Below are 143,151 nucleotides of genomic sequence, written 5' to 3'. Positions count from 1 at the left end.
TCAGGGAGAAGAGTGGTGTGGGAGGCCATTGCCACCCCTGGTCCTGAAGGAGCAACAGAAAAAGCTGCAGCTGTGGGAGAGACTGTAAAACAGGAATTTGGGTGGAGGAACCAGCCACTGCCTCCCAGCAGCCTGGTAGGGAGGGAGCCAGAGGAATAATTACTGTGACCTCTCTCTCCACCTGCCCTCTGATCTCTTTCCAGTGCCTCCCACTAGCAGAACTGAAATGGAAGGCAGAGCAATAGATATTCTGTAGAGGTCAACCTCCCAGTACGCAGAGCAGGGTAGAAAATGATGGACAATAGATTGGAAGGGGCAAAGGGAGAATAACCAGCCCACATGATTTGTGATGAAGAAGGAAAAGATAAAAGAAACAGGCACATTTATCTTTTCAAAATATGGTAGCTTTCCCATTACATGTCTCTTATTAAACTTTTGTTTCTCATTTTTAAGTTTGTGAATAATGTTGTCTCAAAAGGTAACTTCCTCTCAACTTTTAAATGTTCTAATAATATTAATATATAGTAAGAGGAGGAGAATAGTCTCCAAGAGTCAAATTGTATTTTTTAGATTTATTTTTTTATTTATGAATATAAGAACTGGGGTGCAGGCCAGAGGTGCTGGAAAGTGGGAGGATTTACCAGCAACAGAGTGGGGAGCAGAACAGGCAGATCTACTGAAATATACTGCTGAGGGGAGCAGCTGGTGAGACAGGAGAGGTGTCATATGGGTTAGCTCCCTGGCTGGGGATCAAACTTGTGCTGCAGTGGCTGCAGATAGCTTCATAGTGCTGAGACTTAACCCCTTGCACCACCAGGGATTCTCAAGTCAAATTGTATTAGTTAAATGTCTTTCAGTTGTAAGTTACAGAAAAACACCAGACCTAACTTAAACTGAATAAAAATCAGGAGTGGGGAGGAATAATAATTATCAGGATTATTAGAATAATTAGGATAATTATTAATACAAGTCCCAGTGGACTTCAGATGTATAGGAATAGCAGGTTAAGGAACAGCTGTGCCCCTAGGGCTGTGAAAGAGCTTCCAAGGCAGAGTGTCCCGCCCTCATCCCCACTCCCATGACTTAGATCCAGACCTTGCCAAAAGGATGTGGTTGTGGTTCCATGGATGGTAGAGAAGTCACTGTGGTGCTGCACTGGCAGAACTTGCTGGAAATCCACTCTAGGGTGCTTGAGATGTGTTGACTGGAGTCACACCCCTACAAAACCACCTGTAGGGGGACTACTGTGGAAAGCTGTTGACCTTTGGGTAAGGCTGACCACCATGCAGTGTAGGAGCTAGCTGGTAAAGAAGCCTGTAGGAACCTGATGCCAAAGAAGTCACTAGCACTGAAGGAAGTACTGGATACCCAGGAGGTTGTCCAACCTCCTGAGTTGGACAAGCTGTAGGACCAAGCTGTAGGCCTGGGTCTGCTGGAGCCTGCTACATTACAGGGGTCTGCTGTGCAGATCACCCCAGAACCAGGAAGGACCATCCCTCCTATGACGTTTCTCCAGTGTCCTCTTCTGACAAAGCTTAACATCTGTCAGTTGGCAGGGAAACTATTTTAGATGGCCTACTACATTTTTCCAGAGCAAATAATGAAGGTTGCATTTGGAGATGAGAGGCAACCGATTGATGATAAATACAATCACAAATCTTTATGCTCAGAGATAGGAAGAAAAATAGCACAGCCATTGCCACCCCTGGATTGTTCAGTCACCTATGCTGAGAGTGGAACTACGTTAATAAAAAGTGAAGTAGGGCCTCCCCGGTGGTGCAGCGGTTGAAAGCTGGGTTGCGAAGCTGCCCGCAGCCTCTGCAGCGCCGGTTCAATCCCTGGCTGCTGAGCGAGGGTCCCACATGGCGCGCAGACCTCTCCTGCTGCCCGCTGCTCCCCTCAGCAGTGTACTTCATCAGTCTGCCTGTTCTGTTCTCTGCTCTGGCTCTGGTGAATTCTCTCACCCTCCTGCGCTTCTGACTGTACCCAGTGCATGTACAAATAAATAAATAAATCTTTTAAAAAATTAAATAAATAAAAAGTGAAGTAGTGAGCATGGAAAAGCAGGTGTGAGAGAGCAAACTGGTCATGAAGCAGAACCTACTCTTCAAGGAGGAGAAACACTAGTCAGGAGAAATAGCAACTAGAGAAATTGTCTCTTCTAGGGTCAGGGATTTCATCAAGCCTTACCATGGTTTGAAAATATCCTCTTTAAGACTACCTATTTCCTTTTACTCAACCAGGCAGCTCACTAAGCCACCTTTGTCTTTTCTTTCCATCTACCTCAGTACCAGCTGGGGGACAGATCTTGGGTGATGGATACACATATTCTGCCATTTGGGAGGGCATTGCCATGAACTAATAAATTGGCCTCTGATGACTCCATAAGCCTTGGTAGCATTAGAGACAGTAAATCTGTCACAAAGGTCTGTGCTGTATCTGGCGCACTAAGAAAAATAAGTTTCTGACCCTGAGATGCTGGGAAATAGCAAATCAGGATGCTCTTCTGAAGGACTGCACCCGAGACAACAATGCTGCTAGCACGATCCCTAAGGAAGAACCTTGCAGAACACATAATTGGGTAATGACAGTATTCTATAAATGTCCAGTTCACCACCATTCTCTAGCTGCTGGACTTTTGGCTGTTGCGGTCCTGCGCTATTATACATAACAAAGGGATAAAGATCTTTGTGATCAGTGTTCTTTTTGCTGTTGTTTGTTTGTTTGTTATATATATATATTTAGATTTATTTATGCATGCATGCAAGAGCTGGGGTACAGGCCAGAGGTGTGGGGGGTGAGAGGATTCACCAGAAACAGACTGGGGATCAGAACAGGCAGACTGACTGGAGTACACTGCTGAGGGGAGCAGCGGGCGAGTCAGAAGAGGTCTGCTGGGGCCATGTGGGTTGCTCCCTGGCCAACTAGAGGTTCAAACTCGTGCTGCAGAGGCTGCAGACAGCTTCAGGTTGTGTCTTAACCCCTTGCACCACCAGGAAGGCCCTGTTTTTTGCATTTCAAGAGATTCCTTTAGGATAGATGATCAGAAATGGGAATAAATCCATGTCTAGTAGTATCTGCTTCTCTTTCTGGGGGGAGGGAACGATAGTATGAACATTATCTAGACACTTGAGACCTACTGCCCAATAATTTCAGAAATGTTCTACCAATTACAGTTTCACTAGAAACCACTTCAGGAAATCCTCACATAGAGTATAAAATATTGTTTAAAATATATGTATGCATGGGCACACACATACATATGAATCTTGCTTTCTTTGTATTTCTTTAATTCGTATTGGGCTTAGATATTTATTTATCCCCACATTTGTTAATCTCTTACCCTCTTTAGAGAGTTGTCTATTCAAGTCCTTCACAATTGAGAATAATTTTATTTCAATCCTTGGGAAATTTCACATCCCTGATTCTTCATTCTACCTTCTTTTGGATTGGAGAGGGATTCTTCTCCCACCTCCAAATCCTTTGGAAATTCCCTTCTGAATTCAAGTTCCTTTGGCAGAGGAGAAATGGGCCTGGATGGCTATGAGCTTTGATGAGACTGTAACAAGGGTATGGGAGTCTGAAACAAGTCAGGTCAGGTGAGATTTCATCCCGGGTGGAGAGTCTTCAAAGGGAAGGAATTGGTCTTTACCAATTTTGCTTTCTATTTTTCTTTTCACCTTCTATTTTTAAATACCCGAGAGGGACTCTGGGAGATAGTTTTTCTTTTCTTTTTTAAATTTCACTTAAACTGAGTCTTTAAATAAACTACGCTGTAGGAGCCAAACACATATTTATAGGAATGTGTAATTTAAAATGTCTTTTTAAAGTCATGTCATGAATTATCAGAGCAAGAAGCTTCACCACCTTCTGAGCTCTGTGCCTTCTTTGTTTTTTTTTTTTAATTTTTTTTCAAAGACGTTATTTATTTATTTTTGCGTAGAAGAACTGGGGTGTAGGCCAGAGGTGTGTGTGGGTGGGGGAGGGGGCGGGTGAGAGGATTCACCAGAGACAGAGTGGGGAGCAGAGCAGGCAGATTTACTTAAATACACTGCTAATGGGAGCAGCAAGCAATACAGAAGAGACCCGCTGGGCCAACACAGTGATAGCAGCGCTGAGACTTAACCCTTCGGCCACCAAGGAGGCCCTCTATCCCTTCTTTAACTGGAGTAGGAGAAATAATTTCTGGTCTTCCTTCCTTTCTCCATCCTTTCCCCTGTCAAGACTGACATGGGGGACCTGGCTTTCCCTGAGAAACTTGAACGCAGGTAGCAAGCATAAGACAGTTGTGTCTGTCTGAGTAAGTGCGGGAGTGCAAGAGGTGACAGCAATTATATTTCATTCATGAATGACGTGGTACTTGGCAAAAGTAGTCAAGAGAGCTTTGGGGAGCAGCCACTGGAAGTCAGCAGAAATGATAGACAAGAGTTTGGAAATACAGTAAAGGAGTCAGCTAAGTTTCTATCAGTTTCTACCCCGGTTCTCAGTGTTCCTGTCAGACTGTTACCATCCACCATGTATGCATGTGTTCATCTGATATTGCATTCATTAATTTATTCATTTGTCCAATGAACCCTCCATCTTATACTCTCTATCAGGGCCCTACTCTGTGCAGTGTGCTGAAGGCGCAAATATTAATGAAACGAGATTCTACCTTTCAAGGAGTGCACAGCCTAGTGGTTAACTGGACAGCTTAAAAATTAGGTAACAAGACAGTACTATTGTGACAGGGTGGGTCCCAGGAAAGGGGGAAGTTCTGGGTTTCCTGATCCACCCAAGACATTGGAGCTGAGTAGGGAGAAGAAGAAGCTGGAGAAGGGACTGAGGAAGGAAGCAGGATGGAGAGCCAGGAGACCTGGAAGAGGCACATGGAACAAAGAGACATGTGAAGAAACTGCCACTGCCTTTTGGTCCTGAGCTGGTTGAAACAGATGTGGGTGAGAGACCGCTGGGGGGGATAACAATGGCAGCTTTTATCTTGATTTTGGTCCATGTCTGGCACATAGCAAGCACACAGTAGACATTCAGTGAATGTATTAGCAAAAAAGCATGATAAATAAGTGTTGATGAATAAGTGTGACTCTAACTAGAACTCGCAGCATCAATACCTGGGAACTTACTGGAAATGAAAATTGACCTGGGGCCTCCCTGGTGGCGCAGCAGTTGAGCGCTGGGTTGCGAAGCTGCCCGCAGCCTCTGTGGCGCCGGTTCAATCCCTGGCTGCTCCCCGGCCACCGGAGGAGGGTCCCACATGGCGCGCAGACCTCTCCTGCCGCCCGCTGCTCCCCTCAGCAGTGTACTTCGGTCCTTCTGCCTGCTCTGCTCCCCGCTCTGGCTCTGGTGAATTCTCTCACCCTCCCGCGCTTCTGACTGTACCCAGTGCTTGTATAAATAAATAAATCTTAAAAAAAAAAAAAAAAAAAAAAAAAAAAAAAAAAAAAGAAAATTGACCTGGCCCAAACCAGAATTAGAATCAGGAATTCTGGGGCTGGAGCTTAATAACCCACCTTTTAACAAGCCTTCTGGGTGCTTCTGATACACACTGCAGTTTGCTCACATGATACTAAATTGACAGTAGTCATTTCAGTCTACGTTGGGCACTTAAGATTTTAGCAAAGAGACCACAGCAATTATGTCTGAACTGGGAAATGCTTCTTGGAGATGGTGATATTTTCAAGGACTCCACCAGCTGGATGAGCCTGGAAAGGCAATTCAGGAAAAAAATGGTGTAACCAAGGACACAGAGCATGGGTTACCCCGTCCTTGGAAGGATCTATAAACAGTTCTGTGGGAGGGTCCCACGCCTGAAAGGGAACCGGCTGTGAGCCCTGAGGTTGAAGATGTTGGGCTGGGGCCCTGAATACCAAGTCCTCTACCCTACACGGTCCTGCTGTTAGGGGGAAAAGGATGTCCCAAAGCAAATTCCATATAGGCTTTGTGGACTCCACCCCCACCCCAGGTCAAAGCCAAAGACACTGGGAACTCCAAATCCCATCACCACCAAAGGGAAGGTGGCTGGGACCTGAGGGTGGGGTTAAGCAGCCAGGTGGATACAAAAGGCAGACACGTGGGCTTTGGGGGCTCTCCATTTTTGGGCTCTCAGCCAGCTCGCAGCGTCCGGCCAGCTCTGAGAGTGACTTTGGGTTTCCAGGTTGTCGGATCGGGTAGGACGCATTAAAGACTTTATTTCCCTATTTTCTCCCTGAGTTGTACATTTTCCTTATTTCTTTTTCTCTTGTAAATAAACCTTTTATTAACCCTTTTGCGTGTGTCTGTAGTAGAATATTCATAAGTCCCTTTAAAGCGCGCGGGTGAGGACCCACAGCCAGGAACCCGTTTAATATCGGGGTTGCTCTATAACACTGCCAGCCCTATTCGAACTCCTAAGGACTTGGTCCCTCCCACCCAGGCCTGCCTTTCTCTTGCTTCTTTCCCCTCACCCTCTTCTCTCTACTACTCCTCCCCCAACTGACCTGCTGAAGTCAACCCCTCCAGGCCACGCTTGCTCAGCCTGCTTGCTCAGCCTGCTAAGTCCAGCCAGACTGGGCCTCTAGGGCCCAACTGGTGGGAGGGTGCGGGGGAATGCACCTTGTGGGTGAGGGGTAAGGGGCAAAGTCCGGGTCATTGGTGATCACAGAAGGAATCCTGCCAGCAGCACCTAACAGGGCCTCAGAGGGGGCTTCTGGGACTCTAGAGATCGAATTTCTCTCTGGAGACTTGTTGCACCCAGGGAGGTGGCAGTGGTGTCAGGACCAGCGTTTCTTGAGACTCAGGCTTGCGTCACTCAGAGCCACCTCCCCCAAGGGAAGTGGCTCCTGGCTGCTGCCAGGTTCTCTACAGCGCACGCTGTGACTCATACCAGGTCTGGTCTCCAGGGTCCCCAAATCCTTTGTGGCTGGAGGTGAGGAAGGGTGACAACAGCTTTACTAACAATAGGTGTTATTTATTCAAAGTGCTTGTGCTCTGAGTCACCTACACTTTGCAGCAGGCCACGTTGCACAGCAAAGTGCCTTTTCTTCCCACAACCCTCAGTATTCATAGGTGTCACAGTCAACCAACAGCACAGTTACACATTAAGCCATAACATGGTGTAATTTTAAAGCAAAATAGAACTTTTTAGTAGAATACATGGCTCACTGGCCAGCACATCTACTAAAATTGAAATAATTCAGAGAAGACTAACATGGCCTCTGTGCAGGAGGACACAAGAATTCATGAGCCATTCCACATTTAAAGACACCCACACCCACACCCACCCACACACACACACACACACCCCCACACACAGACACACACATGTTTAACAGTGTGGAAGTGATGGCAGTTATTTGGACCAACCTCCACTAGAGGAGGTTGATTCCTGCTTCATTAGATTCCTGTGATGTGCAACAACTACAAATGCAGACACATACAGATATGTTACAGGATTGGCAATACTACCAGTGCTATTGCCACCCTATTAAGATTTTCCTGCAGTGGTAAACTTTCTTTTAAAAAAAAATATTTTAACAATTTATTTCATTTATTTATGGATATAAGAGCTGGGGTGTAGGCCAGAGATTGGGGGGTACATGAGAAGATTCCAGAGACAGAATGGGGAGCAGAACAGGCAGACTGATTGAAATACACTGCTGAGGGGAGCAGCAGGCAAGACAGAGGTCTGCTGTGCCATGTGGGTTAGCTACCTGGCCAGGGATTAAACTCTGCAGGCCCAAAACCTCTTTTCCAGAGATCAACTCCCTGCACCCAAAGCACAAGTTTGCAATGAGAGATGCCGTGTTTCAGCAACATGATTCCAGCTCCTGTGACCACTTGATTGGCCCAGGGAAGGGCAATAATTTTCTACTGGGAAATTTTGAAGAGATAGAGATGAGGAAGACAGAGCTATCTTCTCTCCAACTGATTGTTTTAATAAAATATTAACACTTTGGTGTTGTTTGTAGCCATTTCCTCACTGTGTAGAAGTAACAAGTAATGGAAGCTGACCTGATGAGAGAGAATGAAAGATGAGAAGATTCCTAGTGGCTTTTGAGTTTCTGGTTCTACTCCATTCCTGAGGTCAGGCTGTAACCTAGCTCTTGTTTCTGCAACATGTCCCTGTATTGTTATGATGAAACTCCCTTTCTTGCTTAAGTTAGGTTAGAGCTAAATAGCTAAATAGCATGAACTTCTTTGTCAGCTGTTTTTATTGGTTCAAGAAATAATTTTGGCGCCACTATTTTCCAGATATTTTGCAAGGTGCTAGAAATTCAGTGAATAGGATAGACAAAGTGTTTACCTTTAGGGACCTTATACTTGGAGGTGGGATAGAAGGCTAGGATAGATCTGGAACCAGGGCTATACAGGTCAAATCCAGATTTATGAAAATGTGTAACATATAACAAAGTTATAAGGACATACAGACTGAGCACTGATAAACTGAGCAAGAGTTGGGTGGGAGGTCGTAATCAGGATATAGACAAAGCCAGAGCATTCTAAGCAGAAAGAAGAGCAGGAGTGGGGCCTCCCTGGTGGTGCAAGGGGTTAAGCATCGCACTATGAAGCAATCCGCAGCCTCTGCACACAAGTTCGATTCCCGGCCAGCCAGGGAGCAGCCCACATGGCACAGCAGACCTCTCCTGACGCGCCCGCTGCTCCCCTCAGCAGTGTACTTCAATCTGTTATAGAGCAGCCCATCCTTTTTCCCCTAACAAATCTGCCTGTTCTGTTCCCCACTCTGTCTCTGGTGAATCCTCTCACCCCCCTGCATCTCTGGCCTGTGCCCCAACTCTTGTGTGCATAAATAAATAAATCTTTTTAAAAAAAGAATTAAAGTCATGTGCTAAGAATAGCAGAGCAGAAGTCAGAAGGATTCCAGTTTTTGAGAACTTGAGAGTCACCATACCAGCTTGGTCTGCCTGAAGATAGTTTATCAAGTGAAAGTGTTATAGGACAGGGAGAGGGGCAGCCCAAACCCCCGCAAACCTGCCTATTCTAAATGGGTTCTGCCATCCGCCGCATCAACACAAAACATAGGAGACTTTAATGGGAAGGAACTTTAATAAAACTAGGAAACAATACAGGTAAGGCAAAGAGTCTAGTTTCTAAATGAAGCATCCAGAGTTACCCGTCCCCTCGTGGGTAAAAGTCCATCCAAATGGGATTGGCCCAGAGCAAGGCCCCAAAGCCTGCCACAAGTCTAAAGCATCTTCCAGTGGGGACCCACAGCAAAGGGTCACAAACAACAGGACAAGCCCGGAAGGAAAAGAGCAAAATCAACATCAAGATAAAAGCTGCCATTGTCACCTCCCCACAGGTCTCACCCACATCTGTGTCACCCAGTCCACGACCAAAAGACAAGCGCAGTTTCTTCACGTGTCTCTAGGCTCCATGTGCCTTCTCCAGGTCTCCTGCCTCCATCCTGCTTCCTTCCTCCTTCTCTTCTGCAGCTTCTCCTCTTCCTGCTCAGCTCCACCCTCCCTTGGGTGGGGCAGGGAACCTCCCCCTTTCCTGGGACCACCCTGTTACAAAAGGAGTTATCATTCCCTGTCTTATTGAAGTCACTGTTGTTTTGGATCTCTATTACTAGCAATTGAACAAATTCTCATTAAGGCAAACTTAAAATCCCTCTCATAACTCAGTTTCTCTCCACCAAATATTCCCTAGGTCATGCATATCATCATTTTTTTGCTCACTTTCATATTTTTTTGCTCACTTAAACACTCTCTGATTGAAGACAATTATCCCAAACTCTAGAATCAGATGAGACTGTGTGGGTATTAAAGGATGTTGAAATACCAAAATGTATGAAACACATATTAGATTGTGTTATTGGTTTTATTATGATGATTTGTTGTTACTCAAGTGTCACATTTAGGGTGCTTTTGTAGTATGCAATTTGCTGGAGGGAAACTCCTATTAAGTGGCATGAATTATTGAAAGATAGTGCTATTTGATGTTATAAATAAAAGCAGTAAGGAATGATCTGTGCAAGTGCTACTCAAACTTTAATATGCACAGAAAAAAAACATGGGGATCTTATTAAATTGCAAATTCAGACTTAGAAGGACTGAAGTTGGGCCTGAGATATTGCATTTTTTTCTTTTTCTTAAAGATTTATTTATTTATTTATACAAGCACTGGGTACAGTCAGAAGCGCAGGAGGGTGAGAGAATTCACCAGAGCCAAGGTGGAGAGCAGAGCAGGGCAGAGCAGGCAGACTGACAAAGTACACTGCTGAGGGGAGCAGCGGGAGGCAGGAGAGGTCTGCTCGCCATGTGGGGCCCTCGCCTGGTGGCCAGGGATCGAATCGGCGTTGCAGAGGCTGCAGGCAGCTTTGCAACCCAGCGCTCAACCACTGCGCCGCCACCGGGGAGGCCTGTATTTTTTTTTCTTTTTTTTTTAAGATACATTTATTCAGGTCCTCCCTGGTGGCGCAGGAGTTAAAAACAGTGCTATCAGGCTGTCCTCAGCCACTGCAGCATGAGTTCAATCCAGGCCAGCCAGGGAGCTGGCCCACACAGTGCAATGGACCTTTCCTGTCTCACCTGCTGCTCCCCTCAGCAGCGTATTTCAGCAGATCTGCCTGTTCTGCTCCTCACTCTCTCCGATGAATACTCTCACTCTCCACACCTCTGGCTTACAGCCGGTTCTTGTATGCATAAATAAATAAATCTTGAAAAAAGATACAGTTATTCAGCATCATGATCAAGCTACTACACTTAGCACTCAAGAGCATAAGTGCAAAAAAAATCCGTTAAAATACTTTGTTGGAATGCTTTACACTTCCATAGAACAGAAACTAAAATAACCTGTTATACAATTAGTCACAAATAAAGTCCTTGAGTTTTTTGCCCATGCACATACATGAGTGTTGTCTAAAACATGTCTTCTTTGTTGTGCTAGGCCCTGCCACCACTGTGCTTGGCAGAGTTCACTAATCTTTTGTGACCTGCAGCTTGCCCCTCGCTTCTCTGGCTATCCTCTCATGTCAAGCTTTGTTTCCCCAAGTTACTTAAAACCTCCTGCCTGTGCCATAGGCACTGCGCTGCTAGAATTACATAACACCTTGGTTTTGTAGTTTGCAAGGTATTGGCCTTCACCACCACAGGGGCCAAAGTGTCTGCCTCCAAAGTTTCCTTCTTTCATGGGTCCAAAATTTGAAGATTGTTGTAATTGCCAAAATTATTATAGCTTTTATGACCTCCAAAGTTGCTTCCATTATTACCAAATCCATCACAGCCATCCCCACTGCCACCATGTCTGCCATCATCACGACCGCCTCCAAAGCCATCTCTACCACTAAAGTTTCCTCCACTACAGAGTTGTCATTCACACCAAAACCACCACCAAGATTTCCGGCACCACTTTGACTTCTCTGGATGGATGAGGCACTGGCCATCTCTTGCTTAGATAGCGCTTTCCTTACTTCACAGTTGTGGCCATTCACGGTGTGGTGTTTCTGAATGACAATCTTGTCTACAGAATCATGGTCATGAAAATTTACAAAAGCAGGGGCCTCCCTGGTGGTGCAAGGGGATGAGATGCAACCTATGAAACTCACCACAGCTACTACAACACAGGTTCGATCCCCGGCCAGGGAAGAGACCCACATGGCGCAGCAGACCTCTCCTGACACGCCTACTGCTCCCCTCAGCAGTGTATTTCAGTCGATCTGCCTGTTCTGTTCCCCACTCCGTCTCTGGTGAATCCTCTCACCCCCCAAAACTCTGGCCTGTACCCCAGTTCTTGTATGTATAAATAAATCTTTTTTAAAAAAAGAAAATTTACAAAAGCAGAGCCTCTCTACTTGCCACTGCTCAAAATAATCTCTTAGGTGATGTTTTTCAGTCTTCTTTAATGCCACCAACAAAACTCTTTTTTCACAGTTAAGTGGAATCAGACTCTTGAGAATCTGCTCTCGACACAGTCCTCTTTGGCTCCACAACACTTCCATCCACCTGATGTGGCCTTGCATTCATGGCTGCACCTGCCTCCTCCACCATGGAATATGTGAACAACCCAAAGCCTCTAGATCTCTTGGTGTTTGGGTCTCTGATTGCCACAAAATCAGTGAGTGTGCCTGTTGCCCAAAATAGCTTCTCAGACTCTCATCATTTGTTTCAAGGCTTAACCTCCAATGAAGAGCTTCCAAAGTGATTCTGGCTCCTTGGGAGACTCTTAGAGATGATGAAAGTGGAAGGGGAGATTTTTATTTTTTTTAGAGACTTATTTATTTATGCATACAAGAGCTGGGTGTGTGTAGGCCAGAGGTGGGGGGTGGGTGAAAGGATTCACCAGAGACAGAGTGGGGAGCAAAACAGGTGGATCTACTGAAATACACTGCTGAGGGGCGCAATGGGCAAGACAGGAGATGTCTGCTGAGCCATGTGGGTAACTCCCTGGCCTGGAATCGAACTCATGCTGTGGTGGCTACAGATAGCTTCATAGTGCTGAGACTTAACCCCTTGTGCCACCAGGGAGGCCCAAAGGGGAGGCTTTTATGATGCTTACTTACTGGTGTCCACAGACAGAAAGGAGATATTTTACATTTCTAACAAGCTCCTAAGCTCCAAGCTGCTTGCCTTGGACCTTTCAATATCAGGAACATGGAAGATCTTTCTGGTTCTGGGAAAAGATATGATGAAAGAGGAGAAAGGCAAACTGAAAGCAGAGAGGAGAGAATTTCTGAAAATCAGAAAGAAGTTATTTAGAGACTCCATCCCAAGCATGTTAGTAGTAATAAAAGCCAGGAAATATGCACTCATTATTTCATTTGATTCTTACAAGCTTATATAAGAGGAATTATAATCCTTATTTTTATAGTTGAGATGTACCTGAAGGAATATAGCAGGTCAGCGGCTGGGGTAGGATTGAGACCCAGGTTTTTCAGAGGTCAGCATCCATATTTCTTTCTGGGAAATTCTGGCTGAAACTTGTTCCTGCTGAATTCTTCCTTCTACCCCAAGAAATGCTGGTGGGGCAGGAGAACTGAAGCCAGCCCGGGGAGCCAGGCCCTGTTTGTATTTGAATATGTTTGGCTTAGTTCATACCATCCTAAGGGCTTTTTGTAGCTGCAAAGCTTTGTTTTGAAACACTGGGGCCCTGGGAGTGGGGAATGGGAGGGATACTGGAATATTTGTAACTTTTGTGGGACAATTTCCACTTGGTAAGCCCAGTCTCCTTTCTGAAGGCCAGTGTTTTCCAGAGCAGGATGTCATGTGGGAAATTGGGGGTCACAGAGGTGAGAGCACTCTGCTTTGGCTCCAGCTCTGACCTGGGCCCTCACTTTCCCACTGGATGCCTGAGGTCTTTGAGGGTCTACTGAAACCTAATGATTTGGTCAATTTGGTCCAGCAATGGCAAACTGCCAAGTGTCAGGCCCCAGTGAGAACCCTCGCTTCCTCCCAAGATAGGAGATAAATGGGCATCGTGTGTCCCCACAAAGAGTGGGCACTCTGGGAGGAGCCTCTGTCATGGGTGCCTTCTGTCAGTGTTGCTCTTGGGGCTCTGGCATAAATCTGAGTCATCTCCTTCCTCAGTTTCCCACATGTGACTAGCCTTTGTTCAAATCCACCACCGTGGGGAGCTGGATTCCCTGCACAATAAATCTTTGATTGGGAAGATGATTTTATCATACCATAGGATGATGTTAAGGAAAGAGTATTAAGTATAATTGACTAATGTGATCGGGGGTGAGGCAAAGGAAGGACTCAGGGTGACTTGAAAGGGATAAGCCTAGGATCGATTGCAGAACAAGGTTGTACTGGTGCAAGTGGAGAGAGTGAAAGAGCTTCCCTTTTAGAAGAGAAACCAGGACACATGATGTGGTTCCTGCTTGTCCCTAGGGAATGAGCTGTGGTCTGCTTTGACGTTAGCTCCACAGATGTGCTGAGGCTGTTACAAACATTGGTCTGAGGTCTGGGATCCAGCTGGAGCAGCAACATCAACCCTGGGCAGAGAGAGGGCTATGGGGGCAGTCTCCTTGTTGAAGGACACCCAGAGACACCTTAGTGTGGAGCATCTCAAGGGTGAGATAAAATCATCCTCCAGCTTTCATTTCTTCAGAGATGGTTCCCATTCCCAGGCTCCCACTCTTTCAATATTTCTGCAACAGCATCAGCATTTCCAGGGTAGAGAAAGCCAAAAAGCATGAGGTGGCTGTGACCCCGATGGTGTTGGATATCCCAGATCATCTTCACTCTGGTTAATCTGGTTCTAGGAACAGCAGAAAGCCAGGAAAACCTTCCCTAGAACTTACAAACTCTCTGTCTCCTACCACCACTATCTTTGGGGTCATGCTACTCCAAATGGTTGATTATACTTGTTGCCTCCACTTTCTTGATTCTGCCAGCACTGTGCAACCTAGCTCTGCCCCATCCCAATCCACTGACACTGCTCCTACCAGGGGCCAAATCCAGGGGCCAAATCTCTGTTCTTATTTTTTCTCCTGACCATTTACCTGTTGACTATAATCCTATCTTTCCAAATCTCAACCGTGGGAATTCTTAATCAAGAAGAAACAACATGTAGTCCCTGAAATTGTTACACAAAGTTTTGTACAAATATGCCTTTCCCCAGGGAGGATGGTCCAGGGTGTTCATAGAGTCTCAAAGGGATCAATGATTTGCCCAAATGTTGAGACATAGTGCTCTTGAAATCCGAATTGGCTAGGGTTAGGTTCTGCTGGGAGTGATCCATGATAACAATGGTTGATATCTCTCATGTATACAGAAGTCAGTTATCAGAGCAGGGATGGTGGCTCTATTCTGTGAAGACCTCAGGCACTCACACTCTTTCTAGTTCTGCTCTGTCAGCCACAGGATGTAGCCTTCAATCTCATGGTCCAAGATGGTGGCATTTCATGATCTAAGCAGCACGTTGGAGTCAGGGACAAAGAGAGTGTAAAAGACATGTTTCTACTGTCTCTCAGTTTCTTGGGAGCTGCTATGAGACTTTTCTACTTTTATATTATCTGCCCATACTTAGTCACATGGTCATATCTATCTGTAGAGAGGCTGGGAAATATTGTTTTTCCTCTGGGAAGTTATGTGCCTAGTTAGAAATTCTATTACCATGGATAAAGAGGAGAAAAGATTTGGGGGGCAACTACCAGCACCTGTCAGAGCTTTTATGACACCACCAATGGGGTAGGTTACTGTGAATTTGTTCATATGGCATCCTGTTCTAGCTCCTTTTAGTATAGGATATCTGGGAAGTGACACTTCTTCGACTCCCTTGCAACTGGCACACATATATGATTAGGAATTGCTAATTAAATGGCCTTGCATGAGACTTGAACTTAGAATTAGATTAAATGGGAAGAGGTAGCATCAACTTTGCTCGCGTGGATAGTGAGAGACTGTTTTCATAGTTGCTGGAACTTTCATAAGATTGGGCTTTTAAAAGCCTCTTGAGGCTAGGAAGCCATGCCAAGGGCTTGCCATTAGACATCATATGCAATACTTAGACAGTTGGGTGGATTCCTCTGTTCTGAAGATCCCCTAAATATCCCGAGGTCTTTCTTACCTACCTGGTAAGTCTGGAAAGCCTGAAAGCAAGGTGCGAAATGGTTTCTCAAAGGGGACTTAATGAGCAATGACTTCTTAAAGTTATCCTTACTTCCTTAATATTGTCTGATTGTATCTGATTCTAGGCACATCATTCTCCAATTATATTTTAATACAAACCTTGGTAATATAATCAGTGTTTCCAACTGTGTTATGTTATAAGGAGAACAGATTCTCCTTGTAACTAACATGCAAATAACTATATATATATACTGACATGAACATGAGGATACGTATTAAGAGTTTCTGAATTCTGCCAGAATCAGGGAGAAAATATAGATAATTCAATTCTATTTACAAGGTAAACTCTACCAAATTGCAACGAGTCATAAATAACTTTGGACAAAGTTTAAAAAAGGATATGGGGCCTCCCCAGTGGCGCAGTGGTTGAGCGCTGGGGTGAGAAACTGCCTGCAGCCTCTGCAGCGCCAGTTCGATCCCCGGCTGCTCCCGGGCCACCGGAGGAGGGTCTCACATGGCGCACAGACCTCTCCTGCCGCCCGCTGCTCCCCTCAGCAGTGGGCTTCGGTCCTTCTGCCTGCTCTGCTCCCCGCTCTGGCTCTGGTGAATTCTCTCACCCTCCCGCGCTTCTGACTGTACCTAGTGCTTGTATAAATAAATAAATAAATCTAAAAAATAAAAAAATAAAAAAAAATAAAAAAGGTTATGAACCCTTTCCATAAAGATGGAACTGAAAGTAAATAATAAAGCCCCTTCTTTTCCCAAAGTCAAAGCAAAACCAAAAGCATTGAAGGCTGAGAAAGCAGTGCTAAAAGATGGCCACAGCTACAAAAAATTAAGACAATAATAACCCCATATCACCCTTGGGGATCCTATGACACATCCTGGCAGCCCAAAACACTGTGGCTCTGAAGGCAACCCAGATCTCCTTGGAAGAGTGCTCCCAGGAGAAAGAAGCTTGACCACTGTGCCAGCATCAGATTCCTCCTGACCACCCAGTCAGCCATGACCAAGACAGAAGACAACACACAATTGTGTTCATGGTGGATGTCAAGGCCAAAAAGCACCAGATCAAACAGGCTGTGAGGAAGCGCTATGGCACTGACATGGCCAAGGTCAACACCCTGATCAGACCTGATGGAGAGAAGAAGGCATGTTATGCTGGCTCCTGATTATGATGCTTTGGATGTTGTACACAAAATTGAGATCCCCTAAACTAAGTTCACCTATATAATTCTAAATAGAATTTTTTTTCACCAGAAAAGAAATGATGGAAAAGTTTTCTCAAATCTGGAAAACAAAACATTAAAAAAAGTGATGTTTTCAACAAAGTCAAACAAATTATAATTATACTCAGCTGCATGTAATTAATTCTTGTTTTTCGTGATTTTGAGTTAGCAGTTTTATGAGTCATTCTATTTTTCTTTTTTTTTAGATTTACTTTATTTATTTATGCATACAAGAACTGGGGTCTAGAGGTGTGGGAGGTGGGGTGCATGTGTGAGAGAGGATTTACCAGAGACAGAGTCTGGAGTAGAACAGGCGGATCTACTGAGATATACTGCAGAGGGGAGCAGGAGAGGTCTGCTGCACCATGTGAGTTAGCTCCCTGGCCAGAGAGTGAACTCATGCTGCAGTGGCTGTCGATAGCTTGATAGTGCTGACTTTAACCCCTGTGCCACCAGAGAGACCCCCAAGTCTTTCTATTTTTCCATTAGAGTTCTGGAATTGATTACCCAGTTTTAAAAGTTACCAGAAATCTATATTTAGAATACATGTCAGTGTCCTTTCCATGAATCTTTCTGAAGATGAAGCATTCTTGACTGTAACTACTTGCCAAAGCTTTCAGAAAACATCAGCGTAAATTAATAATTGTGTGAATGAAAACAGACTTCTATTTTACTGTTATGCTTATCAAATCCTTTATGTTGAGGGCTGACTTTCAGTAGTTTTGCAGCAGTCTATTGAAAGCCTGACCCAGAAGCAGGTCATCTGTGAATGATGTAGCACCAGGTACCCCACGAACATGCTTTGTGTGATTCAGCCCTAGGAATGGCTCTCCATGCCTGATTCAGGTGCCAGCTAGCAGCAAGACACACCACCTGCAAGTGCCTGGGAAGTGGCCCACCAAGGGGAACAACAAAATATCAGTATTTATGTGGCCCTGGCTAAAGACCTAATGAGAGCTCATTCAAATACAGTTGACAAGAAAATTTGGTTACTTCTACTACATACAACATTTTGAAATGATAACTGGAGTTATGGCTGATAACATTATCAAGACATCTCAGATTCTAGGAATTTCATGTAATTTTGGAACACTTATTGTAGGGTAAGGTAAAATCTATCCGTCTTTTCTGCCCTCCTGCCATTAGGATAGATGCGGAACCCACGGTCCTGAATGCATGCCTGATGGTGGGCACCTGGAGTAGGGTGTGCGCCTAGGTAGATGGGATTCACCTGGGCTAAGACTGGGCTTTTAAGGGTGGCATCACAGGGACACCAGCAGAAGCAGAAGCAGAGAAGAAAAAGCAGAAGCAGAACCACGAGAGAAGCAGAGAGAATGTGAGAGAAGGCCGAAGAGCCCAGAAAGAGTGAAGACTTGCTGGGGGCTGGGAGGCTGGCAGGTCTGCCAGCTGTGTACCTGGTAATCCCAATAAAAGCTTGCAAAAGCCACTGTGGGCTCCAGGACTCACTCCTTTACCCCGACTACTTGGGTCATAAAGAGCCTGCTCCGTGCCCATCCTGCCCCCTACACTTACATAATAACATGTTCCTGCATAAGCACAATGTGAGAAGGTTAAGCATAACTTCCTATTTGACAATGCTTCCCATGTAGTCTAACATATAAAATAAGCCCATATAAAATGGGCTAACATATAAAATCTCTTTTTTATAAGGAGAGAAAACAAATCTTTTGAGATGTTTCAGGGACCCTCTGGAAAATCCCAAATTTAGTTCAAAGTTAAACAGACTTTAGAATTTCATTTTGGGGAAATTTATCAAAAATATCAAAATATTATAAAACATTGACAAAATGGTATCATAGGTCACCGTGAAATAATACTACTTAATCATTTCAGTAAAGTGACAAAAACTTGAAAGCCGAATACTGTGTCACATACTTGTAAAAAAATTTCTTTTAATAGAGAACACTCAGCTTTCTTAAGTAATCAAAGACCGGATGAGAACAACATGAAGCTTAGGAAATTACTTTGAAAAAACACATAGCTTTTGCTTTTTTGGTAGATTACTTAAAAGGTAAAGAAAAACTTCATAATCGAATATTAAGAGTAGACCAAAAACAACCAACCAACAAACAACGTTGTCCTTTTAACAAATGAAAGTTAAAAGGTAATTTGTAGTGTCTCACTATTGACGTAAAAAATTATTTTTAAAACTCTTTTACCCTGCCTTGCAGATGCTGCCAGCCAGACCTCCCGCTTAGCGCAGCCTTGGAGAACCCTACCAACCCCAGCGTTGACATCGCTGTCGACAGGGAGCCCTTACTCTGCATCTCCTTGTTGCTGTTGGAGACAAAGTTCCAGACAGAAACATTTCGTGCTCTGAGCACTGCGGAGAAAGGATTTCGTTATAAAGGTTCCTGCTTTCACAGAATTATTCCAGGATTTGTGTGCGCGGGTGGTGACTTCGCATGCCAGAGCAGGACCGGTGTCAAGTCCAATTATGGGGAGAAATTCGACAATGGGAGTTTCATCCTGAAGCATTCAGGTCCCAGTACCTCGGCAGCGGCCACTGCTGAGCCCAACACACACGTTTCTGTTTTTCATGCACTGCCTAGCCTGTGTGGTTGGATGGCGAGCATGGTGTCCTTGGCGAGGTGAAGGAGGGCGTGAATATTGTGCAAGCCCTGGAGCTTTGGGTCTAGGAATGGAAGAGCAGCAAGATCACCACTGCTGACTGTGGAAAATCTAATAAATTTGACTTGTGTTTGTGTTTTATCTTACCCACCAGACCATTCCTTCTGTAGCTCAGAAAAGCACCCTTTCACCCCCATCTGCTTGAAAATCCTGTAATCCTTTTTTTAAAAAGATTTATTTATTTATGCATACAAGAGCTGGGGTACAGGCCAGAGATGCAGGGGGTGAGAGGATTCACCAGAGACAGAGTGAGGAACAGAACAGGCAGACTGACTGAAATACACTGCTGAAGGGAGCAGCGGGTGAGACAGGAGAGGTCTGCCTCGCCATGTGGGTTTCTCCCTGACTGCCCGGGGATCAAACTTGTGCTGCAGAGGCTGCGGATTGCTTCACAGTGCGGTGCTTAACTCCGTGCACCACCAGGGAGGCCGAAATCCTGTAATCTTTTTGCTCCCTATAGTTCTTTGGGTTCCATGTTTTCCTTATTCCCTTCCAAGTCTAGCTGGATTGCAGAGTCAAGTTTCTGATTACAAAATAAACAATAAACAACAGCAACAAGAATAAATAAAAGCCTTCTTTACAAATTCACTTAATTGTGACCAGCTTGAATATATGAGGTAAAATTCCCTTCTCCCTCCAAATTTCTCTATCCATCTAGCTTTTGTTCTTTGTCTTACTCATTCTGGAACAACTAGTTATTTTATTTTACAACAACATTACTCCTTTCCCCATTAAAAAAAGTCTCAATACTTCATACTTTTTCTCTACCAATTTTAACGGTATATGTTAATTAAGATTCATAACTCTTAGAAACCTTAATTTCTAGTGAAAATTAAGAAGCAACTATGAACTGTCACACCAACATTTTGTAAATGGGAAATTTATGAATGAAACACTTCATAATTTCTAGTGTCATTCCTTATAGTACAATTTTTTAATGTAGCAGAAACATGTTTATTAATATTTAAGGCTGACAACTCTGATGACACACCTGCTATTTTACTAAACTAACAAAATTCTTGACCAACAAAGATTATCCAAATCACATGAACTTGAAAAGCATTTGGATTTGTTTCTTTATTTCTCTAAGAGAGTATTTAATTTATAAAAAATGTATTTTTACTTAAAGACAATTAAATAGAGTTCTTTTACAAATTATTTTGACAATACCATCCAAAGGTTAAAAATCTCTATATTTTCATAATATACATAGTCACACATAAACATACCGACAGATGTAAACAGAGATCTTACAGCTTTCATTTAAAAATTTTAGCCATATGCAGGCACCTTAGTACAAAGCTCACCAATTCATAAAATAACAGTTGGATCCAAATTGTTTCTGGCAGATGGGATAAGTTAAGGTTACCCACTTAGACAGCTAACACTTTTTATTAAGATTTGTGGAGAATACTTTTAGTATTTTTCATGTGTTCAGTTTCCCAAAGCTCCTTCTTCCTTTTCAGCCTCAGGTGATTGCTTTTGGGAGGATCTCCAAAAATAGCCTCTGCTGGAGGGCAGGAGGTTTAAATTTCCAGAGACCAGGGAGCTGGAGGTGAAGAAGGAAGGGAAGACAGAGGATGGAGGAGGTAAAAGTTTGAAGGGAAACATATCAAAGGATTGGAGGCAACTGAATGGAAGATTGACAGCCGCAACAGGAGGAAAGAGGAGCAGAAGCATTGGAAGGAGGAGCCTTAGAGGAGCTGGTTAGGGGAGGCCTTAAGTTTCCCAAAGAAGCCAATGAAATTGCAAATTATCTTCAGCAAAATCATGCCAACAAGTAGGTGATGGGCAGAGTTGGCAGAGCATGTAATCACCAGGGGTTTGAGAAGAGGGTTTTAGTCACTGAGCAGTTCCCATGGGAGGAAGAGAATCAAATAGAAAGAACAGAGAGGTCTTAAACAAAAAGCTCCTCTCCAACTCTGAATACCAGCTTTTAGTCAGGTCAGCTTCCAGAGAGCCCTTTAAAAAATTCCTTTTGAATATCTTTTTTTTTAAGATTTATTTATGCATACAAGAACTAGGGTACAGGACAGAGGTGTGAGGGGTGAGAGGATACACCAGAGACAGAGAGGGGAACAGAACAGGCAGATTGATTTAAATACCCTGCTGAGAGGAGCAGCAGGTGAGACAGGAGAGGTCTGCCACACCATGTGGGTATCTCCCTGGCCGGGGATCGAACTCGTGCTGCAATGGCTGTGGATAGCTTCATAGGTTGTGTCTCAGCCTCTTGAGCCACTAGGGAGGCCCTGAGTGTCTTATTATCAGGTGTTAGCTGGGACAAATAGTAAATATTCCTGGCAGTATTGAATTTCTTTATTATCATTCTTTTTCTTTTTTGATTGAGGGTTACCTCAATTGATTGGTGTATTTTTTCTTTTAAACCAAAGTTATGCCTATCAAGTCAAAGGCAGTCTGGTTTCAAGCTTGGTCAAACTTTTCTTCTCCAAATACACAAAAAAAGGAGTGGACAGCAGATGTGGGACAACATTTGGGGCGGGTCATGCTAGGGGTCGAGACACCTCCCACCAGACCTAGTGTTAGAAGAAGTTGCCTTCATAGAGAGCAGTGGTTCTTAGACTTTTTTAAAAAATTGCTCTTTGGAGAAAAGGGATGATTGTTTGGGATCCTCTTCTGGAAAAATGCACTTACAAAGGCAAAGGGATGGAACACATTTGCTTGGCATTTTCTTTATGCTTGGTCTTCTGAAATTTTATCCTAATTAGGCATAGATCTTTTTATTTTGGTGCCCAGTGGGCCATTTCAATGTGAAAGCTTATGTTTTTCTTCACCTCCAGGAAACAAGCCATTATTTGTTCCTGTATTCCCAGCCTCCTTTTCTTTTGTTCTATTATTCTGGAATTCCTGTTAAATGGGATGGTAGGCCTTCTGGATCCATCCTCCATAAGTTCTACCTTTTCTCTTCTACATCCCACCTTTAGTCCTGGTAACTGCATTTTGGAACACTATGTCAGCTTGATCTTTCAAGTCTACTATTCACTTTTTAGCCATGGTCTATTTTGTGAGTCAACCCACTGAATTCTTATCTGGAAAATAGCTTTTATACTTCCGAAAGCTCCAATTGTTTTTTTTTTTTTTTTTTCAAATGAGACTTATGGGGCAGTTTTATTTTTTTTTTAAAGATTTATTTATTTATACAAGCACTGGGTACAGTCAGAAGCGCGGGAGGGTGAGAGAATTCACCAGAGCCAGAGTGGGGAGCAGAGCAGGCAGAAGGACCGAAGGACACTGCTGAGGGGAGCAGCGGGTGGCAGGAGAGGTCTGCGCGCCATGCGGGACCCTCCTCCAGTGGCCGGGGAGCAGCCGGGGATCGAACCGGTGCTGCAGAGGCTGTGGGCTGCTTCACAACCCAGCGCTCAACCGCTGCGCCTCCAATTGTTTTTTTAATAGGGGAAATGTCTTTCCACACTTCTGGTAAAAATAGCAATTACCTTTAATCTGAAATCTTGTTCTTTAGCACTTACTAATTTTGTTTCTTGGATATTAGTTTTTCTGACGGGTTTTGAGGATGCTGTTTGATGATCCAAACATTCAAATATTTACTAATTCTAGACATTTGTACATCTTTTTACTTGTGTACTCTTGTTTTTGTCAGTTCTGTCATACTGAGCCTGCATGTCATAACTTTGAGGAAGGAGTGGAATGTGTTGCTTGGGTACAGATGTGGGGAGGGGTGTCAGGAAGAAGAGGACCTGTCTTATCATCCTGTTGTGCTTTAGTTGTCTGGCTCAAGGACCCATACTCGCTGGTTTGGTCTGAGGTAAATCTCTCTACAGCTGGCTGATTAGCACAAATTAGGAAAATGAGGGGGAGAACTATATCTACTCCAGCTGCAGTTTCCACCAAGGGATGGCCTAGGGCACTCTTTAAACTCTTTAAATCTGAAAATAGAGTTCTTTCTTACCATTTCTACTTTTGCACTAGACTTCTTGTGTATGATTTTTTTTTAAATGTTAATCTTTTCTTTATTATCTGCCTTGGATATTAAACTTAGAAAGGTCTTTTGTGCTCCTGACTTCTAAAATTATAAATATTCATCTATTTTCTTCTTTTACTATTTTTATGATTTCATGGTTTACATTCACATCATCCAACCATCTGGAATTTATTCTAATGTCAGCCAGGACTTGGAACTCTAGCTTAATTTTTTTCCTAGTGGTGAGCCAGTTGTACCCACCATGCTTTCCATGTGTGGGCTTTTAAAAGACAGCTCAGCTCCCACAGTTCCATAAAAACCTAGGAGTTAAGAATAGAAAGTAGATCCTAATCTCTGCTCCATTACCGCTCACTTTGGAACTCTGGCAGAGCTTAGTTTTCCTTAGGGAAAAAGCTCCTACCAATCATGTAAGGTTGGGAGGGCTGAGGCCATCTGAGTAGGATTTGCTGAAAACCCTCTAGAGGAGGTTAATAGTTGCTGTGTCCCGGCCACTGGGCATAGCCTCATGGGAAACAGTTGCTCAGTCTTGCAAGAAACTCCAGGGGCCCTACGTTCTATGTCTTAACTGTATTTTCTTTCTTTAACTCCCCTATCTATTCCCAGCCTATCACTCAAAGGCAGCTCATGCTGCTCCTCGGTAAAGTCTTCCCTGATATACCCAGGCTGATGTGTGTGCCTCTGGTCTTCACTGTCTAGTGTAATTTTTGGTAATTGTTTTCACGGCTGCCATGGATGAATAAATTAAAAATAAATTACTAAATTTATTTATTAAAATTTATTTTATTAACAATAATTAAGTTACTGGGCATGATGGATGTTGTCTTCCAGGCCCCAGGGAGAAAAGAATTACCAAAGATGCAGAGCTGCAGCCATCCCTGTGGACATGTTCATCTGAGATGTTTGTTGAGACCCTGGGTGTTCATGGCCCATGGGGTATACCATGTACAGTTGTCACTTTGATTAGGCTGCTTGAAACTCAAGGGTCTATTCTTTTGTTTGTTTGTTTGTTTGTGGGACCCTCGCCAGTGGTCGGGGATCGAACTGGCGCTGCAGAGGCTGCGGGCAGCCTCGCAACCCAGTGCTCAACCACTGTGCCACCAGGGGAGGCCCAAGGGTCTATTCTTTTTTACCAAGTGTTAGGTCCTAGAGATTCCAGGAAAAGTCAACTCTGTCTCCTTCTTCAGGGAGCTGATAACCTGGTGTGTAAGTGTGTAGACAGAATCTTGGAAGAAGTTTTAGGAAGGGAAGAATCAGGCACATCAAACCCTTCAAAGGACCTAGGGGTAGCCTAGGGGTTGGTGGCCTAGGGGTTAAGTCTCAGTGCTATCACTACTATGGCCTGAGTTCGATCCCCAGCCAGGAGCTAACCCTCATATGCTCCAGCAGACCTCTCCTGTCTTGCCTGCTGCTCCCCTCAGCAGTGTATTTCAGTGGATCTGCCTGTTCTGCTCCCCACTCTGTCTCTGGTGAATCCTCTCACCCCTGCCCCTCCCCCACATTCCAGTTCTTCTATGCAGAAACAAACAAAAAACAACAAATTGAGCAATCTTTAAAAAAAATTATATATATTAAAAAAAATCTTCAAAGAGAACAAGGAATGTAGCTGAGTTGGAGAATTCTTATTTGTCTATAAAATACATGCACATTTCCTGTATGCTGTGTGTGAAAGGCTCGAAACTCTTAACCCCTTTATCTCATAAAAATTAGGTGTTATTATCAGTTCCATTTTGTAGATGAGGAAACTGACTCCCAGAGAGGTAAAGTGATTTGCTTGTAATCACAATGAGGAAGCCACAAAGAGAAACCCAGGGAAGGAAGGGGTTAACTTAGGAGAGGAGAAAGACTTAATCCTTGGCTGTTCTCCCTTCCTCTCTTCTTACTTGGAAAGATTTTGTGGGCTGAACAGAATTTTTAGTTGTTCTCTGCAGCTTTCCTCTTTCAGCTTCCTGCACTGCCTTTTCAGGCCCTTCTCTGGTGAAACCTTACTTTTCCTTTAAAGGAAGGCCAGCTCCAATATCCTGTTCCTGGAAGGGCTTCTTCCTCTTCCTGCAACCGCTCTGTAGCCTTCAGTCTAGGCCTGGTTCCCACTCTGACATATGTTACCTCAAGGCCTGTTTTACCACCTGGCCCATGCTCCTGAAGAAGAGAGATGAACTCAATCCTTTCCAGTCTCTCCAGGGTCTAATACAGGGTCTAATACAGTAGACACACTAGGTTAAGTAAGTACAGGCGAAAAATCAACATTTTCAAGTTCAGTCAGAGTGTGTCGGTCTCGGAGCTTGAACTATTCAGCGGTTCTCCCTCTGGATCTTCACCTGAAGATTATGTGAGCCATCGCCAAGAACCATAAAAACACCCATTACTTTAGTTGGTCTTTTGCACTACTTGCTTGGGAATTATCATTTTTTTTTAAAAAGGTACTTTATACTTTTGAGAGCCGAGAATTCCTTAAAATACACATCACACAGATTTCATCATCTCAACCATATTCAAGTACACAGTTCAGTAGTGTTTAGTGTTTCCACACTGTCGTGCAGCACCAAGATGAATTTTTTCATTTTTTTCAAAGCTGAAACTCCATACCTATTAATCTACTCCACATACCTTACACCTCCCAGTCTCTGGAAACAATGATTCCACTTTATATCGCTATTGATTTTGACTACTCTAGATACTTCATATAAATGGGATCATCAAATGTGTCTTTTTTTTTTTTTTAAAGAGGCATGTTTTATTTATTTGTTTGTTTGTTTGTTTTTGTTTATACATGCACTGGGTACAGTCAGAAGCGAGGGAGGGTGAGAGAATTCACCAGAGCCAGAGCAGGGAGCAGAGCAGGCAGAAGGACCGAAGTACACTGCTGAGGAGAGCAGCGGGCGGCAGGAGAGGTCTGCACGCCATGTGGGACCCTCCTCCGGTGGCCTGGGAGCAGCCGGGGATCGAACCGGCGTCGCAGAGGCCGCGGGCAGCTTCGCAACCCAGTGCTCAACCGCTGTGCCACCGGGGAGGCCCTCAAATGTGTCTTTTGACTTGCTTATTTCACTTAGCATAAGCAAAATGTTTTCAAAGTTCATTCACTGGTAGCATGTGTCACAACTTCCTTTTTAAGGCTGGAGATATTCCTTCCAGGTAGTTTTTGTTATTGTTAAATTTTCACTGTTCTGTTGCTTTTTGATTTCTACATCTGCTATTACTTCTTCGTTCTAGTGCACTGTGATTAGAGAATGTTATCTGTACTCTTTCTGTTTTTTAAAATATATTTGAGTTTTTTGTGGTGTTATGTGTGGTAATTTGTTAAGAATCTGTGGATATTCATAAAGAGCGTATTTTAGGTTTTCAAGGTATTGAATTTGATATCTTTAATTCAGACTGTTACTAATTTAACAAGTCAATTTTTAAAAATATCCATACTTATTGTATGGTCTACTAATCAGCCATAGGCTAAGAGAAGTGAGTTAATATTTTCTATTCTTACTGTATTTCTGTCCATTTTCCCATGTATTTCCTATTTTTTCTTTCTAAATTCTGATACTATATTGTTTTGTGCATAAATATTTATGTATATCTTCATTGTGGCCCTCAGTCTTTATTATTATAACATTTTCTTTTGTGACTTGTTTTCTGGTTTTTTTTTGTGAGTTCAACCATATCTGATATTAATACTATGACCTTAATTTTCTTATTGCTTGTATTTGCATGTTTTTCTTTCTATTTTTACCTGTTCTTTTTAATTTCAATCTTTCTGAGGAGCACTATTTTTAGACATGTCCCTCATACATACACTAGTTGGGTTTTGTTTTGTGACTCCATGAAGTGCTTCTAAAAATGGTGAGATTACTAGGTCAAAGTTAAAGAAAAATTTTATGGCACTTGACCCTAATGGCCAAATAAATTGCTTTTCACAAGGTGGACTACTTTAGCCTCTCACCAGTCATTTAGAAACAGATCATCTCCCTACCATATCCAGAATGGTTATTAGAATGCTGTTAACACTTTTAATAAATAAAAATGGGGCCTTATTGTCCTGTCATTTGCTTTTTCCTGGTTTCATCAAATTTACTTCAAGTTAATAAAGACGTAGAAAGAAAAGGTCAAAATAAAACATTCCCTTTCAAATGACCTTCACTGAGATTAAAATGTGTGGTATTTCTTATTCCAGATTTCCTTGACATTGAATAAACTCTTCAACTCAGCCCTCAGATTCTCCCTTCTTCTGGGAGAAATTATCTAGATTCCTACCTCACAACCCTGTATCTTGCCTTCTTTCCTTTTCTTTCTTTCTTTTTTTTTAATAGAGGCATGTTTTATTTATTTATTTGTTTGTTTGTTTGTTTTGTTTATACATGCACTGGGTACAGTGAGAAGCGCGGGAGGGTGAGAGAATTCACCAGAGCCAGAGCGGGGAGCAGAGCAGGCAGAAGGACCGAAGTACACTGCTGAGGGGAGCAGCGGGCGGCAGGAGAGGTCTGCGCGCCATGTGGGACCCTCTTCCAGTGGCCGGGGAGCAGCCGGGGATCGAACCAGCACTGCAGAGGCTGCGGGCAGCTTTGCAACCCAGCACTCAACCGCTGCGCCACCGGGGAGGCCCCCTTTTCTTTTCTTTTTTTTTTTTTTTAAATTTTCTGCTGTCTATTGACTTTTTTTTTTTTAATTTTTTTTTTTTTAAAGATTTGTTTATTTATTTATTTATACAAGCACTGGGCACAGTCAGAAGCGCGGGAGGGTGAGAGAATTCACCAGAGCCAGAGCGGGGAGCAGAGCAGGCAGAAGGACTGAAGTACACTGCTGAGGGGAGCAGCGGGCGGCAGGAGAGGTCTGCGCGCCATGCGAGACCCTCCTCTGATGGCCGGGGAGCAGCCAGGGATCGAACCAGCACTGCAGAGGCCGCGGGCAGCTTCGCAACCCAGCGCTCAACCGCTGCGCCACCGGGGAGGCCCCCCTTTTCTTTTTTTTTAAAGATTTATTTTTATACAAGAGCTGGGGTACAGGCCAGAAGTGCAGGAGGGTGAGAGGATTCACCAGAGACAGAGCGGGGCACAGAACAGGCAGACTGATGAAATACACTGCTGAGGGGAGCAGTGGGCGAGACAGGAGAGGTCTGCTGCGCCATGTGGGTAGCTGCCTGGCTGCCAGGGATTGAACCCACACTGCAGAGGCTGCAGACAGCTTCCCAGCACTGGGCTCACCAGGGAGGCCACCGGGGAGGCCCTCCTTTCCTTTTCTGTAGTGAATGGGCAATATAACCTAATAAGAACATACAAGATCTGGAGCTAGATTAAATGGATTGAAATCCCAGCTCCATCTCTACAATTTACTGACTGAGTTATATATGGCAGTTACTTGCCCTCTCTGTGGCTTGGTTTCCTGAGGCAGTCATTCCCATGACTATAATAGTAGCAACTGTTGGGGTTGTTGTGTGGAACAGTTAACTATTCAAAGGATTCAGACAGGACTTATAATTGGCCTTGTCTCTGGTTATGGTGGAAGCTTTTTCCTTCTTATCTGACCCTATTTCCTTAACCACTGCTTTTAGTCTCAGGCCAAGCTCAGGCTTCTGGCACAAGCAGAGCCCAGCAGAGTCCTTGCCTGTGATCCCCGAAGTTGGGATGTGAGAAGGAAAACATTTAGTGCTGGCAAGGAAGCTCTCAAATGTGAGACCTGGCTATTGGCAGCCATGTTTTCAGCCTAGTGAAACAATGGGAAGCCATGCTTCGAGAATGAGGCTTCATTAGAGATGGGAAGAGTCTGGCATTGCTGGTATCGTTGGTTCTGGCTGTCTCCCAACACTTTTATGAGCCAGTAAATGTCCCAGTTTCCTTGAACTCCCTTGCATTGAGTTTCCGTCACTTGCAACCAAATTAGAGTTTTAATACACCTTCTAGGGCATCTTAGGACAATACAGATCATGAAGTCTCCTGTCTTTGCACATCTCTGAAAAGCCCCAAACTGATGCAAACCCCCCTAACACACACACACACACACACACAGTAGTCCCCAGCTTGTTGGAGTGGGCTGTGACTCCTTCCCTGTCTGTGCTGCCTGCACTTCTCCACACACTAAAAGACAGCTGCACCAATGCCCAGGGCTTAAACAGGATGTTATTCCGGAAATCTGTGCCCTTTTCTGTACGCCCTTTGTTTTTTTTTCACTGCCCTATTCAGTAACTTCACAAGTACACAATGAGCACCTGCCAAGACTGCTGTCAGGCCTGGGCCCCAGAGAGGCAGCAAACAGTTCCTGTGTCAAGGGACCTGCAGGCAAGAGGGGCCATCAGGCTGTCAGACAGTCAAAGAGAGACAGCGGGATGAGTGTTGAACAGATGTTTCTGCCAAGTGCCATTGGAGCTCAGGGGAGGTTTGTCACTAGTGGACTGGGACAGTTGTCTGCCTAGTCCACCTGCCTCCAGTTTCTTACCACCACCATGTGTTCTGGAACACAGTTCAGCTATGAGATTGTTTCTGCCTGCACTGAGCCACACTCCTTAGCCTGGCAAGATCCTCATCCAGATCGTACCTTAGCCTGCTTTCTCAGCCACATTGTCCACTGTCCCCTATTCACAAACCTCGCCCACAAGTCTAACCAGTCTCATTTTCATCATTTGACTATTCTCCCCACTGTGCCTCTCCTCACTTGGCTCCTCTGTCTCCCATCCCTGCAGGTGTCAAGTGTACATACCTCCCAAGGTGTGGGTTGGCAAATGCATTTCATTTCTCATGTGCCTTGTCTGATTGTCTGACTGTTGCTGTGTTGAGAAGGATTCTGTGGACATTCTGGTCTGCGTGGAGAGAGGTGGTAGGATGTACTGAGACTGACTTCATCTGTACAGGTCCTGGAATGGGGGGTGAGGGGACAGGACTTGCAAGGTGGCAATCAGGCAACCTAGTTATGAGTGTAAGAGTAATGGTGAGGAACAACCTGAGAGCAAGTGGGGACCTGGTGAAAGAGCAAAGGAAGCAGGCAGCAAAAGCTGCTGTGGACACCAAATTGGGAGAGTATTGGGATCCGGGCAATGGGGGAGGTGCAGGGACAGCATGCTTGGGATGGCCTTGCAGGCTTCTTTCCGTTCCAGTTGTAATGTGTTCCTCCCCCATTCCCATGAAGAGTCCCTTGTTCTACCAAGTGAAATTAATCTTTCTTTTCTAACATTTTAAAATCTCTCTATGTCTTTATTAGAACATAGACTGCTCCTCCCTTTTTATGGGTACATCTGTCTCTTTTTTAAAAGAAAGATTAATTTTTTTTACAAGAACAAGAACTGGGGTAAAGGCCAGAGGTGTGGTGGGTGAGAGGATTCACCAGAGACAGAGTGAGGAACAGAACAGACAGATTGACTGAAATGCACTGCCAAGGGGAGCAGCGGGCGAGACAGGAGAGGTCTGCTGCACCTTGTGGGTTGCTCCCTGGCTGGGGATCGAACTCATGCTGCAGTAGCTGTGGATAGCTTCATAGCACTGTGACTTAACACCTTGCGCCACCGGGGAGGTCCCCATCTGTCTCTTTTTAATTTGAGAGGATAAATGGTATTCTATGGAGAATGGTACAAGGTAGGGACTCAAAACTCCTTAACCTGATAGATGTAACCTTGTGAAAACACCACAGCTGGGCACCACTATTGAAGAGCCTCAGGGTACCCGTCCCCAACCAGCTGGCTTTCCCTACATGCCTCTGCCCAGCACAGACTGAGGATGTCGCTATTGTGGCCGTGTCCTCACTCCTGAACCAATTCCTGCCTTGTTGCTTCTGTCTGACCTGTTATTTGCTATCTTCTTGCCAGCCTGTAACCACCAACACCTGAGCTCCCATTTTCTCTCAGACATTTCTTTACTCACCCTCCTCTCTGGTCCTTTCCTCCCTTGCCATGAGGGGTAGAGGGATGAAGTCCTACCTTCAATCCAAGCACTGACTTGGGGAGAGTGGGGTAGAGGTGGAGGATTGTCTGAGGCCTAAATGATAGGCTACAAGGAGAAGTGATGTGTGTCCTGAAAGAAAAGCAGGAAATGTGCTGAAGACAGGTTTCTGGGGTGAGGGTGGGAGTGGAGGTTGTTGACACCCCCTATTTCCACCCAGTCACTTCCCCCTTCCTCTAATCTCCTCAGCAACTCACGCTATGGTGCAAAAGAAGGGACAAAGAGGATGACAGGGCCTGTGAGTCTTGCCCCCCACACATAAGGATCAGCAGATTTATTGGGCGGCATGTGGCAGGATGCAGTCTGTCCAGCAGAGTGACAGCTGAGCAGGGACCACCGTACAACTGGAAGCTAAAAATAAAAGAGTGATGTGCCACCATTTAGTCTCCTTAAGATCAACCTGCCCCCTCCATTGCACCTCTAGTTCCCAGCAGCCCATCTAGGGAGTCAGGGGGGTGCAGTCAGCACACTCCACCCTTGACCATGGAGTGGGCTATGAGTGCCATGCATTGGCTCAGAGGTTGGTCCTCACTGCTCCTCTTATACTCTCAGCTGGGCTTCCTGATTGCCCTGTTGCAAGCCCTGCCACCGGCATCCATCACTCCCTCAGTTCCCGGACCAGTATAGATGAAGTCAGGAAGCATTTAGTCAGTCTCAGTACATTTTATCTCTTTTCCCCACCCAGATCTCACCCCACCCAACAATACAATCGTCAAGAGCCCAGCACCATTTACTTCTCTGGACCTAGATCTGTAACAGGGGCCTGAAGCCAAAAACTGTTACAGGAGGCATCCCCTGAAGGGGGTTGCTAGTGAGGATTGATAGGCCCAGGTGAAATACAAAGTATCCGTGGGGTGGAGACTCTGATAAGAATTATAAGTGACTGCAGAAGCAGCCCCCTGGATTCAGCTTTCGGGATTTTAGCATTTTTGAATTGGCAGTGATTCTGGGTTCAGCGATTTCTGGCCCCACCATGCCAATCTTCCAGAAGGCTGTTGAGGGCCTCTGAAGGACATGGAGAAGGTTCCAGCAGCCAACCTCAGAGAAGAAAAGTTTGCAGGCTTTGTAGGTAGCCGCGTGACTGAAACTGCTCCCAGTTTTATTGCTGTAATAGCCTGGAAGGGAAGGTGAAGACCCAGAGGCAGGCACCTCACTGGGCTGCATGAGTGGGGTCATTTGTTTGGTGGTTTGACTGCTGCAGCTTCTGCTTTGAGTGTCGATTGTCTGGTGCCGTGCTGGCACATCTCGGCAGCTTTAGTGAGCATCTCCTGTTGTGTCTTCTGCTGTCTTTGTGAGTTGGATCCCAGCCTATTGTCTCGCTGCAACATGCTCTGTGTCCACAGTGGTGGGAAGATGCCATCTTGGGAGACTTTGTGTTTAGGACTTTAAAACACCGAACACTGCTTTGGGTGAGGCAAACAGCCATTGTGACCTCAGTAACTCTTTGTTCTCCCTGGTTTGTTAAATAAATTCCATTATTGTTCTCTGAACTTGAGTAGTCTAGCAATTGTGCACAGGTAAAGAACTCAGACAGTGACCAATAAACTATTTGGGCAGTGTCCTTGGTCAGCTGTAGTGCCCCTTGCTGCCATGTATCAGATCCTCAGGTTACCTTTGGTCTCCTTTGACTCTCCTTTAGTGCAGTTAACACCTGGGGCCTTGGGTCCAGCTTCCTGAGCTGCATGGCACCCTGGTTTTACTATCTCTAGAACTGGGTCACCATCATGGACATCTGTGACATCCCTAATAACGAGGGACTCCAGAACTGTTGGCAGCTTCACGAAGGCTGCCCAGCTTTCTGCCTCCCTGTCTAGCTTTCTGGTCCCACCTCAGGCTCCTCCCCCACTCGCATTACTCCCCCTTTCCTCACTCTGCAAACATGTTTAGGCTGCAAACCCAGCTGCAGAACTGTATAGCGCTGTTGGCAGGAGACCGGCTGGCTCCAGAGAGCTGGCTGGAGGGGAATGCAATGGATCACATTTCTTCAGCTCGTGCCAAATATTATTCAGACGTAGCTTTTCAGACAGACACAATTGCTCATCCAATAAACACAGAAGGGCTAATCCCAGGACATTTATCAGAGTGGGGAAAGATAAGACAAAGGACAGTCACAAAAGGCTTTTGGGATTTGGCCTGCTGAGGTTGGCCCAAGAGGAGGTGGTGAGACCTCCATGCACTCCTGGGGTTTTTTCCTTAAAGGGCTTGAAACCCAGCACCAGGGCTTTGGGAATTGCTTTCATTTGACATACAAAGCCTACATTGGTGCATACACTTTCCGTGGTGAACAGGGAGGAAGAAATCTACAAGGACCAGGCGCCTTTGTGGGCAGACAGGCCTCTCTCCACTTGTCAGTGGTCAGGTGGGATAGCTGCAAGGACTTCATGAGCTCCTTACACTGAACACACAGAAAATGTCCTCAGAGCATTCTGCATTTGTTGACAGAGTTCTCAAGAGACACCCCTTTGGGTCTGGAATCTTTCACTCTGCCAGGTGTGAGAGCATGGGTGCTGAGAAAGCAGCTCTAGGGACTAGGCTGACTACAATGCAGGGGAACAGAGTTATAGGGTCCTCTGTCCACCCCAGAGGGCTGGCTAAGCCACTAAAGTCCTCTGTCAGCCCTTTCTGCTTGGTGTCTCTGCCAGCAGGCCCTAGGAGCTTTCCCCTTCAGGGACTCAGCCCAGAAATGAAAGAAGTCAGGCTTTGCTCTGAGGCCCAAGGGGCCCCGGGAGAAGAGAACCAGGTGAAGACTCTGGAGGCAGTCTGGATCCTCCCACTGCCTTGTGACAGGGTGTGCACCTCGCCACCAAGATTCTGAGTCTGCCCAGAGGAGAGGCTTCCCTGTTGGTAGGAGGAATTGACTAGATTAGGGAAAGGGCATGAAAAGACCCCCTTCTGTTCTCACTACGACACAATGAGTGTACTATTACTGGCACCACTTTTCTGGCAAAGCATTGCCAGGTTAGTAACTCACCCAGGGTTAATTAGTGAACAGGAGGCTTCAGAATCTTCATTTGACCCTGCCACACAGCCTAGAGGCCTGTGGAGAGATGCGGTAGCTACAAAAATTGGTTTCAGAGATTCCAGTTGCGTGAGAATCCTTAGGAGGGTGGGGTTGGAAGGTCTGCAGCCCCAGATCTGGGATGATGCCTTCAAGGCACAATGCTAAAGCAGGTTTCCATTGCGGACCCAGGGCTCTATAATTAGTGTGACTAACCCTACCATTTCCCTTGGAATGGAGAGGGTTTCTGGGATTTGGAACTTTAAAACAGCAAGGTTCTGGCCAAACAAGGATAAGCTAATTTTCCTGTCTATAACAAAAGAACTGGGAGTGGATCATCTCCTTGGACTTCAGACTCACCTTTGGGTCAAGCTCCTCCTTACACCTGAGGGCTAGAGACTCACTGAGTGCTATGCTGATTAGGAAGATGGACAGAATAACAACCAGCTGGCAGCTCAGATGCTTGGGAGGGACAGACTACAACATCAGGTGGCAATAAATAAAGCAGGATGCTGAACTTAGTGGAAACAAGTTACCTTCTGGTGTGCGAGTCCTAACACAATCCAGAAGATGGAGCAAAACTCCCAGGTGAGGATTGTGGGCAGGCAGGCAGGATGAACTTGGTGGCCTGAACCTGGTGACCTCAGAGGAAGCCAGAGGCAGGGCCCAACCCACTTTGCCTACAGGAAGTTTCTTTTCTGTTTCTTGAAACTTCACTCCTGCCAGGAATGGCTTCTCCCCAACCCACAGGCCTGGAGGACTCACACTGACCTGCTTTCCTAGGCCAGCAACCCTTACCCTTAACTTCCTCCCTCTCTGACTGCCCCAACTTGGTGTGTGACCATGTCTATTTGCCAGTCTTTTTAATGATGAAGATCTGAAACTCACTGTGCAACACCTGGAAGGTTTCAATATAAGGAGATTGGGTTCTGAGCCAGAATCCACAGGCAGAAATGCTGTTAGGCCTCAGGAGGGATGCAAAGCGGGCTAGAAGCCTTAGGAGTGCAGGCAGTGTCCTCTCTTCATTTCTAGGTCCATGGTCTGTAGTCTGTTTCATTCTCTTAGCATTTTTTTTCTCTATGTATTGGCAGAACATGGAATATTTATATAATTTCAATTCCAGCCACACCCAGGAACTGACTGTCCTGTATCTCCAATCCAAATTCTCAGGAGAGACTATTTGATTGACTCAGCTTGGGTCAAATACTCACTGCTGGTCCAAACAGCTGTGGCTGGGGTGGGGTGGGCCAAGCAGTACAAAAGAGACTACAAAAGACCGTTCCAGGAGGGCCAAGTTTTCAGAAAACTTGGAGTCATTCTGAGCTGACTAGATACTCACTATCACACAGATTTCCTGGAAGTGACAGGTAACTGTGCCTTCTCTTCCCAGAGTTTATAACATTTGTTTGGTGGCTGCCTCCCTGTCTTTTTCTCTTTTGCATTGTGACCCACAGGCCAGTAGCCTTGATGTCACCAGAGAGCTCGTTAGAACTGCAGTCTCTGCCCCACCCTTAAATAGTCAAGCTTTACTTGCATTTTATTTGTTTTTTATTTTTTTAAAGATGTATTTATTTATGCATACAAGAATTGGGGCGTACAGCCACTGCAACATGAGTTCGATCCCTGGCCTGGGATGCTAACCCACATGGCACAGCAGACCTCTCCTGTCTCCACACTGCTCCCCTCAGCAGTATATTTCAGTGGATCTGCCTGTTCTGCTCCCCACTCTGTCTCTGGTGAATCCTTTCACACACACACCCCACCTCTGGCTTTAACACTTCTGCATTTTAACAGCTCCTCAGAGATTTATATGAAGATTTGGTAAGCACTGGAACACGTTCTTATCTCTCCCACAAGACTGATAATTCTGAAGGGAAGGGCTTTATTCAACAAATGTCAATTTTACACTTTCTATGTGTAAAGCATTTGCTTTGTCTTATGAGGGACAAAACACCTCAAATGCGCTAATGAGATTTAAAGCCCAGAATAGCAGTCGAAGAGGATAAACTAATTATATGATATCCGAGCTTTGTTTTTAAAATAAGCCTGCAGGAGGGCCTCCCCCGTGGCGCAGCGGTTGAGCGCTGGGTTGTGAAGCTGCCCGCAGCCTCTGCGGCACCGGTTCGATCCCCGGCTGCTCCCTGGTCACTGGAGGAGGGTCCCACATGGCGCGCAGACCTCTCCTGCTGCCCGCTGCTCCCCTCAGCAGTGTACTTCGGTCCTTCTGCCTGCTCTGCTCCTCGCTCTGGCTCTGGTGAATTCTCTCACTCTCCCGCGCTTCTGACTGTACCCAGTGCATGTATAAATAAAAAAAAAAAAAGCCTGCAGGAGGTGGGGGGATTTCAGAGGGAAAGATGAATCAGGGGCCACCCTAGCGGTGTAGTTGTTAAGTCACAGCATTACACTGTGGCCTGAGTTCTACCCCGGCTAGGGAGCTGACGCACATGGAGCAGCAGACCTCTCCTGCCTCCCCCGCTGCTCCCCTCAGCAAGGTATTTCAGTCAATCCCCCTGTTCTGCTCCCCACTCTGCCTCTGGTGAATCCCCTCACCCCCCCACATCTTTGGCCTACACCCCAGTTTTTCTACACAAAAATAAAAATTAGGGCCTCCCCTGGAGGCGCAGCAGTTGAGTGCTGGGCTGCGAAGCTGCCCACAGCCTCTGCAGCGCTGGTTTGATCCCCGGCCACAGGCGAGGGTCCCACATGGCGCAAACCTCTCCTGCTGCCCGCTGCTCCCCTCAGCAGTGTACTCCGGTCCTTCTGCCTATTGTGCTCCCCGCTCTGGCTCTGGTGAATTCTCTCACCCTCCCGTGCTTCTGACTGTCCCAATGCTTGTATAAACAACTAAATAAATCTTTTAAAAAAATAAAAATTAAATAAAACATTTTTAAAAGAAAGATGAATCAAATATTGGATGTGAAAAACTGGGGGTTCATTACACTATTCTCTCTACTTTTGTGTATCTTTGAAATTTTGCATAATAAAAATTAAAAGAAAGGAGTAACAGTAAAAAACATTATAAAGATCATCTAAATAGTCAAAATTGGCTTGCTTCCTGGCCAAATAAGTAAATCCAAGGCACCAAGAGGTCTCCCAAATGGAATTGCTCAATGCCTATCAGAGATGTTTGCAGGATGAGTGGATTAGGAAGAAGTTTGCAATCTTGGTCATGTGCAAATGATTTTCTAATTTTGCAAAAGGAGAGAGATACTTATTTTCTTTTTGTGACTTCCAACTGACTTAAGGGGAAAAAGGAGGAGAAATTTGCCAGCTCAAGAACTGATGAGACTAGGGGGAGTTGGAGATAGCCATACCAGGGCACACACCCCCTTGTCTTCTTTATTTTTTTTAAGATTTATTTTATTTATTTATGCATACAAGAACCTAGAAATGAAGAGAGGACACTACCTCTGTAGGCCAGAGGTGGGAGGGGGTGAGAGGATTCACCAGAGATAGAGTGGGGAACAGAACAGGCAAACTGACTGAAATACACTGCTGAGGGGAGCAGCAGGTGAGACAAGAGAGGTCTGCTGTGCCACCAGGAGTGGAACTCATGTCACAGTGACTTGCGGTAGCTTGATAGTGCTGAGACTTTAACCACGAGCCACCAGAAAGGCCCAACACTTGCCTCCTTTTGGCTTAGTTCTCAGTCAGGCTCTTTCCACATGATGGCTGTTAGGGGTTGAATAGTGTCCCCCCAAAATCCACGTCTACCCAAAACCTCAGAATAAACTTTATTTGGAAATAGGATTGTTGCATATATAATCAGTTAAGTCAAGATCAAGTCAAACTAAATTATGGTGGGCCCTAAATCCAGTCATTGATGTCCTTAACAGAAATAGGAGAGGACATGGCAACAGAAAAGAAACATGCAAGTGATAAGGTCATGTGAAGACAGAGGCAGGTTAGAGTGATACAGCTACAAGTTAAGGAATATCAAGGCTGCTGGGACTGCAGGAGCTGGAAGAGACAAGGACGTATTCTTCCCTGGAGCCTTCTGAAGGAACACGGTCCTGCTGATACCTTGATTTTATACTTCTGGCTTTTAGAACTGTGAGAGCTAAAAATTTCTGTTCTTTTAAGCCACCAAACCTATGACATTTTGTTGTAGGAGTCTTAGAAAACTAATATAACAACTCCAGGCTGGCAACCCCTGAGGAAATGTAGAGCCTTCTCCTCAACATTTACAGGAGTTCTGGAGGAAGAGGACACCTTCGTTTCTTTTCCCTTCAAACCATGTGTCCTGGATGTCAAGATGGTGGGAGGGAAACAGTGCTCTGACAGGCCAGATATGCATCCCCTGTCCATGGAGGAGCCTGTGGTGAGGTCAGCTCTCCCAACCACATAGGGGAGAGTGGGCATCTCTTACCAGCAGGAGTAATGAATACAGGGCAGGCAAAGGTAACATCTGTCCACCACAGGAAGAAAGAGTTAATTTTGCGAGCTACACTTTCATCCAAGAACAGAGTTGTTTTTTTTTTTTTTTTTTTTCTTTCCTTTTATAGAGGCATGCTTTATTTATTTGTTTGCTGGTTTGTTTGTTTGTTTGTTTTGTTTATACATGCACTGGGTACAGTCAGAAGCGCGGGAGGGTGAGAGAATTCACCAGAGCCAGAGCGGGGAGCAGAGCAGGCAGAAGGACCGAGGTACACTGCTGAGGGGAGCAGCGGGCGGCAGGAGAGGTCTGCGCGCCATGTGGGACCCTCCTCCGGTGGCCGGGGAGCAGCCGGGGATCGAACCGGCGCCGCAGAGGCCGCGGGCAGCTTCGCAACCCAGCGCTCAACCGCTGCGCCACCGGGGAGGCCCCCAAGAACAGAGTTTTAAAGATTCAAAGGAAGTGGAGATCTCTCAGAAGTCAGGGCAACCAAATTTCCTCCCCCACCTCAGCACAAAATCTATAGTATCCTCAAACAATAGGAGAATGGACAACCCCATCATGGTATAGCCATTCCATTTCAAATTTCCTTTTTACAGGTCCCTGAACTGAGAGATCACAGAGCTAGTGTGACCTCAGTAGTCTTTTGGCAACCTGGGTATTTAGCAACCCTTTAACAAACTCTGCCATGAAATTCTTGTGGCTAAAATGGAATATATGGGTTGGATGATATGAGTAGTAGGAAAAAAAGCTGCTAAATGACTAAAGTGAATCTTTCTTGTTATATTTGTTCACTCAGCATGTAACCCCTTATTTTTTTAAAGATTTATTTGTGCATATAAGAACTGGGGTGTAGGCCAGAGATGTGGGGGGTGAGAGGATTCACTAGAGACAGAGTGGGGAACAGAACAGGCAGATCGACTGAAATACACTGCTGAGGGGAGCAGTGGGAGAGACAAGAGAGGTCCGGTGTGCCATGTGGGTTAGCTCTCTGCCTGGGGATTGAACTCATGTTATAGTGGCTGGTGATGGCTTGAAAACGCTGTGTCCTTAACCCCTGTGCCACCAGGGAGGCCCTTAACCCCTTATTTTTAAGCATTTTCTAAAGTTTTGGGGGGCAGTGGTGCCTTGGTCCTTACCATGAAAGCAGAAAAGGAAGATTCTCCTTTTCACTTCTTGACAGCTAAGGCTCAAATCTTAGTGAATTAAGCTCATCCACTTACACCAAGGAGTGGGAGCGATGCTACGAGGCAGGGGGAGCATAGAAAGTCTTCATGGCAAGAAAAAAGAAAAATATCTGATGGTTTCACTTTTAGGAGAAATATAGGGGAACCAAATAAGGGATCAGGAAAAAAATTAATAATAAATAAACAAACAAAATTAACAGGCAACTAAAAAATCAGAGGCATTCTGCAGGGGAGGGGTAGGGAGAGGGATCAAAACAAGGGAGGGAGGAGCACAAGGGACTGTGGTGATGGTGAAAGGGTGAATTGCTGGTGGGAATTTTACAGGGACTACTCCTGAGAGGAGAAAGCATGCATTGTACAAATAGGAACAAGGATGTAAAAAAGAAAGGAAGGGAAGGAGGGAGGGATGGAGGAAGGGAAAATTCATGACAACAGTAGCAGTGCCTCAGAGGATCCTGGAGTGAGAGCCCTGAGGGTTCAGGGACAGAGTAATCAGCAGGTTGACTGTTTTGTTGACAAAAATCCTGATTGACTTAATGACTCACACAAAGGATTCAAGTCAACTTCTAGGGGTGTTTTTACTGTTTTGGGATTGTCATTAGCTCTTTTAGTTTAACATGAACATCAAAAAATGAATGTTGTGGATGGCGCTGGAAGGGATCATGCTCAGCGAAATAAGCCAAAAAGAAAAAGAAAAATACCGGATGGTCTCACTCATAGCAGGAATCTAGAAAACTTAAATAAGGGACCAGGAAAATGAATAACTATAAGAAAGTGAAAATCAAAATCAACAAAAAACTATGAACCAGAGACACTTTTAGGGGGCGGGGGTGGGAGGGGAGGGATTGGGGTCAGAATGGGGGGGCTGCAATTGTATGGGGAATATAACAATAAAATTTATTAAAAAAAAAAAAAAAATGAATGTTGTGTTAGCAGGCACTGAAGAAAGGATGATATTTGGAATTGTGGAGGTAAGGAATGGTCCTGCTCTCTTCCATTGCTCAGACCTCAGCTGAAATGCTGCATTCAGTCCTGGGCACCAATATATTTTGATGAAAATAGATAGACTAAAGCCTGGTCAAGGAAGAATGATCAAGGCAGGGAAGGAACTCAACCGTGAAGCATGAAGAATAGTAAAAACAACAGATATTAGTCAGCTGAGAAAGGAATTGTCTTCAGGTTGGGAGTCCACGTGTCTAATTTCTTCAAATAATGAAGAGATAATGAAACATAAAAAGATTTGGTTTATTTTCTGTGGCTCCAAGGAACTTAGCTGGCATCAGTGCCACTGGTTGGTTTCACTTTAATGTAAGAAGGGCTTAATTGTTAGCTTAGTGATATCCACACTGAAGTAGGCTGCTCACGTGTAGTGTGTTGTCTGTCACTAGGGGGGTACAACAAGCTGGATAAACTCTCAGAGTATAATTTGTGGGGGAATCCTTTATTGAACAAAGGTAGGGCTGGTGTCCTTCTACATTTCCACCCATCCTGAAATCTGACCATGTCCATAGGGCCGGTTGGAAAGAGCAGAAAACTGAAGGTGTAGAGACCAGAGAAATTACAAAATGTGAGCTGTTCTGGAGCACAAGTCCCAGCCACTGTTCGATATCCAGAAAAAAAAAAATACAGGATTACATTATTCTCAATTCTTTACCACTCCTTATAGCAATCCCTTTGTCATGTGACTTTGAAGTTCCTCTCTCTAGAGGCAGAATATATTTTCCTGCCCCACTGATACTTGGCCAAATGACTTGCTTTGGTTCACAAAAGGTGAGTAGAGGTGACCATTCCAAGCAAAGTCCCTGAAGGGCATTGGCTTTTTTTGTTCACTCATTTTTCTTCCTGTATGCCATTATTGTCTGAAAAAATGTGCTCTTGGTAGGTGTCACAGAGGAATAGAGACATGGAGTAGGCTCTTCTAGTCAACCTTCAGACTCACAGCCTTAAGCAGAGCTGCCTCAGCCAACACATGGACACATGAGAGAAAAAGAAATGTTTTCTTATTCCAGGGCACATAGACTTGGTAGTTCTTTGCCATGCAGCATTACTCTGGCAGTAACTCGCTAAGACAGATGGGACAATGCAACACTTTCAGATACAGGATTGAAGGCAGTTCTCAGGTTTCTGTTGACCTTTTTCTAGGGTCTGAGAAAGTAGCACTTGAGGCAAAGAACTCATCCCAAGAGATTATGGGCATATCCTGTCCTGTGTATAAATGTTGCTAAGAATGGATGGCCAAGGTCACTGGGTGGGGCGTAGACCCAGTGGTAGAGGCACTTTGTAGGGACTGAGGTAAAGAAGTGAAAGAGGAAGCTGATCTCACTTCAGGTCGTGGGAAGAAGTCCAGCAGGACACTCAGAAGAAAGAGAAAACAGGAGTAGCCTCCTGACAGGCAGTTTATATTGTAATGGATTGAAGAAGGTGACAGTTTCTTTATCTCTTATCAGTGGGTGAAGTCTACTTCCCCTCCTCTTGAATCGGTGCTGGCTCTGTGCGTTGTTCTGAGCAAGATAATGTAGCAGATGTGTCACTGTATAACGTCTAAGACTTAGCCTTAAGAGATCTTCCACTCCTTTCTATGCATTTGAAATACTCCTACTTAGAATCCAGCTAATGTGCTGTAAGAAACCCAACTAGCCATTTGGAGGAGAACGGAGATCTTCAGCTAACAGTTCCAGCTAAGCTTCCAGCCAGCAGCCCGCACTAACTTTCAGTCATGTGAGTGAAGCCCTTTGTACCTTCTAGATGTTGCATTACTCCAACAAATGTTATGTGAAGCAGAAAACCGCCTGGCTAATATGCATAATTTTAAGAAATAATAAGTTGTTTTAAGAAACCCATATTGGGGTAGTGTTTTTAAAAGCAGAGAGGTTGGCAAACCTTTTTTGTAGAAGAGCAGATAATAAATGTTTTAGTTTTTGGCAGGCAATAGGGTATTTGTTGCAATGCTCAGCTCTGCTATTGCAGCACAAAAGCAAACAGACAATAGGCAAACAGCAGGTGGCTAAGTATTTTTGGGATACATTTTTATTTATGAAGATAGGTGGTAGGCTGGAATCTGGTTTGTCAACCCCTGCAACAGATAATTGAAATAGAAATTGGCCCCTGGAAGTGGGGTGGTTTCATAGTGAAAACCTAAAATAGGGCCTCCCCGGTGGCACAGCGGTTGAGCGCTGGGTTGCGAGGCTGCCCGCAGCCTCCGCGGCGCCGGTTCGATCCCCGGCTGCTCCCCGGCCACCGGAGGAGGGTCCCACATGGCGCGCAGACCTCTCCTGCCGCCCGCTGCTCCCCTCAGCAGTGTACTTCGGTCCTTCTGCCTGCTCTGCTCCCCGCTCTGGCTCTGGTGAATTCTCTCACCCTCCAGCGCTTCTGACTGTACCCAGTGCTTGTATAAACAAAAACAAAACAAACAAATAAAATAAATAAATAAAACATGCCTCTAAAAAAAAAAAAAAAAAAAAAAGAAAACCTAAAATATATTGCATAGCTTTTGTAATCAGAAAACTTGAAGAGTCTTGACCAGTACTAAGGAGAATGCAAGAGAAGTAAGGAAATGGTTAATGGAAGTTACTGGGGACCTAAGTTACATACTGGCAATGTGTGGTAACATGGAGAAGAACAAATGTATCAAAGGAATTTGTGGTTTTGGGATGAAGATTTCTAGGCAAAATGTTCAAAGTTCCAAGGAACTTTTAGCTGCCTGTGTAAAAAGTACAGGAAGAAGAAACTCTTGTTTCAAGCAGAATTTAGAGAAACTGTAGAGGGCTCAGATAAAGATACTCAAAGTAAACTAAGATCTAGAGGGAAAGATTAATTTCAGGACATGCCCAGTAAAATATAGCCTAAGGGTGAAGGATGTGACTCTGTGACTTTAAAATCTCAGAAAGAGTGCCTCATAGATCACTCACCAAGACCAAAGTGCTTCCAAGAATCTTAAGGATTTGTCCTGTAACACCTTGACTCAAAATCTAAAGAAGGGAGGCGCTTATCTTGAGATTGGTGGGGTGGGGGTGGGGTTGGTTTTGGTCTAATATAGTGAAACTCAGCAAGATTCATGGGAAACCCACAAAGTTTGTTTGATTTTCTGAGTATTGTATGACCTGGACTAAAATAGACACAGATAAGTCAAAAAGATATAAAGGAACTGGGCACCCAGTATGGCAGTCTGAACTCTCTGCAAACAAGTACTATCTCCACAGAAAAAAGGAATGACTCATAGCAGGGAACCAAGAATCCAGAGGGTAGAGACAAAAGCCACAGGGAATAACATTCACTGCTTCTGGAGCAGGGGAAACTGGTGACATATGCATCATTGGATCTAAGATTTCTTTAGGTCCACTGACTTCTCAGTGACTTTCATGTCCCCCTTTCAAATGGGAATGTTAACTATGATTTTTTTTCCCTCTTGGTCTTCCTATTATTTGGATAGAGGATGGATGGAAAGGGAGAGAAAACGTACAGTGAAGTTGCTAGTTTAATACAAATACTTTGGGGACTATTTGAGAGTAAGTTTTTGACATGATGCCACATGACTCCACAATGATGCATAGTTCCAAATAACCAAGTTGCAATGAAATATTAACATGTATATACATATAAACAGATACAGACATACATATGCATTTCTTTATTTCATTATATATTGAAAACCTTGAATTCAAACCAATTTCTCTAATTCCAATAAAGTATCAAAGAGTACACTACTTTTCTCTTTGTCTATATTGGCCACTTCGTTCTCTGATAGTCAGGAATTTGATATGTTTAAAACAAGAAGCTGTTTTAAACAATTTCCTCATCCTACTGAAATACACCGCTGAGGAAAGCAACGGGTGAGTCAGGAGAGGTCTGCTGTGCCATGTGGGTCACCTCCCTGGCTGGGGATTGAACTTGTGCTGCAGTGGCTGGTGATAGCTTCATAGTGCTTCATCTTAACCCCTTGTACCACCAGGGAGGCCCTTATTGTATTATTTTTTAAAGGTGAATATATTTTTGATATGGGAGTATCTAAATAACTTGTGGTCATTGGGCAAATGATGCTGGATTTAAAAAATGACTGCCAATTCTTTACCCCTTCTTCTATTAAGAGGTAAATTCCAGGGCCTCCCCCGTGGCGCTGCGGTTGAGTGCTGGCTTGCGAAGCTGCCCACAGCCTCTGCAGCGCCGGTTCCATCACCGGCTGCCGGGGGCCACCGGGCGAGGGTCCCACATGGCTTCCAGACCTCTCCTGCCTGCTCTGTTCCCCGCTCTGGCTCTGGTGAATTCTCTCACCCTCCCGCGCTTCTGACTGTACCCAGTGCTTGTATGAAAGAATAAATCTTTTTTTTTTTTAAAGAAGTAAATTCCATATCTACTCCCCTCAATCTGAATCTCCCTATAACTTGTTTTAACTAAAATATGTCTAAAAATGATACTTAAGGGGCCTCCTCTGGTGGCGCAGCAGTTGAGTGCTGGGTTGCGAGGCTGCCTGCAGCCTCGGCAGCAGCAGTTCGATCCCAGGCCACCAGCAAGGGTCCCACACACACAAAAAACAACAACAACAAAAAAAACCAACCAAACAAAAAGTGATACTTAAGGTTGGGCCCCCATGGGATCTGTATCTTCTTAGCTTGTTCTTGAAATGCTCCTTCTCCAAACATACCCTTCAGTTTGTGAGGCGACCCAATCTGTGATGTAATGAGAGGCCTTATGAAGAAGTCCAAGTGGAGAAGCAAGAACTTGATTCTCAGCCTCCAGAAGCATCAACTGCGAGTCATATGAATGATGCCATTTTGGAACTTACAACTGTGCCAGTGCTTCAACTGACACCATGGGAAGCATACCTGCCTGGTCAACCTATACAACTCTGAGAAAGACATTGTCAGTTTTACAACCCAAATGCCCAAAAACAGTTAACTGCATCAAGAAGATGTGGTCTATATACACAATGGAATACTATTCAGCAATCAAAAAAGATAAACTCGTGCCATTTGCAGCAACACAGATGGAGCTAGAAGGAATTATGCTCAGTGAAATAAGTCAGAAGGAAAAAAGAAAAATATCAGATGGTTTCACTTATAGCAGGAATATAGGACATCAGGGGAAAAAATAAGACATCGGGGAAAAAATAGTAACAATGCAGAACACAACACAACACAACAAAACAACAGACAATTATAAACCAGAGACAACCTGCAGGAGATGATGAGGGAGAGGGATCAGAGGGAGGGAGAGAGGGAGGAGCACAGGGGACTGAGGTGGTGGAGCACAGGTAAACTGGTGAAGGAAATTCTATGGGAATGACACCACGTTGTAGGGGGAAGGGAAGCAAACATTGTTTAAAAATGAACAGTGATATAAAATATATATAAATAAAATAAGTTAAAAAATAAAAAGAAGAAATAGAATAAAAATTAAATTAAATCAAAAAAAGAAATAGTTTTAAAACACTAAGTTTTGAGTTGGTAGATTGTGTAGCAATAGGAATCTGAAATAACTGTAACATGGGCCAGGCACTAGTCTATGCCCTTCTGATCTACTGGGGTAAAGCAGAAAGGTAAACTGATAGGTGCAGATGAGGGTGCTGTGGGAGGGTCTTGGAAATGCCACTAACCAGTTGAAGGCAGCCTATAGGGGGGAAGAGAAAGCGGGGTAATTCTGGGCAGATCAACATGCGTGGGCATATTACCAAACCCAGATCCCAGCTTTAAGGTTAGTCAGCATAGCAGCTTACTTCCCCAGTGTCTCCTCTGATTGGATTAGTTTTTCTTTTCCTCTTTTTTTCATTTTCTTGCATCGTTGTTTATTTTTTTTTAAGATTTATTCATTTATGCACACAAGAACTGGGGTGTAGGCCAGAGGTGAGGAGGGGAGAGGATTCACCAGAGACAGAGTGGATCGGCTGAAATATACTGCTGAGGGGAGCAGCGGATGAGAAAGGAGAGGTCTGCTGCACCATGTGGGTCAGCTCCCTGGCCAGGGATTGAACTCATGCTGCAGTGGCTGGTGATAGCTTGATAGCGCTGTATATTTAACCCCTGTGCCACCAGGGAGGCCTGTTGTTCTTTTTTTTTTTTTTTTTTAAAGATTTATTTATACAAGCACTGGGTACAGTCTTAAGTGCGGAAGGGTGAGAGAATTCACCAGAGCCAGAGCGGGGAGCAGAGCAGGCAGAAGGACCAAAGTACACTGCTGAGGAGAGCAGCGGGTGGCAGGAGAGGTCTGCGTGCCATATGGGACCCTCCTCCGGTGGCTGGGGAGCAGCCAGGGATCGAACTAGCGCTGCAGAGGCTGCGGGCAGCTTCGCAACCCAGTGCTCAACCGCTGCGCCACCAGGGAGGCCCCTGTTGTTCATTTTTGTACAGTATTTGTTTTCTCCCCTCAGATGTAGTCCCCATACTTCCGACCACCTTATCACCCACGAGCCATAACCATAGCCCCTTGTGCTCTTTCCTCTCCTGATATGACCCCTCTCCTTCCCCCTTCCTTGTTGTATGCCTCAGATCAATGGTCAGCTTGCTGCCTTTGTCTTTTTCTTCACCTGTTGTTTCTCTATATTCTGCAAGTAAGTGAGGCCATTGAATATTTATCTTTTCATTTTGACTTATTTTGTGATGGGATTAGTTTTTCACCTGACAAAGTTGAGAGTAGAAAGAACTGCCTTCCGTCTGTCAGATCATGTATGGACATTTGGTCAATGTTGTCTTGAAGGTTTTGACCTTCTGGAACTTTCTGAAGCAAGACATTTACCAATTCTACCTCTGGATGAGGAGCTAGTGTTGATCCCTCACTGGATTCTTCATCTTCCTAGGAGATAGACCATTAGTGGTATTTCTTTTCTTTACTTCCTGACCCCTAACCGCCCCTCAATCCTAACTTCGAGGCATTATCTGGACATATAGAGGACGGAGCTCCAGTTTTCCCTCCCCTCATTTTTCAGGTAGAGAACTAATCCGATCCATCCTAACTCAATGGCCAGGTGTTTCCCTCTAGATCTAAGTTGTAGAGGTCAGTTTCACCCTCATCAATTCCCTAGTGAACAATTCCTGACTTTTGCATTTATAAATAACTTAGTAATAGTTCTTTCCTTCAACCCTTTCCTCCTCATTGAAATGAACAAAAGCATCATTTGCAACTATTTTAACAAATATTTATTCAGTGCCAACTGTAGCTTAGGTTCAGTTCTAGGATGTGAGGATACACTAGTGAACAAGAAAGTTCCTGTATTCATGGAACTGATATTCTAATGAGACAGTCAACAATAAACAAATATATATATAATCTTAGTGATGCCTGCTCTGAAAAAAAATCAAACAGGTTAGGAATATTTGTGGGGGAAACTAGTCCACATATTATAGTCTGAGAAGACCTCTCTCATGAGGTGACATTTGAGAGGCCTGAATTAAATACAGAGAAGAATAATGTAGGCTAAGTGAACAGCAAGTGCAAAGGCCCTGAGGCAGGAAGAAATAAGGCAAATTCAAGGAATAACAATTATGCTATTGAGGCTAAAGAAGGTAAACCATGTAGGAAGTCATAGGAACTGTGGGTGAGGATGATAGGAAACAGATTGATTGACTTCTAGAGATTTGGATTTTGTTTTGAATAAAGTGGTATTATCTGATTTATTCTTACAAAGATCTCCCTGGATGTTGAGTGGACAATTGACTCGGTATACCACAGGAAAGAGGTGGAAGTAGGGTGACCAATCAGGAGGCTACCATATTACCCAGGTCAGCATGATGGTAGCCTGCTGCAGGATGACTGTAGAGCATTTAGGGAGTGGTGAATTCTGACGACTTGAAAGTACTGCTGACTTGCGTAGGGATGGAAAGTGACCAGTGACCTTTGAGAGTAAGAGAGGCACGTCATGGACACCTGGAATGCTGAAAAGTGGGATTTTTCCAGAGATAGTGTCCAGGTCTCTGCAGACTGTAAATGAAGCCCGTTGCTCTCCTTCTGTATGATAGTGTGGTAATCACGACGGTTCCCTTCCACCCAAAGCAGGAATTACCTGAGGTGGGACTTGCTAGAAGAGACAGTACTCCGCCACCCATACACCCACCCCTAGGAAACAGAACTGAGCGGGTCTCCAAGATCCCTTAGCTCGGGTTACATGGAGAAGCTGACCCTAGTGGTCTTTCTTTCACGCAGGGAGTGGAATGGGCTGCGCGCCCTCGCTGCACCCACACTTTGGTAAAGGCCCTAGCTCACCCAAGCGAGCCCCAAACTTTCCAGAGAACCTCCTGGCGGGGCCCCACCTCCCTAACAGTGTTGAAGCCCGTTTCCTGGGCAACCATTCCCCACCTCCCTTACCTACAGCGAGGTCCTGCGGGACCTACAGAGGCCCTCCCCGCAGCTGCAGGCCCGGACCCCAGCCGCACCTTGAGCACCCCAGCAAGTGGCGGCGCCTCTCGAGGGCAGCCCGCAGGAGGCGACCGAAGCCCCGCAGCGACGGCTCTGGAGGCGCGCGGTACCCGGCTGGGCTTCGGAACCGGAGCCTGAGACTGGGCTGGCGCAGCGGGTCCGCGCGGGGCGCTCAGCGCCGGGCCCCGCGGCCACTCCCCACCTCCACGCACGGCTCCGCCCCCGTCAGACTCCCCTGAGGAGTCCGCGCCCCTCGGCTCGGCCGGCCCGGAGCCGCACCACCCCTCCGTCCAGCGCCCCGGAGCCCCCGCCCACCGCCCGGGCCCAGAAAGTCCCGCTCCGGCCCCGCCCCCGAGGCCCCGCCCCTCCACTCACCCCGCCCCCCGCGGCCTCGCCCTCGCGACCCCGCCCCTCTAGACCACGCCCCTTGAGCGGCCCCGCCCATGAGGCCCCGCCCCTCCGCGGCCCCGCCCCCGCCCCGCCCGCGCCCGGGGGCCCCTTCCAGACTTGGCGCGGACCGACCGCGTCTCCGCGCCGTGCGCCGAGCAACTCGCCGCCGGCCCCGCGCCCCGCCTCCCCTCCCCCAATTGCGGTGGCCAGGCAGCCTCTGGCCGGCGGCCCGCGGGCGGGCCGCCACCCCAACCGTAGCCCACCCCCTCTTAAAGCCGCGGCGGGAAGATGAGGCTGCGGGAGCCGCTCCTGGGCGGCAGCGCCGCGATGCCGGGCGCGTCCCTGCAGCGGGCCTGCCGCCTGCTCGTGGCCGTGTGCGCGCTGCACCTCGGCGTCACCCTCGTCTACTACCTGGCCGGCCGCGACCTGGGCCGCCTGCCCCAGCTGGTCGGGGTCCGCACGGCGCTGCAGGGCGGCTCGGACGGCGCCGCCGCCCTCGGGCAGCCCTCCGGGGAGCTCCGGGAGCGGGGGGCCCGGCCGCCGCTGTCGTGGGGCGGCTCCGACCTGCGCTCGGGGGGTGACTCCAGCCTCGGGCCTGCGAGCAACTTGACTTCGGCCACTGCGCTCCCCACCACGGCGCTGGCGCTCACCGCTTGTCCTGCGGAGTCCCCGCTGCTCGGTAAGAACTCGGGAGGCTTCAGTCCCAGGACTAAGACCCCCCGGGATCCCCAGTCAGGGATCCTATCCCCTCCTCCGCGACCGCCTGGCTCCCTAGGTGGAATTCGAGTCCCTAATCCCAAACCAGTTAGGGGCGAGAAGTTGGGAGGTGAGTTCTTTTGGATTCGTGCTGGAAGCGGGACGGGGAGGTCCAGGGAATGCAGACTCCTCTGGCCCCAGCACCGCAGAAGGCCTTGGAAGACGTCCCTGCTCTGGCTCCAGCCTCAGAAAGTTTTGGAGAATGAGTCTGCTTCGAGTTTGACCAGCTTTCGCCTTGCTGACACTGTAGGGGCCACCGAGTAGCTCAGAGTAATCCGTCCTGGTTTGGGGGACGATGCCGAGGCCTCCTTGGGGAAGGGAGCTGACCGCCCCTGTTGCTGTTAGTCCACAGAACCACTTTCTCCTGAAAGGCGGCTCTCATTTTTCCTGAGCTTTTAGGCAGGTGACTTCTCCCGAAGTTAGTTTCTCACCTGTTGGTTGGGGCTGACAAGTGGTACCTATTGCGTGGTTGTTTCAGAAGATGAGATGAACCAGTGTAAACAAGGGTTTGTGTTAATGAGGGTAAGCCCTCTGTCAATTTTCACTGTTGTAGTTAGTTCCTCTACGTTGATCCTTTCCCCGGGGGCCCTTCTTCCCCTATTTCCTGCCCTCATAGGTTCCCCAAACCTAAGTAAGAGGGACTCTCGCTGGAGCTGACGGAAGGGTGTTTGTGAGGTGTGAAGTGTGAACCCTCTTAGGGCGGTGCTAAAATAGAACTAGTCGCAACCATTTCCCAGGAAGGGAGTCTCACTTATCTCGTCCAGACCCTGTAAACCTTGGCCTCCCATTTCTGTTTCTAATAGTCAGGGAGCTTGGCTGGATATGTTTGCATTCCTTATTTCATGAGGAGGCTGAACCCACCCGGACCTCTCCTTGACCTATAATCCACAGACAGTGTTCCCAAGATTACCAGACAGGTGGCTGCGCATTTCTAATACTAGGATTTGGAGAAATGTTCTGAGTGAGGGCCCTCCCACTGCACACCCCGAGCAGGCAGGCTGGCAGGCAGGCAGGCAGACAGGCATCCTGCCAATAGGAACTCGTCACTTTTGCTCAGAACCCTGGCAGAGCAGACCTCCTACATGCTCTTGCTCAACATCTCCAATAATTACTTCAATATTCTCATATCAAGTTTGGGAGGAAGCTCTTGGAATTGGTCAGACAGGGACTGTGGTAATAAAGGGGGTCTTTTCTCCTTAATGGTTAGTCTGGGAATGCACAATAGTCATCAAAATGAAGTAGAATCTTTGCCCAACTGTTCAGTGTCTGACCTCAGGCATGTTAGTATTTCTCAGAGTCTTTTCTTCATGTGTAAAATGGAGTTGTTGATGTGTAACTAACTGAGGTATTTTTGGATTAAATGAGATATTGTATATTAAACATGTGGTAAATAGGCGTTCAGTCCATAGTGGATTTCATCATCATTATTATCATCTCATTCTCAGGCTCCTGTGGAGATGGCTGTGAACAGCAGAAAGAGAGAAGAGAAAAAAGAATGAGTCCTTGTCCTTTTATTTTTGTTGTCTGAACATTATGCAGAAAGAAAGAGAGATTACTTAGCAAATTAAAGAAAGTACCCCAAAGTTCTTTAGATTGTTGCTTGAGGAGTAGAATTTCTCAATCAAACATGAAAGATTGGGTCACCACCGTTGCTTTTGTTCTGTTGTGGTATTGCTAGTGGCCAGTGGCCTGTTATTGGTGTTTCTGAGTTGACTCTGAATTGACTGCTCATGAGACTTCCTGAAAGATAATATTTTCAGGGGTAGCCTGGGCCCTCTGTAACTTGGCTGCCTCTGTGTGACCTGCATGGGACCATGATATTTAGCTGCAACTGAGGCAACCCCAGAAAGTGAGGGTGGAGGGGTTTTTATTTTAATGGACCCCCTTATGTTTGAGTGGCCGGGTGCAGCTCTCAGAGGGGTGGTGTCTGGCTCAATGGGGCCTTAAGAAAGCTGAAAGTCTCCCTGAAAGTGGGTGAATTGGGGGATTCAGCTCATCTGCTCAGCTGGGCAGGTGTCAACCAAACCTCTTATGGGATGGTTTGAAGTTGTTGGGGGAAAAAAATCCATGGAATTTAAAGCTTTTTTTTTTTCCCCCCTTTAACTTTTTATTATTACTCGCAGTTCCTTTCCATGACTTTGCTCTGCTTTCTGATGTCCAGGGGGCCTGGTGATTCCTCTTAGCTGGTAGGTTGTGGCTAACAGGAGTGTTCTATCTGGAGGAGTCAGACACCTGACTGGGCTGTTGGCTCGTCACAGTTTGGGTTGTCAGAGCCTTGGGATAGACTTATGATAGACTTGGGTTTGAATCTTCTCTCTGTCTACACTGTAATTTTAATGTATGCTAGGTTACAGTGTTTAGAATCATAGTAGGCCTCTCCTCAGGCATCCCATGGGCTAGTATGAAGCCTCCAGGAGTGAGTGCTGCAGGAGGGGGTTGGGAGGAGGTGGGTCTTTCTGGAGGATTCCTACAACTTCCCCAGGGAGTTCAGGCCTCTGGGGCCCCTGCAGCTTCCATTCTCCTATAGTAGACAGTGAGACTTCCTTTTCTGGCTGCCTGGGTGTTTTCCTGAAATGTAGTCAGCCTAGCAGGAACAGCGGCCTTGCATTGCATTTGTTTCTTTTCCCGGAATGTTTATCTCTCCTGTATCCTGCGGCAGCTCAGCTGACTTGACTGGCACCAACATTGCCAGCCCAGGGAGGGGCTTGATAGGGGGCAGGCAGTACCTCAGGTTGGACTGGTTAGGGGTTACTGGAGTGACCTAGGGGCTCAACTGGGGCTTGGTACATTTGCTGCAGTCCCCTCAAGGGTGCACTTAGGGGGCAATGGTTGAGTATAGGACTACTTAATCTCCAGAGGCCCCTCTTGCTCAGTTGTGGCTTGAGGAAGTCTTCTTCATCTTCCCCAAAGAAGGCTCTAATCTAGAGGCAGCCATCAGAGAGTCATGGGCATCTGAACCAGCAGACAGCAGCTGTAGATAGGCAGGGGCCTAAGAACCCTTGTCCATGAACCAATTTCCCCTGACTATGGTGGGAAATAATGGAGTCTCTGCCTCGGTTTGTGCCCTTGGAAAGACAAAGTACTTGCCTGGTCTCTGGTGGGCTCTCAGCTTTTAGGCGTTTCTTCACCAGAGCTGCCCACTCCCTTTCCCTTTTCCCCTCACAGGCACACATTGGGACACAGTCGGGCTACCCAGAACAAGGTGTACTTTGAGAACATCTGTCTTCAGCTCTGGAAAGGGCTTTCTTTCTCTCTCCCCTTGGAAATGAGTCTTGGAATCTTAACACTGTCCTGCTTGGAAGGTTAAGGAGGCACAGAGAGGTCTTGAAATTTTGTAAGATTAGTTGAACCAGTTTACTTTTAAACCAGTTTGTCCTTTGCTTTTTCTGGGAAAAAGAATTTATTGACATGTACACAGACACACACCTTGTTGTCTTAACAGTCCAAGGTTAAGAAATGCCTCCTGTGATTGTCTGCTTTCTTCCATCGGCCTTATGGCAGCAGAAGTGATTCCTGACTGTCATAATTTGTCCTAGATGCTGGGCTAGGTGGGAGCCTCCTGTAGTCGAGCCTCTGATGAACCAGGTGGGAGATCCTCAGGACGTGAGGAGCAAGAGCCAAATGTGGGATTGGACTCAAACTGCAGCGTGTTGGATCCTATAGCCTCCCAAGATAGGACTGCCAGTCCCCAGATCCCCAAACCTCATTGTGCTGGAGTAAGGGGGTCTGCCTCAGGCCACACAGCCAGGGAGTAGCCAGCTAAGGCTGAATCAACCCAGTGTTCTCCCTTAAGGATATTGCCCAGTAGACACCTGATGTGACGTGGAGTGTGTGCTCTGCTAGATGTCTTTGGGTCCATCTGAAAGGTCTTGTATCTGGATGGCTTATCTGGATGTCTTCTTGGCTAACTTCGTTCAGTTTCAACAGTGGGCCTTCACGGTACTGGACATAGAGCCACAAAGAGGAAGACTTCCTCTTCAGAAACTCACAATGTAGACAGAGGAGACTATGAGGATGTTATTTAGCAAATGACACTTGGATACAAAGGTGTGTTTGTATGTGTAGTCTCTTTTGTTTCTCTCTCTATTCGTCCCTCCTTTTCTTCTTTTCTTCATTTTCTTTTTCATTCAAAAACCCAGAGTTGATATCAGAGTTCTCCAGTCCTGATTTTATTTGTCTGAAATTATTCCTCTAATTTCTGAAGCCACACATTATTAGTTCCGCTCAGTAATCTTTAACTTGCTGCTTTATAATGACTGTAATGAGACATCAACAGCAATATGGCTGTGTATTACGGTCTTTGGGAATTCCAAACTAGGACTAGGCTCATTTATGCTTGGGAATGGCAGACATGTTAATACCAAGGCTTTCCCAGTCCCTCCCACAGAGCCCATCCTGGGGACTTTCCAGATTTGGGGGCTCAGCTGGCCTCTAGGTGTGTGTGAAAGGGGCATCCTGTGGTCAAGTTAAACCTGGTGATTTCTCTCTCCACTGTCCCCTTACCCGCTGTCAACTGCGCCTTGCTCCCTATTTAGTACTCCCTGCTTCTTCCTGACAATAAACAGAGACTGAAAGTCTGCTTAAATCCACATACACCTGAAAATTCCAGTTCTTATCCAAGTAAATGGCAAACCAGTAGTCTTACAAGGAATGGTTCACCTTTGAACGTGAAAGCCATTTCGGGCCTGGCACTGGGGACATTTTACATTTGGCTCTGGCACTTCCTGGTAGTCTCTGCATAGTTGGGTCACTGTGAGTACCAGCGAGCCAGAACTTGACTTGTAGGTGAGTTAACAACTCATGAGATTGGACTCTGTGACTGCTGCAGAGCTGTCCCTGTGCCTTAGCTTGGTGAGAGTTTCTGGGAGCCAGACCATGGCTGCAATTGAAAAGGCCTAGTAGCAGGGGGCCTCTGTGTTTGCCTGGGTCCAAGCAGGTCACCAGCTTGGGGAGAGATCTCTGGAGCCTATTCTAGGGGTCAGAGACCGCCAGGTCAGAAGGTTAGTAACGTGGAAGTAGGTGACAGGGTCTAGCTGGGAGCTGGTGCTGGGTGAACGTGGCCTACAGGGATTCGTCTCTAGTAGGGCTGAGTCACATACTCAGTGTTTCAGGTTCCACTTTTCAGCCTGGTCTCAGCCCGCCCCTTCCCTACACAAACGAAGACCAGGGCTATATAATTGGCTGTTGCTGAATTCTTTGGCAGTGATTTTAATGTCTGGTCTGGGTGTGTTATATAACTGTTTCTCTATGCCCCCTGCTGCCTCTCCAAAGCCCCTTGTGAAGCCCAGAAAAAGGAAGAACATGATTTGCCAGAGCCTAGGGCTGCAGGTCTTTACTTTTGCTTGTTTGTTTTGTGGGGTTTTGTTTTTTTTTTGGTGGGGGGAGCAAGTCAATTCTTCCTCCTTTTTGTAAAAAGTAAGTAGATTCATTGAAAATACTTGGAAAAGTTAAAAGAGGTTGAAAAGCGTACTTACATTCCTGTAACCTAGAGGAAATACGTTGGCATGCTCCTGCTAGTCTTTTTTTTTTCCTTATGTATGTTTAAAAATTCAGCTAGTGACTTTGTAGATGGACAGACAGGTTGGTCCCGATGTAGATAGCTTGGTGTCCAGCATTTGTCACTTAAGTTTTTGTCACAAGTGTGTCTTATACTGTTAAAAGCCACAGAGGTTTTATCACTTTTCCCATTGACTACACCATGACTTTCTAATTTCATTCAATTGTTGTTGAATACAAACACACACACACACACACACACACACAGTTTGTTTTTCTTAGTGGTGTGGTGAGGCTCATGCCTAAAGCTTTATGCACTTTTTAGATGGTTTTCATAGGAGAGTTTTCTAAAAGAGAAAATATGGGGTGAATGCTTTTTGAGAAGGACTAGGTTTTTAAACCAGTCTTTGTTTTTTTTTAAAGATTTATTTTATTTATTTATGCATACAAGAGCTGGGGTATAGGCCAAAGGTGCGGGGCAAGGGGGGTGGTGGTGAGAGGATTCACCAGAGACAGAGTAGGGAGCAGAACAGGCAGATCGACTGAAATACACTGCTGAGGGGAGCAGCGGGTGAGCCAGGAGAGGTCTGCTGCACCATGTGGGTAGTTCCCTGGCCTGGGCATTGAACTGTGCTGCAGTAGCTGCTGATAGCTTCATCGTGCTGCAACTTAACCCCTTGCGCCACCAGGGAGGCCCTAAACCAATCTTTCTAAAGAGTAGGCTCATTGGCCTCCCTGGTGGTGCAGCGGTTGAGCGCTGGGTTGCGAAGGTGCCCGCAGCCTCTGCAGCGCCGGTTCGATCCCCAGCTGCTCCCCAGCCACCAGAGAAGGGTCCCACATGGCATGTAGACCTCTCCTGCCGCCCGCTGCTCCCCTCAGCAGTGTACTTCGGTCCTTCTGCCTGCTCTGCTCCCCGCTCTGGCTCTGGTGAATTCTCTCACCCTCCCGCGCTTCTGACTGTACCCAGTGCATGTATAAATAAATAAATAAATCTTTAAAAAAAAAATAAATAAAGAGTAGGCTCATTGACAATTACGGGTTTGCTTAGTGCTGGCAGATGAATATAGTTTATTGCTGGTGGAAGGATGGGTCTAGAATTGTGATTAAAAAGGAAATTAGGGGGCCTCCCCTGGTGGCACAACGGTTGAGTGCTGGGCTGCAAAGCTGCCTGGCCCCTCTGCTGCACCGGTTGGATCCCCGGCCACCAGTGAGGGTCCCACATGGCGCTCAGACTTCTGCCACGCCTGCTGCTCCCCTCAGCAGTATATTTCATCAGTCTGCCTGTTCTGTTCCCTGCTCTGGCTCTGGTGAATTCTCTCACCCTCCCGTGCTGCTGACTGTACCCTGGTTCTTGTATAAATAAATAAACAAAACTTTAAAAAAAAAAAATGGAAATTAGGTACAGGAAGGGCCACAGGCAGGGACTCAGGGCCAGGCTACAGGACAGGCTCTTGGGATCAGGCTGAGCAGAAATCTGCAGACAACAGATCAGTGGGGGTGATGTCCCAGGAGTTAGCTTTCTCAGTAGCTTCTCCATTAGCAGCCAAATCCCTGGGCTAGGCTTACGTGGAGTGTTGCACTGGGGCTGTGATGCTGGGGTGAACATCAGCTAGTTAACTGGCTGCTGTTGTCACGACAGAGATGTGAACTCTTTTCAGTTGTGGGAACAGCTTGTATCAGACAGACACAGGCAGCCTGCCCTCCTACTTCCAGAGGGTATGAGATCTGGGGAGGGACCTTAAAATGGGAACCTTTAGGTTTCCAGGAATTCTTTTAGAACAAGCGTCAGGCCAGTGCGCCAGGCTCTTCCCAAGGTATAAGTTTTGAAGTTACTTCCTTTGGAATGCCCTGACTGCAGCTGAATTCTTCCCTCTGAGGGACTCTCAGAGTCTGGGAATCTGCCAGGGGTTGTTTGACACAAAGCCTGGGGATCCAGGGAGAGGCTGTGCTAAGGGAAGGGGCAGGATAATATTAGACCAGTGTGGTCAGTATTATGTGAGGTCATGCTCCTTCCTGCCCGGGCACATGAGTCTGGAGGTCATGGGGAGGGCCCCTGACAGGGCTCAGCAATCTCCTGGCCCCGTGACAGGTTGCATTTTAAACATGCCTTTAAAGTTTTCTTCAAAAGTTTCTTCCTGTTTTGCATCACATCCTTTTGCTTTTGACATCCTGAAACCACAGAGTTGTCGTTGGTGTATCAGGACACTGCCAGTTTGAAAAAACAGGAAAGGAGTAAAGGGTGTACCGAGGGGAACTGTTATTTGTATTACAGGAGCTTGTGGAACTTGACATTGAGGTGTCAGGTAGCTCCTGGCATTCACATGAGTCTTTTAGGGCAGCCTGGGTGGGGTCCCTGCCTGGCTGAGAATTAGTAGACTTGAATCTTCACTCCAAAGTCAGGAGGGGTCCTAAGGAAGAGGGCTGCTTATTCAGCAAACTTTTATTGATAACTACACTATAGGAAGCATGGGGTTAAGTCGCAACAATAGGAAGCTATCCACAGCCACCGTAGCACGAGTTAGATCCCCGGCCAGGGAGGTGACCCACATGGCACAGTAGACCTGTCCTGACTGGCCCGCTGCTTCCCTCAGCAGTGTACTTCGGTCAATCTGCCTGTTCTGTTCCCCACTCTGTCTCTGGTGAATCCGCTCACCCCCCACACCTCTGGCCTGTACCCCAGTTCTTGTATGCATAAATAAATAAGTATTAAAAAAAAAAGCATGGGAGATAGATATGAACAAGGGTTGGCCTCTTGCTCAGGGCACCACTCAGCAGTGAGCCCTCAGCAATGGACATGGGTCCTCCCAGGTACAGGGAGACACAGGGGGACAGATGCATGGTCTGGTCCAGAACCAGAGTCAAAGTTACCCACCTCTCTTCCATACACTGGTTTTAGCACTCCTGTCTCTTAGCACATTTGAACAGTCTCCCTGGTTGGGAAGGGCAGGAATCTACTGCTGAAGACAGCTTGTGGTTTCCTCTAGCTGCTGTCACATGGAGAGACGGTCATAGCTGAAGTTCCAGCTCTTGCATACAGTTCCCAGCAGGCCAGGTGAAGACAGGAAGTAGAGGCAGAATGAAGGAGCCGTGGTAAAGGGGGGAGAAGGTGGTATAGTTTGGCTGTACTGAACAGGGGAAGGTTGAGGGACAGAAGGGAGAAAGGGGAAAAGAGGTACAGAGAGGGGGTTCATGGTCTGTGGAGGGTAGGGGCAAGACTTGAAGGCTTCGGAGTTAGCATTCTGACTTTTGGTTCTTTTCCTAAATCATGACATCATTTTGGGCAAGTCCTGACTCCTCTGGTCCCCGTACCCTTCTCTGAAGTTTGACTGGGCAAGAACCTGTTAGGCTAGCATGCCCTGCCTTCTTGTCCTCCTGGGGTCTAGGCTGATGTGGGGAGAAACCCTGGTCATATTTGCAACACAAAGCCCTCCGCAATTCCCTGTGAAGCCCACTCAGCACTATCCATTTCAGGGCTGAGGTTCTGCTGAACATTTTGTGATCTCTGAGTAGGCATGAAGATTTTAGCAGGTAGAGGACCTTTGGAATGAAAGGGGGAATGCTTCTATCACTCTGGCTAGCTGTGTAATATGGGAATGTTAGCTTTAGTGTGCCTCAGGCTTCTCACCAGTAAAATGGGCACAGTCATAGTACCTGGTGATACTTAGAGATTTGGGGAAGTTTATTTTATAGTTGTGATGAAAGGGCTTACGCATTGCCCAATGCAGAAACCAGTTCTGAATCTATGTTACCTGTTTTTGGTAGTATTTATTTGTGAAGGTTTTGGCTTTTGCTTTTGTAAGTTTTCTTGCACTCTCTTTTGGTTGAAAATAAATGTCACCATTTAAAATGTTTAAAAATATATAATGTTACTGTCTACTATTATAACAAAAGCTGCCATTATTTTCCAAAAGCACACCTGTTTTACTTTGTTGCAATCATACTGTGAAACTATTTTTGCAGTTTGCTATTTTTGTCTAACACACACTCTTGTAACTCATGTTGTTTCTAAGTATCCTAATTATTTTGGTAGCTGCTATCTTAAAATCCTTATGGATATCCTCTTAGAATGAAACATTCTAAGTTTCACCATAGAACATCTTGAAGTGCTGTATATAGTGCTTTAAATTATCTCATTGGGGGCCTCCCTGGTGGCTTGGGGGGTTGGGACCGAACCTATGAAGCTAACTGCAACCTCTGCAGCACAAGTTCCATCCCCGGCCTGCCAGGGAGCAACCCATGTGGCCCAGCAGACCTCTCCTGACTCGCCCGCTGCTCCCCTCAGCAGTGTATTTCAGTCAGTCTGCCTGTTCTGTTCCCTACTCTGTCTCTGATGAATCTGCTCACCCCCTGCACCTATGACCTGTACCCCAGCTTTTGTATGAATAAATAAATAAATCTTTAAAAAAATTGCAGACTTTGGGCTACTGATTAATGTATTTGTATCCAATATAATTTAAAAGCCTTTCTTTATTTGGGATCTGTGTCTGGACTCCATACACCAGGAATGTCAGCTTGGATTTCATCTACACGGGTTAAATGGCCTGGTGTCCAAGTTAGTCCATTAGAACCTGACACTGTTTCTGTGGGTGGCTATATACAGTGTTTGTAGTTACTGACCAGGAAATTTCTAGGTCACCACCATTTTTTAAAGTCACACTTTTAAGACCTGGTGTCACACTTTTAATCCCCTGACCGGGGATTGAACTCGTGCTGTAGTAGCTGCGGGTAGCTTCATAGGTTGCATCTTAACCCCTTGTGCCACCATGGAGGCTCCAGGTCTGCAAAAATTAATGACCATGTAGCTCAGTAGCCTCACCCTCATGGGCCCCTTTTGCTGAATTGCATAGGTAGGAGAATGATATTAGAGCTAGTGATTTCAGTGACCAAAGATTTACAAATTCAGCAGACAGAACAGCTCGTGACAGCTGTTCCCTTTTTCTTGTAGACAATTTCATTCATCTTCTCTTGTGCATTCCGCAACAATCAATGTGGACGCAAAGGGTACTCTAGGTCCATTTGGAATCAGCATATTGTTCCTGAGACACCCAGGGCAAGAATTTTTTCCTGTGTAAAATGGGGTGATAAGTCCTGTCTCAGGAGGATTGAATGAGATGAAGTCTATAACATCAGTGCTCTCATTGTTTAATCAATGTTTAACTAGTCCCCTTGGGGGTGGAGAAGTCATACATTCAGCACTGTAAGCGGCTGAGTAAAGTCTCCTTCAAGCAGTTCTTTTTTTTTTTTTTCTCTCCCCCATCTGCACTAGAGCAGAATTTAGAGGAGGATGGAGAGGTATGAGGCTGTAATCACAGCTTAGGGGCAAGGGTTAGCCTGGAGCCAGGGCTTAGTGGAAACTGTGGCCTGGCTTATATAGAGCAGTCCTACCCAAGGCCACAAGAAGCCCCTCCATCTTGTTGAATCCACAATCCTGAGCTCTTGAAGTGAGGGTTGCCATGTGTCAAGCATGCCAGGATTATGGGGTATCCCACCACCCCTCCTTCTCCAGGTGGACACTGTCAAAATCCTGGGGAGAAGTCATAGACTCTGAATAGGGTGGTCAGGAGGAGTTGCTGGAAGGAGTATAAGTTGTTTGGAGAAATCTCAGGAGGTAAGAAGGAACATGATTTAAAAAACAAAGGAACAAACGAAAAAACGGGACTGGACATAGGTGAATTCAGCAGAGGCTCCCCCGTGACCTGTGCCTGATATGTTGTTAGAAAAACTTAAGACTCAGGCCAGTAAATGATCTGTCTTTACTCTACCTAGGGGCTGGTGTTGGAAGCCAGGATGTGATGTCCTTTAGTCCAGCTCTGAAGCCAACTGTGACTGAGCTATCTAAGAGAAGTCAAATCCTCTCTCTTGGCCTCAGGTTAGCCACCTATAAAATGAGATGAGAGATTGGCTTGGATGCTCTCTGGAGGCTCTTCCTGCCCGAGAGTTCTGACATAGCCATGTACTCCCACCTGCTATGGCTAAGTGGCTGCCCTGCATGATGAGTGTGGCACCTGTGGGGCCAGCCCCAGTAGAACTCGGTTGACTGACAGTGGTTCCTGAGCCTGAGTCTTTCTGGACGAATCCATACTCCCTAACCCTTCCACCAAATCTAGTTGTTAGGCACAAAATCAAAAGTGAGGGGATAAATGCGTCAGTTGGTTAATTTGAAAACCCAATCAGTGGGAGCTGCTGTGAATCTAGGGTCCTAGGTTCCAGCAGCAACCACTTCAGCCATCCTCACAACAGATAATGTTTATTCACCACTTGAGAAAAGTGGTTCATAAACATTATTTTCATTTATTCTCACAGCAGCAATTTTTCTTATCTGATTGCCCTGGTTAGAACTTTCAGTACAATGTTGAATATATGCAACTAGAGGGGACATCCTTATCACGTTCCTGATCTTAGGGGAGAACGTTCAGGCTTTCACTGAGCATCATTAAGTGTGATGCTAGCAGTGGATTTTTAAAAATGTTCATAATCAGGTGAGAAAGTTCCCTTCTATTTGTAGTTTGTTGAGTATTTTTATCATGAATAATTGATGTGTTTTGTCAAATACTTTCCTGTGTCGAGATGATTCTATTTAGCTATTTATTCTACAGATACAGTATATTATTCACTGATTGATTTTATAAATCAGTCTTTAAAACTTGTTCATGGCATGTAGGTCATTTGTATGTTTTTTCTATTTTTTTGTTCTCTGTTTCATTAATTTATGCTCTAATATTTTTTATTTTCTTCCTTCTGTTTGCTTTCAGTTTAGTTTGCTCTTTTTATTTCTTCTGTGTCTCAAGGTACAAGATCAGGTTATTTATTTGAGATCTAAAGGTCATATACTTTTTAATATTTTGATAGATACTGTCAAATTGCCCTCCATTTTATACTCATTAACAGTGTATGAGAAGTACCTGCTTCCCACTTCCTTGCCAGCACTGAATGTTATTAGGCTTTTTACACATGTCAAAATATTAGTCAAGGGCCTCCCTGGTGGCGCAAGGGGTTAGGACACAACCTATGAAGCTGTCTACAGCCACTGCAGCACGAGTTCGATCCCGGCCAGGGAGATAACCACATGGTGCAGCAGACCTCTCCTGACTCGCCCGCTGCTCCCCTCAGCAGTGTATTTCAGTCAATCTGCCTGTTCTATTCCCTGCTCTGTCTCTGATGTATCCTTTCACCTTCTACACCTCTGGCCGGTACCCCAGTTCTTGAATGCATAAATAAATCTTTAAAAAAATTAGTCAAATGTGACATCTTGTTTTAATTAGTTTCTTGGATTACTGAATGTTGAGCAAACTTCATTTATTTATTGACCATTTGTATTTTTTTTTGGTGAATTGTTAATATTTTTACTAATTTTTCTCTCAGTTTTAAAAATACGTTTGAAGAAACTTACAGTGCTATGGTGATTACTCCTTTATTATGTATTATTTGCAAATATGGCCTCTCCATCTATTACCTATCTTTTGACTTTATCTTTGTACTTTGTAAAGAGTTCAAAGTTTTGAATTTTTATATATTTAATTATGTCTTTTCATTTGTGACTTCAGGTTGTTTTTGCACATAAAGGTGTTTGTCTCAAGATTATAAGATTTTTCTTCTGTATTCTTTTCTAGAATGTTACTTTATCATTTTAGTACATGCCCCTGACAGAGAAACATATCTGCTGTTCAATTGTTTCATGTGTCATAGGAAGCTTTATATCATACCCAAAGCATCCTTTGAGGTTCCAGACTGTTCTTCCAGCTCTATTACTGATGCTGGTGATTAACATAGAGATGGGAAATTTGAACCACTTGTGCTTATAGACCTGTAAATAATCTGTTGGCTTTGGAGTTTAGGGAGTCAGGGGATAAGGCAAAATAATACTTATTGAACATCTGTTAGTGTCAAGCATTGTGATAAGTATGTATGTTATTCTCATTTACCACCTGAAAACAACACATTATTGTGCCCATTTCTTTTTTTTTTTAAATTTTTTTTTAAAGATTTTTTTTTTATTTATTTATACAAGTGCTGGGTACAGTCAGAAGCGCGGGAGGGTGAAAGAATTCACCAGAGGCAGAGCAGAGAGTAGAAGAGGCAGACTGACGAAGTACACTGCTGAGGGGAGCAGCAGTCGGCCGGAGAGGTCTGTGCGTCATGTGGGACCCTCACCCGGTGGCTGGGGATTGAACTGGTGTTGCAGAAGCTGTGGGCAGCTTCGCAACCCAGCGCTCAACCGCTGCGCCACTGGGGAGGTCCTGTGCCCATTTCTTAGAGGAAGAAAGTGGAACTAATCGCATTTAAAATGGTCCTGATACCATAGAGATATTGGCAGGAGTGTGTGCATGACTGGTTAACGTCCCAGATTTCCCAGCAAGCTCTCGTCAGTCCAGATTTCTGCTTCAGGATAAGAGTTGTCATGTCAGAGATTGTCAGAGTTCCAGAACTGATTAGAAGGGTAGCTGGTACAGTAATAAAACTCCCATGAGACTAAGCTTATGTGCTAGAATAATGAATTGCTGCTTTACTGGGATGAACACCATTTTTAAGTGGTTGTGGACAGCAGTATACCACGGTATAATCATGGAGCTTCTGAATCAGAAATCAAAACAGAGAAGTGAGTTTGTACTTTAATATCTGATGGTGTCAGGCTGTTGTGGCTGATGAATGCATCCCCACAGTATTACAACCCTGCCTTGGGAATCATGGCGTGGTCTAGAGACCAGGGCTCCCTTTTCCCTGTTACAGCTGGAGAAGCAGCATCTCGCTCCACCTTCTATCACTGCCCTGTTCTGTTTTGTTTTGCTTCTGTACTGTTCTTCCTTTTTTCCTTCTAGGGTTGGCTGTCAAGATTTATTTCATGGCCCATTATCATCATGATCTGTCTTGCCTTATTTATTCTGTTTCATCCTCATTCTAACTTTCCTATTCAAATGTTTTTAAATTTTTTTTTTAAAGTTTGACGTAACTTCAAACTTACAGAAAAGTTGCTAGAATTATATAAAGAATTTCTGGATATCCTCTGGATTCCCCTAAATTACCCAAATGCTAACATTTTACTATAGTGTTTCTCTCTCTCTGATTATATTCTGAACCATGCCCCCACCCTTAAATATTTAATCTGTTTTTCCTAAAAATAAGAATTTGTTTACATAATGATAAAGATCAGGAAATCAACATTGCAAAATTTCTATAATCTGATCTACACACATTATGAAGATTTTGTCAGTTGTCCCAAGAATGTTCTTGTAGTAAAAGAATATTGAAGGTCATGTATCATATTCATTTGTCCTGTGTCTTTAGTTTCTTTCTTTTTTTTTTTTTTTTTTTAGAGGCATGCTTTATTTTTATTTATTTGTTTGCTGGTTTGTTTGTTTGTTTTGTTTATACATGCACTGGGTACAGTCAGAAGCACGGGAGGGTGAGAGAATTCACCAGAGCCAGAGCGGGGAGCAGAGCAGGCAGAAGGACCGAAGTACACTGCTGAGGGGAGCAGCGGGCGTCAGGAGAGGTCTGCGCGCCATGTGGGACCCTCCTCTGGTGGCCGGGGAGCAGCCGGGGATTGAACTGGCGCCGCAGAGGCCACGTGCAGCTTTGCAACCCAGCGCTCAACCGCTGCGCCACCGGGGAGGCCCCTGTGTCTTTAGTTTCTTAACCTGGAACAGTGCATGAATCGGTCTTGTATCACCACACTGACATTTTTTTTTTAATTCTTTTTTTATTAATTTTTTCCCCTTTTAAAAGATTTATTTATTTATACAAGAACTGGGGTACAGTCAGAGTTGCGGGAGGGTGAGAGCATTCACCAGAGACAGAGTGGGGAGCAGAACACGTAGAGGGACCGAAGACACTCATGAGGGGAGCAGCGGGCGAGTCAGGAGAGGTCTGCCACGCCATGTGGGTTTCTCCCTGGCCGGCTGGGAATCGAACCCATGCTGCAGAGGCTGCGGATAGCTTCTCAGCACAGCGCTCAACCCGCTGCCGCGCCACTGGGGAGGCCCCACACTGACATTATTGAAGAATTTCAGGTAGTTCTTTTGTAGAAAGTCCCTCAATTTGAGTTAGTCTGTTGTTTCCTTGTGACTAGGTTCAGCTTATACACTTTTCACAAGAATATCATGCAAGTTATGTTGAATTTTCAGTGTATCCTATCTGGAGGCTCCTGCTGTCAATTTGTTCGTAATTGATAGTGTGTGTGATCATTTCGTTATGGAGGTGTCTGCCGTTGTTCTCTGTTACCAAGTTTACCATGTTACCCTTTGGAATTAAAAACTATGTTATGGGCATTTACTTTGAGATTATGTAAATGTCCCGTTCCTCAAACTTTCATCCACTAGTTTCATCCACTAGTGGATGAATCTTGCCTGAATCAAATTTTGTTATGGTGGTCGGTGCTCTTTCCCTCATTCTTTCTGCCTTTGTTAGTTAGTGTTTTCCTGTGAGAAAAAGCTTTCTCTTCTCCGTATTAATTCCTAGGGCAGACTTGTGGATTCTGCCTTTATTCAATAGCTCATAGTCCTTTACTATTATGATTTATTTTGATGCTCAGACTGCCCCAGATTTGGCCAATGAGGTGTCCTTCAGTCTGGCTCCAGGGCCCTTTTAACATACTCCATTATTCTTTGAGCGCCTCTTACTTTAGGCACTAACTGATCTAGCCTCTTTTGTTCCTTTCCTGACACAGCCCTGGAATCAGCCACCTCTCTGATGAGTCCTCGCTTTTTTTAATAGGGTAGTATTTAGAAACCAAGAACTGGGCTCACCCTTCTTTCCAAGGCCCGCCCATGTTGCTAAGTGTACATCTAATGTGTTGATTCTGACGGCTGCATACTAGACTGGTGTTCATCCCAGTTTTCTCTTCCCCTTTGCCTTCACAAGTACTGTGCAAGGAACAGCCTCCTACGTGTCCTTTATGGACCTGTGTGTGTGTTTATGTTGATTGAGCAATGCCAGATACAGCTCCAGAGTGGCCACCACCCATTTACATTTCCACCAGGGGACCTTGGAAATCTTTGTACCCCCACAAATACTGGCATTAGCCAGCTTCCTTATGTTTGCCAAACAAATAGATATGTTGTTACAGCTTTCGTTTTAATTTGCTTTTTTTTTTTTTTTTCTGAGCTTCTCTTCAAATGCTTATGGCCTTTGGAATTCTTCCTTGATAAGTTACTTATTATTAATAATCCTTTGCCTCTCTTTTTTTTTTTCTTTTTTCTCCCTGGGGTTCTTACATTTTTCTTGGAGCTATGTCAGGAGTTCCTTATCCATTCTGGATATTAATTCCTTGTTGGTGCCATATATTATTTTTTTAAGTATTGTTAAAAAAGATTTATTTATGCATACAAGAGCTGGGGTACAGGCCAGAGGTGTGGGGCAGTAGAGGATTCACCAGAGACAGAGTAGGGAACAGAACAGGCAGAGACTGACTGAAATACACTGCTGAGGGGAGCAGAGGGCGAGTCAGGAGAGGTCTGCTGCGCCATGTGGGTTGCCCCCTGGCTGGCTGGTAATCCAACTCGTGCTGCAATGGCTGTGGATAGCTTTATAGGTTGTGTCTTAACCTTTGCGCCACCAGGGAGGCCCCGGTCCCATATTTTGTTGAGAACTTTGGTCTGTGACCTCTTGCTACCATGCTGCTACCCTCGGAAACTACATTGTTAGGTTTCGACATATTTTCTACCAAATGGCATAAGACGGCACAGAATGAAGTCTTCTTCCCCAACACCCTGAGCAGGGGAAATTAATGAGAAAAGAATGGCGATAAATGTCATTCTTGCCATTCATTCTGGGCCTGGAGTTCTCTGTGGCAAGTCCCCTACTGCCACTTGGCGACTGGCTCCAGATTGAGTGGGGAGGATCCAGAGGAGGAAGGGGGACTATCTGAGTCTGAAGGGAAAGGTCTTTTTTTTTTTTTAAAGATTTATTTATTTATTAATGCATAGAAGAACTGGGGTGTAGGACAGAGGTGCGATGGATGTATGTGTGTGAGAGGATTCACCAGAGACAGAGTGGGGAGCAGAACATGCAGATTTACTGAAATACACTGCTGAGGGGAGCAGCAGGTGAGATAGGAGAGGTCTATATGTGGGTTAGCTCCCTGGTCGAGGATTGAACTCAGGCCTTAGTGGTGATAGCGCTGAGACTTAACCCCTAGGCCACCAGGGAGGTCCCTTGAAGGAGAAGGTCTTAAAATTAAACACCAGGCTTCTATCATCTATCTAGTCCTTTCTGCGAAGTTCAAATCATTGTTTCCAGAAGTACTCTAATTCTGAGAGAAGAGAGATGCAGTGAGATCTTCCTGGAACTAACAATTTCCAAGCAAGTTGGCCTCCTGGGCCTTTCCTGGTAGTGGTAACTGTGGTCAGGCACAGTTTCCACCAATTCCAGGGGAGGGAGGGAAGAAGGGAAACCAGAAGGAAGAAGGGCTGGGTGAGGAGAAAATCTGCCTTTGAGCAAGGACCAAACAAAGCAGAAATTCCTCCTCGGACAAATGCCAGGAAGCCTTTTTACTGGATTTTAAAAGTTGTTGCTCCTCAGGTACTGGCTCTCAACCTCATGGCCTTGCATATTTGTAGTTTCACTGGTGGAAACCACCTCCTTGGGTTACCCCAGACAGAAATGTACTATATCATGCCTCCAGTTCTAGGGCCTCCCTGGTGCTCTCTCCTTGCTTCTATTGCTCCATTTTTGAATTTGGGAACTATCACCATTCATGCTATAGAAATGTGTGTGTGTGAGAGGATTCACCAGAGACAGAGTGGGGAATAGAACGGGCAGACTGACTGAAAACACTGCTGAGGGGAGCAGCAGACGAGACAGGAGAGGTCTGCTGTGCCATATGTGTGTTAGCTCCCTGGCTGGGGATCGAACTCAGGCCTTCGTGGTGATAGTGTTTGAGAAAGATATATATGACTGATGTCAAGTAAGATTTGCTTTTATGCCACCTGGGATCAGTTGGTGTCTCCCTGGACCTCAGGGTTGAGAAGGCTTCTGAGACAGAACCCCAATGTGCACAGGTAGGGTGAATATTGTTGTCCACTGTGTAGAAGTGTCCGTGAATGTCAGAACCTTAAAGGACTAAAAGGGGGACGATAAGGATGTCCAAGAGTGTCCTTAAGGAACTCTGTCACTCTCTCTGATTTATGTGCATAACCCTGGGGTTGAAACATAATTCTCAAGGCTCCTGCAGCCCTGATGTGCCAGGATTCTTCAGGACTCAAATTCAAGGAGGATCATGGTGGATCATGGAGGATCATGGTCAGGGGGGGTGTCCTGACTAGCGTCGGGGAGGGTCTGATTAGAGCTCTGTTGCCTTAGGTTTAAACCTTGGTACTGTTGGTGACAAGACCCTGCACTCAGTGACCACCCCAGGTTCGTAGGGTTACTCTCTCAACGAAGAGCCTGTTTTATGTGTTATTGTGAGGTTTAGATGAGGAAATATGATATTTTCATTAGGAGGCTAGGCCGTTTACTACCACAGAATCTCAAATTATTGTCCTAGAATCTGGAGGACATTTATTTTACAATTGAGAGCAGGGGATATTCCTGTAGATCACTTCGCAGGTGCTCTCCCTGGAAACAGGAGACATCTTTAGAGTTCAGAAAGGACAGTGTTTTTGCCTTTAGTCACCTTGGTTGTTGGTGTTAATTAGGACAATCTAGATGCTCAAAGATCAAAATCAAGGTAGTTCCTTTCTCTGTTAGCTGCTTACCTTGTAGTTGAACAAGTGCTGTTGGTTTAGCACACATTTGTGGATCCTTCTCCATCAGAAACTGTCCCAAGTGCATAAAGGAATGGAACAAAACCCCTGCTCTCAAGGAAATATGGGTCTGATGGAGGAGGCAGATAGATTGAGTGTATTCCTCACCCCTGCAGGACTGGAATGTAACCTTGAAAATGTTGTGATCTTGGTTCTGAAGGATGTTGTGGGCATCTGTAACTGGGACTGATTGCCCTGGGGGGCTTAGGGAAACTTTGGTTTGAACCTGGGAGGATTTTTAACCTCTTTCACCAAGGCTTTTGAGGTAACTTCTAAGAATACATGCCATAAAAAGGATCAATATAAATACATTAAAATCAGAAAAAGAGAAAACGTAACAAAAAGTCAAGGCTAGGGAAGAGTTAAAATGTGTTATGATTGTGGAGCCTCTGCACAAAGTTGTTACATCTGTCCCTTTGCAAAACCCCAAAGTGAAGCACATTCTTTTATATGATATGCATTGTCAGAGAGCTGAAATACACTGGAGTTCCAGGTGGAAGTTGTTTTTCTTGGCACCTTACTGTTAAAGAGCTTCATGGAGTAAAAGGAAAGGGATGGTTAATGAGTGAACCTATAAATCAGCATGTCTCAAAATAAAGTCCAGGGGCCGACATTAAAGTTGTACCAGAAGCTCTGGTGAGTAGGACTCAGAAATTGCAGTTTTACATGCTTTCCCAGATGATCTTCCTTGCGTTCCACAGTTTGAGAAAGTCTGCAATAGATCGAAATCTCACCAGTATTTAGAAAGTAGATGTAGTTGCTCTAGTTTTTGTGTAAAGGTTGGATGGATTTGATGGGGGTGAGAGTAGAACACAAGAAAGGACATTTCCAGGGAGGTCCTGGTTTCCTTGCTGACCGGCTTACTTTCAGGCCATGTTTTGGAGGCCCTGCAAAGTGTGCCACTTTACACACATGGAAGAGCAATTGGTCCCCCTGTGCCTGATGCACCCTGCTCCCTCGTGGCCATCTGGCTCTGCTCTGCAGGCCTTCTTTGGCACACTTGTATTTTTTGAGCTTTGTCTTTCTTGATACCCCCAGACACAGTGTGCTGGGGCTGCAAATGTGTTCTGCTTCCTGCTGAAAAAGCATTTCTGCCCCTGGGGTCTAACAGTGGGGATGGGATGGTGAGTTGGCAAAGAGAACAGTGGCTGTTTGGCCTCCCTGGTGGCACAAGGGGTTAAGATACAATGAAACTATCCTCAGCTACTGCAGCATGGGTTCGATCCCTGGCCAGGGAGCTGACCCACATGGTGCAGCAGACCTCTCCTGACTCGCCTGCTGCTCCCCTCAGCAGTGCATTTCAGTCAGTCTGCCTGTTCTGCTCCCACTCTGTCTCGGTGAATCCTGTCACCTCTCACACCTCTGGCCTGTACCCCAGCTCTTGTATGCATAAATAAATAAATCTTAATAAAAAAACAAAACAGTGGCTCTTAAAAATGTGTTCCATGTGCCCGAGGCATATGAAATCAGCATTGGGAATAGCAGATACTTCCCGTTTTCCAGTACCGAGTTGCATGTTTTGAAATTTTGTGTGTGTGTGTGTGTATATGTTTGAAATCTTTATTTTGGAAAAGGGATGGGGAGTCACATTTATTGTCCTTGGGTTATATATTTTAAAGTTGAATGTTCTATTTAAAAATATATCCAAAGGTATAAAGGAAAGTACAATTAAAATTTGGTATAAGAAATGATTTCTGGCACTTTTAGAATTCAAGAGAAATGGCTATCATAGGGTGACTCTGCCTCGTCGTCTTCGTGAATTTGTCTCATGACTCATTGAAATCCTTTGTTGCTTTCAGAGCGACAGAGAAGTGGGAAGGAAGGCCATGTACCCTGCACTCAGCTAAGATTTGCTGGTGTTCTCTGTGGCCATGGCAGCCAGGTGGACACTCATTGCTCTGTGTGCTGTGTTCCTAGAGGGGAGGAGCTGAGGAGCCCAGTTCAGGCAGCTGTTTCCCTGCAAAGCTTTCCTTGACTCTGGCCCCAGAAATAACTCCCTTTCTTTGTGCCGTATCAGCTGTTCTCAGCATTGTCACTTTCACCTCCGTTGTTTGCTTTGCGGGTGCCCCTTCTGCCAAGGGCAGAGACCTACTCTTAACGCAGCCCCACTGTGGCATGCCTGGTGCCAATGGGTATGTGGTGTGTGCTAACCAGGCACATGTTTTAATGAAAGTGGTGCTCTGAGTACATAAGGGAAAAGGAGGAAGAAGAACCAACCTTGAGTGGGTCAAGAAGGTTTCCTGGGGGTGGAGGGATGATGTTTGAACCAGATAGGTGCTGTTGGGTTGGTGATTATGAAGTCCTTGGGGAACTCTGGAAAGCTTTTCTCTTCCCTGGTGTACTGGAGAGAAGGTTTGGGATGAGCTCTGTGTAGTGGATGATGCTTCTGATTTCTAGTCTAAGGGGCCTCTGGGGGTACTGTTTTTGGCACCACTGCAAACAGCTCTCATTCCCCAGCCTGGGGGATGGGTAGTACCTGGCTCAGTTTCTGGGGCATAGCTGGCCTTTGGAAGATTGGTACAGAGGGAAAGAGCCCTCCTAAGTGAGGCTGAAACAATTCCGTGGTGGCAGGGGGCTGGTTTGTAAGGGGGCTATGCTGGGTGCTAGCCAGACTGAGACCTGGCTAAGAGAAATATTCAAGCGCCCCAACTTTTAGAACCATAAAGCTCTGGGCACTGCCTAGCCCCATAGTTCTCAAATGTTTGAATTTCACTGGCTGGGAAAATTTCAAAAGAAACTTAGGGGCCTGACCAACAACTGCCAAATGTTTTTTTTCATAAAATTAAAAGTATAAAAATCAATCCAGCATCAAAATCCACCATGATCATTTCATTTTGAAAGGGACATTTTAACATTTAAAGAGTAAGAAGCACTTAATCTTGGAGGAAGATACATCGATGACATTTAGCTTTAATGAAGAAGAACCGTTGTCTACTGTCTTGTCCCAGGCTGGTGAAACATTGTTCCAGGCAGCATCAGGGCAGGAATTGTACCCTGAAACACTGGCTGGTCTGTTGGGAAGCGGTAACTAGATGTTCCTGCCTACTTAACTGAGGCTCAAGGACTGAACGGGGGGTTCAGCCAGCGTGAACGTGAGGCATGGAGTCTGTGCTGGGTTGACTCTAGATTAGCAGGGCTTGATGGAAGGGCATGTGTGTGCTTGGGCTTGCCGGGCCGGGCAAGGGAAGCAGTGGAATCTGTCTGAGTTGAGCTCACACATTGAAGTTATTGAGCGACTTACACGCAAGGCCATGACCTGGACTCCCAGCCGAGAGGCCCACGTGGCGGGGCTTTAGCCGGGGGAGCCGAGGACAGGCTCACATCTGCTCATCTGCTTACGTAACCCTGCTTCCCAGCTTCCAGAGCCAAGAAAACACACAAGCCAGCCCAGCAGGGCCGAGGGCCTGTGGTAGCACACGCCGTGCGCCGCACAGCAAGGGAGCCTTGGCTTGGCCTGAGGACTGTCATAGAGCCCTCAGCCCTCCGCTTGCTCCCTTCACCTCCCCCTGAGACTCTGGGCAGTGGCTCTGAGATCTGGTAGCAGGGCTGCGTGGTTCTGAGTAGAGCTGCTCACTGCTCTGGAGTCTGTGCTCTCCGGATTTTTTCCCTGGGACAGAACCAGGCACGCAGTGGAGGATGGCCCCCGAAGCATGGCAGGAGGTGTTGCAGGGTACTCAGGGAGGCCTCCTGGTTGGCACTGAACCCAAGAAGGTAATTTGGCTCCAGGCCTGGAGCTGCCACTGACAGCCCACACTGTTCAATCACTGTTCACTTGTATAAGCTGCACAATTCTCAGAGCTGTGCAGGCTGTAAAGAGAGAAGGTAAGGAAAGAATTGCCAGATTGGGCGAGAAGGGTTGGAGACATGATGTGAGAGGGGCAGAGGAGCAGGGGAGGGAGAAGAGGCAGTGTGGGGATAAAGCTCTGCTGCTGGCCAGCCGTGAGCCAGTGTGGTTCTCACTAGGTTCTGCCACACACTTATCAGGGAGCTCCTTGAAGTCCAGAACTATCTTGTCCATCCTATCCCCTCCTCTCAATACCGCATATTCGGACTTGGCACACAACTTGGCACCACATTAGGTATCCAGAGAATATTGATTAAAACAAATTAGAAGTGGCCTTGACACTTCTGCAGGAAAGTCTTTATAAACAGGTGCTTTAGAAAAGACTCTGGTTGGCACCTGAGTAGGCTCCCATGGGTTGTCACATGCTGGTGTCACCTCCTGTGTGTGGCTGAGTGTGCTGGGGATAAGGGGAGAGGTAGGGGAAGATGAACCACTCAGTTCTTCTCATAGGCTGGACAGTGGTGTCAGTCACGGGTGGGATCCCAGAGAAGCAGGTTTGGTCATAGGCGGTAAGGGCAGGGTGAGGGTGTTTCAATAGCATTCACTGGAGGCAGGTTGAGTTCCAATTCCTGAGTTTCCAGATGGGAAACCAGCATGCCGAGAGAGGGTGGTATTTGCCCAAAGATCATTCAGCAAGCCACTGATGGAGCTGAGCCAGGCTCAGGCATCCTTTCCTATAGAGGAAACTACCTCCGGACCACCTTTCTGGAGCTCCAGAAGGGGTGAAGCTAAGTTGCTTTCCAGCCTGAAGGTGTCTACTCTGGGGCGGCTAGATAGGCCCAGTGTGAATTCGTGCCTTCTGGTTGGTTAGAGAAGGTGTGAGTTAGTAAGGTGACAATCCAGATGTCTTTTGGGTTCCTGAAAATGCAGTTATGTTTAGCAACATCTTCAGATGGTCCTGGGTAGTTGCAGATGTTGTGGGGCCCTCTGAAGTTAAAAGAGCCTAATGACGGAGCTTTCATGTTTTTCACAAGTGCTGTGCAGCAAGGCCTCCCAAAAGCCTATCCTCAGGGTTGGGGAGTCCAGCCTCGTGGGGCTCCTGGGGAAGGGCTACCTCCATAAAAGCCCTGAGGCTTGTGAAGGGCGGGGGTTGGTCCTGTTCCCAGCTGTCCATGAAGAATCTCCTGGCTCCTTGTTAATTACCTAGGTCCTTTCCAAGATCAGTCAAGTCAGACTCTCTAGGGGAGGGGCCTGAGAGTCCATATTTTTACAGAGTACCTCAGGAGATTCTGATGATAGGTTTGGAAAAAACTGGTCCAAGGTGACCTCTTAGTGGTGGGGCAGAGTGACTGCTTAGCTGAAGGTACCTTAGGATATTGGAGCTAGGTCAGCAGGCCCTTCTGTAGTGACTGAGCTGTGAGGCCTTGGTCCTTCCCTAGAGGCCAGGGAGGGACCAGGGCTTTTGGAGCCCTGAGAGTCTCCTGTCCCAGGTGGTCTGCTGCTGTCTGAGTTCTGTGGCAATGTAGAGAGGAGAAGGATGAAGCCCACTGGAGGTTTGATTTTGAGATTGTAGCCTATCAATGCAACAGGTTACCAGTAAGAGGAAAAAGGGCATTTCTGGCAAAGTGTTGTCCTAGGCATGGTTAATAGGGATGGGGGGGGGGTGCATCAAGGGGCGTATAGGTAGAGTTGAGAGTGAAGGGCCTTGTTGCCAAGCTAAGAGGCTTGGCCTGACCTTTGTCCAAAACAACACAGCTTGAGAGCCATCAGAGGTTTTTAGTGGGAAAGTGATGTGATCAGAGCTGTATCGCAGGAGAAAATAAATGCAAAAGAGTGGGTCCCATGATGATGGGGCTGGAGGGAGGGAGGTTGTGAGGAGTACTGGGGAGGGGAGAGCAGGAGTCCTGGGGAGGGGAGAGCAGGAGGTGGCAAGTGCACACCTGGTGTGAAGCAGGAGGGGCAAGAGGAACTAGCTTCCTGTTCTCAGAATGTCTCATTTCAGGGGGGTGAGTGATTTCTGGGGACTAGGGGGTACTTGGTAAACAAGCAACAGAGGGCTTCGCACTGGGCCTTGGTGGTTCTCACAGGTGTGTTTTAGGTGAACTTGTTCTGAGTTTGTGGTTAGTGTTTCCCCTCTGTTCTGTAGGGGTCCTTCTTTTGTAGGTAGTTTTTTTGTAGACAGTTCACTTTGCAGTGAAGCTTCTTGCGCCAGAGTAGTGTGTAGTCCCCAAAGTATCCTAACTAATTAGCTCCGTGGCCACAAGAGTTTGGAAATGGTGGGTTAAATAAAGTGAAGCGTGGAGCTCTTGATTATACACCTTCCCAGAGTCTTTGGTATATATACCTCATGACATTCAAGAAGCAGGATTTAGAGTGCAGGGTTCCCACCCATATTTGACCTTCCATTGAGTATCGCCCTGGGATTTGTGTTTCCTGGAACCCACTTTGAGAAAGTCTGGCCTCCAGGGAGTACTGAGGACCTAGGCTGGAGTGTTGACCCTTTCCCCCATTCTTTGTGTGCCATGGGCCAGTCGTTTTGCTTCTGCCTCTCTGTGTGTGGCACGTGAGGCAGTTCCCAGCCTTCGAGAAGTGCAGCCCTCTCTTGGCACAACCTGTTTCTCCTCAGGAGATAAGGACTTCCACGTCTGCCTCTGCACCTTCACCTTCCCACTTTTTCTACTCCGAACCTACTGCTCACTCAGTATCAACCATCTTTATCTCATCAGCTTTCCTCTACACCAGGAGCTGTCTTACTTATTTCTATCACCATAGTCTGGCGCCATGTTCTTCCAAGCCAGAAATTTGGAGTTAATCCTTCGTCCCTTCTTCATCCCCTTTGCTATCTGCACACTCTGCTTGTATTAGGCATTCGTCTTTGGTGCTCTTTCCAGCTCTTTCTTCACTCTTTCCTCTCAGTCTCCTCTGGGGCCTCATGCTTTCCAGCCCCTCCCATCAGGTCCTTTCCTGGGACTTGAATATGGACTCTCAAGTCCCTCCCCTGGAGAGTCTGAGTTGACGTTCTTGGGAAGGACCTAGGTAATTAGCAAAGAGCCAAGAGATTCTTTTTTTTTTTTTTTTTTTTTTAGATTTATTTATTCATACATACAAGAACTGGGGTACAGGGCAGAGTTGTGGGTGGTGAGAGGATTCACCAGAGACAGAGCGGGGAACAGAACAGGCAGATCTACTGAAATACCCTGCTGAGGGGAGTAGCAGGTGAGTCAGGAGAGGTCTGCTGCACCATGTGGGTATCTCCCTGGCCGGGGATCAAAATTGTGTTGCAGTGGCTATGGCGAGCTTCATAGGTTGCGTCTTTATCCCTTGCGCCACCAGGGAGGCCCGAGCCAAGAGATTCTTAATGGACAGCTGGGAGCAGGACCTCATGCCACTCCCTACTACTTTCTTATTGAAGCCTGCTCCACTGACCTCCCCAACACACACACACACCCCTTTCCCCACTAGGCTAGGCTCAGAGAGAACCTGCACAAAGGCCACACAGCTGTGAGGATTTTTCTGGGGTGGTTGGTCACACTAATGCTGGACATGACACCTAGTGCTGGACGTGAGTGCCTTTTCCACGACCACTCTGCGTCTCAGGAAGAGATGTCTCCTGCAGCGGCAGCCTGGCCATCTGACAATGTGGAGCCACAAGTCCTGTGGCCTGCTAACTTCTCCTTCCCTCCACCTCTCTAGTCGGCCCCATGCCAATCGATTTTAATATAAAAGTGGACCTGACGCTTGTGGAGAAACAGAACCCGAAAGTGAAGGCGGGCGGCCGCTACAGCCCCAAGGACTGCATCTCTCCTCACAAGGTGGCCATCATTATTCCATTCCGCAACCGGCAGGAGCATCTCAAGTACTGGCTCTATTACTTGCACCCAATCCTGCAGCGGCAGCAGTTGGACTATGGCATCTACGTTATCAACCAGGTGAGGTTCTAGAAAAAAGGCGGGAGGGGCGGGGAGATTGTAAATATGGGTGAAGGAAAGGAAGTAATTGCCTAGTCAGTTGGTGGTTTCCATCCTGCTGACGCCACACTCGTATCTTAATAGTTCATAAATCTAAATGTTATACAGTCTGCTTGCTCGCAGCTATCAGCTCTTTTAGGTAGGGGAAATTGCTGGGTGGGGAGTTTGGTTTTCTTTTGGAAAAGCCTTCCAACGAAATTGAGAGAAAAATCACAATCTCAATTTTCCCCACATCCCCAGTAAAGCACTGGTTATTTCCTGTTTTGGAGTGACTGCATGTTTTGCCTTTTAAAAGTAAAAGCACTCATTTAAATGTCAGATTTTTCAGCAGCTGAAGTTTCCCAGTCTAACTGCATCTTCTGGGGCACCTGCAGGAGACAGTGCCCATGGCTTCGGCCTGAATGCCAGCCCCCAACAAATGTCTGGGGAAATCTGACCCCCCCCCCCCCCGGGCCTCTAAGTACCATGTGGGCTGGACCGGTCTGTGAAAAGAGAGCTTCTCACTGCATTATTAAAGCAACGGCAATGATCTGGGTGTGTGTCGGGTTTAACCCTGCTTAACGAACTGACATTGAAAACATAGCATCCTTCATCACCACAACCTGGAGAATCAGATTGATTTAGGAGGCAGTGTTTTGTTTTTGAAATAACTTATTTCAATGGATTATCTGAAATAGCTTATTTCTAGTCTATGTAAGAAGCATGATTGTTTTTCCAAGAGCATAACTTTGATATTTCAAATTTATCTTGAATGCTTAAATTCCTCTCTTTAGACTTTAATTTCCTGGTGCAATAATAACCCTAGCTTATCTGTAGACTAAATTTCATTGAAATACATCTGAGGAGACAGAGTTTACCCATTTCTAAAGGACCCAATGTCCATTGCATTACCAGATGAACTTGGATCTGCTTTAGGTAATGAGATTGTTGGTAGTTGACAGCTTCCATCCAAGTTACATGCCTTCCCCTGGACCAGAGGAAGACTAGAAAGAGCAGGCAGTTCTATGGACTGCTGTGGCATAGTACTGCACCAGTTGCTGCAAAGAGATTTTAAAAATTGTAAGATCCCAGTTCCGCCTGTCCTGAAGCTTCCATGCCCAGTCAGCCCCACATAGCATGTGAATGGAAGGTGGCTGCTAAAAGCTTTGGAAGCTCAGCAGAAGAGGCTTGGTAGAACCGGGTGATAAATCAGGTTCTAAAGACTAGAGGGAGACATGGGCCTTCTCAGCTGGAGCCAGTGAACTGGGACTTCAAGGCAGAAAGGAGCCTTGTCTGGTCCTAGAGATTGAGGTGACCACTGGGGTAGGAAGGCAGTAGAAGTTATGAGATGAGGGTGGGGGACTGAGTCTATTAGGCAGGAAAGAACAGAACAGACCTATTCTGGGGGAACCAAAGCTCAAGGTGGGAGAGCATGTTGCAGGCAAACCACTCAAGGCTCTTTGAGTCCTTTGACCAAGTAAGCACGGACCATGGCTTTAAGAAAATCTGCTAGCTAGACAGCTCAAGAGTTGTGGGTCATCTCAGAAAAATATTGGGAATATAAGAGAGAACAGGTAAATGTGCTGCAGAATCCAGGTCACTGCAATCCAACCGGTATTGTTTAAGCCCAGCCATCAGGAGTATTTGTGTGATGCCGGTGAACACACATTGATCACAGTAAGATTCAGGATCCTGTTAATAAAGCAATGCAGTGAGCACCTGGAAGAGGCAGCCACGGTCACCAGGAGCCAGCAGGGATTACTAAAAACATACCGTGCCAGCTGCATCTTCTTTCTCTTTTTGACTGTGCTTTATCAGTATTTGAGTGAGAGGCTACAGACACAGTGATGTCAGATCTCATTCATCAAGGCATCTAATGGCCTCCCACAAGTCTGCCCAAGCAGAAAACAGCTCTGGTCTGGGTGGCATATAAATTAGATTAAAATATATACTTGGGTAAGGAGGCTATAAGAGTTACTGATGATGCCAAGTTTTCTAAAGTCTAAACAAATAGCGGTGTGAAATCTAGCCACCATCTTAAAAATTCCTGTGACATAATTTATATAAACAACACCCCCTCCAGTTTCAAACAACAATTTCCAAATGTCCTATAGCGGTTTTATGCTCCTGCTACCCAGTCCAAGCTGGCAGAACAGCTAAGCAAGCCAACTTGTACCAGTGCCACCACTGTGCTGCCTGGCGCTGGACACTGCCTAGCTCAGGGCTTATCCCAAAGTGTGCTTTCCTTAGTGGCCAGATGCACTTTGGCATTTTGCTCACTTACTGGGGTGAGCTTTCATGGCTCCTACCCTTGTCCATATAAGCTATTAACCACCCCTTTTGGGTTTAGGTCCCTCTGATGACCATAACAACTAACATCTCACCATAAGTGGGGGTGGGATGGAGAAGTTTACCTGTTGAGACAGAGAAGAGCAAGCATTGTTGTTTGTCCTCAGGTCTCCATCCCTCCTTTTGCCTTAGCTCACCAGTGTTTGAGGATTCTATTAGGGTTCTGGGGCATCAGGGTGCTGATAAGAGGCACAGACGTTCTACCTGCGACCCGACACTGGGACCTTGGTGCTGAGTTGCTACCGCGATGTCATCGGAGATGGGGGGTGCATGCTGCACTTCCTCATGCTTTTTTAAAAAAAATTATTTATACAAGAACTGGGGTACAGGTCAGAGGTACGGGAGGGTGAGAGAATTCACCAGAGACAGAATGGGGAGCAGAAAAGGCAGACACACCAAAGACACTCTTCAGGGGAGCAGCGGGCGAGACAGGAGAGGTCTGCTCGCCATGTGGGTTGCTCCCTGGCCAGCGGGGAATCAAACCTGCACTGCAGAGGCTGTGGACAGCTTCACAGCGTGGCGCTCAATCCACTGCACCGCCAGGGAGGCCCCACTTCCTCATGCTTTAATCAGGAAAAGGAATCTAAAACCGCCCAAGGTGACAGGAGGGCAGGTTGCCACCTGGCAGCACCAGCCCTAAATAAAAATGCAAGATGTTTGTGGGTTAACGATCATAAAAGTTACCAAAGGGGTGAGGAATGCAGGCCCGGCGGGCTAGGTGGGTTTGTATTTGCTATGGCAATGCTTTGGTGCCCATTTCCAGCACCCAGGACTGGAATCTCCAATTCTGTTTGTATACCCTCTGGCACCTCTGCACTCAGTCAGCTGCCTGTGCTCTTTCTAGTTGTGACTGAAACCTTTAGTATGTCCGCACTGCCCATGGGCAAGGCCAGGGTCTAAACGGTCTGAAGTTGGAATTCTAGGCCCTCCAAGGTTCAGCCCTGACCTACCTCCAGGCTCCTCCTCAGGTCTCTCTCATGCCCTTTATGCACAGCCACACTCCAGCTTCACCCAGACACACGCTGTGCTTTCCTTCCAGTGCCTTTGCTCAGGCCACCCTGGTGCCACGTTTTCCTTTCTTTCCTCCCCTTCTTGCTCTCTGGCCACCATTGAAGGCCTCTCAACTTTATTAGCTCTGTGAATCCCTGGAGTGGGGCTGACTTCTCCCTCCCTGTTGCCCCCAATTCATTTAGCACTTTCTGGGTGAACTTCTCTATCTCCCTGGCCACAGGGCTCTGTGCAGGGTCAGTGCTACTGGGGTGTCTGCCTCTGTGCCATTTTACTTATACCACTTCCCTCTTGGAAATGAAGCCTCCTTTTTTTATCAGGCCAGGTCATGACCCTTATGAACCTGCACGCCCCCTCCCCCAGGAGCAGCTCCCCAAAGCATCCTGCTCCTTGCTGTCCAGAGCAAGCTGCCTGGGACATGGCCCAAAGGGTGGCCTCCCTGTTTTTGATAGCCATAATAAAACTTCTTTATGGTCCTTAGGGCTGAACATCTTTCATAATACCACTTTGAATTTTGACCCTCAGTGAGACAAATGAGTATTGTCATTGTTCCTGCTGAGGGAAGACTCGTGACGGTAAGTAGCTGCTCAGGTTCCATGATGGTTGGTGGTGGAGCTGGGATTTGACAGAAGTCACCTGAGTTTTAAGGAACACCTCACCTTGCTGTGTTTGTTCCCCTGAACCCTCCACGTCCCTCAGTGGGAAGCAGCGCACAGCCACTTGGTAAGGCTGTAAGTCCAGGGGGTTGGGGGGAATTTGTAGCTTTGGAGGAATAACCTCTGAGTATATGGGTTGTGCCAACAGGTAGACCCAGGCCTGAAAGGTTAGGGAAGGGAGCACAGAGAGGAGACCCAGCTCCTGCTTAAGGAGTCTTTGGCTTTAGAATTTTCTCCCTTTTGACACATGTGCCCTGGTGAGGTGGTTGCGAGCTGCTTGCCTGAGACCAAGTGTGGCAGATGTGGACACAGGGCTTTGTAGCTCCTAGGACAGAAAGTATCTGTTACCACATCTCAGCAACCTCTCTCTCATTGGGTCAAGCAGCTTTTCCTAAATGAGACCCCGAAGAACTGGGGTGAAGCAGAGTCCACGCCATTATAGGAGACAGCCACCTGGGCTTGTGACCCCCCCACTGCTTTGGTTTATTTTTCTCTTGATCTCCTCATCTTTGCTGCCCTTCCCATCCTGGCCCTCCATTTCCTTGAGCTGTCAGCAGCCAGATTGACGTGTGAGGGGTGGGGCTGGGGAAGGGGTTGAGTCCTGTCCCTTTCCTCTGGGCACTCAGCCTTTGGCGCGTGGGGCCTAGGAGCCTGCCTGTCCTCCTGCTGTTTGTGTATGACCCTGGGGATCCGTCGCCGCCTCCACTCACTGTGTTTCTGGCCCGTGTCTCTGTTCCCCCGGGGGATGCGTGGAAGCACTTCCAGGTACTCACAGGGCTCGCGAATCACTTCCCTGAATGTCGTTCCGCGAAATACTGTTTTTCTCGGCTCACCCTTGATGTCGTGATGGGGAATGACAGTTTATTTGGAATTTGCCTTTGCCCTGGAACAAGTCGTCAGAATGGGCCCCTTTTTCCTTTGCAGCCCTGACACTTGGCTCTCCTCCTCACCTCTCTTCTTTGCCTCCATCCTCCGCTCTTTTCTTTTTCTTTTTTTTCCCTTCTCGTGGGGGCCCTCTGCCTTTACTTGTTAATTCTGTTTGTAGCAAAGCAAGCTGAAGGAAGAGCTCCTCTCTGTGATCTGCTTCTTACTCTCCACCTACCTCCTCTTCTGTACCCTCCACCTCCTAGAGAGAAAGAGAGAGAGAGAGAGAGAGAGAGAGAGAGTGGAGTGCCGACCTAACTACTGCTGTGACTGCCGCCGCTGCTGCCACCACCGCTGCCGCCCTGGTAATGTCCACACGCCCCCAAATCAAACCCAGAACCCAGGCCCTGCCGATCAGGGCAAAGCTGTAGAAATGATCCTGTGAGAATGCCATCCCCAGGGGTCTCCAGACCAGGCCATGGCCCCTGTGGGCTTGCTCAGAAATGCCAAGGTCACTGAAAGCCAGCCCACTGTGCCGAGGTCAAAGAAATTTTGGCTTCTTAAAATTACGCCGGCTGAGCTCACACTGTTTGTATGTACACTTGTGTATCCTGCTTTTTTCTTCAATTCTGTGTCATCTGCATCTTCCCATGTTATTTCATAGTCTTTGTAATCACCACTTTCCATGCCTTCCTAGTAGTTGAGCACGTCATTCAGCCATAATTAACTTAGCCATTCCTCTACTTGAAGGCATTTAGATAATTTCCATTTTCTCACCTAGAGTAAATAATACTGTAATGAACAGCTTTGCGTCTAGAGCTTATTCTGGGTTTGCTTCTTCCACATTTAGTTATCATTTCCCCCTGCCAGGTTTTCAGGTACTGAGATCATGGGTTTCAGAGACAGTTTAAATATTTTTATGATTCTTACTATAAATGGTCAAATTGCTTTCTGAAGGGAAGCCTTTATTTCCTAAAGTGCTTTTCCATAGAAAGTCAAGTCTTAGTGTCTCAGGCCCAGGGAGAGAGGCCTGCTTGCTGCGGAGATGGAGTCATAAAGCTCTTCTCTGTGCTCCCCTCACCCAGAATCCCTGCTGGGCTGTTCTGTAGCTCATTTCTCTCTGAAGGCAACTTGTTGCTCCTGACATGAGTCCTAGTCCAGCAAGGGCCAAAGATAATGCTCACTCTTGTGAGCAATGACTTTGGCAGATGGAACCTTCCCCGTAGCCCCCTGACCCTGAAAGGCATGTTTCCTTCACTCACTGGGTGAAAACCTTAAGTCAGAGCCAAGTTTTGTTTAGGGCCTTGTCCAAGCTCAGGGTTACCATATTATTATGGTTAAAAACCCAGAGGCCGAACTGCTGTGAAATCATAAGTGAGTAGATATTAGCCTCTTTGCAAACTCAGCATTTGTATCATCCCAGGCCTTCTCAGCAGTTCTCTGGGAATCACCTCCCAGCCAGCCTGTCTACCAGGTCCTGACGGTCAGTCCTGCCAGAAGACTGCTCAGCCAGGTCTTTCTCGGCTTTCCTACTACCCACTCAGACAAGGCCTTTCTTCTTGGTGGCTCAGGGGTAACAGAAAACCATGTACCAGCAGATACCGCCACTGACTGCAGCCCCCTGCCTCTGGGTCTCTGGAGTTGAGAGCCTGGGGGTATCTGTGGGTGTGGGAGAGTGCTTTGTGATGGGCCAGGGCATGTGTACAGCAGCAACACTGTCTCTCCCATCACATAGAGACTGCTTCTCTGAGAGTCTGGGCTTCCAGTTGATATTTCCAGTGTCCTAGCGGCTGTGTCTTTTGGTGGAGGAAGGGCCAGATACGGTCAGTCCCCAAGCCATAATGGTCTGGGCACATGTCTGCAGGTGAGCATGCATGGGCCTGCCATCCAGGGAAGGCAGGGTAGTTAGACAGACCTTCTAGAGATTATTGGATCTTGGGCAAGCCAACAGTGGCTTTTTGTAGTTGTTCATCAGTCCCATAAATGAGGGGAAAGCCACTCTTGGCTTAAGCAGTCAAGATTTGCCTGGGGATTGGACCAGACTCTGGCACCTGCTCTGAAAGCCTCACGAAGGCTACTTGCAAGTGCAGTGCTCATGCCCAGGGAGCAAGTGAGGCATAAAACAGGGAAGTGGAGTCCTTGCCTTTGCCCTTGGGGAAGGCATTCTTTGCTTGTCCACTATTACTGCCTAGTCTCTCTCCCAGGAATCATGCAGCTGCTGCTGTTGAACCCGTCTCCCTGACTTTGGTTGGGGAGTGGCGCATACCCAACCTTGACATGCAATGCATAATCCTGTTTAAAACCTTCAAGTTTTGGCCTCCCCGGTGGAGCAGCGCTTGAGCACTGGGTTGCGAAGCTGCCCGCAGCCTCTGCAGCGCCGGCTCGATCCCCGGCTGCTCCCCTGCCACTGGAGGAGGGTCCCACATGGCACGCAGACCTCTCCTGCCGCCCGCTGCTCCCCTCAGCAGTGTACTTCGGTCCTTCTGCCTGCTCTGCTCCCCGCTCTGGCTCTGGTGAATTCTCTCACCCTCCTACACTTCTGACTGTACCCAGTGCTTGTATAATAAATAAATAAAATAAATCTTTAAAAAAAAAATAAATAAAACCTTCAAGTTTTATCTTCAAAGATAAAGCCCAAATATTTTAGCAGAGTACCCAGCCTCCCTCCCCCCACTGTGATTTGGTCTAACTCCTCCTCCATGTTTTATTCTGGCTTCCGCATTCTATATTTCTTATGGTTCCTTGAATGTTCTCTTTTCCTCACAGCCTTTATAAATGCTGCTGTCTCTCCTAGGAATATTCTTCTCATGCCTCCCCGCTAAACTTACCTAACTTCTTAGATGCCTTCTCTGAACCCCTAGGACTAGTTCATTGTCTTCACCTCCACTTCTCCATATATTCTTGGTTCTGTAGCTGCCCTTCCTTCCCTTTCCTGGTAACTGCTCACCCTGAAGCACCCATTGTCACATTATAATTGCCTGTTTAACTCTGAACTCGAAAGCAGGGCCTGTCTTTTCCTTCTCTGTAGCCTTACCGTCAAGCATATAGTACACGCTGCATGAATGAATGTATGAGGAAGGGTAGAACAGATCCTCTGGCCTTTTCCTCTCTCTGGGACTGGCTCGTTGTTCTATTTTTTCAGTAACCACGATAGTGAGACATAATCACATAGCATAGAGTTCACCTATTAAAAGTATATTATTCAGTGACTTTTAGTATACTCAAGAGTTATATATCTTAGCACCACAAAATCAACTTTAGAACCTTTTTATTATGCCAAAAAGAAGCCCCACATCTCTATCCCCTCAGCCCTCGGCAACTGCCAATCTTTTTGTCTCTGAGGAGATATCTATGCTGGACATTTCACCTAAATGGAATCATACAATAGATGACCCTGTGTTACTGAGTTCTCTCACTTAATGTAATGCTTGCAAGGTGCATCCATGTTGTTGCATGTATCTTTTTATTGCTGAATAAGATTTCATTGATAGTTACGACACATTTTATTTATCCATTTACTGGTAAATGGACAATTAGGTTCTTTCTGCTTTTTAGCGATTATGAAAAACATTGTCATGCATAGATAATATAAAAGCTTTTGTGTAGACATATGTTTTCATTTCTCTTCGGTATATACCTAGGAGTAGAATTGCTGGGTCATATGGCAATACTTTGTTTATCCTATTTTCCAAGATAACTGCACCATTTTACATTCTGAACAGAAATGTCAAAGAATTCCATTTTCAGTGGACAATACTATTAGCTGTCTCCTCACTTTAGCGTAATTGTGAGCTGTAGAAAAAGATTTTAACAGCCCTGGAGAGCCATCTGATACTTAAAACATTCCTCCCTGCTACTCAAATTTACCAGAAGGACACTGGGTTTCCTGCATAAAGTGTATGATGGTCACGTCTTCCTTTTCTCTCCTCTGAGGAGCTTGACCATCATGCCTGTGCCACCTACCTCAAATCTCCTCACTCTGCCCCAGGCTGACATGCCTGACTGATCTAGCGCAGGCTCCTCTTCTCTCTGGACTGGTCATTGTTGGCTCTGCTTGACTGACCTGCCTATCGTCAGAATTATATGCCCAGTCAGAAAAAGCTTTTCTGTTACCTTTGGCCAACAGGACAGCTGCCCTGGCCAGCTGTGGATTGTCATATAGTTTTTGTCCTTTTTTTGTTCCAGTCCTTTCCTCAGGCAAGAGGAACCAGTTGCTTTAGAAGGAAAGGATAAATATAACTTGGACTATCTGTGAAGCCTGCACTTAAAAAGCTTTCAGTGGGACGCCTGTTCCCAGTGTGTAGCTTCCCTTTCCGAGTGTGACTTCCTGGCCACTTCACATGTCTCTAAAGGGCTATCTGGTTTTCTCCTGCTGCTACAGAGACTTTAATGCTGTGTGCTACAGGCAAGCTCACTTGAGTCTTAATCCTTTTTAGAAATACCTCCTCCATCAGAGAAGCAGAAATTGGGAGGAATGTGTCTCCAGGTTGGATCTCTGGGAGATATTTCAAAAGGTCTGTCTGCTGCAAGATGGATGGAAAGACCAATCCTATAATAGTGGCCAGTATTTGCGCTGGGTAGTGTGCTGAGGCCTTTTCATGCGTTGTCTGACGTAATGCAACCTACTGTTGTCATCCCCATGACCAAATGAGGAAACTAAGGCCTAGAGGTATGACTTGCCCAAAGTCACATAGCTAATAAATGAAGAAGTTATCATTTCCGGGGTAAAAGGCCACTGCTTGTGTCTGTCACAGCTGTATTTGTCTGGGCCAGACAGTAAGTGCTCAGTGAATGAAGCAGAAGATGCACTGGATGAAGGTGCCCAGTGAACAGGACCAGGAATGTGGCCTGGTGTCTTCCCCCTCCCTTCAAGGAATGAGCACCTCTTGTTAACAGTGGGGGATGGGGGACTAGCAAGGACCTATCTGTCTATCAAAGGAAGTCATCCAAGGTGTTAGAGCATTTTACCCAGAGAAACCTAGAATTGACTTTTCTATAATCCCAGGGGAGGAAGAGGAAGACATTCACTTTTCTTATCTACCATTTTCCTGACCCCGAGTTCCTAGTAGGCTATAGTAGGTAGTAACACCTGCAAAAATGTACCCTGCCTGTCATATCCCCCAGGGACACACGTGTGGCCAGGCTAGGAGGAAAGATGGAGTGAGAGGTAGTTCAGGTTATTTTGGGAAACTGCCTAACTAGTTCCAAGTGTGAGCCACCCAAGAGAGAGCCTTATTTTGTTGTTACTGAGGAGCTGTTGCATCACACATGGCAAGGAGGTTGAATCAGGTTTCTCTTCCATGGTTCTTGGAGTTTGTCTCTGGAGGTGCCCATTCATGGTTCCAAATTTCCATTTCCTGGGAGAAGAAAATTGCTGAGTGTAGCCTTAGTCTGCTAAGGTCAAACAGTTGTGGCCTGGAGGCCAGGTCCTCTGGTTCAGGCATAGCCACCAAGAACCCTGTCCCTGTTACTGAGGAACAGCACTGGGTAAGCACCCATCTTTTCACACAAGCTTGAAAGGCTTTGATGAGACACTACCCTTCACTTGTTAGAAAAGTTATCAGTGGGGCTGAATTGTGTTTGAAATACTCAGACAGGGCCTCCCTGGTGGCGCAGTGGTTGAGCGCTGGGTTGCGAAGCTGCCTGCGGCCTCTGCGACGCCGGTTCAATCCCCGGCTGCTCCCCGGCCACCGGAGGAGGATCCCGCATGGTGCACAGACCTCTCCTGCCGCCCGCTGCTCCCCTCAGCAGTGTACTTCGGTCCTTCTGCCTGCTCTGCTCCCCGCTCTGGCTCTGGTGAATTCTCTCACCCTCCCGCGCTTCTGACTGTACCCAGTGCTTGTATAAACAAAACAAACAAACAAATAAATAAATAAATAAATAACATGCCTCTATATAAAAAAAAAAAAAAAAATTGAAATACTCAGACAAAAGTAATGCTTTTGGGATCTTCCTGGGGCTGACGGAGCAAAATGGAAAGCACCAGGCGTGAGTCTGTCTCCCCATCACTGAAAGGTAGAGGCTGTGAAACAGATCTGGGTTGGGGCGAAGGTCATTACAAGATTGTTGAGGTGTTTGAATGACCTGCCGTGCATGTAAAGCACTTAATCCTGCGCCCGGCATGTCACGTCCACCCAGTGAATGTTGGTAATGTACTGTTACGCTTACAATGCCAGCAGCTTCATAGTTCTCATATGCCTCATGACTTAACGCAGAAGTAGCATGAAGGCAGCATTTGAAGTGACTCTTGACTGGTAGAACAGCCACCATGCATGGATAGAAAGCTTTGTTATGGGCTCAAGAAAGGAGCTTTTGTGTAAATGTTTCCTAAAGTGATTGAGTGTTCTCTGGCTGCTCTGTCTGACTTTCTGGCACTCATCTTCCTTTCCTGCTTTGTTTTCCTGAGTCACTCACCTGAGGCTGGGCGGCTGTGAGTCTCTTGTGCTTGTTCTCTCTACTCACACAGGTAGCCTCCTGAAGTGTGTTTCTAAGCCCACTGTTGGGGGTATGGAGCGAGGATGCTGGGCATCCCACTTTTGAGATTGGGTAGGAATTGCTGGTGCTTTTCAGGTACATTTCACCCCAAAGTTAAAGGGCCCTCATGCTGGGCATTAACTGACATCTCCAGAGTGCTAGGCTGCCGCCCCAAGCCTGTCCCTCCCCTGACTTAGTTTCTTCATTGGTGAGGATTTCGGCTGGCTTGAGAGCTTGTGTATGTAAGGGCCTGTGAACTGCTACGTCCTTACTAACTTGGGGCCATGGTTGGTAAGAGCAGAGATGCATGACCTTGAGGTTGGGGGATGGGGAATTGGTTAGAACATCCAAGAAAAGGTGTCCCTCTACCATTGTATGTTGAAATTCATTCATTAGTCTGTCCATCCATCCATCTATCCACCCATCTGTCCATCCATCCAACAGTCCATTATTTATTGAGCTCTTACTCTATGCCAGGCAGTGTTAAGGCACTGGGTGAATAAAGAGTAAAAATTCTGGCCTTCATTGAGCTTACAGTTTATTGGAGGAGACTGGAAACAAGTAAGATAAATAAATAAAATGTGAAGTACCTTTGCACCAACAGGCCTGGGGGTTCGGGACCCACTGGTGGACAGCATGAAGCGGTATGGTCCTCCCTGTCATCACTGTGTATCTATCATGGCATGTATCATGCAGCTTTCCCCTCTGCAGTGGGCAGCATGAGGGGACAGCCCCCATTGAGTTGGGTTCTCCATATTTCTCTGGTGCCTCATTTGGTGAGAGACATCTGGTAGGCACACAGTATGTGATAATCAGCCATAGACAGCCCTATAAAGAGGGGAGAATTGTAAAGTCCCATTGGCACTAGTTTCCTGAATCTCTTTCCTGAAATCAGTCTACATGTAGTATATAAAAAATAACATGTTTTTTTAAATGTCCTTTCACCTAACAATGCTATCTTGACAATCATTTCCTTTTAGAGCTTCCTTATTTTTAAAAACAACTCTCTTCTACTATATGCATGTACCATGATTTATTTAACCAGTTCCCTAGTGATCCTTATGTCATTGTTTGCTTTGAGGAACACCCCACGGTGAACAACACTGTTCGTATGTTATTAACACATTTGTAAGTCCTGCAGGAAAATTCCTAGAAGTGGGATTGCTGACTCGGGGCCAACCACTTGGTATTCACTTGCAAAGTGAGGGCAGCAAAATGAGGCCCAAGCGCGCACTAATGACCACATGTGGTGGACATGTCTCCAGTCCCTTCCTTCAGCTCTGAGGTTCTTATGGCACCTGATACCACTTCTTTTGTTTCTGCGCCAGGCAGGAGACGTCATGTTCAATCGTGCTAAGCTCCTCAACGTTGGCTTTCAGGAGTCTTTGAAGGACTATGACTACAACTGCTTCGTGTTTAGTGACGTGGACCTCATTCCCATGGATGACCACAACACCTATAGGTGTTTTCCACAGCCGCGGCACATTTCTGTTGCAATGGATAAGTTTGGATTTAGGTAAGGGATGTTCGCCAGAGTCTGCAGAAAACGTTTCTCACTGGCCTGACAACTAGGAGACGCAGCTCCTCTGGGTCAGCATGCCTCTTTGGGCTTTGGAGGAGAATTCCTCCCCTGACAAGTGGCTGCTTTTTAAACCCAAAGGCAATTACTGTTTGTGGAGGGAAGTGTCTGCCCACCCAGACAGGAGAGTCTTTAATGCCTGGGTGGTTCTTGAGGACTCCTTTCCTCTCAGTGTTCTGGGGCTTGGGTACTTCAGCAGGTGTCCCCTGGCATTTTAAGAAGGAACTTGGTTCTATTTCCCAGCAGCGCACCAGCATCTGCTTTAACAGTAGCCCAAACGGTTCCACCAAAATGCTCCCTGGTGAGAAGGCAGCTGCTGCTGGTTCCCAGGGACAGCGATGCAATCCAAAATATATTGTCGTTGATGGAAAATTGCCTTGTAGTGCATTATTTTACATTAAAGAATAAATTTGCATTTTATTTCATAATTTACCCATGTTTCTATTAACAAAAAATTGTTCTAAGTTGTTCTAAATCAGTTGAATAACCTGACCTTTCTCTCCCTGCTCTAAGTCAACCCAGAGCTCTAGGAAGCTGTGCTGTGCCTGCTCTGGGCACTGGGCACCCCTGTCATAGGCTGACTATACAGTGAGGCAGCTGCCCTGTGCCAACCAGCAGCCCTTTGGCATAGATACAACTACCTTTTTTCAGCTTCATTTTATTCTCATAATCCATTCTATCTTCCCTGCTCAGGGGTCTGGGGGTTGTGAGATGATTACAGAATTGCTATGAATTCCTTCCCGTAGATAAATGTATTCAGGCCGTAAACTTGCTATCTTAAAGGGTGAAAAACATAATTCTAACCATCACTCTTTGCCCTCCTGTCTTTCCTGCCTCCCCCTTCTGTGTATCATCTTCTCTGAGATACACAGACTTATTCCCTGACCCCTCTTAATTCCTCCCTGGAAGCATGGTGGTGATCACCTAATTCTTTACCGCAGTACCACATCTGTGTTTTCCCCTAACCAGTCAGGCTTGGGGGCAGTGTTGGGGCAGGGGCGGGGGAGGGGTTGAGGCAGGTATTACCAAACAAAGCAGCAGAGACAACAAAACCAAGTCTCATCAATTTAGCATGTACTTCCCATTGAAGTGGCTAAGTGTAAAAACACTGATTATCAAAAAACCTTTTTGACCTGGCCACTACTGGTTCAAAGCCTCCCATTACAAGTGTAGACTGTAGTGTGAGGTAAACCAAAAAGTGGTTGACTTGGCATCTGAGCAATGTCACTTAATTACGAACAGACTACCTTAGCTTCATTAAAGCAGGCCCCCAGGGATTTTTGCTTGTGGGTTCTTGCAAGTCAGAATTCCTAAATAAATTTGAAAATAATAATTGTACCTTTTGTCCCCCTTATGTTCTATCTGGTTTGGCTGACTTCCCCCTCAAAATCTGAGTTAGAGGTTTCATTAAGTTGTGTGATAGGTTTTGGTCTCTTTGGCTTCCAGTAAGAGCCTGATTGTGGTTTGGAGCTGTCCACAGGGTCGTCACAAACCACATTCCTTAAAAGACCCACAGGCAGGCCTTTCTTCGCCTGACCTCTGGGCATGTCCTGATTCTTAACATTTCTCATCAGTGCTTACTCTGCATCCCTCTGGAGTCCACGATTCATAACTGGTGCACTATTGAAATATGAAGAGGTTTGGAAGGATGACAGCCCAGAAGCCTACTGCTTGAAAATGTGTCAAAATAAATTCAAGATAGAGCGTAAATTTTGTTAAGTCAGGATATGGTGGGAATTTCCAGGAAATGTTTATTTTAGCATTTTTTCAGAAATGTAATCTGACTGTTGGGGTCAGTGTTCAAACCAGTACTTTTGGGACAGTGAAAGCTAGAGTGGCAGATGGGATAGGGAGCAGGGGGACATGACAGGGAGACCCTAAAACAGTCTAAGTCCAGGACCTCCTGTATAAGGACTGTCTATGCAGGAGTGAGACACAGGAAGCAGGCTCCTGAGGTGTGCAAGAGAACTGTGCTTGTGACTTGTCATGGACTGATTTTCTAGATAACCACAAGAGCAACACAGTATTCTGCCTTTTGCGATCAGTGTGTGTTCTTGAATATAATCTGAGTCTAAAAGAAAACAAAACAAACTTAAAGAAGATCCTCAAAAATTAATAAAATTCCAATTCCTTGGAATGCCAATTAATTAAATTCCAATTAATTCCAACTAATTCCCAATTTAAGCGTCCCAGAGAATAAAAATTACTTTTAGAAGAGCTTGTTTTGAGAAAGTATTATTTTGAGAAAATTAGAGCTTACTAACCACTGACCCCCACGTGTGTGTGTTTTTTTCCCCAGCCTACCTTACGTTCAGTATTTTGGAGGTGTCTCTGCTCTAAGCAAACAGCAGTTTCTCACCATCAATGGATTTCCTAATAATTACTGGGGCTGGGGAGGTGAAGACGATGACATTTTTAACAGGTAATGGTCACAATTTGATCTCATTCTTCTCCCTGTCTTCCTTCACATCTGGTTTTTCAATAAATGTTTGGTTATTCTGCCAGACTGACCCTGGGGTGGGGGTGGGGGGTACAGTCTCCACTCCAAATTCTTGGGTGTGTCCTGCTATAGATGCTAAAGATGTCTTCAGAAAAGTTGGGCCTTATGATTTTTTGCTTTAGCCTTGAAAAATGTAAAGTGAGACCCAAGTGAAGGGTGAGTGTACTTGACGCGTAGCCCACCCCCTTTATCGTGAAGTAACCATCACTCCATGACCTACTCACCCATCCACACCCTGGGGCTCCCTGGAAGCCAGTAAACCTTTGTAGGTTTACATAGCTGTCTTTGCAGGTGGTCAAAAGCCATCTGTCAGTGGCATTTGCATCCACACTTGGCCTAGTTCCCCCTGGTAATGGAGGCTTCAATCCTGCCAGCTGCAGAGAAGAAGCAACTTCTCCTTCTGGGAGCCTGTCTGAACTTGTCTGTGGGTTTGACATCAGAATACACGCTGTTGCCTTCCTGAATGGGAATACATGAATTTGATCAATTAATAGGAGATGTCTGTCAGAGTAGCACCCAGGTCATTCAAGGTTAACTTTGTATGAGAACCTGACATACACTCAAGTCTTTAATAAAGGCCTTGAAGAAAACTTCAAGTTTAGAATATGAAGACTGGTTATCAAGCATGCACTTATTGAGTGTCTGTTACATGCAGAGAGAGCACTGTGCCCGGTAGGCCCAATGAGGACACCAAAGACCTGGATACCACGCCCAGACAAAAATAAGCTTGCCTTGGGGCCTCCCTGGTGGCACAGGGGAATAAGTCTTGGCACTGTGAAGCTATCTGCAGCCACAGCAGCACGAGTTTGATCCCCGGCCAGGGAGCTACCCACATGGCGCAGCAGACCTCTCCTGTCTCATCTGCTGCTCCCCTCTGCAGTGTATTTCAGTCAGTCTGCCTGTTCTGCTCCCCACTTTGTCTCTGGTGAATCCTCTCAAACCCCCTCCATACTTCTGTCCTACACACAGTTCTTGTATGCATAAATAAATAAAATAAATCTTTAAATAAACTTGCCTACACAGCACCACACCTGGGCAAACCCTGAGTGCATAGGATGGTGTTCAGGACTGATGTGACACCATAGGCCTAAATGGTCAGAAAGGCTGGAAACAGGGAGCACTGAGGATGGATGCCTCCATCTTTGGAAGGATTAGTGGTTTTCTAGAAAGATAAATATTATGTAAGAGCTAGGTCCTTTATCACCTACTAATGTGCCAAGCACTAGATTAGCATGGGAGCTGCATGAGCAGAGCACTACACGAGGCCAGGACCAGCCAGTCCTGCCTCTTAACTCACTTGAATTTTCCTATTCTCATGCTTTGCCCCCAGTCCTACTCAGAACCGTCTACCCTCTCCTGGTTGCCTCTAGTCTTATTCCCTGACCTCCATTTTTAGACTGCTTATCTGAAAGACTTCTCCTTGATCAAAAGCCTTTGGGAAATACCACGTGTTGTAGTCCTTTCAGACACTGGCTCTGTTCTTTGGGATGCTAAGAGCTCTGAGAAGCCTTCCACATCTTAGCCTTTGCACTTCTTTCCAGCCTCATCTCTGACCACTTCCTATCGTAAACCCTTTCTACCACTCTCCTGAAGCTCGTGTTGCCCCCTGAGGCCACTGTGCTTGCTCTCACCTCCCTGCCTTTTCCTGTACTGTCCTGGCCACTCAAAATGCTCTGGCAGGAACCTGTACAGCTTCATGACGTGGCTCTGACTGCTCTTCCTCAGGCAGTTAGTCGCTTCTCTCTGCTACAGTCCCTCTTCCCCGCCTGGCACTGTTCTAATATCTGCACTGTGAGTTCTGTGAGGGCAGGCACCCCAGAGGCTGGCATATAACAGTCACCAGACAAAAGGACTTAGGGAAGCGGTGCCATGCTGGCTTGGGGTGGGGTCCCTGTGAGCACAGTGAGCACGGTGGCATTTGGGGCTGTGGTCTTGCAGCTTGGGCTATCAGACCCAAGACTTACGGCAGCACTGCGATGATCACGTGCCCCTTTATTCCTTGCAGATTAGTTTTTAAGGGCATGTCTATATCTCGCCCAAATGCTATTGTTGGCAAGTGTCGGATGATCCGTCATTCAAGAGACAAGAAAAATGAACCCAATCCTCAAAGGTGCGTTTTGTGTTCCTTTATATTCCTTCTTCCCTCTATGGTGTGGGATAGGCTGCAGGAATGAGGCTCTGGAAATGGTTCTGTGCCTCCAGGGAAAGGGAGGGTTCAGCTATTGGGGTGAGGGTGGAGTAGGAGGGGGAGGAGCAGTGAAGTACAAAGGTTCAGTGTTTTTTTCCTAAGATCTTTGTCTTGACACCAACCCCTTGCCCTGTTTCCGTGTAGGTTTGACCGAATTGCACACACGAAGGAGACAATGTTCTCTGATGGTTTGAACTCACTCACCTATAAAGTGTTGGACAAAGAGAGACACCCCTTATATACCAAGATCACAGTGGACATTGGGTCACCGAGCTAGCATTTTGGAAGAACAATAAGAAACCTGAAAGTGAGCAGGACCTCTGCTGTGTTTTGCCAATCTGCTGGGCTGGTCCCTCTCATCCTTACCAGTCTGAGTGATAGGCCCCTTCACTCACCATTCAGATGCTTTTCCAGATGACCAGAGCGGGAGATTCTGCCCCCAACTTGGCTGAGCATGTGACTTCTTAGCTCTACAAGGTGTTTGTAAGTGAAGAAACTGTCAGCCTTTGGGGCATCCCTGGCATATTCACAGGGTCACTCCAAAGAGTCAGATCTGGGCACAGCCCAAAATTTGGTGGCTGTGGGACTCATTCCCCATGATCAACTGCTAATTTGTCGTGAAATAAGAATTTTGCTTTAAATTGTGGTATTATTACCTATGAAAAATTGGAAAGTGCTGCTGAAGTTGAACTGATAAGATTTTTTCTTTTTGGTTATCACATTTTAACAGGAAAACGCAGAAATCAACCATTCTCATTTGATCCCCTTCCCTCCTCCTTTCAGTTCTATGCCACTGTTACAATCACTCGTGTGTGTGTGTTTGTGTATTTTTTTTAACAAATGAATTTTAAACTTGAGCCTTGGATCTTTTTGCCCTGCTCAAAAGTGTGAATTCCAAGGCAACTTTAGCTATCAAAGCAAAAGCCGCGAGTGTTCTCACATTCAGTGGCCTTTCTCCAGATTGTCTGATTTCTGAATGTAAAGACTTTTTTAGAATAGCAGTTTGTAGTCTTTTAAAGAAAGAACAAATCAGGTTCTAATTCTGAGCTAGCTTGATTGTGTGTCAATCCAGATTTGCGTAGCTGTTTAGTGTTGTCATGGCAGTTTCTTTTCTGAGCGTGCTATGTAAACTTGAATTTACTATGTATTTTTATTGTGGTGTTTTAAATATTGGGGAGGGGATTGAACATTTTTTAGGGGAACAATAATGTATGCTGTAGTGGCCCCAAACGGGCCTCTGATAAAGCTGACAGACCAGGTTTTGTGAAGAGCAAATCAGCACCTTCATCCCCTCGATGAGGGCAAAGCCTGGTCAGCCCTATCCTGCCGGACCTCTGGGTGGGGGCAAAAGCCTGCTGGGCAGAGCTCCCCACCTTCCCCCACCCACCCAACCCTGGTGGGCAGGGCAGAACCTCCACCTCTGCCCACCTGGACGTGGAGTTGTGACAGCAGTCAAGTTGTTTACCAGCCCCTTACCCTGGGGACCATCTCTCTGGGAGGCTCTGCTGGCCACACTGCCTGGCCCACCTTGCATGACCAATTCTTCCTTCCTCTTCCTCCTCCTCCTTATTGTTCTTTTGCTTCTAGCAAGTTCCTTAAAACTTGCCTGTGACACTCAGGGTTAGACTATTCATTCTCCAGCATGAATGTGCCTTTTAATTAAGAGACATAGAAAGAAATTCATCAGGACCCACCCCTGCTCCCCCACGACCACTCTGGTGCCTGAAGCCTCCCATTCCCTCTCAGGTTTTTAGCAGGTTCCCCATTCCAGGGAGGCTGACCCAAGGGAGTGTCTTCCCCAAACCCATCTTTGCTGTGGTGAGATGCCCAAGGCAACTCCTACCACTGAGCACCCTTGCGGGTCCAGCCTGGGGTAAAGGCATAAGACTCAGCTGTGGCAACCGGGACCCCCACTACTGACCTTGGTGTGGAGGCTGAGCTGGCGCCTGGCCCTGTCTTACCTGTGCCTTTATCGCTTTGAGCATCTCAGATGCTAACTTGATTCTTTTTCCAGACGCCTTTGTATTAGTTAAAAATTATTTTTCCACTGCAGAAGCAGCTGGGCTATGCGAAGAGTATTCCTACCGTTAGTTTTCCCCTTCTTAAAAAACGATGTTAGCAAAGTTCAGAGTGGCTGCATGGGGAGGAAGTTTTGGGAAATGTAAAGAATAAAAGGGCCCTCTTCACCCCCCCCACCCCCCCCCCCCCACCCGCCCCACCATCCTGACTTCTCCAAAGTGCCTTATGAGAAAGGAGAAAAATAACCTGGTGGTAACTTAACTTCTTTGTTACTTTATTGTTAAAACAAAACTTTTTTTCTTTTTGTTTTCCTATTACATTTTCCTCCATGTTCACTTGGAGTAGTCGAATATGTGGCTCATTCTCAGAGCCCAGGGGAATCCGTCTCACCTTTTCCCCATTTGCTGACCTTCCATTGCCCTTGAGGGGGCCCCCGGGCTGGGCCTGGACACTTGCCTAGTTCATGAGATGCTGTCGGTTCTGTAGTTTCCTCCCTGGGGAGTTCAGGGCCTGGAGTTCAGGAAGCATTTCCTTCACCTGGAAGTCATCACCATGAAGTTGTCACGCGCTGTGCCTTTCTCTGTGTCTGTCTATCCTGTTGCTAGTGACCCTGTGAAGTGGCCTTTGGGAAAGATCAGAGGGCTGAGGTGGTACCTCGGAGGTAATGCTGGTGCTGGCTCTCAGCGTGGATAGGATCCTCCCTGTTGACCTCAGGGCTGGACGTGGGGTGCCCCACACAGCCAGGTCTTCAGCTTTCCTGTCCTATACATCTGTCTTGCTGTATATTTTCATTTCCTGTGTATGCAGATATGTGTATTTACCATTGTTCTGGGGAGGGGGGATAGTGGTGTTCGAAACAGAACTGTATTTTTGCCTTTAAAATCCAAATATAACATGAATAAATGCGCCCTATCTTTGTAACTGCAGGTCATTTCTTTTCTGATTTAAGGGGCAGGTGGGCACCAATGGAAGATGAGTAGATATTGGTGCTGGTGACAGATGGAAGCTTTGGGAGGTGGGGTGGGGAGATGTTGAGGAAATGAGAAGCTGACTGAATTCTAGGGGTTACTAAATCTCTGCTACACTCCCAGGCTTCCCTCCTCTTGTTTCTAGAAGTTGGAAGTATGGACACTCTTAGGGCCTGGTTTCTTCTTAGGACTTGGAACTTACTCTGTTAAAAGGAAATGAGGTTTGTCTGGCAGAGCTGATCATGCTAGACATGCCTCATTTCCTTCGCTGGCGAAGTTCCCAGGCAGAGAACGTGGCTGCTGCCTTGTCTGGACTCTGGGACCTGGGCCTTGGCTGTGAGGTATGATTTTCATGGGAAGTTACAAGGTCGATATAATACAGGGTAGCAAGGGGCACAAAACTGGCCAAGGACAGTGCCTAAATAGTTTACCGGTCACACACAATTGCAAGACCTCTTAGGTTCAGAGAACAATAATGGGATTTATTTAACAAACAAGGAAAAAAAGAGTCACTGAGGCCACAAATGGCCGCTTACCTCATCTAAAGTAGTGTCCAGTATTTTAAAGTCCTGAACACAAACGCTCCCAAGATGGCATCTTCCCGCCACTGCAGACACAGAGCACATGGCAGCCAGACAATAGGCTGGGATCCAACTCATGAAGACAGCAGAAGACGCAACAGGAGATACTCCCCAGAGCTGCCAAGATGCCCCAGCACAGCACCAGACAATTGACACTCAAAGCAGTAGCTGCAGCAGCCAACTGACCAGACAAACGGCCACACTCACGCAGTTCAGCGAGGTTCCTGCCTCTGGGTCTTTGCCTTCCCTTCCAGGCTGTAACAGCAGCAAAGCTGGGAGCAGTTTCAGTTGCTTGGCTACTTGCAAAGCCTGCGAACTTTTCTTCTCTGAGGTTGGCTGCTGGAAGCCTCTCCATGTCCTTCAGAGGCCCTCAGCAGCCTTCCGGAAGATTGGCATGGTGGGGGCAGAAATGGCTGCTCCCGGAATCCCCGAATATCCGAAAACACTGAACTCCCGAAAGCAGAATCCCGGGGGCTGCTTCACTTATATTTCTTATCAGTCTCCACTTCCATGGATATGTTGTTTGTGTTTCGCCTGTGGCATTCATCCTCACCAGCACCCCTGTCCGGGGGGCACCATCTGTAACAGTCTTTGGCCCCTCATTATAAATAGACCAGAAACCTGAGGAACATGGCTCTCTAAGGACCTCTTCACTTGAACAAGATGTGTGCCAGGTCAGCAGGTGGGGGCAGGGCCTGAGAAAACTGCCAAGAGGAAGCCATATCAACAATGATAGTTACTTTTGGATCTCCCTGCCTTCCCACTTGCTGTATGACTCTGGGAAAATCGATGCCGCTCTCTGGGCCTTGGTTTGCTCTTCTGCTTTATGACTTGCTCTCAGAATCTACCCTTTCCTCCCTTCCCCCGTGGGGAAGTGCTTTGGTCTTGGATTTTCTCTTGTCCCAGAAGCTAACCCTTTGTGTCATCTTGAAGGAACAGCAGGATTCCCCCTGCCTGCCGCCCCCTCCCAGTGCTGCCTTGATCATGGAGATTAATAAAGCTCTCTGCCTGGTGGGGATGGGCTGGAATGTCTTGCTGCTGCTTCTCCTGCCTGAGAAGCCCTCCAGGATCAGCAGATTCCTCTCACCTCCTCTTCCCCTTCAAAACTTGGGCTTCCTGTCATCCCATAGGATCTGAGGGAGAAGTATAGGAGTGGGGACAGGAGAGCTGAGCCTCTGTTTCTGGGGAAAGGAGGCAGGATTAAAGGTGGTGTAGGAGGGGCCTCCCTGCTGGTGCAAGGGGTTAAAATGCAGCACTGTGAAGCTCCCTGCAGCCACTGCAGCAGGAGTTCCATCCCAGGCCAGGGAGGTGACCCACATGGCGCAGCAGACCTCTACTGCCTTGCCTACTGCTCCCCTCAGCAGGGTATTTCAGTCAGTCTGCCTGTTCTGCTCCCCACTCTGTCTCTTGTGAATCCTCTCACCCCCCCCCACCTCTGGCCTGTACCCCAGTTCTTGTATGCATAAAATAAATCTTTTTAAAAAAGGTGGTGTAGGAGCCAATTCTGTACCCACACTCCTTCCTACCCTGGGATTTCCTTACCTGAAGAAGGCTCTCTGTGGAAATGCAAATCGAAATCACTATGAGATACCACTTCACACCTATTAGGGTGGCGATTATAAAAAAAAAAAAATTAACAAGTGTTGCTAAGGATTGGAAAAACTGGAATCCCTGTGCATCGCCAGTGGGAATGTAAAATGGTACATCTCTTATGAAAAATGAATGATAGGATGATTCCTCAAAAAATCAAACATAGAATTACCATATGATCCAGCAATTCCACTTTGGGGTGGGATTTCAAGGAATTGAAAGCAAGTACTAGAATATTTGTACACTCATGTTCATAGTTGTTCACAAAAACCAAAAAGTGGAAATGATCCAAGTGTCTACTGATAGGTAAACAAACTGTGATGTATACATACAATGGCATATTAATCACTTAAAAAGGAAGGAAATTCTGACACATGCTTCAACATGGGTGAACCTTGAAGACATGCCATCAGGTGAAATAAGCCAGTCACAAAAGGACACAAGGGGGGAGGCACTCCCTGATGCCCAGGGGTTAAAGTCTCAGCGTTATCAAGCTATCGCCAGCCACTGCAGCATGAGTTCGATTCCCGGCCAGGGAGCTGACCCATATGGAGCAGCAGACCTCTCCTGTCTCACCCGCTGCTCCCCTCAGCAGTGTATTTCAGTAGATCTGCCTGTTCAGTTCCCCACTCTCTGGTGAATCCTCTCACCCTCCGCACCTCTGGCCTACACCCCAGTTCTTGTATGAATAAATAAATAAAAATAAATCTTTAAAAAAAATAGGACACATGATTCCACTCACATGAGGTACCTAAAGTGGTCAAATTTATAGAAACGGGAAGGAAGGTGATGGTTGACAGGGGCAGTGGGGAGAGAGGAATGAGGGAGGATGAAGAGCAGTGTTTAATGAGTGTAGAATTTTAGTTGGAGCTGGGTGGGTGTGATGTGTGCTCAACAACATGAATGTACTTAATGTCACAGATCTGTACACTTAAAAATTGAATTAAGTGTGTGGAGAAGAAGCCTGGACTCAGGTAGGATCTTAGGACAGGGGGGCAAGAAGGCCTATTCCCACAGTGCCCACTTGGTTCTCATTGACTGTTGGTAGAAAGAAGGGGTTAAGCCTGAGGCTTCTTAAAAGAAGAAATGACAAGTAGGAGCCAGATTACATCTGGGGATGAAAACAGTCAACTACACATGTTCTGTCTCCATGGGAGGAAGGCCGTGGGGTGTCACGAGAGCTAGGCAGAGTCCTATGTTAAATCCTGGTATTTAGGGGCCTCCCTGGTGGTGCAAGGGGTTGAGACGCAAACTATGAAGCTATCTGCAGCCACTGCAACAGGAGTTCGATCCCCAGCCAGGGAGGTGACCCACATGGCACAGCAGACCTCTCCTGACTCGCCCGCTGCTCCCCTCAGCAGTGTATTTCAGTGGATTCACCTGTTCTGCTCCCCATTCTGTCTCTGGTGAATCCTCTCACCCCCCACACCTCTGGCCTATACCCCAGTTCTTGTATGCATAAATAAATTTATTTTTTTTTAAATGAATCCTGGCATTTAAGGGGTGGAAGGGACACTGGCTTTACAACTTGGTGTTAGCAAGGATGGGAGGACCTTCACCCCCATGTTGCTACATTAGTGCGACCTTTCTGGGAGTGAACTGTAGAGAATTAGATCTTTAAAATAGACTATAATTTGACCTCACAATTTAGCTTCTTGGAATTTATCAAAATAAAACAAGCAAGTTCATGTGCCACAGTGTTTATTGACCTTGTGTTGCTTATAACACTGAAGACTTAGAAGTCACCATCAACAGGGGACTATGCGAAGTGAAAATGAGGTACATCAAAACAATTAAGTATTATGAGACCATAGAAAATGCTGAAGAAGATCTATATTTATTGATTGAAAAGAGATCTAAGGGAGAAAGCAAACTACAGAATGGAATTTCCATACAAGGTAGGGGAATGTATGAATAATTTAGTACAGAAGTTACTCTAACTGTGAAAGCAGATGCATGAACAATAAAACTAAGAAATGATCTTCCCTTCTCTGCACAGACAGTGCAACCAAGCTTCCGTTCTGGGGTAATACCTTTAGTGTTTCAGAGATTGCCTGAGGGCCTTTTACTTTGTTGGCCCCATCGAGAGAACAGCTTTGTGGCACCTTAGGGAGAAGACTTTTCCTGAAAATCCCCCAGACTTGGAAGGGGAGGTAGGGGCTTCATCCCACAGATGGAGGCCTGTGCCCTGTTCACATGAGGTGGGAGATGGGACATGGCATGTTGTGGGGATGTCTGTACAGGCTGGTCGACTTAGGCTGAGGAACTCCTAATAATTCTCTCACAATTAGAAAAATAAAGTTAGGACATTTCTTGCCACTCTTGAGAGCAATGGAACTGTCATGCCTGATAAACTTGTGTAATAAAAATGTTAAAGAATAGAAAGAATGGAGCCTCCCTGGTGGCACAAGGGGTTAAGCACCGCTCTATGAAGCAATCCGCAGCCTCTGCAGCACAAGTTCGATCCCCGGCCGGCCAGGGAGAAACCCACATGGTGCAGCAGACCTCTCCTGTTGTGCCCGCTGCTCCCCTCAGCAATGTATTTCGTCAGCCTGCCTGTTCTGTTCCCCGCTCTGTCTTTGGTGGATCCTCTCACCGACCCCTCCTGACATCTCTAGCCTGTCCCCAGCTCTGGTATGCATAAATAAATATATCTTTTAAAAAAATTAGAGAGCCTCCCCGGTGGTGCAGCAGTTGAGCTCTGGGTTGCGAAGCTGCCCGCAGCCTCTGCAGCGCCGGTTTGATTCCTGGCTGCTCCCGGCCACCGGAGGAGGGTCCCACATGGCACGCAGACCTCTCCTGCCACCCACTGCTCCCCTCAGCAGTGTACTTGGGTCCTTCTGCCTGCTCTGCTCCCCGCTCAGGCTCTGGTGAATTTTCTCACCCTCCCGCGCTTCTGACTGTACCCAGTGCTTGTATAAATAAATCTTTAAAAAAAAAAATTAGAATGCCTTGTCTCTGGAGAGGCAAGATTGGTCTGAGGCATCTTATCAGGAACCTATGAGGAGCGTGAGCCCAAGAGAAAGTGAGGCGGACCCTTCTGCCCATGGATTTTTGGTTCCAGAATCTAGGAGCCCTGTTGTGGAAGGAGACCCTGACATCTGGATTTTGGCACAGACACAAGCCTGGAGCTATCATAGACTTGTTTCCGGGTCTGATGTGAGTGCCAGTCAGGCTATTTTCTTGAACTTGTTTCCTGCTTGGGAGGCATGTGCAGGAAGGGTGAAAACCAGACCATGACCAACAAGAGTGCACACTTCTACCTTTGACTCCTCCTCACACTTCTACCTTGGACTCCTAACCTGCTGTATACCCAGCCCTGCGGCACCCTAGTCAGCTCCACGGCCTGGACAGCCGGATCTTCCTGTACTAGAGCCTTGCACAGGGTGGGCCACTGGAGGCAACCCAGCCAGGGACTTGGGCCATTGGCAGGGCCTTCCTAATGCTCCTTTTCTGTGAAAGTGTTCTGTTGCTATGACTGCAGTGACTTTGGTCTCCCATGATGACAGCAGCACAGGAGACAGGCCAGTTCCAAGGCTCAACCTCTGCGGTTCCAAGTTCCCCAAAGGCAGGTCTATAGTGAAGGAGGGAGACAGGGAAGGAGCAGGCCAAGCCGTGAACTGCTGCAGAGTTGTAATTCCGAACATGGGTTCTCTCCCAATGGGCATGCCTGGCACTCCCCCGCCTGCTCTGTCTTGTTCATTATAATACGAAAAACTTAGGCTCAGGGAGGTCGGGTGATGTGTACCAGCTCACACAAAGTTAGCGTCTGACCCAGGCCTCTGGAATCCCAAGTCCAGGGCTCTGGCGCTGGATCACAATCCAACCAGTCACCCAGCTCTCTACAAACCGTGGGAGAAGGGCTGGAGGCTGAGCTGTGCCCTGCCCCGCTCCAGAAGATAAGCCCTCACTGAGTCTGGCCTCTGCAGCCAAGAAGCACAGGCTAGACTCCAGGCTTTACCCAAGAGCTTGGTTTTCATTTTGTTCTCCTTTTACAGTTTTTGGTTACTTGGCAGCTCCTTATGGGAGATTTGAGGGAGAGGTTAGTGCTGAAATCATCCATGAGGATGTAGGAGGCCTGGGTGGGTCTGAGTGCTGGGAAGTGAGGCTCCTTCCGGCTTCTGGAAACAACAATCAGTTCCTGGTTCACAGACAGCACAGCTCCTTTATACCACTGCTCAGTTCTGTCCTGCCCTAGACCAACCCCTGGTGTCTAGGATGCTCTGTACAGGGCTGTGGGGACCCACGGGAGAAGGAGGATCAGGCAGCTCTGCTGAGGCTAGACTTCTGCCCAGCTTTCTGTTTTCCTTCTTTGAGCCTCTTCTCCCTCCCACCATACACTCCAGAAAGGGCAGCTGCCACATCATTCTCAATGTTCCCAAATGTTGTTAGCCAAGGAGGGTGGTGACTGGAGTTTGGCCCAATGATTCATATTTTTTATACAGAGTGAACCAAGAGCTATAAAAAGCAGGTCATAGGATTTAACTTGATCAGACACTAGCTTGTAATGATTTATGTTTCACAGAGTTCGCTCAGGTTCACTTGGCGACTGATTTGGTCTGGCCAGTAAGCTTGGCCCTGCTGACTCCCCTGCGCCTATGGACAAGCTCCCTCTTAACCTGCCCTATCTTGCAGGCTCACTGCCCACAACCTCCAGCAGACTGTTTCAGAGCTTTTCTTTGTGGAAAAGCCTGCCCAGGCCTTTCCCTGGCCCCTCAATAACCCTGAAGTGAGGAAACATATAATACACGTAGTAGAGGGAGCAAAGGAAGCCCTGAACTAGCAGACCAGAGTTGACTTCCTGGGTGACCAAGGCCAGATTATCTCTGGTCCCCATCTGGAAATTGGTTTATCCTTCAGAGTTAACCAGCATGTGATTCTAGGAAAAGTCTTCAGGGTGTTTTTGAGTTGTGCTCTTCCAATCCCCAATGCGTGCTTGATGTTGCTGCTGGGACGCCTAAGACAGGACTCGAGGCCAAAAACAAAGGTCCTCTTTGTCAATCCAGGAAACCAGGTAGGGGGAAGAAGGAAAGGAGAGGCCCCTCAGGGGCATGGCCTGGAGGTGAAAGGGGACTAGGTCTTTGCTGCTAGTCTCCCTGGAAGGCCCTGTTGCTTTTCCCCCTTCACAGCCTCACTGAAATACACTGCTGAGGGGAGCTGTGGGCGAGGCAGGAGAGGTCTGCTGAGCCATGTGGGTATCTCCCTGGCCGGCCATGCTCGAACCCGCACTGCAGAGGCTGTGGACAACTTCACAGCGCTGCGCTCAACCACCTGCGCTACCAGGGAGGCCCTCAAAGTTTATTTTTCTGGCATATGGAAGCACTGGATTTTTGTACTGATTGTACTCAATAACCTTGCTAATTTCTAACAATTCTTCTACATTCTTTTGGACTTTCTATGTATACTATCCTATCACCTACAAATGATGTTTCTTCCTCCCCAATCCTTATACTTTTTTATTTCTTGACTTACTATGCTATTTAAGATCTCTACTATAATGTTAAATAGAAGTAGTAGAGGGAGGCATTCTTGTTTATTCTAAATCTTGATCTGTAAAGGAAAACCCCTACTATGTCACCATTAAGAGTGATATGTGGGGCCTCCCCGGTGGCGCAGCGGTTGAGGTGGCGCAGCGGTTGAGCGCTGGGTTGAGTGCTGGGTTGCTAAGCTGCCTGCAGCCTCTGCAGGGCCAGTTCGATCCCCAGCTGCCAGTTTGATCCCCAGCCGCCCGTTCAATCCCCGGCCACCGGGCGAGGGTCCCACATGGCACACAGAACTCTCCTGCTGCCCGGGCTGCTCCCCTCAGCAGTTTACTTCGTCATTCTGCCTGTTCTGCTCCCGCTCTGGCTCTGGTGAATTCTCTCACTCTCCCGCGCTTCTGACTGTACCCAGTGCTTGTATAAATAAATAAAAAATAAATAAATCTTAAAAACAAAAAACATGGAGCTTTAAAAAAAAAAAAAAATTCAGGGCCTCCCTGGTGGTGCAAGGGGTTTAGCACTGCACTATGAAGCAATCCAAAGCCTCTGCAGCATGAGTTCAATCCCCAGCCAGCTAGGGAGCAACCCACATGGCGCAGCAGACCTCTCCTGTCTTGCCAGCTGCTCCCCTCAGTAATATATTTCAGTACATCTCCCTGTTCTGCTCCCCACTCTGTCTTTGGTGAATCCTCTCACCCCCCATACCTCTGGCCTGTACCCCAGCTCTTGTATGCATAAGTAAATCTTTAAAAAAAAAAATTTACTCCTTCTTGACTTCTGTCATTGTTATCATGCATTTTAATTCCACATATATTTAAAATCCCACAAGACATTATTTTTATTATAGTTTTATATAGCTAGTATCAACTTGAATTTATCCATATATTTACCACTTTCATTGCTCTTCATTCTTTTCTGCTTCTCCAAGCTTCTATCTGGAATTATTTTCCTTATTCTTACACAATATTTTCAGTTTGACACAACTGTAACAGATTTTCTCGTATTTTGTTTGTTTGTGAGAAATGGCCATTTTGGGGTTTCCCTGGTGGCGCAAGGGGTTGAGACGCAACCTATGAAGCTACTTGCAGCCACTGCAAGCACAAGTTCGATCCCTGGCCATAGAGCAATCCACCTGGTGTAGAAGACCTCTCCTGACTCACCTTCTGCTCCCCTCAGCAGTGTGTTTCGGTCAGTCTGCCTGTTCTGTTCCCCGCTCTGTCTCTGGTGAATCCACTCATCCTCCCCCACCCACCCCTCACCTCCGGCCTATACCCCAGCTCTTGTGTGCATAAAAATAAAACAAATCTTTTTTTTAAAAAAAAGAAAAATGGCCATTTTTCACTTTTGTCTTTGATAAAATTTTTAGAATGGAAAATTTCAAACAAGCTCAAAAGTAGCAAGACTAATATAATGAATATCTGTATGTACCATTTCACTTCAACAATAACTACCACGTATTCAAGTTGTATCACTATACCTGCTCCCACCCAATCTCGGATTCTTTTGAAGCTAATACTTGATGTAATATTTCATCTGTAAATGCTTATGTGTCTATACTAAAAATTGTATACTCTTTATTTTTAAAGATTTATTTTATTTTTATGCATACAAGAGCTGGGGTACAGGCCAGAGGTGCGAGAGGAGGGGTGGTGGTGGGAGGATTTCACCAGAGACAGAGCGGGGAGCAGAGCAGGCAGATATATTGACATACCCTGCTGAGGGAGCAGCGGGCGAGTCAGGAGAGAGAGGTCAAACTTGTGCTGCAGAGGGTGTGGATAGCTTCATAGGTTGTGTCTTAAACCCTTGTGCCACCAGGGAGGCCCAAATTGTATGCTCTTTTTTAAAGACACAAATATAATAATTAGGTATGCAATTCCTTAATATCAAACATTCACTCTTCAAATTCCTCAAATTATTTCATATATTTTTATTTATATATATTTTTTTTAAAAGCTACTAGTTTTATTTTATTTATTTATTTATTTTTTAATAGAGGCATGTTTTTATTTATTTATTTGTTTGTTTGTTTGCTTGTTTGTTTATACATGCACTGGGTACAGTCAGAAGCGCGGGAGGGTGAGAGAATTCACCAGAGCCAGAGCAGGGAGCAGAGCAGGCAGAAGGACCGAAGCACACTGCTGAGGGGAGCAGCGGGCGGCAGGAGAGGTCTGCGCGCCATGTGGGACCCTCCTCAGGTGGCCGGGGAGCAGCCGGGGATCGAACCGGTGCTGCAGAGGCCGCGGGCAGCCTCGCAACCCAGCGCTCAACCGCTGCGCCACCTGGGAGGCCCTATTTATATATTTTTTGAATCAGAATCATACCTTCCTTCTTGAAGAATGTTTTCACTGGCGGTAGAAATTGAGTTTGGCAGTTATTTTCCCTCAATTACATTGTCTACTGGTTTCCATTATTTGTGGTGGATTTCTTCTTATTAGCTGCTTGGATTTCTAGGACTTCTTGAATTCCTGGATGTTGTTTTTTCATTTTGGAAGGTTTTAAGTCATTAGCCCTTTAAGTTTTGGTATTATTCCATCCTCTGACTCTTCTGAAATTTGATTTTTTCATGTGTAGCTCTTTTCAACATACCTTTCATGAATTGTCCCTCTGTCCTATATCTTTCACATTTATCTCGCTCCACATTTATTTCTGACTATTTTTTCCTGATTAACTTTCCAGTTCATGAAATTAGTAAGCCTATTTATGATTTATGATGTTGATTATTGTATTTTTAGTTCTTGAATTTCCATTTTTTTTATTGTCCCCAATCCTCTGCTGAAATTCTCAATTTTGCCTTTGAACATGTAAACATAATTATTTTAAAGTAAATAACTTTAATTGTAATCCCAAAATTTGGAGCCCCAAGCATGCTACTGGAGTGTTTCTGTTGTCTGTTATTTGGGGTGGTTTTCATTTATGTCCTATTGTTTATTCGTGGGTCATTGTATTTGCAAAACAGAAAGCAAAAATTATTTATAGCAATAATTTGAGGCTGAAGATATCTTTCTTCAGAAAGGATGTAAGTTTGCTTCTGCCAAGTTTTTGGAAGTCACTGGCCTGTCTGTTTCTGATTCACTCTTATTTATTTTAACCCAACGGCTCTTCATGTTGGCCATCCCTAAAATCCAATACCTGTCCTGTAAAAGAAAAACAGCCATCTGCCTCTTGGTCATACAGTCTAGCATTGACAAATACCTCCTAATCCTAGGTAAAAAGTGGTTCCAAACACCAATTTATTAACTCTTTTATGCCTCCTAGCAGATTTGTTTTACATTTTCCAGTTGTCCTCAGTAGGAAGACTGCGCCAAATTGTAAGAGGTGAAATTTTACTCCTGAGGCTCAGTTTCCTCAAGATAAAGACCTTGATATGCCTGCTGTATTTGGCAATATGGAAGTCACCAGTGACCTTGACATGAGCAGACTTTTTGGAATGGCAGAGATGAATGTCAGGTTGGAATGGTTTAGGAGTGAATGTGATGAGTAGAAATAGCATTTCAGGGGGAGGGTTACTCTTTTTAGACATTTGGTTATGAAGGAAAGCAGAGAAATGAAGTGGAAGGTGAAAAGGGATCATGTAGGTCAAAAAAAAAATTTAGAGTGAGAAATCCTGGCCTTGCTTGTATTCTGATGGGAATGCTTATGTTGATGTACATATTTGCCATCCTCACTGAAAGGTCTAATTCATACCGAAAAGACAGATAACAAGTTGGCTTTCTATGTCTGCCTCCTAGTAGTATTTTAATTAGTGTGAAGCAGAGATCCAGCTCCTGAAGTCCAGCTCTAGCCAGCCTTCATCACATCCATAGCCACTTCTATTTCTTCCTCAACTCACATCCATATCATCCTTGGCCCTAGACCAAAACCCTAAACACTTTTACCTGCTCCGATGCTCCTGACCTGGATTCCTGCCATTAAGATCACCAGTTTCCAGACCTTCCTATGTGGAGTTACCAGAGTCATTCTTAATATTCACATTATTATTGCCAGGCACCATTCTAGATGTTGAGAGCTCTACAGAGCAAAATTAAATATGCTGCTTTCCCACTTAGTAACACTTCTTGGCTCCCCATTTTTCTCCGGCTATAACTTTAATTTCTACTTGTCTCTGCAGCCTCCCCCTCCCCGGCACTCTATTCCCTTTCCAAAACAGGCTGCTATGGGAAGTAAGGCTGGCCTGTCTGGGAAAGAGATGTTTGGGTTGGGGAAGGCGGGGGTTTTGGGTGTCAGAGTGTGTCTGTCCAGCCTGGGACAGTGGTCCCAAGGGTACTCCGTGCCTGGACAGGCCCTGTTTACCTTGGCTGGGAGTCTCTGGGGCAGCATTTAAGCCAGAACTCCAGTTCCAGGGAGACAAAGGTAAGAGCAGACATCCTGGACTGGTGAGCCAGGGCTAAGCTGTGCCAAGGCCTTTGTTTCTGACTTGGAAGAGGCTTCGGATTTCTGTCTTTTTTTCTAAGAACTTGGATGTACCATGTGGGCACTGCAGTGGCCAGAATCAACAAGAAAAACAATACCCTGGAGAGAAACCTACTCCCTTAAGTTATAGGATTATGGTGCGTGCCTGTCAAAGTTTCCGTGTCTGTCACATGATTATACGTCTCTTTGTATTTCTTATCTGGGTATGCCTGTGTTCCATTGTCCCCATCTGTATACCTGTTTGTGTTGTATGCTGGGAGAGAAAATGGGGGCACATATATTGTGTCCTGATTCGTGAATTAGTGCCTGCCTGCCTGCTTATGCTGTGTGCCTGTATATTAGCATGCATGTCTGCATCCTGAGTCTAAGTGATATTTGTTTTCATGTGTTTTGAAGCCTGTTTATCTGTGTTTAGCCCCAAATTTCATGACTTCTTCCACCCCAACACTTCTCCTTCACTCCACTTTAGTCACTCCCTCTTGTGCTCATGGCCTGAATCTCAGCATCAGTGAGAAGGGCTCCACCTCAGAAATCTCAAAAGCCAGTGTTTCATGTTCTGACCTGCCCTCTGCTCTGCTCTCTCCAGTTCTCTTACACTCTTACTCTCACCACACTTGTCTTCTACCTCACTGGTGCCTCAAGCTTGCACAGCTCCACATCCCCTGCAGCATTGACCTTCAGGTGTTATCATTTCAACAGTTCTCTCCTCACCACCATCAGTGTCCTAACCTTCTCCTAGGTTTACCCCAGCCAGCTATTCCACAATGATGTATTTGAGCTTTGCTTAAGAAAAACTGTAAACAACGGGGTGGATAGGTCTACCTAAAATTCATCACCTGGAACCATAGCTGGGAATTCCTCTACTTGATATAAACTGCCTCCCCTGGGCCTCCCTGGTGGCGGCAGGGGTTAAAGCACAGCACCGTGAAGCTATCTGCAGCCTCTGCAGCACGAGTTTGATCCCCAGCCAGCCAGGAGGTTACCCACTTGGTGCAGCAGGCCTCTCCTGCCTTGCCTGCTGCTCCCCTCAGCAGTGTATTTCAGTCAATCTGTTATAGGACAGGGGGAGGGGCAGCCCAAACCCCGCAAACCTGCCTATTCTACATGGGTTCTGCCATCCGCCGCATCAACACAAAACATATAAGACTTTAATGGGAAGGAACTTTAATAAAACTAGGAAACAATACAGGTAATGCAGAGTCTAGTTTCTAAATGAAGCACCCAAAGTTACCTGTCCCCTCGTGGGTAAAAGTCCATCCAAAAGGGATTGGCCCAGAGCAAGGCCCCAAAGCCTGCCACAAGTCTAAAGCATCTTCCAGTGGGGACCCACAGCAAAGGGTCAGAAATAACCAGACAAGCCCGGAAGGAAAAGAGCAAAATCAACATCAAGATAAAAGCTGCCATTGTCACCTCCCCACGGGTCTCACCCACATCTGTGTCACCCAGTCCACGACCAAAAGACAAGCGCAGTTTCTTCACGTGTCTCTAGGCTCCATGCGCCTCCTCCAGGTCTCCTGGCTCCATTCTGCTTCCTTCCTCAGTCTCTTCTGCAGCTTCTCTTCTTCCTGCTCAGCTCCACCCTCCCTTGGGTGGGGCAGGGAACCTCCCCCTTTCCTGGGGACCACCCTGTTACAAATCTGCCTGTTCTGTTCCCCACTCTGTCTCTGGTGAATCCTCTCACCTCCCCTACCACCTCTGGCCTGTACCCCAGTTCTTGTATGCATAAATAAATCTTAAAAAAACAACAACAAATAACTGCCTCCCCTCTCCTATTCATAGCTATCTCCCCCACCCCCAACTTTATCCTTTGCCTCCACCCGAAGTACTGTGGTTGATCTCAACACAAAGACATTGCCTCACAAGAAAACACTTTAAGGTCGATGGGTGTGAGCATCTTCTATTTCCTGTCCCCACCCCCCTCCAAACTTGTTTGTATATAGCTCATCAACTTTTCCTGTACCTCACAAGATATTCTTCCTCACATCCAAAGCTAGATCCCTCCAGGAAAAATCCATCTCAGCTCCGTTTTGGCAGTACTTCTGTACTCATTTAAAGGAAAGTGACAGAATCCTAATCCTCGCCAGTTTGAGGAGACAAAAAGGGAACCTTTACCAGCTCACACAACCAGGATTCCCAAAGTTGTATTTTGGGGAATACAATCTTTGGTATTGTATTCTTGTATTCTCTGGCAGTTAGATCCAGGAGATCATGCGATGTCTCCTGGATAATGACACAATTTTTGTGCTTCAGTTTCCTCATCTGTAAAATGGGATATTAACAGCCCCTACCAGGAGGAAAAGCCATCAGAAACCCAGATAGCATTCTTGGTGGCTCTCATCTCTTTTTTATATAAATGACTAATTTCATTGTTTCCTCTGCAACCTGATATTCTTTGTTCCTGAGTCACAAAGAGAAAGTTGCCACCTATAATGCCTCAGCATATGAGTTAGAACTGGAATATTTTTATCTTAATTCTTAAAACTTGAAGGAAAGAATCCATTTGTGTAGCTGGGGTCAGTAATCCATCGCTGTGCCATTCAAGTACAGTGGGAAGAGAAATATCTGATTAAATGTGGCTCTAGCAGGACTACCCCTGAGGACAGCTCGAGCACTACAAGAAGAAAGGGGAATTGGGAGTCAGCCAAACACCCTAAAAAGCTGTCCACTGCTACTGGAGAATGGGTGACCCTGGTCTTCTCTATGTGTAGGAATAACATGGGGAATGAGACTGGAGCCTTCCCCTCAATGTGGATAAAGAACAGTCAAACCTTCCAGGTACATAAGTTTATTCTTTCTTCTATGCCTTAGAGTCCCTGGAGGGTGGAGGAAAGTAGCATGGGGAAGGAGATCAGAGATGCTATTTAAGAAAAAGGACAACAGTGGGAAATCCCTGTGGAGGAAGTACAGAAAGCTGCTGGGGCTCGTTGAGGCCTGTCTTGCAGATTCCATTTGCACAGATCCCAGATCAAAGGGGTGCTGAGCAAAGCCTCTGGAAACCACAAGTGGAAACAAGCCATGGTGTGCGGAATGGGACTTTACAACCCTGGTTTCCCATCTGAGCCCCAGACTTGTGGGAAGACCCCTTTCTGTGTAAATAAGGGAGGTGCTGGCCATACACACCATGCGGCTTTGGGTCACAGAGGCTGAACTGGTCAGCAGGATACACACAGGAATTTCAGGAATCAAGACCAAGTGCAGGATTACAGAGGGACCAGACATCTACCATGTGGTGGCACAAGAGCAGATTCCAAGCCCATCTGTTCTCACCGAAGCAGGAGTCGTCTCTCGCTCCCCAAATGACTAGTTTTAGATTTTATTTTCACTTTCTGTATTGATTTTCTGATTGTATTAAGAAACATAAATAAGAACACAGCTTTCACTTTTTAACATAATAGTGATAATAGTAACAATAGCAAACTCTTAGTGCTTATTATGTGCCAGGCACTGTTCTACGTATTTTATATGTATTAACTTATTTAATCCCCATAACTTTGGAGGTAGGTACTAAGATTACCCTTATTTTACAGATGAGGAGACCAAGGCACACAACTGGTAGTGACACAAGGGATTCTGACCCTGGCAATCTGCTCTTAACCACTCTTAGCACCACTGCTCTCACGCTAACAGTGTGTATTGCTTAGACACTTTTGGAAGCAAGAAATAGCCTTCCACAAAGTTATTTCAAAGAAAGAAGGTGTTATTAAAAGATAAAAGTGGAGCTAAATGAAAGAGATGGAAGCTCAGAAATCTAAAAACAGGCACCATGGTGCAGTCAGGACTTTAGGATTCTGGGAGTGAGGCAATCTAGGGCCCCAAGGTCACTTCTATAGCCTCAGCAGCAAGGTGGAGTACATTCAAGGCTCCCCATTCAAGTCCCTTCATTACTTAGCATTTTTCAGGTTTCTGCTCCATGTCTGCCTTAAACACCGACTTTTTTTTCCCTCAGTTCAATGTCTTTTTTCTCTTTCATCTAAAGCTGCATCAGAATTCTGTCTCACTCATCTCATGGCCTCTGGCTCCTTTCATCTGAAACTTTCAGTTGTTCCAACTCCTAAGTGCCAGATTTCTCCACATTTTCAACGTCATAATTCTGACAGAAAGGAGGCCATCTTTTTGAGACAGTTCAGGCTGTAGGAGGCTGGTCAGACTATAATTTGTCTGTTCTTGAGTATAATATCTTCTACGTCTTATTCAGTCAGCTCAGACCAGGAATGCAATTAGTATAAAACACAGTTACCTCCAGTCACCCTTTTAGGCAGTGAGGCTATGTCCTCAGAAGGGGTCCTCCGTGACGGGCATGTGGAGCTTGGGTCCTGTCCCAGTATCACATTCTCAGGCTTGAACTATTCTCTGCCTCATGGCAGCCCCTACCCTTACCCTCCTAAGGAGAGGGCACTTTCCCCTCTCTTTCTCTAAGTTCTAGAAGTCTGGACTTGTCCATTCCAGTGAGGACAGCAGGTGTAGTCACTGATTCAGACATTGAATCAGTGGAAGGGAAGGGCCAGGAGTCAGCAGAACTGAGTTCTTATAAGCTTGGGACTCATGATGAGACCTCATGGGGCACTTCCTCTCCACTCTCTTGTCTCTGTGATGGGACTTTTCAGTATTTCCTACCAGCCTACAGTAGGACCACGCAGACAGAGTTGACTGCTGCTCACCCAACAGTTATCCACTGTGTTTATTCCATCTCTTCTTCATTGCTTGATGATCTGCAATTGGGTTTGGATGCTTAGGAAAGTAATCCCTTCAAAGTCCCAGGAGGGTTACTTCTAAATGTTCAGGTCAATCATGGTAATTCTATCCTTTGTGCCACTGGTGACTTTGACAACAGACCCATGACACTGCCTTGGCCAGTGTATTAGTGAAAGGGGAAGGGATTCTGAAAAATGACTCTGATAAAAATTAATCTTTGGGGACAAACTCACCTTTTGATTCCATGGCCAGGGCCAGCCACAGCAGTCTCTGAAGAAAACAGGTTATTCTTGGGAAGTTACAGGAAAGCATATTTTGTTCATGGTCAGAACAGGTGGCTTTCATTCAAGTTGGGTATGCAGAAAAGAGAAGATCCTTCATCAGGAATGACATGGGATTCCTGCCCTGGAGTAGAAGGTGGGGATTAAAAAGGAGATTGAGTTAAAAATCTCTAAGTCATGATCAGCCATGGGCAAATAGAATTGTGTGATAATTCTCCTGATTTTCCTTTACTATCATGTTACTTTCACCCCATTTTGCTACTTAAATATTGACCCAGCCAGCTACATCTTTTGCTCATAGGACAGAACATCTGTCTCCCCCTACACCTCTCCTCTTTGCTAACTAGTTAGTACCAGAAGCCAGTTTTAAAATGGCAGTTTTTCTATGGACATCCTGCCCTCTAGTGGATTATGGAGATGGATGATAGCAAAGTGAAAGTCTGGGAATGACTGCTTTCTGGAAGGGGACGTAATCAGGAAACCGGATTTCCTTTGGGGTCTTTCTAGGCTGTTTGTTCAGCAGAAATCAAGTTTAGGGGGCAATGACCCAGCTTGTGAGCGTGGGACTGGTGGGAAGCTGCCTGAAGAATACAACTGCCTAATTTAGGGGTTAGACGTTGCCTGCCTGTTTGAGTTTATTTATCCACATATAGAGAGAACTCATGTTGAGAGTTAAAAAACAAAATTTCCCTGACATATTCATCTTTAACAATTGCCAAAGTGTATCAACTTGTTAATAAGGAATTAGTAAGATGACAAAAGGTTATGGAAATTGACAGATTATATATAATTAGGACACAGAAGATTTACATAAGAAGCTAGTTTAGGGGAACAAAACCTCCCTACCTATGTGGAGATTGCATTTCATTGCATATGTTAACAAAAGGTCATTTCAGTTCAGTTTCCATTACAACAGAAGAAACAGATGAAAAGGGTTTTTGATACCGGGGTTTGATCTCAATCAGAGATTAAAAATACATTACATCTAAGAAGCAAATCATCTGTGACTGCTCTATCTGTAATGCTGGTTTCATTTCTCAAGAAAAGCATCTGATGATCTGATGGTCATGATGCATAAACCAAAGACATAGCAGCAAAGAACAAGTTTTGACTTAAAATAGGCCACCTGGTATCAGGGATTTTCTCAAGCAGTAGTCAATGCAAATATACTACAGTTTACACTCCTCACCCCAACCCCTGACACCTTTTATCCTTTAGTTTAGAGGTTTGTTTGTTCTTTTATATTTAAAGAACAAGTTTATTAGGGAAAGGGACAAAAGAGTAAAAGACTTGCATAGACACAAGCAGGCAGGAAGAGCTGTCCCAGGAGGGACAGGTTTGCGGAGAGAGGCCCGCATGGTTGCAGGCAGGTGGCCTTGAAAAGGGCTGCCTCCACTGAGGGAGGTATTTTTCCTCTGAAATTAGAATGTGCAAAGATTAAATTTTTTCACATAAGTTAAATTTTCAGATAACTGACCTTTGCATCTTTAGCTATGCGACTTTTCTCCTTGAAATTAAAAATACAGGGCCTCCCTGGTGGCGCAGGCAACCGGTTGAGCGCAGCGCTGTGAAACTGTTCGCAGCCTGTGCAGTGCCGGTTTGATACCTGCCTGCCTGCGAGAATCCCACATGGTGCAGCAGACCTCTCCTGTCTCTCGCGATGGTCCTCTCTGCCTGTTCTGTTCCCTGCTCTGTCTCTGGTGAATCCTCTTAAACACCCCCCCCCCGCATCTCTGACCTGTACCCCAGTTCTTGTATGCATAAATAAATAAATCTTTAAAAAAAAACACAAAGGTTAAAAATATAGAGTTAAAAAAATATAATAAGAGCTTGGAGTCACTAGGTTGGAATCACTTCTGATGGAAATCACCACAAAGCGTTTATAGTACTATTAGGCTCAAGGCCCAGATATTTTGTAACACTTTCTCTGGTATCCTAAAATTCATATACAATGTAATAATTGCATAATTAAAATTCATGTAATGCTTGCTATATAGGCATAATAAAAATAAATTCATTTGTTACAAAATATAGTAATATATACTTAAATATTCAAATCCTTGGGCATTAGTAACAAAGGCAATAAAGCAATGAGATGCTTGCATCTATGTATAATGAACAAGTTTAGATTTAATAGGAGTCATAACAATTGATGCCATGAAATAGGAACAAAGATGTATGTGACACCAAACTAAAACCTAGTTTTAAGTAACTATGGCAAAGACATCTTTGTATAAGCAAAACAGGAAAGTAATCTTTTTTTAAATATTTATTTATTTATTTAATATTTTATTTTATATAACTCTTACATCATTTTTCATCTTTGTACAATGTATGCATTTTCATTTTGGTTATATTCCCCATACAATTGCACCCCCCCCTTATTTTGACTCTAGTTCTTCCTCTCCCACCCCTTCCTAATCCCCCCTCCCCAACCAGTGTGTCTCTGGTTTATAGTTGCTTGTTGATTTTGATTATTACTTTGCATTGATTAGTCTTTTTCCTGGTCTCTTATTTAGGTTTTCTAAATTCCTGCTATGAGTGAGACCATCGGTATTTTTCTTTTGCTCAGGAAAGTAATCTTAATTGGAAGCAGAAAAACAAGTAGTAGATAGAGAAAATGAAGGTATATGCTATTGTTGAAAATGAGCTGGGCCTCCTTTTCCAGGAAGGTGTTGGGATTTTCTATGTTGTGTCACGGCATGGTAAAGTGAAAGAATTTCTCAGAAATCATACACCGACTTAGCTATCTCACCACATACTGGAGCAAACATTTAGATTCTAAGGTTTTCTATTTTTTTATTTTTGCATAGAAAATTGGGGTGTAGGCCAGAAGTGTGGGGGCGGGGGGAAGGGGGACTGCTGGGGGATGCTGAGTAGATTCACCAGAAACAGAGAGGGGAGAACAGGCGGATCCACCTGAACACAAGCTGAGAGGAGCAGTGAGCAGGACAGTAGAGAACTGCTGCGCCATGTGGGTTAGCTCCCCGGCCCAGGGGATCAAACCCAAGGTGTGGTGGCTGTGGTCCGACTGTGCCGCCTTTAGCCCCTGCGCCATCAGAGAGGCCCGCTACAAATATTTTTTAAGTTTATATGGGATGGAAAAAAAAAATTCAAACTAGTCTATATTGATGAAATTCATTCACATCTTAACACTTTGGATCTATTAATTAAAAAAAATATGGTTAAAAGTCTATTAATAGGAGTCTCAAATATACACATTTATATTTGGTTTCATTGCTTTTCCAGTAACTGCACAATTGCCCGAAACAGTATGAAACTACCCAGTGGGAAAATTTATAAATAATGTAGCTCTTTCCAAGAAGTGGGTATGCAAATTCTAAAGGGGCCCCAAGCTTTTCATATTTAGATCCACTAAACTGTGTTTTGGCTTCAAAGCATTTTTTGCTTATTTATGAACTTAGCTCTTCCTGCAGATGTTGCCTAGTGTTTTCTGGTCTCATGTATTAATCTCCCCATCAAGTACTACAAATTCAATCCTACCTTTAAATCTAAGCAGTTAACTGCACAGAATGAGAGCAAAATGTCCAAAGGAGCGCTTCTCTGCAGAAATCTTCCTTTAGGAAGAAAAGACTACAGAATTCGTAGAAACAGCCGCAAAACTTCCGATTATTGACAACCCCTCAAGGCTCCGCCCCTCACGTATTTACGTCCCTCTTCCGCCTCCAGACCGGGAGTCGGCGTCGAGCGGAAGTGACGCAACGCGGCCGCCGGAAGTGTCGTTTGTGTCGCGCGCTTGGGCCTAAGGTTGGAGTGGGGCCTGCGCCCGGAAAGATACCGCTATGTCGATCGAAATCGAGTCCTCGGAGTGAGTCCTGCGGTGGCGGATATTCGCCAAATTGCGGTGGGCGGGCGTTGAAGGGTGTGGGGTGGAAGGTGCTCAGGGAGGGAGCCCGAGAGATGCGGAGTGGAGGGGCATTTCCTGGTCCACAAGGAAGCTTCGTGGACCTGGCTACCTCGGAGGCGGGTCCTTGAGAAAGTCGCAGCTCTGGGACCAGGAGCCCAAAGACCCGGGGGAGGCGCTGGGGAAGAAAAGACCTTGAGGATCTAAATACGTCGGGCCGTCACCGACCCCGGGTGCCCACCCACTCTGATTTCAGTGTGTTGTGCAAAGGGGGTTGGACGCTAAGTCCTCCTTCTCGCCTTGCCTCCCTTAGGCAGCGTGCTTCAGTTCCTCCTCTGCTTACAGGGTCCCGTTACTTTCTGCCCAGCACGTGTCTATTTAAATAAATTGTTTAACCGCCCTTCCAGCCTGAGTTTGCACTTAGGCATACTTTTCCATATAGTCCTGGTGCGTGCCTTCGGAATGAATTAAGGATTAGTTATTTGATCAGACTATCTGGTGCTGAATTTTGGTTAGTCTTTGAGCTCTGTGTAGCTTCAAAGGTGAGATGGAATCTGAAGATTGGGCTAGAAAAGGGGTAGGGTTTGGTTTTTTTTTCCCCCCCGTGGGGAGGGAGACTAATGAGTGACTAAAGGTCTTTAGAACTTCTTCAGGACTCTACACCCCACCCTCCACCTTGTCCTTGCCATCACTTACTAAATCATAAGACATAACATCTGTGCCCTGAATATAAATGAGAGGAACTCTCCTGTGGATTTGCCATAGGAAGAAGGGAGGTTTACTCTTTTCAACAAGTATTGAAGAGTAGTGTCTGCTATTCTAGACCGTGGAAATACAGTAGTGAACAAAACAAGACAAAAATCCCTGTTCTTATAGAATGTGCTTTGTGATTGGTAAAATATAACAAGCAATAAGTAAAATATGCGACTTAACAGATGGTAAGTATGGTGGAGAAAAATAAAAAGTGTGATAGAGTGTGCTGGCAATTAGGACAACTAATCTAGGAGGTGTGCTGAATAATAGCTGACACCAACTATTCTTCCAGCCTTGTGGTGCTGCCTGATTTTATCATCAATAGTAGATTTTGTTTTTTAAGCGCCCCCCCCCCCAGGCACACTATAAGTATTATAGTCAACCCTATAGGTATTACAAGCTAGGTATTTTTCTTAATAGATGAGGGAATAGGTTACAGATATATTAACCGACTTGCCCATAGTCAGAGTAACAGAACTCTTAAGTCAAATTCCAGCCCATCCCAAAAACTTTCAGCACTTTTTGTATTACATTGTGTTTGATGGAAATAAATGTGATTTTGGCTATGTCAAATATGAGATGTCTGCAGGGAGATTTAAGGAAGTGCAAATGGAAGTAGTATGTTATTAGAATAGCAGGGATCTAAGCCTGGTTATCTCCTAAGGAGGGCTATGAGAGAAAAGACGCTGTGAGGAGCAGTAATCACTTCTGCAGGAGTTTTAGAAGAGGGTCTTTGCTTTCCTGTTAGGAGTATGTGCTCACATACTCCTGTTAGTATGTGCTACCAGCTGAATCTTCATTTTTCCACTGTTAACTTGGCCAAGTCCTTGTTTGTAAAATGAAAATGAAATAATACTTCTTAGTTTATTTTGAAGAATAAATTAATCAGTACATCTGAAATGCTCAGAATAATACCTGGTATATAATAAACAGTCAATACTGGTTATTGTTTTATGATTATTATTTCTCCTCTGGGAAAGGGAATTGGGTCAGTTCCAATCTATAATCCCTTCGGACTAAGACAATCTGATCCACTACACAAATACTGTCCAATTGGAAGTCAGTGTGAGCCACATATGTAATTTTAAATGAAGAGAAGGAAAACTAGTGCATCATGGCACCCTACAGTGAACTGTTAAAATCTATATGAACATATTCCTCAGACTCATGATTGTGCCCACAATCAAGAAGTATTAACTGAATATAAACAACTCATAGTTTTATGTCGCATGTTGAATATTATTGCTTTTTTTCACATTTGGAAATTGTGTCCTCTTTCTTGAAAACTGAAACAACAGTGTTTTAATTTCACTTGTTTTGAAATTTTGGTAACAGTGGATAGGTGATATTTTTGCCAGTGAGGACACAGCTTTGTTTTGCTTTTCCATGGAGTATATTCAACAAATCCCCACTAAAAATCTCAAGTTTTTGATTATCATTTAAAAAATGAACCAAATCATCCTACAGTAATTTATATGTTTTGTTGGTGACTATGCTAGATTTAAAATCTTTCATCAAAGTGAAACTATAATATATAAATTAATAAGATCTTAATGATAAGATCTCTGGCATTAGAAGTAAAAGAATCATTTTGGTACTGTAGTTGACTGTGAGGTACTGGACAATTATTTCTCTTCTTTCTCTTTTTTTTTTAAATATTTATTTATGCATACAAGAACTAGGGCACAGACCAAAGGTACAGGGTATGAGAGGACCCACCAGAGACAGAATGAGGAACAGAACAGGTGGATTGACTAAAGTATGCTGCTGAGGGGAGCAGCGGGCAAGGCAGGAGCTGCACCATGTGGGTTGCTCCCTGGCCAACCGGGGATTGAACTCGTGCTGCAGTGGCTGCGGTTAGCTTCATAGGTTGCATCTCAACCCCTTGCGCCACCAGGGAAGCCCCTATTTCTCTTTTCTGAACCCCAAATCGCTTATTTCTGAGATGAAGGTAGGGCTGAATTATCCCTGAGTCCTTTATAATTTAGATTTTTTTTTTTTTTTTTAAAGAAAGTTTCACTTAAAGAGTAAAGAAACGGAAAGTAGGTAGTGAGAGGAGGATTGTTGAGTTGGGGAAATAAATGGGGATGGGCTTTACTTTGTGGTTTCTTCAGTGAGGGAGAATCCCTGAGCTGGATTACTTTTCTTTCTTTCTTTTTTTTTTCAGTGTGATCCGTCTTATCATGCAGTATCTGAAGGAAAACAGTTTACATCGGGCATTAGCCACTTTGCAGGAAGAGACGACTGTGTCTCTGAATACCGTGGACAGCATTGAGAGTTTTGTGGCTGACATTAATAGTGGCCATTGGGATACAGTTTTACAGGCTATACAGTCTCTGAAATTGCCAGACAAAACCCTTATTGACCTCTATGAACAGGTAAGAGAAGGTGATGCTGATCCCGTGGGTGGTTTATTGCGGGGTCCACTCAGTAATAGCCCTTAAAACCTATGACTGTGGAGTCATGGGTGCTACTTTGTATTCTCCTTGGTAAAGCCAAGATTTTCCAATATTTTTTAAAGTGTTTTTATTTTTATTTTTTTAAGATTTATTTATACGAGAACTGGGGTACAGGCCAGAGGCACGGGAGGGTGACAGAACTCACCAGAGACAGAGCGGGGAACAGAACAGGTAGACGACTGAAAGACACTGCTGAGGGAAGCAGCGGGTGAGACAGGAGAGGTCTGCCACGTCATGTGGGTATCTCCCTGGCCGGCCGAGCATCGAACCCACGCTGCAGAGGCTGTAGACAGCTTCACAGCGCTGAGCTCAAACTGCTGTGCCACTGGGGAGGCCCTGAAATAATTTCTAAAGTGATCATTAAATCAACTATATCTGACACTACCTCATGTACTGCAGTTAAGTTCTGGTACTAAACTACTCAGAGTAACATGTATCTTACAAGTTAAGGGCTTGTTCTTTCACAGACTACTCTTACTTCAGAAACAACTGCACTTTGGGGTCTCAGTCCAACTGCATTTCTGATCAACTGGTTATAACTGGCAATCAACTTGACTGCCTCAGAATTGGTTATTCACTAGAATGACTCACAGAACTCAGGCAAGCACTATAGTATGATTACCATTTTATTATAAAGGATATAGGTCAAGACTAGCCATGTGATGAGATCCAGGGTGAGATCCAGGTAAATGCAGGGTACCCAATACCTTCTTCCCATGGAATCAGGCTACCTCTCCCTAGAACATTGATGTGTTCACCAACAAGGAAGCTCCACTGAGGTTTTTATTGGCGTTCCATTCAATTTCTAACTTCCCAAATACTCCCTGGAGGTTGACTGTCTCAAAAATCTCAACCCTCTAATCATGTGGTAACCCTCTGCTTTCCTCACTTTGCTCCTTAGACAAACTAAGGTGATGCAAAGGGTTCATGAATAACAGATACTCCTTAACTGGGAAAATTCCAAGATTTTTAGAAACTCCATGCAGGAAACCAGGACAAAGACAATGGAAATTTAATATACAACAGAATAGAGGGGACTTTCTGGAAATAATGTAGTGTTATTTGAAGTACAAATAAGTGAAATTGGTTTGTTTCTTTACAATATATTTTAGTTCAGTAATTCCCCCCCCCAAATTTTTTGGTAATTTAAGAAAGGTTTCTCTGGAGCCCATGGAGAGATTCCCATCTTTAGTTTTCTTCAACATCCATATTCTGAACAAGAGGCTTGAGAGGAAAGGATATCAACAGATAAAAATGCAGGATGAAAGTGGAGGTATTGAAGTTATTGCTTATAATACTTCACTAGTCTGCCTGAAATTGTTTGTAAAAAGGAGGGGCATTTCCTGAGATTGGAAATCACTTTGGTCATTTCTACAACAGAAATTGTACTAGAAAAGAAAAAAATCAGTACAGATTTTTTTTTATGTAATCACTGGTTTATTTAATGACCTGCATTTTGCATTTTACTCCATTTATTGTCACCTGCAGCAACCATGGTGGAGATTCTTTTTTTGTTTGTTTTGTTTTGTTTTACATCATTGTTCAATTTTAAACAATATTTGCTTCCCCTGCCCCAGGTGTCATCCCCATAGAATTTCCTTCACCAATACACCTGTGCACATCACCTCAGTCCCCTGTGTTCCTCCTTCCCTCCCTCTGATCCCTCTCCCTCCTCTTCCCCTGCAGGATGTCTGGTTTATAATTGTCTGTTTTTGTTTTATTGTGTTTTGATTATTTTTTTTACACTGAAAAGTCAGTACAATTTTCAATGTGTAAATTATTAATAGGAAAATGCATAGAAAACAGCCCTTTTCTTTCATTTATGCAGGTGGTTCTGGAATTGATAGAGCTTCGTGAATTGGGCGCTGCTCGGTCACTTCTGAGACAGACTGACCCCATGATCATGTTAAAACAAACACAGCCGGAGCGATATATCCATCTGGAGAACCTCTTGGCCAGGTCTTACTTTGATCCTCGTGAGGTATGACTGTGGTAACTTTGAAATTATGATATAATATGATTTTTTTTCAGTTTTATTGGCTACTTCTATGATTCTGATTTAGTTTTTCAGAATGATTCTTTTCTGTTTATGTTGACTGGAATTTATATATGTTAAAGACATATGTTGTCAGTGTTCTGTATTTGAGGGTCATCAGTCCCCCGAACACATTTTAGAGATGTGTCTTGATTAGTAAAGAAGCAAAATTTTATCTTGAGATTATTTCCACATTAACCCTGTACTTATCTGGCCCTGAAGTGCTGCCTGGTTGGTATGTTCGCTGTGTATACCTTTGCCCCTAACAATTACAGTGTCTGCCCAGCTCTTTTAGTTCTTAGAAGTTCATGCTTTTGCTTTGCAGCCAATTTTGCTTACTGGTAGAGCATGGTGATTGATGCTCTTAGTTCTTCCAAAACCTTATTATATGTAGTGTTTCATTCTTTCTCACCCTGCCTTTTACTAGAGGCTTGTCTAATAGGAGGAAGAAGAATTTGATAGGCATTGAATGGTGCAAAGTAAAATCACAGAAAGTATGAGGCCAAGGGGAAGGAGATTGGAATATCAGGACAGACTTTAAGTTAGAGATGGTGAAGAACTTCTGACCTGGGAGTCTAGAGAGAGAAAGAAATTACCAAAGAATATAAAAATCCTTAGCTCTGCAGATTTTTGAAAAACTAGAAAGACAACTATTGTTAACATGGGTTACTGGAACTCTTTTTAGAAATAACAGTGTGGATTGGCTTACCTCAGTTCTTTCCCAGCTTATACTTTAAAAATGCAAAAGTTTAGAATTGGGAAGTTGTTTTAAGAACTAATTGATTAAACTGATCCTGTTTTTTTTTTTTTTTTAAGATTTATTTATTTATGCATACAAGAGCAGGGGTACAGGCCAGAGGTGTGGGGGAGGCCATGAGAGGATTCACCAGAGACAGAGTGGGGAACAGAACAGGCAGACTGAGTGAAATACAGTGCTGAGGAGAGCAGTGGGCGAGTCAGGAGAGGTCTGCTGCACCTTGTGGATTGCTCCCTGCCTGGCCGGGAATCGAATGTGTGCTGCAGTGGCTGCGGATAGCTTCATAGGTTGCATCTTAACCCTTGCACCACCAGGGAGGCCCTAAACTGATCCTGTTTAACTGGTTAGTTTCTTACATGTTTTCCTTGTCGACTATTTCTTCTTGATGTTGTTTTTAAGTAAACATACTTATATGTCCTAGCTGCTTTTTGGAAATGATGCTAGTAGCCCCTCTCCTTTTTTAGGCATACCCTGACGGAAGCAGCAAAGAGAAGAGAAGAGCAGCAATTGCTCAGGCCTTGGCTGGGGAAGTCAGTGTGGTGCCTCCATCTCGTCTCATGGCATTGCTGGGACAGGTAATAAAATGCCTGAGGAACTGAAATTACCCTGGATTTCTGTTTCTTATATATAAACTGTATATATGAACTAAAGAAATCAGACATCTAAGGGTTGGATACTCTCTGTGGAGCTGCTTGTACCGACAGCTGTGCCAGGCACCCTTCCTCTTCCTTAGGAGATGTGGTAGAAATTAGTATTTAGAGCACAGGCTGTACTGTCACTTAGCAGTAGGATGACTATAGAGTGTATCCTCCTGTTTGAGATACTCTGAGGGCACTGATGATCATCTGCCAGGATACTGTCCCGGGCAAATTGGAACAGAGGCTCACCCTCGTTAGAATCTCAGCTCTACCCAGCTGTGTGGTCTGGGCTATGTTACCTAACTTTTCTAATCTCATTTTCTCATCAAGGTTTTATAGTAAGGATTAAGTGAAATGACACATATAAAACATTTCTTAATTTGCCTAGCACCTTGGTGAACACTCAGTAAATGGTAGCTACTGGTGGTGATTCTTTTACTAGCATTGTCATTATTATTCATAAAGCTACTTAGAGTAATAGATATTTTTATAAATAGCACAGGGCACAAATGGCTAATTGAGATGTAGACAGCCTCTTTGCACTAAATTTGTATTTGGAAAAAGGCCAAAAGTTATTTGTTACAGGTTGGCAACGATTCTGAGATTTAAGATTAAGCTAATTTTTAAAATTTTTTTTTAAATTTCTTTTTTTTTTTATTTATGCATTCAAGAACTGGGGTGTAGGCCAGAGGTGAGGTGGGGGTGGGAGGAGGATTCACCAAAGACAGAGTAGAGAGCAGAACAGGCAGATCTACTGAAACACACTGCTGAGGGAAGCAGCAGGTGAGAAAGGGGAGGTCTGCTGCACCATGGGTGTTAGCTCCCTGGCCAGGGCTCGAACTCATGCTGCAGTGGCTGGTGATATCTTGATCTTGCTAAGACTTTAACCCCTATGCCATTAGGGAGACCCTCTGAATATAATTTTTAATCAAAGTAATAACTGCATAGCTTTAGTAGTACTTTGAGCCTTATAATGAAAAGGAGCCACATCTGCCCTTGCCCTCTTGTGATTTTTACTTTCCACAGTTATATCTACCTCTCAGTGATTTGTTCTCAGTAGCTAAATAACATGCATGTACTATTGCAGCTTGATTTTTTTTTTAAAGACATTAACTATTAGCTTCCTTTTGTGGAGGAGTATCTCATACCCACTTCCCATAGCATTTACACATTGTTCTTCCTCTAGATTTTTTTTTTTTTTATTAAAGATTTATTTATTTATTTATTTATACAAGCACTGGGTACAGTCAGAAGCGCGGGAGGGTGAGAGAATTCACCAGAGCCAGAGCGGAGAGCAGAACAGGCAGAGTGACGAAATACACTGCTGAGGGGAGCAGCGGGCGGCAGGAGAGGTCTGCGCGCCATGTGGGACCCTTGCCTGTGGCCAGGGATTGAATTGGCGCTGCAGAGGCTGCGGGCAGCTTTGCAACCCAGTGCTCAACCGCTGCGGCACCGGGGAGGCCCTCTTCCTCTAGATTTTAATTACAGTACAACTTTTGGTTAAATCAGTTTAATGTTTACATTATTATCTTTACAAAAGTATTCCTCATAGTCCCACAATATTTGCATTTAGTTTCTTACATAATTTTATGGTTCCTTTTGATTGATTTTTTATTATTATTATTATTATTTTGCCGAGCTTTCTGTGTACCTTTTGCTAATTCAGTCTGAGTCTTTCAATAAATCTCAACTGTAAAGTTCCTTTTCACGACCCTCTCTGGGGCCCTTCTCTCCTTTGTTCCCATCAGAATTTTTAGGTTGTTTCTCAGTTATTGTACTGGGTCATATTTTTTAAATCATATCTATAAGATAGATTCTTGTTATTAAAAAAAAGATTTTTTTTAAAGATTTATTTATGCATACAGGAACTGGGGTACAGGCTAGAGGTGTGTGTGTCGGGGGAGTGGTGGTGGTGGTGAGAGGATTCACTGGAGACAGAGTGGGAAACAGAATAGGCAGACTGACTGAAATACACTGCTGAGTGGAGCAGCGGGTGAGACAGGAGAGGTCTGCTGCGTCATGTGAGTCACTCCCTGGCAGGTGATCGAACTCATGCTGCAGTGGCTGCAGATAGCTTCATAGTGCTGTGCTTAACCTGTTGCGCCACCAGGGAGGCACTGTAAGATAGATTCTTTTGGACTAATAAGCCTCTCCAGATTAGTTTCCTAGTTTCCTGCCTGGAGAGGTTTAAACTATGTCCTGAAATTAGAGGACATAGTTTAAACTGCTGGAAGTGGAGATTAGAGAACTCTTTAGCGTATCAGTTTGTTCTGGCTCCGTGTTTCACTGTGACATTTCACTAAAGACCTCCCCCTCAGTTGTACCTTGGTTCCCAGAGTCCAGAATCATTCCCTTTCTATAACAGAAAAAAAACCACCTGATATCTCTTGAGGATAGGTTGAGAGAAGTGGTGGGAACTAACTACTCTTCATTCACATTTTATCATTGCCTTTTGCCATGCCTCATCCTTGAGGGGTGTATGGTACCTCCAGTTTCTAAGCCTTTTTGGAATTTGTGAGATAATTCGGCTCACTTCTTGTGGCTTCCTCATAGGTTTCATTTTTTTCTCTGTTCTTGCTTGCCACTGGTCCATTCGCTTTTTTTCCCCCAAAGATTGATTTATTTTTATACAAGAGCTGGGGTACAGGCCAGAGGCTTGGGAGGGTGAAAGGATTCACCAGAGTCAGAGCGGGGAGCAGAACAGGCAGACGACGGAAATACACTGCTGAGGGGAGCAGCGGGTGTGACAGGAGAGGTCTGCCACGCCATGGGGGAATCTCCCTGCCTGGCTGGGAATTGAACCCGTGCTGCAAAGGCTGCAGACAGTTTCACAGCACTGCGCTCAAACCCTGCATCACCGGGGAGGCCCTGGTCCATATGCTTTTCCGCTTGTAAAATTAACATTTTCTTTTCAGCAATTATATCTTTCATTCTCTTTGTCTTTTGGGATATATACCTTTTTTATTCCTTTGTTGTCACTATAGTGGAGTATCTAGAGAGAGTAGAAATGAACTCAATGTTCTCCATGTTTAAATGGTGAGACGCTATAGGCAACACTTAAAGTGAATAGGGTGGACAGAGAAAGGATAAAGGATTGGTCAGAGAAACAAAAAGGGAAGCCAAGAGAACTGGGTTAGAAAAGCCAGGAGAGGAGTTTTAAGAAGATGAGTGTTCACCAACTTCAGAGCAAGTGAGAATATGAAGATTAGAGTCAGAACGCAATCTGGTTTTGGCTGTTGGAATATCTAAGATGCATTTGCAGTGGAAAGGGTTTTTTTTGTTTTTGTTTTTGTTTTTTTTGTTTTTTTAAATGGGAGTGACTTGAAACTACAGGTAGACAGCCAAGTTTATGCTGATTGGAGAGAGGGGCTCTGAGCAGATGAATGTTCTCTGGTTATTGCTAAAATTTGAAAAATAAGTAACATGAATTTTGGAGGCAAATAAAAGAAATAATTAGAAATATTCAGTATTTTAATTATGATAACTAAACACATGTAAGGTAAATATTCTAGAAGATAATATATAAGATGTTAGAGTGACTGCTTGGATATCAGAACTATGGGAGATTTGTTCTCTAAATTTTATTCATAATAAAAGAGTCACGCTTTTTTTTTTTTTTTTTTAAGATTTATTTATACGAGAACCAGGGTATATGCCAGATGTGTGGGAGGGTGAGAGGATTCACCAGAGACAGAGTGGGGAACAGAACAGGCAGACTGATGAAATACACTGCTGAGTGGAGCAGCAGGCAAAACAGGAGAGGTCTGTTCGCCTTGTGGGTTGCTCTGAGGCCGGCAGGGATTGAACCAGCACTGCAGAGGCTGTGGACAGCTCCCCAGCGCTGTGCTTAACCGCCTGTGCCACCAGGAAGGCCCCACACTTTTTTAAAGCCCCACTTTTTTTTAAGAGTATAGTATGGGGGGCCTCCCCGGTGGCGCAGCGATTGAGTGCTGGGTTGTGAAGCTGCCCGCGGCCTCTGCGGCGCCGGTTTGATCCCCGGCTGCTCCCCGGCCACCGGAGGAGGGTCCCACATGGCGCGCAGACCTCTCCTGCCGCCCGCTGCTCCCCTCAGCAGTGTACTTCGGTCCTTCTGCCTGCTCTGCTCCCCGCTCTGGCTCTGGTGAATTCTCTCACCCTCCCGCGCTTCTGACTGTACCCAGTGCATGTATAAACAAAAACAAAACAAACAAACAAACAAATAAATAATACATGCCTCTTTAAAAAAAAAAAAAGTATAGTATGGGAAAGATGGACCTGGTCTCAGGCTGTGTTCCTAGAACCCACAGAGAAGCACAGATTCTGTAGTGTTTAGATGGTCAGAAATGGTGGCGTCTGCATGGCTTTAAGTTTCCTGTGAACCTCATTCTTTTGAACTTTGAGCAATCAAGACCAGATCTTAAAAACACCGAGTGGATCGCTATACATTTCTTTTTTCATAGGCACTGAAATGGCAGCAGCACCAGGGGTTGCTTCCTCCCGGCATGACCATAGATTTGTTCCGAGGTAAAGCAGCTGTCAAAGATGTGGAAGAAGAAAAGTTTCCTACACAGTTGAGCAGGCATATTAAGGTAGGATCCTTACCTGGTCAGTAATGTGCTTGTTCAGTGCCTGCTGTGCCAGGAGTGTGGGTTGGGAGCAGAACTCATTCTCCAGTTCTGACAGCATTTGGGGTTGCTGCTAATAACCACTGGGTTTGGATTCCTGTGGCCTGGCAGTGGCACACCTCTACTGTATACCCAGGTGGACAGATATTCAGCATTGAGCCCATTATCCACCCCAGTACTTCCTCCCAGGAAGCCTGCATTTGGAAGAATGCTCAACAGTGGTTGAGCCTGGGACTGTGAGTGTCTCTGTGTTTGTCCTGCTTGACACTTACTTGGTTCTTTGTTTGCTGCATGTCAGGTTTCGTACCAAGCATGGATTTTAAAATGTGCTTATGTGGGATTTGAGGAAAATAATTTTATCAATTGATGATCGGTTCTTGCTTTTTGATTTTTAAACCTTAAACTTTTCTAAGGAAATATCACAAGCAAGTAATTGCAGCAGTTGTCAGAATTACAAGTATTTGCTATTTCAGCATTTCCTTTATTACACGTAGCTTGTGGGTTTATGCTTTAATCGAATTCATGGATTTCAAAATATTTCATGTTCTTCAACTCTTTGATTTAGTGTTTTGAATTAGTCTGTTTGGATTTTATGTTCTGACTTACATGTGAAGATATTTTTGAACAGTCCCTTTATTTACCTTAGTTGAAGCATTGAGACAAATGGAAGTCCATTATAATTTTTCTGTGTTCTCATCTATGTGATGTTCTGTAGTTTTCATCTGTTACTGGGAGCTTCACTGTTGGCAAATGCTCAGGATATATTTACTAATCAAACAGTGTATCAGCTTTAATTAGTCCTACAGTAAGTGAGTCATTGATTAAATGAAAGTCCTGGGGTAAAAAACAGATGAAAAAAAATAGTGTAGGAAAGGCAGGTATTTTATTGTGAGAAAAGGAAAGTTTTTTGCCCAGATGCACAGCAGGAATGTATAATTCTCTATTGAGTGTGGAAGTCATGTTAACAGTGACTGGTTCTAGTAAAAACTTAACTTGATTTAATTTAAGGGTTATTCTAAGTCCCACATTAAAAATTTTTTGCTTCTCTTTGGAAATGTCACTTTCATTTTAAAAATAAAAACTAGTTTCAACTGAAAGCTTAGGAATAAGACTCATGAGAGAATATAATGGTGCCCCTCTCTGTATTGGTATAGAAATGCTCCCCCAATACTCATAATATAGGCTAACTATGGCTTTATTCTAAGGCAGACCTCCTCTAAAGATTAAAATGAGATTTTTTTTAAAGTACAATAGATAAAAATAATATCTGTTTCATTGTTTCATTTGAAACAGTTTGGTCAGAAATCACATGTGGAGTGTGCTCGATTTTCTCCAGATGGTCAGTATCTAGTCACTGGATCTGTTGATGGATTCATTGAAGTATGGAACTTTACGACTGGAAAAATTAGGAAGGTAAAGTATTTAAAGTACAATCATTTTTGTAGTGGGAGAATTATCTTTTATTGTTTTTTAATGGTTACTTCTGCATTTAAATTTATTTTTAAATGGAAATATGTTCATCTGATAGAATATTTTATAAAACTTTCTGGCTCCCACCTTTGTCCCTTAGTTGGTCAGTTCCCTTCCTTAGTTCAGTCAGAGTTACCAGTTTTTTATGTAATCTTCCTGGAATTTTCTATGTGTAGGTGATTCATTATTAATTATTTTCAATCTAACTTTATTGTAATTGTGTTTCTATTGTGAATGAAGTTGAATATATTTTTTTAAACATTTATTTATTTATGCATACAAGAGCTGGGGAACAGGCCAGAGGTGTGGGGGGTGAGAAGATTCACCAGAGACAGAGTGGGGAGCAGAACAGGCAGACTGACTGAAATACACTGCTGAGGGGAGCAGCAGGCGAGACAAGAGAGGTCTGCTGCACCATGTGGGTTGCTCCCTGGCTGGCCGGGGATCGAGCGCGTGCTGCAGAGGCTGCGGACAGCTTCATAGGTTGTGTCTTGAATCTCTTGTGTCACCAGGGAGGCCCATCTTTTTAATAATGAAAAACCACCAGATTTTCCTATTCTGAGAAGTCTGTTAATCTCTTTTGCCCATTTTTATTTTGAATTGTTTCTTACTGATTTGTAGCTCTTGATTTGAAGAAATCAGCTTTCATAAAATATGTATTGCAAATGTTTTTCAATTTTGTCTTTTGACTTTTCTTTATAGACAAACATACTTTGTTCATTTTTGCCCATAATATCTTCTAGTACATTTGTTTTTTATTGTGTTTATTTTTTTAATTAAATATATTTATTTAAATATATATTTTACATCATTGCTTATCTTTGTGTAATATTTGATTTTTTCCTCTCAGGTGTAAGCCCCATAAAATTTCCACAGCCAAGTTACCTGTGAACCGTCACCATAGTCTCTTGTGCTTTCCCCTCCCCTGTTTTGATCCCTTTTCCTCTCCTTCCCCTGCTGTATGTCTCTGATTTATAGTTTGCCTGCTAGTTTTGTCTCTTTATGTTTAATTTTTAATACATCTGAAATTTCTTTAGGGGCATAGTGTTGATATAGAGCCAGCTTAAACCCTCTCACCACAACATAGCTATTTTATTGTTTACCTATTGATTTAAAATGTAATTTTACCCTAGAAGTACTAAATCCCACTCCATGGGTGAGTGGATGTATGGGTTATTTTCACATTCTGTTTTATATGTTTCTTTATAGTTTGCTTTAAAAAAACAAAAACCCATGAAGCAATCTTACTTTATAAGTAGAAAAAGTAAAGATAGATCACAAATAGATTAGTCAATATATGGTTTTAGGAAAAGTAGCTGACAGTTTGGGAAAACATTAGTTTCTCATGTCCTACCCCTAAAATAAACGAATTCAGATTAATTTTAAGATATACAGTATGGAACTGGGGAAATCTTTGCCCAGAAATGATCAATAAGTGAAAGATACAGGATATTATGCTGACATTTTTACAGTATTAATTTGAATTGTGTAAAATTCTCTATTCCCAGCATTATCAGTTGTTCATTAAGAATGTGTGTATGGCACCGCTATTTGCTTTGAGATTTAGAGTAGGTATAAGTATTGTACTGCTTTTAGTGAGTTTGTAGAGATCTGGTGTAACTGGCTTTGGCCTTTGTGTTATTTTGCTAACTGTTACTGTTCATCACTGTTTGCTTTAGGATCTTAAGTACCAGGCGCAGGATAACTTCATGATGATGGATGATGCCGTTCTTTGCATGTGTTTCAGCAGAGACACAGAGATGTTAGCAACTGGGGCCCAAGATGGAAAAATCAAGGTGTGGCTTAGTGGCTTGTATTAGATATTTTGAGAGTTCTGTAATGAGGCAGTGTCCTCCCAAACTGGTCAGCTTAATAATAGCTGTTTATTAAACATCAACTTTATGCCGATCACTTTACCTTTTCTTGTTTAGTCCTAACTGAGAATTTCCAATAATTTGCTTAAGGTCACACAGTTCAAAAGTGATAGATCAGGAAGTTGAGTTCAGATCTACTCATGCCCTTTCTACAGTGCTCAACTGCGTGATGTGTTGTACTTTTGTTTTTTGTAGAGGATGTGCTTCTGATTAGCTGTGGCTTGTATTTAATTGCTGGTAAATGCCCTGGGCTGGATAAATTACAGAAATGGCCTCTGCTAAGTGGACTAAGAGTCTAAATTTTTGCTTTAATAATTTACAAGGGAAGTTTTAAGTTTCAGAGGATTCAGTTCTCATCGTGCTATGTGAACTAGACATATCATATTCAGCTATTATCATACATTTTTAATGCTGTTTTAGTACATTAGTGAGCACTGCATCTTGCTTGGCTCTGCGGGTGGAGTGGGATACTCTCTTTACTAGTTTTTGCTATTTTTTTAATAAAGGTTTGGAAGATTCAGAGTGGACAGTGTTTGAGGAGATTTGAAAGAGCACACAGTAAAGGTGTCACCTGTCTAAGTTTTTCAAAGGATAGCAGTCAGATCCTTAGTGCCTCTTTTGACCAGACAATTAGGTAAGTAAGAACCCCCTAACTGCCCTTACTTGGGTTTGCTATGATGATCCAGAGGGAGGTACTGGGATTCCTTGTGCTTCACTGGAACATTGTTATATGGAAAGTGAGGGTAGGAGAGACCCCATTTTTCCAAATTACAATTGACTGTGCAGTTGTTGTCCATTTGAGTCTTTACTCAGAAGAGATTAGAAAGCAATTACAGCAGTGTTTCATGTTTCTCAAGATGGGGTCTAGGGACCCACCTGCATCAGAATCACCTTAGGAGGCATATTACAAACACAAGTTCCTAGGACACAGTTAAGACCTGAATAGAAGCTTATGTATTATTGGCATATTCTCTTCCTCTTTGTGTGCAGAGCTTTCCTTTGGTTTTGTTTGTTTGATACAATGAAAAGTATACTGCATACATAGTTTCATAGCCCTTTTTCTTTACCAGATATTGTAACATTAGCTTCTGCAATTCATCTAAAATATATTCATCATTTGGTCACAGTCATAACATATAGAATATTAATTGTTCTCATTTGCTTTTATTTGTGATAGAATTCATGGTTTAAAATCTGGGAAAACCTTGAAGGAATTTCGTGGCCATTCCTCTTTTGTTAATGAAGCAACATTTACACAAGATGGACATTATATTATTAGTGCCTCTTCTGATGGCACTGTGAAGGTTAAGTATTTCCTACTAGTTTTTTTTTTTTTTTTTAAGATTTATTTATTTTATGTATAGAAAAACTGGGGTGTAGGCCAGAAGTGGGGGAGGGTGAGATGATTCACCAGAGACACAGCACACGGATTTACTGACATACACTGCTAAGGGGAAATAGCAGATGAGACAGGAGAGGTCTGCTGCACCATGTGGGTTAGCTCCCTGGCTGGGAATTGAATTCAGGCCCTAGTAGTGATAGCGCTGAGACTTAACCCCTAGGCCACGATGGAGGCCCTCCTACTAGTTTATTTGGGGATGTCTTTTCCATTTTTGTCCTTTAAGAATTTTTTAGTGGTGATATGATGGTGAAGTAAATCTCTTCTATAGCTATTTCAGCTATAATAGAGATGAGTCTAGCATTCGTATGGGGAATTCCTATTGGTCTCGTGACCTGAAATCTTAAACATGTGAAATTAAACCAAGCTTTGTCATGTGTAGTAAAAGAAGAAGAATATGGAGCCCTGTATTACTTGGTTATCTCCATTTACAGTGGTTAACGTCTATCTTGTCACAAGTATGTCAAATTGCCGTTGCCAGAGCAACGGTCAAATTCACAAAGGGCTGATTTTAGAAATAGATCTCTTTTCTTGTTTTACAACCTTAGCCACCTGTGTATTGCCTTTGTAACAGCATTTAAAAAGGAGTAGGAGAGGTGCAGAGTATGAGCAGAGCCCTCTCTCGGATACTTACTGCGCTCAACTCTCAGCTTAACAGGATCCTAGTATCGTAAGAGATTTAGCTATTTCAAATGCGGGCTCCATTTCCTAGAAAAGAGGAGAAGAGGTAGAAATTTGCTACATATCTTTGAGACATGCCATTTATATTCTGGACCTGTTTTTAAATCGCTTTATGGTAGGAAACTTAAACATTTTAACACAAATACTTTAAAAGTCAGATCTTCTCTTAAGATTACTTATTCTGGCTTGGGACTAGAGTAAGGAACCTGAAGGTAAGCAGTGTGTACTCTACCTTAGAATGGATGGGTCAATGTTATTTTTTGTAATTTAATTTTTGAATTTTTAAATCCCAAGTCTTTAGACATTCTTATCTACCCCTCCCCCCCAATGTTTATGCCTTAAATTTTTGTGTCATAGATTTGGAATATGAAGACCACAGAATGTTCAAATACCTTTAAATCCCTGGGCAGCACTGCAGGGACAGACATCACTGTCAACAGTGTAATCCTGCTTCCTAAAAATCCAGAGCACTTCGTGGTGTGCAACAGATCAAACACAGTGGTCATCATGAACATGCAGGGGCAGGTGAGTGCTCAGAAAGTGCCTTTGTACCGGCACTGTAGGCTCTTCCCAAATCAGTTTGTCTTGGTTCTGGTCCTTCCAGTAATCAAATATGAGTTCATCACTTTGAAAATCATATGCACTATCTTTGTTTTTCAGATAGTCATTTAAACTACAATATGTATCTACAAGGCATCTCTTTAGCATGTCATCTCTTTTCCCAGGGTGTTTGTGATTATGCGTTTTTTTTTTTTTTTTGTATCCTGTGGATAAATGAGGCTCTGATCTGCCTTTAAGTCTCCTTCAGAACCTCATGGCAAATTTTAAGGTAACATACTGAGTGAGGGAGAAACAGTGTGGTGTGGAGTACCAAAATGGGACTTCTCCTAGCTACTACTTGGTCTGAAATAGGACTCCAATAGAAGGCACCAGTGTCTTCATGATGTACATTTGTAACCAGAACACATTCATGGTTCCCAAGGAACTTCAGTTTGTAGTACCATGAAGACTTCAAGATTCAGGTGTTGAGCTCTGGGAGTTGTATTGATCTGAAATGTTGCCTTGGGCATTTGGGGATTGCACTGAGCATGGAGAAGACCCAATGCAGGTGTCTGCAACTCTCGCTTCATGTATCTAGTCCTGTAACTGATAAATTAATTAGTCATTGAGAACCATGGCTGAAATGGCTAATTTGCAGTATGTCTAGTCAGCCACCTTGTAATAGCCATAGCTTCCTATTCATTAATTTTTTTGCTTATCTTTTCATACTTAAAACATTTTATAAAAATTTCTAATATATTACAAAAAGTTCTGTATATTTTTTCCCCAACATTCCCCAATGATAATGTCCTACATAAATATAGTAACAATGATTGCATTCAGGAAAGTGACATTTGTTCATATTGGTTTTTTTTTTTTTTTAATTTATTCATTTATTTTTAAAGATTTATTTATTTATACAAGCACTGGGTACAGTCAGAAGCGCGGGAGGGTGAGAGAATTCACCAGAGCCAGAGCGGGGAACAGAACAGGCAGACTGATGAAGTACACTGCTGAGGGGAGCAGTAGGCATGGCAGGAGAGGTCTGCCCACCATGTGGGACCCTCGCCCGCGGCTGGGGATCGAACCAGCGCTGCGGAGGCTGCGGGCAGCTTCGCAACCCAGCGCTCAACCCCTGCGCCACCGGGGAGGCCCTGTTCATATTGTTAACACAAATACAAACCTTATTTGGATTTTACCGGTTTTTATATGCATTTATTTTGAGGCAGAAAGTAAATAGTTTTGAAATTTCTTCACATCGATAGACTTAAGTAACTACTACCACAATCAAGATACAGAACTATTTCATCACCCTTCCCCCACCGCACCTCCCCCCACAAAAAAAACCTCCCTCATGCTATACATTTATAGTCAGGTCTTCATCCTCTACTCTAGTCCTTGGCAACCGCTGATCAGTTTTCTGTTACTATAATCTTTTCATTTTGAGAATGGCTTGTAAATGGAATCATACAGTATTTAGCCTTTTAACTTTTTCAAATTGATTTCTCTCAGCTTCTTTTATGATGATTTTAATGTCATATAAAATAGAGCAAGCAAAGTCTTGGGGACAGAGCCCCACTCTGCATGGAGAGAGCATCTTACCTCACTGAAGACTACAGCAGGATAGGTGACTTGGGACATGAATTCTAAACTTCTGTCTGTTACTGATTCTAGTTTATTCATTGACTGTTTCCCAGGCAAGAGGATTTAGCACATGATGAATGCACTTGGTCATCTGATTATACATGACTGTAAACCAGAGTGCATATTGATCTGAGAGGCCAGTTTAAATTGCTGCATTAGAACTGCTGCTGATCTATGTTTTGTTTTGGCTTTGGGCTGTGGTTTGATCTAGATTGTCAGAAGCTTCAGCTCTGGTAAAAGAGAAGGTGGTGACTTTGTTTGCTGTGCCCTCTCTCCCCGTGGTGAATGGATCTACTGTGTGGGGGAGGACTTTGTGCTCTACTGTTTCAGCACAGTCACCGGCAAACTGGAGAGAACTTTGACAGTGAGTATTAGACTTAATGCCATCTAAAGAAATTATATTAATGTTTGTGTCTTTCTGAACTTGAAGTAAACCTTTTCCAAACTTACTGCTATCAGTGTGAATTTGGTATAAAAAATGTAAAAATTTTATTCATAAATTCCATAATTGTACGTAATTATCTCCTCTGTCATGAAAAATCATTCTTCAGTGAGTCCTCAGCTTAGGACGGGGATACATTAAACAAGGAAGGCAGGCAGGAACAAGCCTTGCTGGCCAGTTAGATTAGCAGATCTTCCCCAGGGGATTAGAAAGTGATACAGATGGCTGGTTTCCCCCATGTTCTGGCAGAGGCATATTACTTATCCTTTGTTCTGTTGACTTGATTGTGTTGTTTTTAAGCAGCTCTATGTTGTAAGAGTCGGTACAAGAAGTAATAAATGCCAGCTGTTAACAACTTGTCCCCAAACCTGAGTGGCTTACCAGTGAAAATTTATTTCTTACTGATAGAAATTGTGTAGCACTCCTCTTGTCCATCAGCAGTGCCATTTGAGGTACATAGCTATCTCCAGGATCTCAGGAGGAGAAGGCAAGCTAGAGAGTTCTATTGGTGTTTCTAAGACCCACATCTTGGAAGGGCTTACATTACTTTGTTCCTAGTCCTTTTTTTGGTTAGAATTCAGTCACCTGCCCAAATACAGGGGTGGAAGAGAAAATGTAGTTTTCCGTAGTCCTGGAAGAGTAAATTATATGGTGAGCATATGAAAAAAATTATGTACATGTTGGAAAAGAATCTCTTTTGAATTATTCTTGGTTCAACTTTTGGTTACACTCGTGGAACCTCCAGTATAGATGTAAGACTTGAGCTAAATGGTGAGGTAGGGAATGTGTAACTGAAAAATGCAAGTTCACTGAGTTGAAGGAATCACTTGGGCTCAGCCATTCTCTTTGCCTAGAACTTATAAAATGATGGTGATGATTATTAGCATTCAGCTGTAGTGCAAAAATGATTTGGGACAGTATTCAAATGTTATAAGAAACTATAAAAAGTGTGAGCAGCAGTGTGATAGTCTCATTTGGGTTTTTGGTTGTGTGTTTGTCCAGCCCTCATTGGGGCTATCCAAAGAGCTTTAGTCTTTCGTCCTGCTTGGCTCTGGAAGCCTCTTGAGAATGACTTCTTGTAGATTCATGTACCTAAACCCTATGCTTACCTGTTCTAGGTTCATGAGAAAGATGTAATTGGAATTGCACATCACCCGCATCAGAACCTGATTGCTACCTACAGTGAAGATGGACTCCTCAAGCTCTGGAAACCCTAATTTGACTCTTTAATAGCTTGAGAGCACGTACGTAAATGAAGACAGTCTTGTATTGCTTTTTTTTTTAAGGCCAGCTTTTTAAAGCAGATTATCTGAATTAGGTACACGAATAATTTTGTGAGAATTCATGTGTAAGTAGCAGTTACCCTTTTTTAAAAACATTTTTTAAAAGGTATCCATTTGTTTGTTTCTAGTTGGGACAGTCACTTGGTGTTTTCAGTATTCTTTCTGGAGAGTGAAACTATTATTTCTAGAAGAAAAGCTGTACTTGGGTGATTATTTGAAATTCTGATTAAACTGTGTCTCCTGCAGTAATACTTGTAAATAAGGAGCTATTCCATATTCAGTAGCTGTTTTTTCATCTTAATGTTAATAAACTTTACACCTTTTTCTTGACTTTTTTTTTTTTGGTAAAAACTTTATGCATGCATGCATACAAAAACTGAGGTGTAGGCCAGAAGTGCAGGGGATGAGCGGATTCACCAGACGGAGGAGAGCAGCGGGCAAGACAGGTCTGCTGTGCCATGTGGGCTAGTTCCCTAGCTGGGGGTGGAACTCATGCTGCAGTGGCCGGCGATACCTTGATAATGCTGAGACTTCAACTCCTGTGCCACCAGGGAGGCCCGAAACTTTGATTTCAAATGTAACTAAGTGCTCACCTAGTTAACATTTTTTATTTAGAACCAAGTGAGGAGTGGGATATAACAGCATTTCTTGAATCTTAAGTACAACAGGAAGTCAATTCCTGGGGTGGAAGAACAGACGAAAAAGGTCAGATGTTGGTTTGGATCTCATTTCCTTCATTACTCTCACCCATTCATGCTTACCTGTGCCTTCTCGTTTTCTGGCTGACTCCAGAAAACTCTCTGTCTTCTACATAGAATTTATTGCCTGTAGGATCCATTCTGAGAATTCAGTTTTGGCATCTCCTTTACATGTGAAGGAGAGTTTGGTTTTGGAAATGTGCTAATGTTTCTGAAGAAAATCTAGAAAAGGACCTGAAATTTAGAACTTTTTTTTTTTTTCCTCTATATACATCATTACTAGTTAGCTGAAGAAAATGTATGCATTTTCATTTTGGTTATATTCCCCATACAATTGCACACCCCCCCCCCCCATTTTGACCCTAGTCCTTCCTCTCCCCACCCCCCCCACCGTGTGTCTCTGGTTTATAGTTGCTTGTTGATTTTGATTTTTACTTTGTATTAGTCTTTTTCCTGGTCCCTTATTTAGGTTTCCTAAATTCCTGCTATGAGTGAGACCATCCAGTATTTTTCTTTTTCTTTCTGACTTATTTCGCTGAGCATGATCCCTTCCTGCTCCATCCATGTTGCTACAAACTGCATGTGCTTATCTTTTTTGATTGCTGAGTAATATTCCATTGTGTATATGTACCACATAAGAAAAATTTTAAGCCAACAAAATTCTTGTAAATATTTTACACATGGGTGTCTCTTTCAGTGCAAAATATTTTGCACATGGGTGTCTCTTTCAGTAGGGAGCAAAGCTGTTGGGCACATTTGTCACCATAACCAAAGTCTAGCTCCTTGCCGCTAGGAAGCCAGTTCTCTAGACACAATAGTTGCTGGGAGGAAATCAGGTTTTTTAGAGTCAGCAAATTAAGGAGATGGAGGACTGTTGTTCCAAAGACCACCTCAAGTTTTTCAGGGTGACAAAGGTTTTTAAAGGGGCAGGAGCTCTGGGGTATGGCGGTTCAGCAGATTCTATTTGGGAATTACCTTGACTAAAGACCATCTGGGGGCCGCCCCGGTGGCGCAGCGGTTGAGCGCTGGGTTGCGAAGCTGCCCGCAGCCTCTGCAGCACCGGTTCAATCCCCGGCTGCTCCCCGGCCACCAGAGGAGGGTCCCACATGGCGCGCAGACCTCTCCTGCCGCCCGCTGCTCCCCTCAGCAGTGTACTTCGGTCCTTCTGCCTGCTCTGCTCCCCACTCTGGCTCTGGTGAATTCTCTCACCCTCCCGTGCTTCTGACTGTACCCAGTGCTTGTATAAATAAATAAATCTTAAAAAAATAAAAATAAAAAAAATAAAAAAAAAAGAAAAATTTCTTTAAAAAAAAAAAAAAGACCATCTGGTTGTCTTGCTGGCACCATCCTTTTGGTCTACAGGTCATAATTTGCAATTTTGGGTCCTGGTTATTGTTTTTATTAAGCAAATTAAATTTAGTGGTTTACTGCAGAATTCTTCGGAGTACAAAGGTGAAGCAGTCTTTGTTATGGTGACATGTTGATACATGCAGGTAATGTGTAAGGTACCATTTAAAGAACATGCGGGCCTCCCTGGTGGCACAAGGGGTTGAGACACAACCTGTGGGGCTGTGCGAGTTTGATCCCCAGCTAGGGAGCTACCCACATGGCGCAGCAGACCTTGCCTATCTTGCCCACTGCTCCCCTCAGCAGTGTATTTCAGTCAGTGTGTCTGTTCTGCTCCCCACTCTGGTGAATCCTCATCCCCCACACCTCTGGCCAGTTCTTGTATGCATAAATAAATTTTTATTTTTAAAAATTTATCAATCCTTTTTTTTGAAGATTTATTTAAAAGTTCCATCCAGAGATCTCCCTGGTGGCGCAGGCAGTTGAGCGCAGCACTGTGAGTCTATCCGCAGACTCTGCAGTGCCAGTTTGATCCCTGCTGGCCTCGGAGCAACCCACGTGGCGAGCAGACTTCTCCTGTCTCACCCGCTGCTCCTCTCAGCAGTGTATTTCGTCAGTCTGCCTATTCTGTTTCCCACTCTGTCTCTGGTGAATCCTCTCACCCTCCAGCGCATCTGGCCTGTACCCCGGTTCTTGTATAAATAAAAATAAATCTTTAAAAAAAAATTTCAATCCATGGCCAGCCGGGGATCGAACTAAAACTGCAGGATAGCTTCATAGGTTGTATCTTAACCCCTTATGCCACCAGGGAGGCCCTGCTTCTTCAAATTTTATTAGAATTCTACTTACCGAACTGGCCACAGGCAGTGAGAAAAGCACTGGCACGAATCTGAATGCCAGTTCTGGCTGTCATTTAACTTTGGCCAGAACAGTGGTTCTAAGTGTCACCTGGTATCTTGCTTGAAAGGCAAATTATTGGGTGCTTACTAGAGACCTACTTAACCCAGCTGTGGCAGCGGGGCTCAGCACTCTCGCTCAAATTTGACAGCCAGTTGTCTTGATTTCCTCACTAAAAAGCAAGTGTTTTAACTCTTCACAAGGCTGCAGAAAAAACCAGTGATATACACCAATGAGAATGGTACATACTAAAAAAACTAGCAACAACAAATGTTGGTAAGGATGTGGTGAGAAAGGAACTCTCCTACACTGCTAGTGGGAATGCAAACTGGTCCAACCACAATGGAAAACTGTGGTGGTTCTTCAGATTACTAAAAATGGAGCTACCATATGACCTGGCAATTCCATGCCTAGGGATTTACCCAAAGCATACAAAAACATTAATTCAAAAGGACACCAGCACCCCCATGTTTACTGCAGCACTTTTTAGAATAGATAAGACTTGGAAACATCCCAAATGCCCAAAAATAGATGACTGGATCAAGATGTGGTATATATACACAATGGAATACTATTCAGCAATCAATAAACTCATGCCATTCATAGCAACCTAGATGAAGCTAGAAGGGATCATGCTCAGTGAAATAAATCAGAAGGAAAAAGAAAAATATCAGATGGTTTCACTTATAGGAGGAATACAGGGGAACCAAATAAGGACTTGGGAAAAAATACAAAGCAAGACAAAAATAAACAGGCAACTATAAATCAGAGACTTTCTGTGGGGGGGCAGAGGGGGATGGAGGGAGAAGGATCAAAACGATGGCGGGAAGAGCACAAGGGACTATGTTGATGGTGCA

The 143,151-nt window shown here is 45.1% G+C and overlaps 2 protein-coding genes, 1 long non-coding RNA gene and 1 other non-coding gene across 6 annotated transcripts; 3 read left to right on the top strand and 1 right to left on the bottom strand.

Annotated features, from left to right (window-relative positions):
• Positions 1-7,129: 7,129 nt before the first annotated feature.
• Positions 7,130-7,234, top strand: LOC119233114 (U6 spliceosomal RNA). The gene has a single exon (XR_005122269.1). It is a non-coding gene; the product is annotated as a U6 spliceosomal RNA (small nuclear RNA).
• Positions 7,235-49,815: 42,581 nt separating this feature from the next.
• B4GALT1 (beta-1,4-galactosyltransferase 1) lies at positions 49,816-97,087 on the top strand. 2 transcript variants are annotated; one of them, XM_054688735.1, is made up of 7 exons: positions 49,821-50,226; positions 77,016-77,251; positions 82,413-82,511; positions 89,949-90,136; positions 92,499-92,621; positions 94,705-94,809; positions 95,032-97,087. In XM_054688735.1, exons 1-7 carry the CDS (start codon positions 49,836-49,838, stop codon positions 95,162-95,164), a joined length of 1,275 nt encoding a protein of 424 aa, XP_054544710.1. In that variant the 5' UTR covers positions 49,821-49,835; the 3' UTR covers positions 95,165-97,087. The 2 variants fall into 2 exon arrangements, with proteins under 2 accessions (XP_037351078.1, XP_054544710.1); XM_037495181.2 differs by lacking the exon at positions 82,413-82,511 and having other exon boundaries at positions 49,816-50,226.
• Positions 97,088-98,276: 1,189 nt separating this feature from the next.
• Positions 98,277-118,584, bottom strand: LOC119230514 (uncharacterized). Of its 2 annotated transcripts, XR_008549442.1 has the most exons (4): positions 118,413-118,584; positions 114,861-115,032; positions 99,998-100,056; positions 98,277-99,159 (listed from the first exon to the last, which is right to left on the bottom strand). It is a non-coding gene; the product is annotated as an uncharacterized LOC119230514 (long non-coding RNA). The 2 variants fall into 2 exon arrangements; XR_005121772.2 differs by lacking the exon at positions 99,998-100,056 and having other exon boundaries at positions 98,278-99,159.
• A 35-nt stretch (positions 118,585-118,619) lies between these two features.
• Positions 118,620-139,392, top strand: SMU1 (SMU1 DNA replication regulator and spliceosomal factor). Its single transcript, XM_037491712.2, has 12 exons — positions 118,620-118,737; positions 121,694-121,904; positions 123,814-123,966; positions 125,242-125,352; positions 129,855-129,983; positions 131,313-131,432; positions 133,169-133,285; positions 133,870-133,997; positions 134,541-134,667; positions 135,801-135,968; positions 137,839-137,991; positions 139,188-139,392. Exons 1-12 carry the CDS (start codon positions 118,712-118,714, stop codon positions 139,284-139,286), a joined length of 1,542 nt encoding a protein of 513 aa, XP_037347609.1. The 5' UTR covers positions 118,620-118,711; the 3' UTR covers positions 139,287-139,392.
• The last annotated feature ends 3,759 nt before the right edge of the window (positions 139,393-143,151 follow it).

This window comes from Talpa occidentalis, unplaced genomic scaffold (genome assembly GCF_014898055.3).
Source record: "Talpa occidentalis isolate TD23 unplaced genomic scaffold, MPIMG_talOcc4v2.1 talOcc4.7, whole genome shotgun sequence".
Classification (NCBI taxonomy): Eukaryota; Metazoa; Chordata; class Mammalia; order Eulipotyphla; family Talpidae; genus Talpa; species Talpa occidentalis.
Note: the sequence above shows the minus strand (reverse complement) of the source record. Positions and strands in the feature narration are given on the sequence as shown.

Coding starts and splice junctions, on each gene's coding strand:
- B4GALT1 (XM_054688735.1), top strand. CDS start 49,836: ATGAGGCTGCGGGAGCCGCTCCTGGGCGGCAGCGCCGCGATGCCGGGC. Junction 50,227..77,015: donor TGCGGAGTCCCCGCTGCTCG/GTAAGAACTCGG, acceptor CCACCTCTCTAG/TCGGCCCCATGCCAATCGAT. Junction 82,512..89,948: donor CCACCACCGCTGCCGCCCTG/GTAATGTCCACA, acceptor TTTCTGCGCCAG/GCAGGAGACGTCATGTTCAA.
- SMU1 (XM_037491712.2), top strand. CDS start 118,712: ATGTCGATCGAAATCGAGTCCTCGGA. Junction 133,998..134,540: donor TCTTTTGACCAGACAATTAG/GTAAGTAAGAAC, acceptor TATTTGTGATAG/AATTCATGGTTTAAAATCTG. Junction 135,969..137,838: donor TCATGAACATGCAGGGGCAG/GTGAGTGCTCAG, acceptor GGTTTGATCTAG/ATTGTCAGAAGCTTCAGCTC.